Raw genomic sequence first — 144,179 nt, forward strand, 5'->3', positions numbered from 1 at the left:
TATTGTTCAATAAATAATGTTTTCTATTATAATGTTGGTCTATAAAAGGTCTTATGGGGCTTTATCAGACGGGCTGCGGTGTTCATTTTGCGTGAAAAGTTTGCATTTGTGCCTTTTTGAAAAAATTAAGTTTCATATATATATTGTATTTAAATAAGTCAAGCACTTTTCAAGTACCTCTTCATAAATATGGCTATTTTCAAGGGTTTTCCAGGACTTACATTTTTAAAAAGTCAAATTAAAGTACTTTAAGCACCTTGTACGAACCCTGTTTTTGGCTGTATGAAGGGATAGTTCATCCAAAAAACTTTTGTTCGTGTGTGTTTGTAGCGTGAGAACAAACCTCATCGGTTCACATACGTCAAGAAAGTACGTTTGAGTTTTGTTTACCATATTTGATGTACTCTATGTACGTGCATTGATCAATTAAGATAAGAAGGCTTAATAAAAGCCTAAAATCTGTTCATCATATTAAAGGGATAGTTCACCCAAAAATGAAAATTCTGTCATCATTTACTCTCCCTCAAGTTGTTCCAAACCTGTATGATTTCCTTTCTTCTGCTGAACACAAAAGAAGATATTTTAAAGAAGGTTGGTAATTAAACAGTTGCTGGTCCCCATTGACATCCATAGTATTTTTTTTCCTACTATGGAAGCAGTGTTGTGTGTAACGCGTTACAAAGTAACGCGTTACAGTAACGTAACTACTTTTTCGGGTAAAAAGTAGTGTAACGCGTTACTACAAAAAATTTGGTAACGAAACGTAGTTCCTTTTTCAATTCGGCGCAACGTTACTTTTCCCATGGATATATTTGACAGCGACACTGCCTCCGCTGCGCGCTTGAGAGAAGAGAACGGTTGAGATCTGAAGAGAACGATTTAGTTTCATATTTATGTTTAAATTAAATAAAATAACAGTTTTGTGTGGAGACATGATTTTGACCACTTTATTAAGTTTGTTTTTGTAGAAAACCTGTATTTAAAGTGAATTTCGTTTTGTATTAATTGTATCTTAATTTTAATAAATGTTTTATCAATCAATTGCCTGAATTTAATAAGAAGTAAATTAAAGAAAACTATTTAGTTTCATATTTATGTTTAAATGAAATAAATAAATAAATAATTTAACCTATGTTGATTATATGAAAAGTGAAAAGCATGAGTAAGATCATAATTTTGTGCAATATATCGGGAGATAAATGGAGTGGGCAGACATGATTTAGACCACTTTATTAAGTTTGTTTTTGTAGAAAGACTTTCTTTAAAACGAATTTCGTTGAGTATTAATTGTATCTTAATTTTAATCAATGTTTTACCAACCAATCAATTGCCTGAATTTAATAAATAAGTAAATATGGCATGCAAAATAATCATGACGGCACCAGCGCGTGAACTGGAGCTCGTCTCCATACTGTAAATGAACCGAAACTCAGATAAGCTATACTTGTCTCACAGACCTGAGAAATATATAGAAAGCTTGAATATGTGTACTTTTAAACAAAATATATTTTTTCTCTCAAAATCTCTTTTTTTTCTCCTACTCCCTTAGAGTGAGTCGTATGTCTGAAAACTAAGCTTATATCTTCTATATCATTTTTGTCCTATGCTATCAAGACGCGATTCGCACCGGTGTTAGAGAGCAGGAGCGCTTTATTGGCTGTTGCCGAAATTTAAAGTTCGGTGGATAGGGGGAGCGGAGCGGAGAGAAGTGACGCGGGCGCGCTGCTCATCGCGGAGTGTCGCACTCTACCCCATGATGCAGAGCCGGCTGAGAATAAAAGTTGCCGCACACAGCAGCGCCAATGAGAAGGACTTTTTTTCTTTCGAAATTGATACTATTTTTTATAATAAAGAGCACAAAATAATTACCTGTTATGTCCTCCATTGTATAACTTTATGTCTACATATTTAGGAACAGATATTGGGTTCTGCCCAAAGTCAAGCAACATAAAAGTAACGTAATAGTAACGAGTACCGTAAAAAGTTACTTTCCAAATGGGGTAACTAAGTAAAGTAACGGATTACTTTTTTAAAAAGTAACGAGTAACGAGCAAACACTACTTTTTAAAAGTAACTTCCCCAACACTGTATGGAAGTCAATGGGGTCCATTAGTCGTTTGGTTACCGACTTTCTTCAAAATATCTTCTTTTGTGTTCAGCAGAAGAAAGGAAATCATACAGGTTTGGAACAACTTGAGGGAGAGTAAATGATGACAATTTTCATTTTTGGGTGAACTATCCCTTTAAGTGATTGTACTGCTGGAACAAATTGCCTAATAACACTATTGTTCAAAAGTTGACAAAGAAGTGAAAGTCATTTATTTAGAACTTTCTATTTGTCAAAGAAACATGGAAAAAATTGTATCATGGTTTAAACTAAAGAATTGAGAAACTGCTCAATTCATTGTTCACGTACGTTCTGGAGCTGGGAAATGTTGCTTGTGTAGACTTTCAATGGATGGACAAAAATGATGTCAGAATATAAAAAATATATCCAAAAGATGAACAAAAGTCATACAGGTTTGGAACGACATAAGGGTGTGTACATGATGACAGAATTGTCACTTTTGAGTGAACTAACCCTTCAAATGAATTGAAAGATTTAATAGACCTTTCTCACAATAACCGGAAATACGTAATCGTTGTGGAAGCGGAGTTCTTGTCAAGCGCCAACACACCAGAAAAACATAAACGCGGGCAAGTTTAAAATGGATCAAAGAGTCTACACAACTTCATTAACGGATTTGCCAAATATTACATTTGCTGATGTGACGACTCGTGGAGGAAAACTCTGTCACCAAAAAGAAAAAACGAAATAAAGGGTAAAAAAATTTCCACACGGAATTTGTCCATAAACATCAAGGTAAATAGAGAGCGAGGCTAACTGTTACTGAACTGTTAACTAAAATGACGCATCATTAGAGTGTCAATAGCTCTTGCTAGTTGCTTGCGCCATTTGTTTATGTTGCCTTGACTGGGGAGGAAGTAGATTACCACGACGATTGTGCATTTCCGGTCACAAATACGGAAGTTGTGAGAAAGGTCTATTTGGAAGCACAAACGTGCAAGAGTTGATTTATTTAAACTCACAGCTGTTGCACCTGCTGGTTTTGCATCACACTGGCAGCCTATAGAGCAAAAGAGAGAGTGTTTGAGTGGATACAAACATCAGATTTAAAGAATACATGACAGTGACATTGTAAGATTACTGTTTTAGATCCAATAAATACAGCCTTGGTGGCCAAAGAGACTCTTTCCGACAGACTCCAAACGTTTAAACGATAAAAAATGTAGCCTTTCAATTCCTTGAAAATGGACTAACATATTGATGGAGTTTTTGTCTGATAAAATGCTCTGCACTATATTCTGCAGAGCAGTCCTGTATGGTAATGCTCCAAACATAGCCATAGGCTCTTTAAGTAGCATAATCAATGCCTAGAGCATATCAAATTCATCTTTCTTGAGTTCTTCCTTCCTCTACAGCAAGGCAGTCTCACCCTGCATTAGATTTGGTGCATTTAGGTCTTAAAAGTCTGTTCTTTTTATGAAATTGTCCCAATTTCTAGACTGCTGCAGTGTGCTAGAAACCCCACGCTCCCCTCAGTCTGATTCAAGCGACTGGCCCTTTAACTCTGGCATGGGTCGCGTTCCAGACAGATGAAAGGGGTCGCAGGGTCGATTTATGACCCGTTTCATAAATACTATTAACAGAGAAATGCGAAACCACACACTTGCGCATACCATGCTAATGAAAGCGGGGTTATTGATGAGGCTGGCCATGTCAAACCCCAGTCCTGTGGCCGTCTGTGAGAACACATGTAAAAGCTAATGTTAGGAGTTATTATTGGCTAGTTCTCATATTTAATAACTCAACTGGGATACTCAATACACATTCATTAAAAACTAAGATAGACTGAAGTCGTTCATAAGGTGGATCAAACTACATACGACAGCAGCTTCTTCTACTCACAGGACTGGATGCTTCTTTTTGTTTCTGCTCTGCGATCTTTAGGTTGGATTTGTAGGTGTCGTTTTCAGGATCTAACACCAGAGCCTTATTAAAATAAGATATCGCTTCTGGATACTTGCTCATAGAAGTTAGTGCCAATCTATAATCATAAAAAGATCAAAGAAGATAAAAGTAATGTAATTTTGTAAATTAATAACTGTGACATACTGGTTACTTTTAAAATATTTTAGATTAACTTTTCAAATCTGTTGAATAACTCAGCAGAGATGGGAATCAAAAGGAATGCATTTATTCTGGTTTCTGATTCATCTGAGGATGCTAGTAATGATTTCATTTATGATTTTCAGCACTTTTAAGGAATCGCCCTCGCCACTATAACTATATTTACTATATACTTCCTAACTATATATTAAACAGGAAAAAAGTACAGTTGTAACCAAATATTCAAGACTTTGGGGATAACTCATGAGAGTGATTCATTTAATTATCATGAAACTGATTCATTTTATATTCATGAGAGTGATTCATTTAATTATCATGAAACTGATTCATTTAATATTCATGAGAGTGATTCATTTAATGCTCATGAAACTGATTCATTTAATGCTCATGAAACTGATTCATTTAATGCTCATAAAACAGATTAATTTAATGCTCATGAAACTGATTCATTTAATATTCATGAGAGTGATTAATTTAATGCTCATGATATTAACAGATTTATTTCATGCTCAAGAAACTGATTCATTTAAAGCTCATGGCACTGATTAATTTAATACTCATGAAACTGATTCATTTAATGCTCAATAAAACAGATTCATTTAATGCTCATGAAACTGATTCATTTAATGCTCATGGCACTGATTAATTTAATACTCATGAAACTGATTCATTTAATGCTCAATAAAACAGATTCATTTAATGCTCATGAAACTGATTCATTTAATGCTCATGGCACAGATTCATTTAATACTCATGAAACTGATTCATTTAATGCTCATGGCGCAGATTAATTTAATGCTCATGGCACAGATTCATTTAATGCTCATGGCACAGATTCATTTAATACTCATGAAACTGATTAATTTAATGCTCAATAAAACAGATTCATTTAATACTCATGAAACTGATTCATTTAATGCTCATGGCGCAGATTAATTTAATGCTCATGGCACAGATTCATTTAATGCTCATGGCACAGATTCATTTAATACTCATGAAACGGATTAATTTAATGCTCATAAAACGGATTAATTTAATGCTCATGGCACAGATTCATTTAATACTCATGAGACTGATTCATTTAATTCTCATGAGACTGATTCGTTTAATTCTCATGAAACTGATTCATTTAATGCTCATAAAACAGATTCATTTAATGCTCATGAGACTGATTCATTTAATGCTCATGAGACTGATTCATTTAATGCTCATGGCACCGATTCATTTAATGCTCATGGCACCGATTCATTTAATGCTCATGAGACTGATTCATTTAATGCTCATGAGACTGATTCATTTAATGCTCATGAGACTGATTCATTTAATGCTCATGAGACTGATTCATTTAATGCTCATGAAACTGATTCATTTAATGCTCATGAGACTGATTCATTTAATGCTCATGAAACTGATTCATTTAATGCTCATGGCACTGATTCATTTAGCTCATGAAACTGATTCATGTAATTCCATTAAATTATATTAACAGAACTTTTGATTTTAATAATGTATTAGTAAATGCTGAAATTGAAATTATTAAGATTAATAAATGATTAAGTATTATTTTTCGTTGTTAGTTCATGTTAACCAATGTAGTTAACTAATGTTACCAATATAAACTTCTATAATATTTATAAATTATATCTAATATTTGTTTTATTTTATTTCAGCCTTATTTCAATGAATGAAAATGATTTTTGATAGTTTAATTTTAGTTGCAGTTACAATAACAACACTGACGGTTATACCACAATAATTAAACCATCTCACCCCATTCTGCCATAAGCTTTACTGTACGAAGGGTCGATGGCGATCGCTCGTTCACAGTCTCTCGTAGCCTCTGTGTAGTTTCCAAGTTTACTATGTGCCGCAGCCCTGAGAGAGAACAACCCCATCAGTCAACACCAACACACCAACACATCCTTCTTTATGAGTGACGCATTCTCACAGTGTGATATCGAAACGTTCACCTGTTACAGTAGTAGACTGCATTTCTTTGGTCCAACTCAATGGCTTTTGTATAACAGTCCACAGCACTGCTATAATTCTCCTCTTTCATGTGGTTATTCCCTAATAAAGAAACACAAAAGCATTTGAGCACTGGAAATGATTGATGCATTCATTATTGATCATGTTTTTATTTGCATCATCCCAATGGAACAATGTGATGACAGAACGATTAAGTTATACATTATGCATCTTGTAATATGACTCTGAGAGTGTTTTGAGTCTAAATACAGTAGGAAAGGTTGACATGCCCTCGTTTTTAAGCTGCTCAGCTCTCTCAATGTCCTCAGGAGATGGAAACGTCTCAGGTAACGTCACAATATCATTCTGGAAACAACAATTAGACAAGAAACTGTGGGAAAATGTGCGTCTAAAATCTTGCTGGTTGCATATTATGCAGAATTAAAACAACAGTAATTAAAAGCATGACAGGGTGATATGTATGAAATGTGTTTACTTTGAGGAGAGAGTTGAGGAATATCTCTCTCAGTGGCTGAGGGGCGGCGAGATGGCAGTCACTGGAGCTGATCTTGAAAGTGGTCTCGAGACACTGTACGGCAACTTGAATAGAGAATTATGCATTCATATTTTCAATTTTGTACAATTGTGTATTTGTTTAAAAAAAAACAATAACGCTATATATTAATTACATATTACAATGCTGATATGGTGGTGTTTCTTCAACAATGGTGGCCATTTATGAAGACGTTTTTTAATTTGAATGTTCTTTTAATTGTTTTATGAATATCTTAAATGTGCAATGTTTTACCATGTCTTCATCATTTATTGAAATAATTTTGAAATGTGCATACAGTATATGTACAGCTCAATTTCTAAACTGTTTCAAAAGAGTTTAACTTGGATATTCTATAAGCTTTACACTTTTATTTGGCCTCTTTCCCAACAATTAATTTGTACATTGGAAACCTTTTTTGTACTTTTGTCAGTTAATTAAAGGTTCAAGAAAATGAACAAATAACAAACTCTTGATTTTATTGATTTTATTCAAAATGTCTCAACTTTTGAGGCCCTTAAAGTGTACCTTCAATGGTAACTCTTTACAATAAGGTCCATTAGTTAACATTAGTTAACAAACTAACAATGAGCAATACATTTGCTACTGTATTCGTTCATTTTTTGTTAATGTTAGTTAATACAAATACAGCTGTTCATTGATTGTTAATGTTACTTCACAGTGCATTAACTAATGTTAACAAATACAAACTTTGATTTTAATAATGTATTAGTAAATGTTGAAATTAACTAAGATTAATAAATGCTGTAAAAGTATTGTTCATTCTTAGTTCATGTTAACTAAGGTAGTTAACTATTGAAGCTTATTGTAAAGTGTTACCCATTCAATACAATTAAGCACACTTACAAATCACAAAATGGCCACATCTGTCTGATTGTTAATCAATCTGATATATCAGGCCGCCAATGTATCACTAATAGTAATGTAATTAAACAGACAAATAAAATAGTTTGCTGTGGTGACTTTCAGAAAGTCCTTCTGATCTGACAGAGTCCAGAATCAGTCCAAAAGTAGAAAAGGCCTGTGACTTTAAATGTTTTAAACATGAGGGTGACCTACCTTCCAGGCTTTCCTGTTCATCTGAATTCAGCGAGCCACAGTGTGTCTGATCTCTGAGGAACTGCACGATAGAATATGCCAAGCGCTTTTCCACTGCCATTTTGTCTGGGAGAAACCTGAGGAAAGATTTGTTGAAAAAGGTCCTTTTCAATAGATTCAGACGTTAGAGGAAAGGTGGCATGGATGGGTCAGCTGAAAGAGGAATAATGATCTAACAAGAGACTGTACTGACAAAATATTCAATAATGTGTACATTTTGCAAGTGATATCAGCTGATTATTCTAAACATATTTAGACACATAATTAGGGGTGGGAATCAAAAATCGATTCCAAATCCAGAATCGGATACTTGTAATACAATTAAAATTTTGATTCCGCAATTTACGCAAATCAATTCCTGTGTGTATGCATTTTAATGTGATTTCAAACCATTTTCAAGCGCAAGAAGACACGAAAGAGAACTCAACTCTCGCATCGCACACTGTTTCCTTTGCGCAGACATCCAAAGCGACCTCTAGATCATTACACCTGATCACTTCATGTGTCTTCTGTGATCGGATAGCTATCCGGTCGTGAAAAGACCAGGTGTGAATGCCCTCTGAAACGCTTTCAAGATGGATGACAGATATGACAGCGCTACTGAAACACACATTGCTGCAAATTAATCTGTGTATCTCCTCAGCAAGCCAATGTGCAAACTGACGCAAATAAAACAGAAAGTAAGCTCAAAACAATCATCTTCATTAAAAGTAGTGAGACTAAATGATCTTACTGGTGCTGAATTGAAGATCGGATTTATATTCGTTTTGCGGAGATACATTTATGTGGGCAAGGGTAAATGGAACCATTTTAGCAGATCAGATAGCTATCCGATCTGTAAAAACACATGTAGATGACAAGATGTAGCCTAAACAGGCCCATATAGTGCGCGATACTGACTGAACTGTGTTCTCACACGCGTCTTCTTGCGCTTGAACGCACAAATACACACAAAAGTATGTCAAAATATCCTAGTAAACACAGTCGATTATGTCTTAATTGAACGTAAGCAAAATGCATTTGTATCAGTATACTGTATCCTGCATTAGGTTTTAAAGTGACAGCAGCCTAATATTCCTGTTACCGTCTGTGTCATTAACGTTAATCGAAGAACAAAAGAAAAAGAAAATCACTCACTGATCTTGACTGAACTTTTGTAACTTTAAAAAGGATTAATCTATATTTTATTTATAAAAAGAAAGCTATGCAGTGTTAACATTTGATTCAAATTTCTGTACCTGAACTTTATTCAGTTGTATTTTGTTTAGTGCAGTTGTTTTTGCTGTGGTATTTCTGTTAAAACCGTAGGAAAACTATAGGTTGCAGATTTTTGTTCATGGAAATCAGCTGCAACAAAAAGTTTTGCTAAACAAATATGTTATATGTAAGGGATACATATCCCTTACATATAACACTCCGCGATATCACTCCGCGATACTCCTAGCCTGGTTAAAACCAGACCATTCTCAGTAGTAACTGAGTTATGGTCTGGCAAAGCTTCATTAATAACTCATTTCCAAAGGGGCGTCACCAACGGACGTCGCTCAAATGCCTCTGGGCGCAACTGGATAGACCTAAAACCAATCAGAGCGATCGTCATTGTGTAAAGCCATATGCTGCATCCCAATTCGCCTAAGTTACACTACGCCATAAAAGTATGTACTCTTTTTTGTGAAGAAAAGGTATTTACTTTTGAATGTGTAGCAAAAAAGTAGGCAAGCTTTGGGACATACTACTTCGTCATCTTTATCTGTCGCGTGCATCCGGTCACGTAAACTGCCCTGTCAATCATCTTGTCACAGTTAAAATCCTCTATTAAATCTAATTTAATTTCCTACCGTTTCGGAGAGAAATGTAGTAGCACGTTCATCTGCCAGTGGGTCTTTCATGGAGACTGTCCTCATGTGTTTGCAATTTGAATATAATAATGCATTTAAAAGTTGAACGGACGGCGCTCAAATGCCTCTGGGCGCAATTGGATAGACCTAAAACCAATCAGAGCGATCGTCACTGTGTAAAGCCCGCCTCAACGTTTCTGATTGGTGCCACGATTTCTAGGCCATGGAAATGGGCTTGAATGAGCTCTTTGCCAGACTACTTCTCGAGCAAATCTGAATTTGCCGGAAGTTGTCTGGGTTTTCCCAGGCTACGATACTCCGCTTCGCGTCGCGGTCCTGATCAGCCTGTCGGGGTTGTATTCGCTATAACAACCGCCTCGCTCTACATTATCCCGCTTATTACATGGCTACCTACCAAATAAATCAATAATTTGACAGAAAATATTGATTTAAAAAGGAGTTTATTGATTTAAAAACGATTGTATTGCTTCCGCTAAAGAAAATAGTCCGTTCCGTCTCTACGGTTAGAATCCTGCGTCCATAGCAACGCTCTGTTTTTCATGGCAACCGTGTTATACTTCGCAGCGGTCTGATATCAAGAAATAGCACACCGCATTCTACATTAGAATTCAACCAAGCCATGTAATAAATAATTTTACTGGAATCAAATCTGGGAAATCGATAATCGGAATCGCTAAATTTCAAAGATGCCCAGCCAATTATGCTGCATGTTGTTGCAGGGGTTAATTAATTACATAACAGTCTTCTGATTTCATCAGCTTCTGCTCGTCAAAGCCACATGGCTGTGATCTGAAATATAAAACTGTTCTGGTCCCATATTGTAGACTAGCCTACATAGAATAGTTTCGTGCAGCTGTAATAGGCTATTGAGTCTCTTATGCATGTCCCTGGATAACAAAAGCCAAAACACATGATGCAGTTATGATGTAATAATGACAAAGGCATCAAAATTCGCCCTACAACATGAAATATCATTTAGCCTGATGTATATTTAAGAATAAACCCATTGTTAGGTAGATCAGCAGTAGCCTGTGCATCACAGATGGTCTATGTTTACACTGGTTTACACAGATGAGATTGCAGGAGGTTGGGCAATGGCTGAAGACATTCGCAGTTTAATTAACGGACAGAAAGAGAAACCTTTGCAAACGCAAGTCTCTGATACACGTCAAGACTCATATCATCTCATATCAGCGCACAATATCAATAACATTATAGTCTTGTGGATGCTGTGCGCGCCCCCGCCCACCTACCTGGAGAAAGTGCCCGCAGCGCTCGTTCCAGCCACAGCGTCATGAACACTCGCGTCGTGAGACTGATGATGAGGATGCGCAGCACAGCGCATGCGCCGTCGAGCCGGAAGTGGTATTGTTCAAGGACTACAATGAAGAGTTCATTGATCCTACTACGCAAAAGGCGTAAAATTATTGATATATATTTTAAATTCTATCTTTTCTTATTTATTAACTTTCAAAAAACATCAAACAGAAGTGGAGGATACATATAACATATCTTTATAAGTCTGCATGCACATATTTGCAAAAGACATTCTTTTATCTTGACCAATTTAGGCCTACATATTTTCCTGTATTTTACAAGATATTATTAAGAAAATATTAAGTTCTACAGATTACGTTTTCTGAATAAGAGATTTTTTTTCTTATTTGTAAGTAATACAATTTAGCTGTCTACATGGGGCAAAGACTTATCGAGAGAGAGAGAGAGAGAGAGAGAGAGAGAGAGAGAGAGAGAGAGAGAGAGAGAGAGAGAGAGAGAGAGAGAGAGAGAGAGAGAGAGAGAGAGAGAGAGAGAGAGAGAGAGAGTGTGTGTGTCCATTATTTCATGTGATCTATTGCACATCAAATGTGAAATTATTTTTTTTTGGCTTTTTTAGTGTGAATATGTTAGTCTTATTGTTATCTATAAACTAGTGTTTTCCAAAACAATGACAACATTCACATGTAGAAGATATAAGCATTCAAAACTCTCAATCTCTCACTTCCACCAAAATGGATCAGTGATTTTGATGACATCACTCTGCACTTCAGCTTCTCATTAGATTTTCTGTCCAATCAAATGCTCTCTAGCATCTGAATCCCCGCCCCCTACACTATAAGCTGCGGCTGAAATTGGTCACTTGTTCACACATTTACTATTTTCTACATGGTGAATGGCACATAGTGCACTATATAGGGGATAGGGAACGATTCAGACAGTGTAAATATGCTTTCCTAGCCTGGGTTTCCCCATGTTCCCTTGAGCGCAGCGCGATTTTATTCACGCTGCTAGGCAGCCTGGACACCATGGACCAGATTTTCCCCTCAAAAAGGGAACCAATCACAGAACGGGGAGGGAGCAGCAAGACGATGACGATGTCTATGCGACACACCGAAGCAGTTTGTTTATATCTATGGATCCAACATGGCAGCAGACGCGAAGTTACCTTTCGATGCAGCCTTAGATAGTGTTCTAAGTAGTTTAGAACGCAAGTTTATTTCGTCTTCTTCCTCGTCGAACTCTGTCGCTCTACATACGTCATCTGGTATAATTGAAACGATTGGCTATGAGCTACGTACAGGCGCATTTGATAGACATTCGTAGCGCCCAATAAACGGCGCTGGGCATTCGTAAACCACGCCTCAAATACGAGAAAATTAACATGTGGTTCCCAGACCAGGTCTCAATGAGAAGAGGTCTGACATTAGCCAGGCTAATGCTTTCCACTGGGGCGAATGAAGTCTGGTTTCACATTATTATCACCCAAACCGCCACAGCTCCGGTCCAGAGACACGATACACAGAGCGGATCATATGATCGAGTCGGCACAGACCAGAAAACTCTGCACATAATTCTGTATTTTAAAGCGATATGGAGGAGATTAGGATGAAACTGTGGCTTTACCTGAGCTCAACGGCTCTGGCCGAGCTGTGATTTAAACGAAACGCTATTGGCTATTTTTTTTAAAGGGGAGGAGCTGTTCGATATGTCCCGCCCTGTCTTCCTGTTTCAGTGGAGATTACATCAACACATTGAATAATGCTGCTTGTTTGAAGGCGCTTCAGTGTGACTTTAACTGACTCGAATTACTAACTTTTTATATTACATTAAAATATTAAATATGAACTTTTAATATTTTACACATTTTGTCTATTTCATTTTTCATGTCTATTTTCATTTTTATAATTAATTTAGTCTGTTTCTATTTTCAGTGCTGGATATAATTCATAACTAAGTCATTAATTACTGTAATTCAATTACTTTTCCCTTGAAAAAGAAAAATTAAGGGATGTTTTTAATGTATCTTTAATACTGTTCAAGTTCAAGAATAGTTTATGCAATTTTATATTATTATTGTTTTTTATATTATTAAAAGTGCAGTTTCATGTCTATCATTGTATTGTTCAACTGGTTAAGGTTGATATGGGATTTAGAAAGTAATTAGTAATAAGTAATGCAATACTTTTAGAGATTAATTAGTACAGTATTCTAACAATGTTGGCGATGTTTAATTAGTAGCTATAGCTAGTAATTAATTAGCCTAATTTTTTCACTTACCAAACACTGTCTATTTTGGATACAGGGATTAAAAAAAATTGTAGGAATTTAAATGCTGTTAAGTTAACATGTTTTTAACGTTTAATAAAAGGAACACTTCTTTCGCAGTTGTTGTTCATGTATGTACATGTCACTGCTAACTCTATGTGGGCAGTTTCATCTCCATAAATGTAAAGTCACTGATTCTAAGCCCAATTTTAGGCTTTTCTGTGTTGATTTAAAGTTTTTATATGACTTTCTTTGTTTATCAGCCAACAAGAAAGCTGCTAAAACTGCTCTGTTGTTAAAAAAAATGTATTGTTTCATTATAAGTTAGGCTACCTCCTGATTTCCTGAAGATTACTTTTTTAAGTTTCATGTTATTTATTTCTATTTATTTTCATTCGTGTATTGTATGTTTAATTTCAATTGCTTTAAATGTTTTATGAATACTTCTTTTAGTAGACTATCTCTTACTGTATCTTGCTTGAAAATGTTCTTTATTGCCTTGCTCTACCTCGAGTTTTTGTTATCCAATTTTTTGTGTGTGATACATGTATCCCCTGTGATATTTGTTCAATAAAAAAAAAGAAGAAGAAAAAAGGAATAAAAAAGTACATGTCACTGTTAGCTGTTTAATATTCATAAGCCAATCTTCCACCACATTCATTAATTCGCCAGCTGACTAGCTCTCAACGTCTCCCTTGTAGCCAATCAGAATGCCTTGCCGGTTTACGCAATTAATATTCAAAAGTCAAACCTTCATCGTAGTAGTAGTGGTACTAGTATTACGGTCGACAGTGACGGTAGGAGTTGCATCCTATTTTTGCACGTTGCACGAACGAAAATTATAGGCATGCCATGTTTATCTTCGGCATTTCAGTGGCCCGAGCGGTGAGAAGGTATTGTAAATTCTGTTGTTTAACACACGTTATGCTGTGTGTGTTGTTGTTTGACTGGGTTGACATACTACTAATAACCGAATGCCTGAATGTGACTGGGGTCAAATAGACAAGCTATAAATGCACGAACTTTCCTTCCAAACTTTAGTATTGCAGGATATCTGGTTTTAGTCAGGTTATCTCATTAGCTTCTCTCTGAACTAGGCAATGCAACTGGCATATGTGAAGTAGTATTAGTGTATCACAAGCAGATCAGGTTCGCATTCCCTAGTTTGACAGACATGTGAAAGTGTCCATCGTTAGTACGGAAAACATCCACAGCTTGCGACCCTGCACAGCACACAGTTTCTCTTCTATATTCTCTTCTTTGTTTTATGAACAGTAGCCTAATGTGTAGCTTTTCTTTTTCTAAAGTTACAAGAAGCTGCATTGAAGAGCCCATGCAATGCATGCAAGCTTATATTTGCACACTGGCTCTTTCTGGCTCTGGCTCTGGCTTTCTGTCACTGGCTCTTTCTTTCATCCAGAAAGAAAGTGTATTAATACTGGCTCTTTCTTTGATATAATGCAGAGTCATTATATCTAGCTCAAAGCTCAAGATGACACTTCAGAATGGATCAATCATATCCGCCCACAGCTGCTCCAGCACAGTTGACAAGAACAACGTCCTGCGATGGGACCTGAGCCCAGAAGAGATCCGACATCGGACTCAGAAGCTGATCCAGCGGATCCAGCAAGCCTTTGACTCCGTGGGCTCCGTGGACATCGGGAAGGTGTGCTTCGAGAATACTCTGCAAGTCATTGCAGATGCAAAAGCAGATTATGCCGGTGAGTGGCGAATGATAGCCTAACTTTCATATTGTATTAATGTGAAGTTTTTTTTCATCTGCTGTCATATTCACTTTTCCGTTCTCTGTTTCAGCTTCACGTCATATGTTGGACTTCCCCCAGTATGTGTCTCCATGTAAAGAGGTCAGACTGGCGAGCACCGAGGCTGAGAAACGCCTGTCCGATTTCGATGTGGAAATGAGCATGAGGGCGGATGTGTTTCAGAGACTTATGGTCCTGCAGGTAACACAACCACACACACTACAGTGCTGGATTTAGATCATTCCAGTGTAGAGTTATTCTGAATAATTCTGCTATTTTATTTCATTTTATTAATTGTACAGTGGAAAGAGTATCCAATTTTTATAGCCTATGATAATTTTCGTTGGCTATATAATAAATTGTGTCTCAGAGCACGCAGACGAAACACAATAAACATGATTGCCACGGCTAAAGGAGTGTATGAGCACTAACCTCTAGCCCTCCATCCAAATATGTTCTTCTCCACTATTTAGTACACAAAAATGTCTATGTCAAATGAGAATGTAACAGTATGCAAACTGATTCTTAAAGCGATAGTTCACCCAAAAATTCTGTCATTGTTTACTCGCCCTCATGTCGTTCCAAACCCGTAGAACTTTCATTCATCTTCAAAACACAATTGAAGTTATTTTTAAGAGCTATGTTTCCATCCACCTATTTTTATGCGCATTTTGAGATATCACATAAAAAAACGCTGGTTTGAAACGCCAAGATGAGCATAATTAAACAAGTGCGCAAAAAAAACTAAAATAGATATTTTTTTTATCCGATAAGAAAAAAAAAACTACGATGGAAATTTACCGAATAAAATTCTCAATGTGTATAAAAAAAAAACATGGGGTGGCATAACTAGACCAAACCAGCCGGACGATCTCGTTGCACAGCATCTGAAATGCTTAATTAATTTATTATACTGTATAGCATATGAAAATTATTATAGGCTATACAATCGCATCTCCTACTACAGCAACTTCCATTTTCCTTAGTGATATTTAGTTCCTGTTTATCAGGAAGTGATGATTTTGTGCTCACTGAATGGAAACAGTGCTTTTTTCACAAACGTTTTATGCGATATTCCATTTTTGTGCATAATTTTAATTCGCAACTTTGGATGGAAACATAGCTAATGAAACCTGAAAGCTTTCTATTCCTCCATTGAAAATCCATTCCATCAAAAACTAAAAGCTTCAAGTTCATAAATAAATCTTAAGAGTAATCCATATGGCCAACAGCAGCTCAAACCAGACTTAAAATGAGACTTATAGCCTATTCACACCAGGAAAGTCCGATAGTTCACTTGCTTTGGTCCGGACCAAATAGAATGTTGATTTTTTTGGGTTTGGTACGGTTCGAATTCACACTGCTCTTTTTGCAAGTGAACCAAAATGTGTAAACAAAACCACACGTGTGCTAAGGTCGTCCATTCATTGGACAGGAATTCTCAAGCAGGGAAAAGCAGGAAGTGCAGGCACAGCATGGAGATATTTTGTAATGTAATATTTGTTATTTTACTGATTTGGTGTTATTCTCTACAAACGCAATATGAAGAAACTATGGTAGTATAGATAAAAGCCTGCCCGCACTGACAATTGATTGCTTGGGTCCTTACATGCGCTTCTTGTGGCACACCAGCTGGCACACACACGCAAGGTCTCTCGCTCTCTCTCTCTCTGCCGTGCGCGCGCTCTTGCTCGCTCGCTCTAGATTCCGGGAGATTTTAACTGATTTGCGGGCATCAGGGAGCTGCTATCGACATGCGGGAGACTCCCGGAACTTCCGGGAGACTTGGGATGTCTGTATAATAAGACACCATTATGCCAAAATGACCGTTTTGTTAAGTACAGGTATTCTCATAAAAGAAGAGACAAATAAAAAGGCGTAGTTTTCTGCAATTGGGTCGGTTCATGTTCACACCATAAACAAACCGTACCAGAGTTCGTTTGGAACCGTACCGAGACCACCTCTTCAGCTGGGTCTCGGTTCGATTGTTTGGTCCGCACCCGAGTTCGATTGCTGTATTCACACCTGCCCAAAAGGTCCGCACCAAGGGGGGAAACGAACTAGAGTTTGATTCAATCGAACCAAACGAGGCAGGTGTGAATACACCCTTATATTAGCTTCCTTGCTTCTTGCATGTCAAGCAAGCACATTCGAGCCTGAATGCTCTATGTATGTGTGTTGATCAATGTTTATATGCGACTAAAAGCCTAAATTAAATCTTGAACAGTAATTGGGTCTTTTCAGAAGACTTGCCCTGCGCTCGAATATGCCCACTTCCCTACTATATAGTAGGCAAAAAACAGTATGTGAGACGAGTAGCATGTCCGAATGCATAGTATTGATAAAACAGAAGGTGAAATACCTGGATGTCCTACTACTTCCACTGAGATCCTGAAGTGTGGATCTGATGGACACTTTACTATCCCGAAACGACACAACTGATGCTGTTGGTCAAATGGCGGTTACAACATGGTGGATGCAGTACATCTAGATTTCATTCATATTACACACATTCATAGCATATAGAACGTACCTTTTTAATGGTTGCGAAACTTCAAACCAAATTTCATACCGACTTACTGAACAATATGTGATTTCGGATGCAGTTTAGGTTTAAACCACCCGATCCATATGGATTACTTTTACAATGTCTTTATGAACTTTTTGAGGCATCAACGTTTTGGTGTAATAGACTTTTAATAGAGAGTCAGAAATCTGTCAGATTTCATCATAATACAGTGCTATGCATAAGTTTAGACACCCATGCTAAAGTTGACTAAAAAGAGGAATAAAAAATCATCTTTTGGAAATTGAACTTAATGCCTTAATTTAAAAAAATAGGAAAAATCCAACCTTTAAGGACACCAATTTTCTTTGTGAATGAATAATGTATCGTAAATAAATAAATGTTCTTCCTTAAAATACAGGGTGCATAAGTTTGGACACCCCTATGTTAAATTCCCATAGAGGCAGGCAGATTTTTATTTTTAAAGGCCAGTTACTTCATGGATCCAGGATACTATGCATCCTGATAAAGTTCCCTTGGCCTCTGGAATTAAAATAGCCCCACATCATCACATAGCCTTCACCATACCTAGAGATTGGCATGGAGTACTTTCCATAAGATCATCTCTCAATGCAAATCAAACTAGCTATTAGGCTAACTGAAATAAAACCATGCCAATCTCTAGGTATGGTGAAGGCTATGTGATGATGTGGGGCTATTTTAATTCCAGAGGCCAAGGGAACTTTATCAGGATGCATAGTATCCATGAAGTAACTGGCCTTTAAAAATAAAAATCTGACTGCCTCTATGGGAATTTAACATAGGGGTGTCCAAACTTATGCACCCTGTATTTTAAGGAAGAACATTTATTTATTTACGATACATTATTCATTCACAAAGAAAATTGGTGTCCTTAAAGATTGGATTTTTCCTAATTTTTTAAATTAAGGCATTAAGTTCAATTTCCAAAAGATGATTTTTTTATTCCTCTTTTTAGTCAACTTTAGGATGGGTGTCTAAACTTATGCATAGCACTGTATCTTCATTTGTGCTTCAAAGAGGAAAAAAGGTCTTATGGGTTTGGAACAAACTGATTAGTAGTTTTCTTTATGTAATAATTGAGTTAATTTAAATCAGTATTTTTAAATGTTAAACCCCATTTATTAATATTGTAACCACCTCAGGGATGTGATTTTTCTGTATTTATACGGATTTCCGAATTTTCCGATCTGAAAAGTATGATGACCCAGGTGAATTTCTTAAATCCGAGAAAATAAATGATTGGTGGTGATGACGATTGAAATCGCAAAATGGCCTTAAACAATTACTAAATAAATGTAATTACAGGACACTATTATCATGTTTGCCAGGATTCAAAGCACTAAATGCAGTAAAAAAACAAACAAAGGCCAACCATCTTCCCAACTCCGTAATGAGAATAGTTTATAAATCTGTAATTTTCCTTCTTTTTGTCTTTAGCTTATCACATGACATTGCCTTCACCTGCTTATTACAGTTTATTGGTCAGTTTTGATGAATGAATATGTGTTGTTTGTTTTATCACTCTGTCATCACTCATCAATGGAGAACTTAATCTCTGGGTACTAAAAAGACGTCTGGCAAGCTGGAAACCGCGTCCAGTTTCATGGGGTGACCAATAAAATGAGGCATGTGGCGGTGTTGGCTGTCCAAAACAGTTTCATGTTGCAGATTTCTCAAATTAAAATGATTATTTGAGTGGAAATCTCCCGTTGGAGTGGAATGGACACTATGTTGCGCCTACTCAAACTTTCTACTCCAATAACGCTCATTTGACGAGGCTGTCCTCTCTCCAGGGTATTTACTGCCTTTTTAATTGGGCTGTAATAAAGTGATCCCGCTATTTCTACCGAAGGCCAGTGTGGCGTCCTCACTGAACCTGTGGAAGAGTCCATTCACAGAAAAGCATGTGACGCTCGTACGGTGTCATCACTTCACCATGTCAGTTTGGCCTGGTGTCAGAACCGCGGCAGTAAACATAACTTCAGCTGTCTCAGCATTTCCCTCTTTATCTTTATAGGAAAAACAATCCAGTGGTTTATTGCCTGAGTCGGAGAGATTCCTGGGACGACTCATTAAATTAGGCAAACGGAATGGATTGCACTTGTCTAAGGATATACAAGAAGTAGGTTTGGTTTGGTTTGGTGTTTACTATAAACTTGCCTGTGAGGATGAATTCACATATAATCTTGATTCTTCTTAGTAGAGTGTCTCTATCACTATTGCTCATGCTTTACAGTATTTACTTTTTAGTGATTTGAACAAACCCAAAAACCTGAAAATGGACACCGGAGCATCAGCTTCTAAAATCATAGCAAAATTGTCACCAGCAAATACCACTTATGTTTTGTTTAGAAAACTGAGCTGCTATTCTAGCTATTATTGCCAATAGAAAATTTAGCATGAAAAAAAAAAATGTATGTGTGTGAAAAATGTATGATAATAAATACTATTTTTAAATGATTCTGATAAATATTAAGTAATGAATGTAAAATCATGTATAGAAGTTTTTTTTATTATTAAAAATGTATTATTTAAAATTATAATTTAAAGTTGTAATATCTGTAAATGTGAAATGATTCATATTACTATGAAACATTATATTAATATGATAAATGTACATATAAATGTATATATATATTTTTAAGTACTTAGCATTGAAAAATACTTTTATATTTATATGCATTTATGAATACATTTATATAGATGTATTTAAAAGGATAAATACAAATTTTAAATCTCACAAATATAAAAAATAAATGTAAAACAATGTATAAAGCTTTTGTTTATATATATATATATATATATATATATATATATATATATATATATATATATATATATATATATATATAAATGATTAATTTATGTTATAATAACTGCAAATGTACAATTTTACGTATAAAAATTAAACAATAGTAAAATTATAAATGTAAATTAATACATTTAAATTAATAAGAAATAATACATTTATAATTTTTTGTTGGGGTCATGAAAACATTGGCAGGGCAAGGAGAAATTTGGACTTTTGTCCCAATTGAGCAAGCAGAAAATCTTCACTGTTGAGTCCTGAAAAAAAAAAAAAAGTTATTAATTATTTTTATTGGTCTTTCCATGTCTTTTTTTTCTTTCTCAGGAAATCAAGTCAATCTCTAAAAAAATAAGTGAACTCTCCATAGATTTCAACCAAAATTTGAATGAAGAAAATACAGTGCTGTTGTTCTCGCAAGAGGAGCTCAGTAAGTATGTTTATCTGTAGTATAACAGCTGTTTTAATAAGGGGCTTTCGCACCAGAGGAGCAGTTTCATAGTTCCTGTAAATATTGGCGCAAGTACCCGCTTTTTGGTGTGTTCGCACCGCAGGAACTGGGAACAATTTTGGTTATAGGAACGCCTTTTGGGTTACACTAAATTAGCTCTTGTAGGGTGTAACTCAACAGGAACTAGCAGTGATGCAACTGTATGTTGATTGGCCGAACGCATGCCATGCGAAACACAATCACCCGCCATTTTTAAAAAGCTGTGTAAACAAACACAGTTTACATACTTACTCCACAAACTAACTCCAGGAACACGGAAAACAGTGATAGATGGAGGCCATGAACTTCTCAACCTTTACGCTACGGAGTTGTTGATGTTGTTGAATGCAGCGCTTAAATTACGTTTCTGTCAGCTGGCTTACGCCACTTCACAGTTCTTACCGCCGGTGCGAATACAACCAGGGAAAAAAACATTTGGTTCTGCGGGACCGTCCTGGTAGCTAGTTCCTTTAAAGGTTGTATCAGCGACTTCAGGCCCAAAAAAGACCCAAACATAAATTATCACATTCATCTAATCTTTCCTAACGATCCGCTAGCTGCCCGCCTAATTGGTGAAACCAATTGTTTTTGTGTGCAGATCTCAGAGCCTAGGCTGCCTACAGAGACGCGGTTTTTGACAGCATGCTTATGGGACGGGCAGCTAGCGGACCGTTAGGAAAGATTAGATGAATGTGATCATTTATGTTTGGGCCTGAAATCGCTGATACAACCTTTAACTACCCCGTATGAAAACCCCTTTAGTGAACTCATCTTGGACACACTTTTCCTCCTTTCTTTCTCAAGTGGGTCTTGCGGAAAGCTACGTGAATGGTCTGGAGAAAACAGAAGATGGGCGGTATATAGTCACCCTTGCGTATCCCCACTACTTCCCCCTGATGAAGAGATGTCATGTTTCCGAAACCAGGAGGAAGATGGAGATGGCCTTTCACAGCAGGTGCAAGGATGTAGGTTCAACTCGTACTTTGGGTTCAGTTAGGCTTTGGAGGATTAGCCCAACTGGACTGAACAAATTGTTGTTTCAGGTGGAAAATCAGGGTATAGTTTTCCAGCCCTGGCAACTCAGTCATGGAAATAAAGCCATGTCCTAGTTATGCACTATTAATGTTTGTTCATTGTTTACAGGTGAACACTGCTATTCTTGAACAGCTGATTGAGTTGCGGGCAAGGCTAGCCAAACTTCTGGGCTACAGCAGTCATGCCAATTACATGCTGGAAATGACCATGGCCAAAAATTCAGAGAATGTGGCACGATTTCTTGGTATGTTTTCTAGTCTCTTTGTCCAGTTCTTTCTGTGAAGATCTTCAGGCCTACATTCAGGCACGCACAGGTTAATTCTGGAGTGACAGGCAGTTTGGTGACCCTTGTCCTCATGTTCAGTTGTGTGACCTGACAGTTTCATTATGTTGTCGTCTGTCTGTGGTGTTGCATAGACTCCTCTTGTAGCATTTTAGTTGTGCTTTGCTGACTCTTTGTTTATTTTTATAATCATTAATTGAAAGATACTATTTTACAGGCAGTTTTACTTGTGCTGATGAAAAACAAATTATATGCACGATAATAGATAGAAAACATATTATATATAAGAATCCATAGTAGTTTCTAGTAGTAAACTAGTAGTTTCCTTTATTTCAAAAGTCTACAAAAAATATTATTTTGAATCGGTTTAGTGAGTTTTGAGTAAAAATACTGGTAACACTTATTAAACTGTAAAAAGCACACCTTAAAATAAAGTGTAACCACAATATTGGTCAATCAGTAAATGATTTTACACATTATTCACTCAAAAATATTTGAAAATAACTTTAATCAAAGAGCACCTATATACAACCTTTGAGCGCAGTCAGATATGTGTTATATGAGATGTTCAAGATGTCATTATGTTGCAGATATACAGTTGCAATCGAAATTATTCAACCCCCATTGCAAATCAGGTTTATTGGCAAAATGTACAGACTTTCAGCTGTTTGCAAAGAACAAAAGAACAAACAAAAGTAATTGAAATAGCTCAACACAACAAACGTTTCAAGTGGTTTCTCCAAATTTAACTGAAAATGCAACTTTTTATGCCTTCTGCAGTCTCAAAATTATTCAACCCCCTGAAGAGAATCCCTCACAACAGTGCAAATCTGCAAAACAGGTGTTGCCTCAAGCACACCTGATGCAACTGATCAAGGGCTTCATTAGTTGCACCAGGTGCGCCTGAGCTAGAACACATGAAATATCTGAACTGGCTAGGTTTCTTGAGTGTCACGTTTGACTGCAAAAGTCAAAAGAATGGTCCAAAAAGTTAAGAGAAGATATCATCGCCCTTCACAAACAAGGAACAGGATACAAAAAGATAGCGAAGGCACTAAATGTTCCTAGAGACACCGTTGGAAGCAAAGTTTGTAAGTTAAAAGTTATAGGAACAGTGTTTACACTACATGGACGGGGCAGAAAAAGGAAACTATGAACGGCTGCAACCAGATTTCTGAGAAGGCAGGTTCAGAAAAACCCTCGAGTGACTGCAGAAGACCTGCAGCAAGACCTGGAGGCAACAGGCACTGAGTGTTCAGCTGCACAGTGAAGCTCGTACTAAACACATGCCAGAACTCCAAGACGTACACCACTACCCAAAACCACAGGAAAAGTCAGCTCAAATTTTCTCAAAATCATATAAATAAGCCTAAGAAGTTTTGGGATTCTGTTCTGTGGAGCGATGAAACAAAACTGTAACTTTTCGGCCCTCTGGATCAGCGGTGTGTCTGGAGGAAGAAGAATGAAGAATATGCTGTAAAGAACACTCTGTCTACAGTTCAGCATGTTGGGGCTCGTGATGCTCTGCGGCTGCTTTACATCCTCTGGCACTGGAAACCTGCAGTGTGTGGAAGGCCAGATGGATTTACTGAAGTATCAGGAAATCCTAGGAGAAAACGTCATGCCGTCAGTGAGGAAGCTGAAGCTTGGGCATCATTGGACCTTCCAACAGGACAATGATCCCTCCAACAGGACAATGATCCCAAGCATACCTCAAATTCCACCAAGGCTTGGTTGCTGAAGAAGTCCTGGAAGAGTCACCTGGCTTGAACCCCATAGAAAATCTCTGGAGGGATTTGAAGAAGGCAGTTGCTTCAACTTTGCGTCCTGCAAACCCAAGAGTATTACTGAACTGGAGGCCATTGCTCATGAGGAACGGGCTAAGATTGTTCAGAAACGCTGCCAGAAGCTGCTGTCCGGAAATACATCTCGTTTGCAGAAGCTCATAACAGTATACGGGTGCTCTACTAAATACTAAAGATGCTTGCCATAAAGGGATTGAATAATTTTTAAAACTGCAGAAGTCATTAAGGCCCCATTTACACTGCATGGTTCAAGTGACCCGATTACGATTTTTTCCTCTCATGTGGCACAGATCGGATATGACCGGTGAACGTGTAAGCAGGAAAAAAACGCATAGATTCCGATTTTCTCAGATCGGATTCAGGCTTCATTAATATGTGGTAATAAATCGGATATGAATCGCATACGTGCATTTGCGTGTGCCATGTAAGCAGACAAATCGGATATTCCCCAGTAAATGCGAGTCGTACGTCATTAAAAAAGTGACGTCAACTCAGGTGGACACCACCAACTGAGTGAACCACCACCGCATGTTGAAACCACTTGAAACATTTGTTGTGTTGAGTTATTTCAATTACTTTTGTTTGATTTGTTCATTGAAAGTCTGTACATTTTGTCAATAGACCTGATTTGCAATGGGGGTTGAATTATTTCAATTACAACTGTATATAAGATTCTAAGATTTGTTTTTATGTTTTTGAAAGAAGTCTTTATGTTCACCAAGGCTGCATTTATTTGATCAAAAATAGTAACAACAGTAATATTTTTAAACATCATTACAATTTAAAATAACTGTTGATAACACTTTTTTACAATGTCCTTGTTATGTTACTTGTAGTTACTTACTGTAGTAATAACTATAAATTATGCATAATTACATGCAACTAACCTTAAACCAAACCCTAACCCTATAGTGCATGTAGTTAATTATTATTATTATTATTATTATTATTATTCAGTACTTAAATGTATAATTACACTGTAACAAGGACACCTTAAAATAAAGTGTAACCAGACTGTTTTGAATTTAATTATATTTTAAATGTAATTTATTCCTGTGATCAAAGCTGAATTTTCAGCATCATTACTCCAGTCTTCAGTGTCACATGATCCTTCAGAAATCATTCTAATATGATGATTTGATGTTCAAGAAACATTTCTGATTATTATCAATATTAAAAACAGTTCTGCTGCTTCATATGTTTGTGGAAACTGTGATACATATTTTTCAGGATTCTTTAATGAATAGAAAGGGGTCAAACACTATGACCACCCACAACACAAGTGAAGCACATCATGGTGACTATTTTGTATCAGCTGTGTGTGTAAAGCTCTGGGCTTTAGTCTGTTGCCATAGTCAATGTGTGGGATGTTGCCGAAATGGCTTGGAAATCTTACAGCAGGATAAAGTTTCCTGTCACCCAGTACACACAGTTCCAGGTGTCGCCCTGGCCTCCAGATACCCCAGATCTCAATCCAAATCAAGCATCAGTGGGATGTTCTGGTACAAAACGTCCCATTCATGGTCACTTTACCCAATGTGCAGGACTTAAAGTGTCTGCCGCTAATGTTTTGGTGCCAGATAGATACCACAGGGCACCTTCAGGGGTGTCAGAGCGGTTTTGGCAGGTGCTCATAGTGTTTTAGCTCTGAACAGTTTTCCAGCTGTCTAAATAACCAAACTGTTTTTGGTGCTCAATAGATGAGTTGTATACGAGGTTGAGACCAGTTGGCGAGCAGGAGCGGCACGACCTGCTGTCACTCAAACACGCTGACTGTGAGAGGCGGGGCTTGGCCTTTGACGGACAGCTGCACGCATGGGACATGCCCTACTACATGAACCAGGTGGAACGAGTGAAGTTTGCGGTGGATAAGGACAAACTGATCGAGTACTTCCCTCTGGAGGTGGTGACGGAGGGCCTGCTGAACATATATCAGGATCTGCTGGGTCTGGAGTTCCAGCAGGTGGAGAACGCCCATGTGTGGCACGATAGCGTCAAACTGTACTCAGTACTGGACTCTGTGACTGGAGAGGAAATTGGACAGTTTTACTTGGACTTGCATCCCAGGTAAACCATTCTAGACATTCTAGATCCATTATAATCCATTATGTTTTGGATTGTCTAATTGGTCTTGGCTAACTAGTAAATTTTCCTTGGTCAACAAGCTTCAGCAGAAATGATTTGTTCATAGACCAGCTCAATCAGCTTGGTTCTGCTAGTGAACAGGATAGCTATGCTGGTCCAGCAAAGTCAAGTGGTGCAACCAACATGCAAAAAAAATTAAAACAGGAAATTATATCATGGAGATGAGATCAAGGTCATCAAGGTCATCTCTTTTGCTGTGTGTCCGTAGGAAATATCAGTTTACATTTCTAAACATTCCTTTTGCCTTTAATTGTAATAATCTAGTGAGATTTTTGAATGCAAAAGGAGTCTGACAGCAGCCGGTATGATCTGATCTCACCATCGAGTCTGTCTGTGATTCCATGTAGAAAACTGAGACAAAGGTCAAGTTCAGGGAAGAAGGAGCTCAGACGTTAAACATAACTTTAATTGTAAAATAAACATAAACAACCAAGCAAAAAGCACGATAAAACGTGCTTATATATATGCACCATATAAGCACGATAAAAACTGCAAGGTAAAATGTCCTGGGCTCTCGGCCCCACCCTGCTGTATACCACATTAAAGTTATAAAACTTTAATACATTAGCTCATTCATGAACATGAGTCCCGTCAGATTGCTTTCCATCGGCTGCGGAGGTGAAGACGACACTCCCATGATTCCATGCTCATTCACCACATCATCAAGCTACACCTTTGTTATTGTTTTGAATAAGTGACCTCTAGCGGCGACATATTTTGCCTTTAAACTAAAATTGAAATGAAAACTGAAAATATAAAAACAAAAGCGAATTCAAAATATTAATAAATACTATCTGTGGGTTCTTGATGAGTCTAAAATCCAATAATCTGAATTTTAGTCCTTAAAATGTGGATTTAGGTCTTATTGGCTTATGAAGTTAACGTTAGTGCTCAAAACTGAGGGATAATGAAGGATTTTGAAGAGTACAACTGATGGACACTTCATGATCCTTTGTGCAGCGTATACAGTTGTGCGAGAATCGTGCCTCCTTAATTGGCTTGGCAAGATAACGCAGAAGTGTGTTCCAGGGAACAGTTGTTGGGTCCCCGGCCTACACCCTTCTTCATCTCTTCACAGTTCTCACTCTGCAGGGTTAGGGCATAGGGATGAGTCCTTCAGAATGAAACGCAGGGTCAATACAAATTTGGAAAATGGTTGAACAAAGCCATCAAATTATTTATTTTTTTCCTTCTAATGTTTATTGTTTTATTTGATATTTTGTTTTTTATTTCATTTTAGCCCATTAATTTCTTGGTTAAACACAGTTCTGTGTAGTCATATTCAGTTGATTGTTCATGCTGAATGTGAATAGATAAAATTTGGGACGTGAAAGGACATGAAATAAGTCTTAAATTGCATTCATAATGGTCTTAATAAAAATCTAACATTTAGCCTCTTGAAACCTGCAGAAACCCTGCATAAATAATACAAAACATAACACTGAAACCAGCCTGGAAATTCGTGCTGATCAAAACTAAACGAGGTTTGTTAACTTAAAGCACCCCAGTGCAGTTCTGAGTCTCTTAAAGGTCCCGTTGCATGCGATTCCATGTTTCAAACTTTAGTTAGTGTGTAATGTTGCTGTTAGAGCATAAATAATATCTGTAAAATTATAAAGCTCAAAGTTCAATGCCAAGCGAGATATTTTATTTAACAGAAGTTGACTACAAAAAAACGGCTCGATTGGACTACACCCCTCTACTTCCTGCATTAGTGACATCACCAGAACCGTTTCTTGACTAACCTCCGCCCACAGGAATGCTCCCTCAACTCTACTGGCTACTTGCGCACTTCTTATAACTTAGGCTACTGTGTTTACTCAGCTCTTACGGTGATTTTCTGAAGTAAAACTGACGCTTCATCTTTTGTGTGATGTACAATAAACTTTATTAAACTCATCAGTACATGTTTGATCATCATTCAGACAGCAGACTTGTAGGCTATTAATAAATAATGGATACATAGACTACAAGCAGATGACAAATACGTTATAATAACCGTAATTAAACTACTAAACCATACCTGTTTCATCTCTATACAGCAATCTGACTCTGTAGGCATTATTGTCCGACTCGAAATGAACGCCGTTACTGAGAGTTTCTGATATTATCATCATTCCGTGAGATGAATTTTTCCTGACAGACTGAGCACGAGCTCATGAAGCTCCGCCCCCTGTGTCGTCCAGCAGCACCTCATTTGCATTTAAAGGGGACACACTGAAACGGCTCGTTTTTCTGAGCCCCAAAAAATGTCAATTTAAACATGCTGTAAAAAATGATCTGTTGGGTATTTTGAGCTCAAACTTCACATACACACTCTGGGGACATCAGAGACTTATTTTACATCTTGTGAAAAGGGGCATAGAACGGGACCTTTAAGAGCATGCAGATGAAATCTGATGAATACTTCATGTGCTTCTCTGAGGAACTGGCTTATTGGCCGTGGATGTAATGACCTCCAGATGTATTGGTCTGTTTTACTCTTCAGGGAAGGCAAGTATGGCCATGCTGCATGCTTTGGGCTCCAGCCAGGATGTCTTCGGCCCGATGGGAATCGTAGGATACCTGTGGCCGCCATGGTGTCCAACTTCACAAAACCCACACGCAACTGGCCTTCCTTACTGCAGCACCATGAGGTGGAGACCTTCTTCCATGAGTTTGGACATGTCATGCATGAGCTCTGCTCCCGGGTATGTCAGTATTCTCAAACGTAAAGATCGAGGGTCCGAATGTCTGAGACCACACTGAATGAAAATCTCAGATCAATAAGAAGTAAAACTGGTGGTACCAAATGTGCTTTTCTGTGTCAACCTGCATGTTCCAGACGCGCTATGCAGAGTTCAGTGGGACGCAGGTGGAGACTGACTTTGTGGAGGTGCCGTCTCAAATGCTGGAGAACTGGGTTTGGGAGAAAGAGCCTCTCAGGAGGATGTCCCGCCACTACAAAGATGGCAGCCCGATCCCAGACGGCCTGCTGGATAAACTCATAGCATCTAGAGTGGCCAACACAGGTCAGATCTGACCCCACACTCACCACATCTATATAATCAACATCCGTATGTTCAAAAACATATGTTTGAACTTATTTTGAGGGAAGATTATTCAGAGGGAAGTAACATATATACATTATATACATGACATTACATATATATGTTGGCCTAAAATGATCTTACAAATATGAACAAAATTATATTTTGCATAAAGTAAACGAAGCCTATTTCGGGAACATTAAGATTCCTTTTTAATTTTTTAATGGCCATGAAAGAGTTTTGGTGATGGTGATTCTCTTTAGATTCACTGTTATGCAATTGCTTTATTTAAAATATTTTTTAATTTTATTTATATAACAAATACTATCTTTTTGTATTAAAATAATGAAAATTTGGGGAGAAGAGAAATTTGCTTGAATGTCACTAAAATATTGCTGTGGTCTTAAAAATAGGATTCATTTTCTTAATTAACTTAATTACTAGCCCTCATGTTGTTCCAACCCCGTAAGACTTTCGTTCACAAAAAGTTTTCTCGTCGCTTGATAAACTTAAGGTTGAGCCACTGTGGTCACTTGGACTATTTTAACGGTATCTCAGACTAACACCAAAGTACTCTTGTGTCTTAGTTATTGGCCATATTATAAAATATTTATTGGTTTTGACATATTAGGTCACCCTTGCGTTCGATTAGTAATTGTAATTCGACACTTTGTTTAGTAAAAATTACACTATTTACAGTTTACTGCTGAAACATATCTCTGATCTGACAGCTTTTCTTGTTACTTTAAATATCTTCTATACATATTTGTGGTAAAGGGGTAAACACACACACACAAACATTTTTTTTTTAAATATATATCAGTTTTTTCCATCTAAACCGGTGTCTGTCCGCAGGTCTGATGAACCTCAGGCAGATTGTTCTCAGTAAAGCTGACCAAACGCTCCACACTAAAGACAGAGCAGACACTGCAGCCGAATTTGCCAAGCACAGCAAAGACATCCTGGGAATCCCAGCCACACCAGGTCATAAACACAGTCCCAACACGCTTATGACACCTCGTCTAATGAGCACATCAACACATCATCGACTATTCAGTGTTCAGCAGCTCGGTGTGAACACTCGTTACACATGCAGAGAGCTTAGCCACCCACCACAGAGCTCATTTGCATATGGGCGCTGCTTTTACATGCTTTTTCTACATAGACTTGTGCTAAACTTGTGTTTTACTGTTGCGTTTGCATCTTGTGATACGGCTAAAAACATGGCGATGACCCTGTTGCCAGAGTCCAGTATTAACCCTTTATACGATCACACCGGTGTCATTAGAACGTCACTCTGCGTCATACAGACTATATGAATTGATGATGTGTTTTATTCATATCAGATACACATTGTGTTAGTAACTATAAAGTTTACTCTATTCTTCTCCCACTTCACCAGCCACTTACTTTCATGTATTTCGTGAAAAGTGGATGAATTGACGTGCTGTAAATCCAATTCTCTGAATTGCGATGCAAACTACCACTATCATGCGTTACAGATCAGCAAACATGATCATTATTAACGTTTATAATAATAATGTGATATGTTCTAAAATAACTCGCACTGGGCGTCAGCTATAATATTTTAAACTTACGTGTGAAAGGGTTAAATTGATTTAATTACATCACTCAGCAAACGTCTCTAGACCCTTTTTTACTCAGCCTGGTGTCTCACGTTTTCAAAGGAAACATGCGTTCTGTGTGAAGAACAGCCACAGAATGTGTTTATTTGTTATTTTTTTATCCACTTCATGGCTTTTCCATAGTTTTTCTTTGTAAACATGACACAGCATTTAAGAATGCACAAATGCAGGAAATTAGATGAATTGCCTCTTAAAGGTACAGAAGTCCAATCTAGAGGTTTAATTGTAAAAGTCTAGACGGACATGTTTGACTGTTGTCTTTTGCAGCATCTCACACAGGACATGGTGTTCTGAAAACACAACGCTGAAGTTAGAAGAAGTTTAACTTTGAAAGAAACATCTCTAGACACTGCGTTTTTTCATTTCACTGCCATACTGGATAGTGACTGATTATATGTAATCTGGATTACGTTATCAGATTCTTGTAATTGGATTACATTACATTTTAAGATACTCATAATCATACTACAGTTATATTTTTTATTGATTACATATTTAAACAATGTTAGTAAATTATTCATAATTCTCCCCAATTCTTCTTTTTTAATTTCTAAATAAATTTTCCTGTCTAAAAAAGCCTATCACTTATATATGATATGTTCGAAAAGATTTGTGTAATTGCACACAACAGCCACTAGTCGTGTGGCAGTAGTTATATGAAAAACATTAACCATGTATTACTGTCTTTGGGAGGTTTTTGTCTTGCAAACACATTAAAACGCACAAATTCATATAATTTCATGTGTTATTTATTATATTGGGTTGACTAAAATTAGAAGAAAAAACAATAAATTTCAAGGTTTACAATTAATTCAGTGAGATTAATGTACGGTAATAAATGATGTAGTAAACTACAATCAAATCTATGCATATAATCAAATCAAAATTTGATTCAAAATTGAGAATTGATCATTTTTAATCGAATCACGACCTCTTTGATCGATTTAAATCGAATGATTCCCACCCCTAATGTATTCATTTAGAAGATGTTATGATATTTTGTTATGATATGACCTGGATCCTCTTGAGCATTATCTTCATATGTCTGTGTGCATGATCTCTGCAGGCACAAACATGACGGCCAGCTTCAGTCACCTGGCCGGAGGATACGACGGGCAGTACTACAGCTACCTGTGGAGTGAAGTCTACTCCATGGACATCTTCTTCTCTCGCTTCAAGAAGGAGGGCATCTTGAATCCAAAGGTTTCACTCTTGTTATTCCAGCTTGCCATTGGTCAGAGTGAATGCAGAACACATGTGACTGATGTTTAGATTGTCTCATCATGGCACAGCACATTTTAATAGAGAACTGAGTCATAATAGCAGTTGATAGTTACCACATGACTGATGTGCCAGCGTTTCCACATCCATATGTCCATTTAGGGCATGCAGCAGACTCTTATCAAGAGTGACGCACATGTGAGTTCATTGTCAAACTGCTGTCGAGGGATTATCTGCCACCAAGAGATAAATATTATTTATAATTATAGATACCTCAGGAATAGTACTAGCTGAGAATAGATTGTTCATACAATTGTTGTGTAAATGAGTGAGTGTTGTGTCATAGTTAGTCATAGTATTGTTGAAGGATGAGTCTGTGTTGCATTCAGAGGAAGATTATTTGAAGAGCGCTTTCACAATGTGTGTTTTTCAGCAGCTTTACAGACAGCGCTTGTTTCAGTGCCGTAGTTTAGATTAGATTAGTGAAATTCCAGTGTATAAATGACACCATCTGGTCATTAATGTAATCATATGTTTTGATTATGTTTCAGTTTGATAACTGTGTGTGTTGACATGCAGGTGGGCCGGGAATACAGGCGCGTGGTCCTGGAAACGGGAGGTTCAGAGGATGGCATGGATATGCTGAAAACGTTCCTGGGTCGTGAGCCGTGCCAGGATGCGTTCTTTCAGTGTAAAGGACTCGCCCAAACAATTACAGAACAAAACTCTCATTGACGTCGGACTGTGAACTACAGGAAAGCAACTTTTCTGAATGTATAGAGATCCAATGACACATGCATCCTTAGTTTTCATTCTAATAGTAGTGATATACAGGATATAATATTATGTATACATTTTAAGTCGTATTTCCTGCTGGTGTTTTGTTTAATTTATAATAAATTACACATTTAAATGAAGGTAGCTGTTAGCTTGTATGCAAACTAAGTCATGCATGAAGAGTCTTCAAGGTCTGTGCAGTCTCAAATTATTTTTCGTGGGGAAATAATAAATACAAAATTAGGTTAACTTCAAAGCTTACTTCAAACAGATATTGCCAAAGTTAAGTGAATTGACATTGTAAAGTGCAAAATATAAATCTGTATTTCCATGATGAATAATGTATTTGCAATACAGGGATCATAACATTATGTTAATAATTATGTAAATACAGTACTATGGTGCTGCACACATGTTATTATAAACCAGACATATAATGCCTCGTTTTATGCCGTATCCAGAAAGAGTCCTTGGCCTGAAAAGTCGAAGACCCCCGTCACTGAAGATTTAAAGTGACAGTGACACCAGTGAACACTGGGGGGAGACAGACACCAACCGATAGCTCTCTGAACGAGCCAGTGTTGAATAAAACAGTTTTAGACATTTAAGTTTATCAGTTTTTCACTATTTTATCACTATAACATAAATATGAACTAGAGACTAAATACCACTACTTTTATGGTATATTGCCATTTTCTAAAAAAAATGTACGAGTACTTTGTAAGACATTTTTACCACTGGCCCTCGTAGAGTTAAAGCCATGATAAAAACTAAAACTCACGCGTTTTTCATGATGAGTTATGATAACGCAACACAAACCAGCCAATCTTGCGAGGGAAACTGATCGAGGCTCTTCCTCCCGTTGCTTTCAATTGGGAGAAAATGATTCGTTACCGGGGACTCAGATTTTCCATTGGATTAAACTGTACGCCTATCAGCTCTGTGTTGATGGGGTTCGACGGAGGCCCCCACCAGCTTTAGCAGCGGCGCTGAGAAGTACGATTCATTTTAGCGAGCCGGTTCGTTCGAACGATTCATTCCAACAAGCCGGTTTCCATGTAATTCACTGATTCGTTGCATGTATCACACTACACTTTCCCCAAACATACTCACGCGACAATTTAAGTGTTCGCTTTTGTAGTAAAATAAATATTACGATTTCACTGTGTCTACGAGTTTAAATAATCAGTTAAATAATTTTAATTCATTTTAGCTAGTTTCGTTCGAACGATTCGTTTTAACCCCAACAAACCAGTTTTCATTTGATTCACTGATTCGTTCGATGTATCACACATTTTTCTCAGAAATCCCCACGCGACAATTTAAGGGTTCGCTTTTGTAGTAAAATAAATATTACAATTTCATTGTGTCTTTAATTTTTAATAAACATTTTAATAATACATTTTAATAATCGTTCTATTTTATGAGATGATAATAGGGAAAGTCCACACACAGCTATAACGATTACTAAGCGTTCTGATTCTGATATACAGAATCGGGTCGATCGAATCATTGAAAAGACCGGTTCAGAAGAACCGATTCGCTGCTGAATCGAACATCCCCATTAGCACAACTGTAGTGCAGAGTGCAGATTATCCAGCGCTGCTTCACTGCTCCATCACTTCAATGACTGCTTCTCCGCGCCTCAATGTAAACCAATTATCCCGGCGACCCTTTTGGTCGCTCTTTTTACTATAAGGACACTTTTTTGTAATTTCATCGTCTCGTCGAACCGTTTTCTTTTGTATCCGCAAGAAAACTTCGAGGCAGCTGTGGGCAACTTTCCGCGTCGCGCGCAGAGGTGAAGAATGCATTAGCAGAGCTCGCGCAGCTAGCAGCAGCTTTCTTCGGCTTCCCTGCATCAAGCGCTGTGTTTCCTGGGGGTTTGTAATGTTTTTCCGTGTCTCCAGTCGTGAACTAACCTTCATGGATTAGCTGAATGAGTTCTATCCCTCGTAAATGAAAGGAAAATAACGAAAAGATTCAGTTTAAGGTGAGTACCAGACGTTTTATTTGTCCTTCAGCGTCTCGCCTCAGTGTTTTCTCTCTTCCTCACTGTTAGCCAGATAATGCTAAGAACGGCGAGGGACGCTAATTTGTTTTCTAGTTCGCACTGCGTGTGAAACCCAGTGATTTTCTCTAGCATTACATGACTCAGGCTTTGTTTTTGTTGTGTACATATTCATAAACCAGCGGGTTTTCACAATGTAGCGAATTAGGTATCATGACTGTGACTAGACGTGAGTATGTGTGCTGTGTTTAGGCAGCTGTACCATGTATGTGTCACAAAACATCACATTTTAACAGGCTTAATGTTTTCGAATGGGCATAAAATGACTTATTTTAACAATATCGACACAAATGAGGTTCAGGTGCAGTAACGTTACATCAACCACCGTCTCTCATACACATCCTGTTTTCTATTCTGTTGAAAGGACAGTGTGGTTTACGAGGCATATCTGCTGCAATCTCTCGTTTATTGTGTTTAATGAGTAATATACCGTCGTTGTGCCATCTCGCAGATAGATTAACGTTTCATGCCTTTGTTTCACAATCACTTCCTGCTCTGAACAGGTTCTGTAGGTAAAAGCAGGGTTTGTGTTGATACCTGATGTTGACTGTGAGCAGATCCTTTCACTGGGTGATCAGATTAGTTAGTCGGTGGTGTTAAAGGCTTTGAGAGTGCAATGATCGGAATCAGTCCTGATACTCGAGTTCCGCAATGATCGCGAGCGTCTGACGAGGGTTTGACTCTCGTTTTAGGCCCCATTCAAACTCATGATAGAGGAATGAATGGGTGTATTTCATCCTCTGTCATGGGATTGTGAGAAATGCCATCAGAATGAACCCAGAGGGAAATGTCATTACTTGGATGTTTCTCTCTCACAGTTTTCATTTTTCATCGAAGCATCAAGTTTCCTTGTAAAAAAATGAATGTGGAGAAATAGAAACGTAGTCACAGTGAAATCAAAATCAACAGTTCTCATTTTTGTATGAATATTGCAGTATTTATTCTAAATGATTTATCCGTGCACATCATTATTTTATTTCCTCTTTGACATCAACTCTTCTCTGGTGACGTGTTCACTGGCGAGAGGGCGGAGCAACCTGTCACTCACATGAGATCCACCAATAGCAAACCACAACCATCCAATCAATTCCCCACGGACAAAATGAAGTCCCGCCCTACATTTGTCCTTGTTCCAGAAGCCGTTTCACTCGGATACACGGGACAATAGGGAAGAAAAGACTGGCGCAACTTCTGTTTCATGCCGACTTTTGAGATAATGGTGGACATACTTTAATTGTGTGGCCACATTTATTGTGTGTTGATTAGCTACATTTTCTTAGCGTAATCTCAATTGGAATCGGTATGAGGAATTTTACCTGGGAAACTTCCATGTGCAAATTTTGTGTTGAGTTCAAGTTTGTTGAACTTTGACGTGCCAATTCGCTTCATTAACCAATATAGCAAACCTCACCTCGGTTGTACAGCGACATCTGTGTGGCCGGAGATTCATAACATGGCGACAAAGCACTTGTTTCTGTTCTGCGGCGTCACAACAGCGTATCATTTGATTGCCTTTTTAAGCGTTGAGGTTTGAAAACAAGTGATTTTATACCGTTCAAGCGCAGTAAGCAGCGAATGTCTTCAAGCAATGGAGAGGATTATGTAGGCTAGCCATTTATTTCAATACATAATTAGCCAAGGGTCCAAAAAACAAGTGATTTTATGAACTACAATAAAGAGAACACAGAATAAACAAGTAATAAGATCCTGGTGGATGATTGATGATCTTCCAGTGATGTTTCAGCTGTAGCTCGTACTCTATGGTGCACGGTAATTCAAGACCTGTCAATCTGAGCGATCCATCCAATCCAAGCGCACTTCAGCTACCCACTATTCCCACTCTCCACACCCGAGATCCAGTTTCCATTGGAAGACGTTGGAAAACCCTGCGTCATGATGATTGTGACGCGATCAGGTCCCGGAAGGCCTATAGCTTCAGCCAAGCAGCGTGTCATGATCTATGCTCTCATGTTTTGTTTGGGCCTGTTCAAGACCAGCTGCTCTAAATAAATGTGATCTACTATGGTTTACTAATGTTGTACGAAGTTACAAACAAAAACATGGTATAAAAGCGTTGTGTGTTTACTGTTTACACGCGTGGCTGTGGCACATTTAATACAAATGCTTGGTTTAGTTTGGTCTCTAACTGAAAGAAATATGCTTGTTGTATTCTGCTAGTTGAGACCTTTTCAACGGTATATGACAAGTCCATCTGTAATGTATCACGTCTTGACAAATCTGAGCATAATTTGAGAAACGGCTCTTCTGAAACTCTAGAGGAGACATTCGGGGTTTCCAGAAAACCAAAAAATTTGAGGGAATTTTAAAATTGTGATTTCCAGAAAAGCTTGCACGTTTTATATATAGTTATCTAATTCTAAAATAAAAATATTAATTAATTTTTTTTTCTTACATTAGTCTTTATAAATTTGACTTTGTGAGTGAGAGAATCTCTTTAAAATTATTTTGAAAAATACGTATCCAGTTATCAGAAATGACTGTAAAAAATAATAACAAATGTGGGAACCGGGCAAAGGTTTCTCAGGAGAGAGCAAAGGTCCTTCCTCTTACTGTCACTGCTGGTGAGGAGAAGCGCTCCTTAGTGGGTTTGTGTTCCTCTGGGCCTTTGCCTTGATTTCACCCAGGATATCAGCAGCGTTCTCTGTTGGTCTAGCGGATCGTTCTAGCAGGTGATAAATGAAGCTAATGGGATAAGATGGCTTGAGGGAGATTATTGCCACTTGCTCGGCTCATCTCCCTCATGGCTAATCCCTATTTTCTGCATCCAGCAACAAGCAGATTGGAACGAATCCGGCAAGTGTGAACTTTAATCAGGAAAGATTCTGCTGAGGGTTTGTCTGTAGGTTACACCAGATTGTTTTGAGCATTTCAATGAATGAATAAGTCACAAGGATGCAGTAATGTAACAGGCCTGAGCTGTTGTTTTACCCTGTGCTCTTTTATTATGGGTTGTGATTTCTTAAAGCCGTTTAGTCTGCGGGATGCTTCTTCAGGAGCTCCAGTGCAGGTGTTTTAGAAATGCAAACAGAAGAATTCTCTCGTCTAAATAAAGAGTAACAAATGTGCACCTCAGATGGTTTCGTATTCAAGGAAGAGATCTTGTGCAACGGTGTAAAGGTTATGTGTTCAGTTTAATATAAAACCTGAATGTAACTTCGTTTAGAAAAATATTCACATCTTGTGCATGCGTGTTCGATCCCGGGATCAATCCCAGGACGTGTTTGCGTTCACACAGAAGGCCCTCTAGAAAATAGCCTATGTGCCATTTTTCTGGGATCAACGCTCTGTGTGAAAGGGGTTTATGTTTATAGTTGCATAATGCACGTTTTTTTGCACACTTTTATTTGTACGCAGTTTATAGGAAACTGCACAGTATGTGAGTATTTCATTCTGAACAAAAGTGCTTTTTCCTTTTAAGTAGCAACTATTTGCTTGTGATGGACAAGAGCTTCGGTTGAAACAAGCCACTATAAAGCAGAACCTGAGATGCTCTCATTCATATAATATTATAATGAAGGTGTGGATGTCTGTGTCTCATGCATCTGAGGCCCAAACCGAACCACAGAGCCAGTGAATTCAGCCAGGCCGTTTTAAAGGAGAACTCCGGTCAATTTTAACATTGAGCTCATTTTTTTGTACATTTGGAGTGCTGTCAATACAGAGAACAACGACATAAATTGGTGTTGCCTACACCGAGTTATTCTATTTTTAAAATTTGCACCCTGTTGACTTCAATGGGGCAAGTAGTAAGCCTGCTTTTAGCCTCTTAACATCCTTTAAGTGTCATTACAAGTGCACAGAAAATGTGAGTGATTCCTTCCGAGTGAACACGGGTGGATCTGACTGCAGTAGATGTTAGAGATATTAATAAAAACGAAGTTAATTCAGCCAGCGCTCATACCTTTGTTTACATCCTGTTTTCGGTGGAACGCCATAGTAATCGATTGTCGAGTTCACGCGCGTGATCATTGGTAACTAAACCTATGCGCGTGAACTCGACAATCGATTACTATGACACTTAAAGGATGTTAAGAGGCTAAAAGCAGGCTTACTACTTGCCCTATTGAAGTCCACAGGGTGCAAATTTTAAAAATAGAATAACTCGGTGTAGGCAACACCGTTTTTTGTCGTTGTTCTCTGTATTGACAGCACTCCAAATGTACAAAAAAATGAGCTCAATGTTAAAATTGACCGGAGTTCTCCTTTAACAGGCAACACAATCATTTCAGATCTGTTCAGATGCCTTAGAATGACTTAAATAATAATATATGTATATATGTATAATAACAGCGAGGCAATCATTATGGTTCAAATAAAGAAGCAAAAAGCAAGCAATCATATGGTTTTATAGAACAACACTGTTAAAATACATAATATAATACATAAACAATCATCCTTATGTATTATAACAAATGCCTGCCTATGGCTGAGTGTTGTTACTCTCTACAGCAGATCAGATCCTTGTTTAATATTGGCCAAACAGCATTTATTTCAAATGTTCACTTAATCTGTCATATTTGGCCACTTCTTTATGATAGAAATGCTACAGCCACTGTAATTTCTTGAACAAGGACATCAAATCATGCAAACTCAGAGCGAGCGTTTAAACTTTTATTTTGAAATTGCGATGAACAGTTTGCATATTTTGAAAGATGATGTATTCTCCTGTGGTGGCGTATGTTTATACATGATTTATCTTACAAATCTGATGAAATGGCGCACGTTGTGTTCCTAGATGAGTGTTATAAGCAACTCAAACTCACAGCATAAGCAGAGACTGAGTCTGAGACGCTTCATACATGTGAATGATAACACGTGGAGCAACATTTACTGTGAACGGAGCCGCTCTGAGACGAACAAAACACGCATGTAAACAGAACAGGGCATCAGTTTACTGTCAGGTTTCTGTCGTGTCTCGGCGAGCTGCGTCTAGTGTAGACGGCATCACTGATTATAATGGGTTCTGTGTGACTTTGTCGCGTTGTGCCATGCGTCTGGTGTTACAAGGTGTTAGACAAGTAATTTGCAAAAGCTTTGTGAATCGGTTCAATCGAATCATTTAAATTACCAGTTCAAAAGAATCATTTGTGCTCTGAAAACAAAAAAAGATGTATTTCAATTTCCTTAGTAGGGTTGTTGAGCTCAATAGATTCAGATGAAAAGATGACAATGGAAAATAACGCGCTCGAGTCAGACTCTTTCTCTTCACTGCACAATTAGAGATTTATTGTGTTCCACGTAACCCGTCTTTTCCTCTTCAAAAAATGTGTGCTTCTACAGAGAAAATATTTAGACTGATACATTCTAGATACGCTCCATTGTGTGTGTGTGTGTGTGTGTGTGTGTGTGTGTGTGTGCGACAGAGATACAGTACGTGTCAGTGCTATGGAATGTTTCCATTAAAACCAGGAGAATGCGGGAGTGTTCCTGCTCAGTCCCTCACGGCACCGTAGACTCTGTTCCCACACTGTGATTGCTCTGCTCTGTATATTGCGCATCGCATTTACGTCCTAAATGACTCCGACCTCTCATGTAGAACGAGTTGCCATCAGGCTGTTGGGTAAACATTTCAGATAGCTTTCACCAAGAGCTTGTTATGATCAACACCGTGGGCATGGTTGCATTCTGCTGCAATGGTTACTTCTGAGAAGTACTTCTGATGAGTTGCAGTAAGACTGGATGTACAGGTTTCAGATAATGAAAATGACAATCTGTTATCTAGCGTTTAGTTACTAAAGATAACAGGTGGTTGTTGTTGTAAAGGTTGAATCCCTCTAAAACATAACACATTTTTGCATAAAGAAAATTAATACTTTTTAAATATTTTTAAGCAGTCTTTTGGGGTATGTAACATATCTTATGTTTTTCTTAAAGGTCTGCTGAGATTCACCTATTAGCACCTATCTTCAGTCACCATATGATAGTCCTCGTGCGAGCTGGGTCCCCATCCATACATTTAAGGCATCTATATTGTTTCCTGTAAAAAATTAATACTTTGAACATGTCCACTGTCCAGTAAGTTACATTATCATGTGTTTTTTCTACTCTGTATAGTACTGTTACTAGATCTATTTGCTAATTATTAATAGTCTAAGTTTTTTATTTTAGTATTTTTCATTTATATTTTAGCCAGCAGTGAATCACCCCTTTAAATATTGTCAGTAGCTGAGTTAACAAAATGAATCCCACTAAACATCATGAAATGTGATATGCAAAGCCAAAATGTGCAGCCAAACTGATTTTCATATCTCCATCTCTTCGGGCCATTGTCATGCACAACTGTACTGGGTGAACAAACGCACAAGATGATCAGACACCCTGAAAGATTGAGTGTTGAGTGCCTGACACGACTACAGGCTGTGTTTGCTTTCGGTGCGTTGTAATGCCTGTAAGACATGATGCTTCTCTGCTTGCCTGTAGAGCCGAGCTTTCTGTTCGGGGATGTTGCTCGTATCATTTGAAGTCATGGCCTACTATTCTCTTACACTGTCGACTGCTTACAACGTGTAGGCCAAACATTTGCGCTTGTATACATATAAGTATGTTTCTTCTGGCCTTGGTTAACTCGCACTTTGTAGGGAAAGCCCTATTCGCACTGGATTAGTATTATCTGGGGACCTCATGTGGTTTATAAATTTACCCCGGCACATCTGAGTTTCGTGTGGCACATATATATTATAGGTCTAGCTGTATAATCATAAACAGAAGAATGTTCTTTACCTCGCGCTGCTATACATGCCATTCTTCTCCATCTAATCATGGTTTTCAGCTTTCTCTTTCTGAAAATTGTATAGTGTATAGCGATATTACCCAACACACAAGATACTATCAAAACACTCCAACTCCATTCTTCACGAAAGATGGATAAAAAGCACACAGGAAACAAAAACCTTGAAAAAATTAAATACGACCCCTCCAAATCACAGAGATGCCGATTCACACGGGACTAATATCATCACAGGACCTCTGTGTTCAGCGAAATGTGGTAAGTCATTTGCAGGGGAATTTTTACTTTACAAAATCACAGACATGACCGATTCACACGGGATTAAGATCACAGACAACCTCCGCAGTTATTACAAATGACAAGAGGTCACCTGGTAATACTAATCCAGTGCGAATAGGGCTTTTCAGTGTATTTTAGATGATCTGGATCATTGTGTTAAAGCCATAGTAAGGCAAGTGTGTGTGTGTGTGTGTGTGGTACATGCACATATTTCAGGCAGATGTTGTTTTGGCTGGTGCTTAGAAACCGTTTCACACAAAACATATCATTATTAAATCAGAAGAGGGCAGAAAGACATTGCCAGATGTATAATGTTTAGGTCGGATGTGTAATTTGTTATTCATCAATATTGTTTGTAGTCATGAGCGTGATTTCTGTTTGCACCTCGGTGTGTACGTTTGTCATTGGCGCTGAGGAGGTTTGATGAGGTCAGCTGTGGACATGGCTAATGATGTGCAAGTGCTGATGACTGTGTGTGTGTGTGTGTGTGTGTGTGTGTGTGTGTGTGTGTGAGTCTAAATGGAACATTATAAAACGCTAACATAGATCTTTCCCATGGACCCTCTGATCTCTTTTTAAACGGTTTATCCAAAAAAGAAAATTGTCAATTTCTCACTCTCTTGTTCTTTCAATTCCATATGATGTTTTCTTCCACACAATTTCCTCCTTTTCCATTAATTAAAATTGGGGACAGATGCTGTTTAAACCAGAACTAGTCGATTACATGATGTGCTCTGTAATCATGTCTTCTGAAGTCATTTGAGAGCTGTGTGTGACAAACAGGCCTAAATCGTGATCATAAATCATGAATGATCCCTCAGAAACATTTCTGGTTATTATCAATGTTGAGTTCAAAAGAAAACAAGGAAGTGAGATTTGAGAGATAGGCTACATCTGAGAGGAAGATTCTCAGAGGGTAATGATTAAAGTTTTGTGTCTGGAACAGGATAAAATTACCATATGGCAATATACAGAAGATTTGAAATATAGTGTTTGAGTCCTTTAATTTGTGTTCATTTCTGGAGCTTGACTGCGTACATACTTTCACTGAATAAAAAAGAGCAGCTGGGACATTCTGCGAAACCTCTGTTGTTGATGTGAAGGTGAGTAAATGATGGCAATTTTAATTTTTGGATAAACTTGCTTAAATTCTGAAAGCTAGAATGAAAGCTCTTGCTTGTAAACAGTTATTTTTAGATCACCATGTTGCCAAATATCCTCCTCTTGAGCTAGTGTGTTTTACCGTTATTGTTTTGTGATAAGCAACTGTATGGAAGCAATTTTTAGAAGCAAAAATAAGCTCATTTTGCTTATATGTTTGTTTATATTGCGGGAGGCCCGTAGCATTTACTGGGCGACCTCAGTTTGTGTAACATTTGACATTTGAGTCCGTCCGGCAAATCTCACATCTGTGCCGACAGCTTTGCTCCGTTGATACGGTGCTTCTGTGACCCACTTACCTCAGCATCTGCCTCTCTCTTCCCCACCGCACCACTGTTTCAGCATCACACTCAAATCCTGCTTATCAGCCCCTCTCATCGCCATACAACACAAGCAAATAAACGCTCATGTGACAATCTCACTTTAAAGACCGTAAGCACGGATTTAAGATTGTGCACAACAGGAGGTCGCCTCTGTAATGAAAGGGTTTTGTGGTTTATGCTGACTTTTGTTTCAGCGTGTCGTGTGAAAACACACGTTGAAGTTTGCTAGGTTCCGGTTGAAAGGCGGATGGGGACGTCTCAAGGTTTGTGTCTTTATCTCGCACGTATGTGGGTCAGTGACGTGATGCTCATTTGGTAAAGACATTCTCAAAATCAGGTGAAACGGTAACGCCACGTTTCCGCAGCGGTAATCATGTTGCGGTGTCCCATGCAGGAGTATGTGTGTGTACAGACAGTAAATCTTTGAGGCTGATAAAAGGACCCGGGAGGAACTAGAGCAGAAGTAAGAGACTGTCAGACAGACCAATCGCTGCAGCTTCAGCCCTTCCTCCTCCACAGCTGCGGTTCCTCAAGCACCAGGGACACGCTTATATGATGCATATATGTGTCATGCATGACACTGTGTTTAGGCAGCGCCTGCAGAACGCTGCACAAGACTCTTTTGTCTCCCTCTGAAGTTTCACTCAGGCCGAATTGTGCTGTTTAATTCAGAATTTGCATAGTGACTAATTTTAGTAGCATCATTTCCTGTTGCACACACACACGTCGCTGTGCAGTCAGCTGTGAGGCTCATATGTTCTGCATGTGGCGCTTCATAATCGGGATGAAAATTCGATGAGTGGTCCACGTTATTTCACAAATAATAACATGCATGGCTGTATAATTACAAATATTTCAGTTGTGTGTCTAAAGACAATATGAAGATATTTAAACAAAAAAAAAATTATCAAAGATGGATGAGAAGAACGAGGTTTTTGACTTGAAACGTGTCAATTTCAAATCGTGTGGTTCATTTAGTAAAGAATAAGTTCAAGAAAGTAGTGTATTATTCAGCTGTCATGAGTGACTGTTATGAAGTCTTCAGCTCAGTGAAAATGATTGCAGTGTTTGAGTGATTTGTTTGCACTGCCATTAATCAGCTTTGGATCAATGCAAATTCGGAAATGAAGTGCAATCACAGTCCGTATTGTACAGTGGTGTCCATTATCACAGGTTCAGATTGCATTGGTGAAAAATGAGCTTGTTGGTTGATATTTTTCTCTTCGGTCAGCGTTTGCATCTTCAGCGACGGGTTGTATTTCCAGGGTGAGAGAAATGGCACATCTACAGTTCTGCTTTTCGGCTACGCTATAACTCATTAAGGAACATCAGACATTTCCTTGCAGAACCCGCCTGTCCATTCAGCCAGCATTTCTCATGACCCATCCAGACCAGTAGACTCTTGGAAAACAAGTGCTTGGCCACAACAGCAGCTCGTGTCCCCGGAGCACTATCAGTTCGCTATCCTCTGATGGAGACACGAGACATTACAAAGCAGAAATGAAGCGGTCTCCAGTTGAGCGGTCGTTCCCAGGCCCGGAGCCGCAGGGCTGCCCTGAGCTCTGCCCTCTCAGTGCTAATTAAAACCACTTCTCTAGACCTCAGACATCACGAATAACCACTTCAGTTAACTTCGCTTTTTACGGCCCTCAAGTATTTTGGATCAATGACGATGTCTGTGGACAAGACAATGACAGCTATAAGTAATGCCACAACACATGCCTCACTTTTCCTCAAGTTCTGGCTTCAATGAGTAATGCTGTGAATATGAGCAGCGTGACGAATCCAGACCACAGCTAATGTGTGTTTGCAGCGTAGATGCAGTGTAAAGGAGGATGTGTGCGATTCAGATATGATTTTAAATGGATGGTTCGGAGTAAAATCAACCCAGGGCCCTTTGCCCACCTAACCCCCCCCCCCAAAGAAGCCTTTTTTCCCTTGGTCGAACATTTTTAAAGTTATAGCTTATTTAGAGATATCAACCGGATGGCTTAGTGCAGGCGCTAATGGATCCAAGGTTGTATCTTGTAAATTACTGCACTAATAATGCCCAGAACGGTACCAAACTTCTACAGTAGTACAAATAGGTTCTGTACTCATAAAACAAGGCATTGGAAAGTTTGTAAGTACATCAGGAGTTTAATTAAATAACACTTGCCTGACGGCTCATGCTACTGCTAACCTGGACACCGTCACTTCAGTGATTTGGGAAAAGCATGTAAAAGTCCTGGCAGAAAGCGATGCATATGGTAACGACAAATAATTTTTTCTGAAGTGTTAGCAACTACCAAGAAAACATTAGAGCATTCCTGGACCTGAGCGTCGTTATCCTCTGTTAGGGCCGGTTCACACAGAATGCATTTAACAGCAAAAACGTGAGTACAATTGTTAAAGGCCTCCGTCTAGCAGGTTTACATTGAAAAAACATGGAAAAGTAGAGCAGCGAATGGAAAACGAGTTCTGTGTGAACAACCCCATAGAATTCCTGATTCCAGAGAAAACATCCAAGACCACAGAAAGACACACATTTAAATATACACACACACGTGCCTCTTTGATCAAGCGCTGTGAAGCCTCATATAATGCTCTGCGGGACGTCTTTGATTTCTCGTTAGCTTATTGCAGTAGTAGTGTTGCCACCCACTATTGGATTCACTAGGAATGTAACACACAGCATTAATGTAACTTTAACTGTCTGAGATCTAATAGAGAATGTTTCAATTCATTTATTGTTTAATGAACACAACAAACACGTTCCACAGGCGTTTCTGTAGCTCATGTCTCATGGGAATGTGTGAAAGCTTGGATGCAGCCGCTAGTACTGCAATATGTTATTTGCTCTTTTCCTAAATCTCTTCCTGGCATTGACTTCTTGCTTCTGTGTGTGTACCACACCACCATTTTGTAGCTGTGTTGGTCCTCCAGACTCCTGCAGTTGGTCTGCAGATCCAGGCAGATGGTAGACATGTTCCCCGCGTGCAGTCGGCAGGCTCAGAAACTCCCTCTGTGGACGCGCTTGGCAAACACTGCGCTTTTCAAAGGCACGGGAACGCCATCGCTAACATCACTGTGCCAGCCTGTGTTTACTTGTTTACTTCACTCTGCCATTTTCCTATAATAGGTCATGCATCGAATTAGAGATTGCTGACACATTTCTTTATTTCTTTATTTTTCAAGGATAACCCCTTGAGATGCACCATCTCATTTTCGAGGGGGTCCTTTACATTACAAAGAAACCAGCAACAAAATGGAAAATCATAAAGTAAATACTACACAAGACTATAATAAACATTTAAATACAGTAACATTCATACACACACACACTAACAATGCTCCCACAAACCTAATCCCCCCATTTTTAGCCCATACCATAATCGAAGAAATCAATGAGCCATCTGCGAACATGCAAATACAAAAACAAGGTATAAATATGCTTACACACTTCACTATACGCATACAGGTACATAAATGCAAACATGTACAATATAAACAAAAATAATAAATAAAATTAAAAGAAAGAGAGATCAGAAACAGGAACACGGTGTTTGAAAATAAGTAAGAAGAGATGATTTGAAAACATATAAAGTAGTTAGCCTATAGATCTGAGCGAGCAGGGTGTACAACGCTTTACAATTCAATAACACTGTACAAAACATTGTTCACATCATAGACGTTGTTAGTGTTTTTTCAATAGAGCGAGGTCGAATTGTAAAGCGTTATTGATATAATTAACTTTTCTTTGGCATTTGGGGGAAATACACATTTAAAATTTAAAAGGCATACTGGTAATGGCCATGTTTTCATGTTGAGAATGTTGCTGAAAGAGGGAGAAGGGTCTGTTTTATCTTGGGATGAAGTGGGAGCTGATGATGTCAACCTCCTCATTCCTGCTAGTGTGGGCGGCTCAGATTAGATCCTCTAACAGGGACTGAATGCATGAACATATGCCGATTTCATTACAACACAAAACTGCAGCCAGTTTTTGGCAAAATGCTCAACTCTTTCAAATAATATAGTCAGGGGTGCAAATAACTTTTTTTTGATCTGGTTCTCAAGTGAGCACCTGGAGAGGCTGTTTGGTACACTTTACGCAGCACTCATCCTTCAGGCTGCCTAAATAATGTAAAAATAACACCATTTGTTCACTGTAGAAATTAAATATAGGTTAATCTACAGAAATCATTTGATTTGATGCTCAAGAAACATTGATTCCCTCCACCAGTGCTGGAGACAGCTGTGCTGTTTCATATTTCTGTGACAAATGTTTTCCAGGATTCTTTTCATGAAAGAAAGTTTAAAAGAACAGCATTTATTTGAAATATACATCTTGTAAAAGTATAAATCTTGTATAAATGTTTGTCACCTTTATCTTTGCTGGATAAAAATATTAATTTATTTCAAAGAGAAATCTTATTGACCCCAAACTTTTGAAAGGTAGCATAACTCGTCCCTCACAGCTTAAAAAGGGTCTAAAACACTCACTCTTCATAGTAACACCCTAGCAACCACCAAGAAAATCGTTTGTCGCTTCCCTTTACCAAATATAGCTTACACTTCTTTATTTTCCTTTCCTAAAGTATAGGTGAAATGCAGAGTAACGGGGCTGAACAGATGTGCTTTACTCGCCGCGCTATCGAAGGCCCGCTGTGTTTGTCACTGCAGTTTTGTATTGGAAAGAGTTGGCCCTGAAGGTCTGAGTAAACGACTGTTTCACAGCCCGGATGAAAGCAGCGCTGCCCGTGGTATGAAAGTGTTTATGGTGTTCAGGGCCAGAGACGTTCCTTAATGAAGCCAGTAGGCTCTTCTGGTTTTCCTCCTGCTAATCAGCCTGTCCCACGCCTCTGCTGTAGATCTCGGTGTTCAGGGGGAACCAAACCTGCTTTCTTCCCGTAACACTCTACTTTTCCCAGCAAGTAGTGGCGTACAGGGATGGAAATTAGCACCCACCACCAGCCAAATGCGGGTGATTTTGTGTTGTGGCGGGTAAACTCGCTTCACCTACCGGCCACCGTGGCGGGTAAATAAAGATAGCATACTGTTTCACACAGACGGCGGACACTTTTAGAGGAGGCACACCTTCAAAAGAAATGTGGCATTACATCGCAGGCGTTAAAGGTCTGCAGAGAAAACATCTTTGCATTGACTTAACATTGAAATCACTTGCGCCTGACGCGCTATTCGCGTCCGGTGTGAACGCACCAATGCGATGGTGGAGCGTTTTTAAGATTTCCACTCTGGAGGGTGGTTTCACTTTTTTTGCGTTTTTAAGCCCCAAAAACACCGTCGGCGTCTAAACGAAAGGCACATCTGATAAAATATTTTACATTTTCACCCTCGAGCGTTCTCGTGTAAACAGGGCCTAATAGTTTCATTGTTGGGACTAAAAACCTAAAACTGGAAGCCATAAAAGACCACGAATCATCCAAATGCCACATCCAGGTAAAAAAGAGAAATATATATAAGAGAGGAAGAGAAAATGTCAGTATTTCATTGAGACTTGAGATTAAATAAACTGCTTAAGTATTGTAGATCTTGTAGTATTAATTTTCACATGCAGTTACACATTGTCGGTTAAAAACAAGAAAGTGGCTGGTAAAAACATTGAGTGGCTGGTAGATTTTGAAATCCACCAGCCACAGTGGCCAGTGGACAAAAAAGTTAATTTCCATCCCTGGTGGTGTAGCGTGACAAAAGTGATATCAAAAACAGACAATTCAGCAAATTCACAGATTCAAGTCCTGGACATTTGCTATTCATCACTGTGTGTTCCAGTAAATTACATAAATTAGACTGCAATGAATATAGTTTTTTGTTTTTTAAATGTGTAATCTTAATAGTTATAAATTATGTATTTTTTTGTAAATGTATTAATTATATTTATTTATAAATGTAGTTTAATTATATTATGATTTTAAATTTATTTATAAACTGTCCCCTTAAATAGCAACATTGTGTTTGATTTTAGTGTAACTAACTACTTTTTCAGAAGAGTGGTCTCTTTAAAACTACTAAAAATCATGAGTATAGTTTGGTAAGTTTCAGTTATTAGTTTCCCTTAACGTTTTACTGTATCCACAGACCTGAGATCAGTCTGGCCTTTGACTTAAAGGGTTACTTCAGGATTTAGCATTAAGCTTTGTATTAGTAGAAAACCTGTAGTATTTTCGAATTACCATGCTTTCCCCCCTCATATCCCCCTGAGAGGAGAGATTTATGTATTTTTTGTCTGGAAAAAATCCTCCGATGACGCAAAAATCGTCATTTTGCGTCATCGGAGGATTTTCTGGCCAGAGGCTAAAGACTACAGCCAGTAGATGGCGTTGTTCCGCATGTTTACAACCCGCCCATAGAGGGTGGGATCTCACTCACAGAATGTACACAGTATCAGCCGTCTTTCTTTGGAAGCTAAGCTAGCATGCTCTTGTTCTGTGGAGAAAGCTGAATAATAGGAGAAAGCTGAGTAAGTAGGGGTTACCATCTTTTTCCCGGACTTGTCCGGCGGGCGAGATCGTTAAAAATGTACGGGATTCGGCTTTTGCGTTCTGCGGTCGCCATTCAATGTTTACATGCACACCTCTCGTTTCAATCTAGCTGAATTAATTCCGATCGGTGAATCTGACTGTAGTGTTTACATGAACGCTAAACAAGGTTAGGATAGGTTGATGTGCGTTTTAACATTGCTAAGAAAATTCCCGCTCCTCCGTGAGAGATGCGAGACCCGGCGCGTCTCAGTAATGAAGCCACCGGCCTCGCGCCGTTCTCCCGCGGCCGTCAGCCTCGTCCTGCTCGCCACAGTAAACATGATGAATGGCGACTGTAGAACGCAAAAGCCGAATCCCGGACATTTTTGGTCTCTAAATCCCTGGCAAACTCATCACTTACTTAGGCTAGCCTTGTTGTTTTCAACTGTGCTCTCTAACCGGTAGGCGTGGCCTCCTAAGGCAGCGAAGCAAGTGCATTCTGGGAGTTGTTGTCTTTTATCCACATAAGCCAAAAATACATTTTCTGGCTTTTCTCAGTCTAGAAAGCTCCAAATTCAAAAATTTCTCCACATTTCTTCTACTTAAATGATCTATTTTAAATACACATTCATCTTCCCAGAGGTGAAGTATCCCTTTAAGCCTGTGACACACCAAGCCAACGCCACAGAACTAGCGGTGTCGAAAGCTAGTGTCGCCTCTCGTCAGCCCAAAAACTGCGCCTGAACACCACAAGAGCTAAAGACGACTGTCAAACAGCATGTGTGTGTAAGTAAATAACGGCCTATATCAGCAGGCGAGGTGTTTGGTGATCGTCCTGCCTTTGGTTCAGAGGTCGTCTTAACCTTTGGTTCCAGTTTAGATGATAGAGGGTTTGTTGTCTGCTACGTCCGTCGCTCCAAGGCCGTTCTCATCCTCCCTTCCTGAGTTTCCAGGAGGACTCGCTCTGACTTCCGTTATCATTCCTGCAGTCGTGGCGTCCAGTGTTTGGCATCAGGGTCTGAGACGGCCTCACACTCCAGATAAATGCCTGAAGGTGCAAAACAATTATGATTGTATTATTTTTACTAAGTACAATTTTTTACCCAGAGGGGTTTGTGAAGCTCAGTTTGGGGATCTGCATTACAGCACAGAAGTCTGACAATACAGAATTTGTACTTTCCAAGTCTGTTTTTGTTGGCTTGTTCGTGGTATTAGCCTAAGTGGAGATGATGTGAAAAACAAAACTCCCCACTTCCCAAATGTTAGCATACACTGCATTGCAACGAGGCCTGTGTGTATGTAGCAGTGTGAGTGAAATGGGGCACTTTTTTTTTACTTTTTTTTTTTTTTTTACAAATACATGAAATAAGTGTTTTCATCTCCATTGCTGAGGGTCACTTGAGCGCAGTGAATAAAACTGATCGCACACACTTAAAAGACGTGCTGTGGGTAGAAATGAGGCCTGACGACTGTACTAATGAGCACATTTAAATACAGATTTATGAGGGACGACTTCGTTATCTCCGTCTCTCCAGTATTAAACGAGGCAGAAATCCCACAGGCTTACACTGAAAGACCCGACTATCATAGAGACTTGGGGCTCTTTTGACCTGAGACTAGAAATACCCTAGAAACCTTAGCAACGCCCTGGTAACCACCCACAACACCGTAGCCTCATGGTGGTGAGTTTTGCGATTTCTTAATGTAAAAATCTAGTTAATTGTTTGCAATAGTCAGTTTGCAATGAAATTAAAGTGTTTCTTTTGTGTGTTTTTATGGGGGTTTTTTTGTGTTTTTCTTTGCTCTCTGGTCTCTGCTCCTGTGTCGTCAATAAAATGCCTTGTTCTTTTGAATTAATCTAGATTGTGTAATATAACGAATGTGAACAGATATGATATAATCTTCAGGTACAGCAGTGGTTTAGATTGCGTGAAGATGATGTGCTGACCTGAATGTGTCTGTCGTAGTTACTGCGCTAGAGGAAGTCGAATGTTTTTCTCTCTTCATCTGTGCCTCCATCAGCGCTGCACATGAACACACAGCATGAGAAGTGTGATGGCAGACTTTGCTTTCACACTGATGCTCTTCGTTTAGAGGATGTGATGAGTGATGCCCAGTGACCATGCATCTGGAAGTTTATAGTTTATTAAAGGGAAAGTTCACCCAAAAATGAAAATTGTCATCTTTTACTCACCCTCATGTCATTCTGAACCTGTGTGACCTTTTTGAAGAATGTTTCTACTGAACTATCCTTTTAACAGCAGAAGTAGTGCATGCTTTTTTTCTGAAGTGTTAAGGAAGTCTCACACAAACTACTACACATTGAGAGTGAATCTGGGAAGCACCGTAATAGGCTTTTATATGCACAGAGGTCAAATCAGCGCCCACAGCTCACGCTATCTCTTCCAGTCTATATAAAAACTCATGAGCTTCTGAATGGCTCAATGTTGACACACTGGCAGTATTTAGTAGCTGAAGCACCCACACACATTTAAGCAATAAGCCCCGCTCCGCGTCGTGCCTAACAACGCCCCTTAGCTGTTCTAAATCCACTCTAAAACACGGCTTCAAGGGGCTTATTGCCTTTATAAAATGGTTACTCCATAAAAATATTCATTTTAATATTTGTTTTATTCATAAAATAAACACCAGCAACAAAAAATATAACGTTATAACACATTTATTCCTCCGCCAAGCAATGTAGTTCCACAGAGGTTGCTAAGCAACACATGCAGCAACAAAGCATCACAAACGTCAGTTGCGCAGTAACACTAATGTAATGCGGTCACAGGTGTGTGTTTGTTGAGTAATTTACAACGGCTTCGAACGCAGCTCAACCAATCACAATCAAGGACTGGAACTATCCGTTTTATAAGCAGACATTATTACTCACGCTCACTCTTATTCACCAGAATATTGGGAAATTAGCAACTACATCTAATAGGCAATCTGATATGTGTGCGTTTGTATATACACAAATGTTTGAGGTTGGTAAGATTTTTAAAGTCCCCATGAAATCAAAATTGACCCTATTTACTTTGTTAGCGCATATTACTAGTCTTGTGGTGAACAATTAATCCGTGCAAGAAAATATTTTAAAAAAAAAATTTTACCATGGTAATCTTTAATAATCAAAATCTGAAAATGCCCCTCCCCTCTGCATTGGAGGACCTTCTCTGATGACGTAGGTTTGAGGAATTGGTTTGGGCAACGCTTAACCACTCCCCTCAAACCGTTAGTCTGCTATGAGCAGAGATGGAGAGGAGGAGCGCTAGAGTAAAACCCTGCCCTCTGTTCAATATTCCCTTTCACTGGGAAATACGTCATAACACTGGAGAAAAGTCGTTTGCAACTTCCGGTTCACGGGGACTTTAAATGTTTTTGAAAGAAGTTATATTCAACAAGGCTGTCGATTGATCAAAATACAGTAAAACAGAATTTATGTATTATAGACTAACTTTGGAATAGTAGTGACCTTAGAAGTGAAGTCTGTTATTTGTGTGCATCTCTGTGGCATGTGTGAAACTCTGAAATCAGTGTGAAAGTAACACTTGCCAAGCACCACGTATCGGCACAACTGTGAGCGAATCAAATCTGAGTGACGTGTGTTTGACATACTCTGGGGTCTTCAACTCCACTGGGGCTTCATAACAAGCTCCTTGACTTCCCATTACCGGATCTTCACACTGCCACTGAAACATGAAGCTCCTGGTGCCGTATGAACAGGACCCAGAGGCATTTGCTTTTCAGTGTTTTTCCACATTTTCAGCTAATCTCATATTTAATTAAAAGCTCAGCAGCTGACGCCGGTTTAATGCTGGCTTCCTTTGGCTCCGTTTCCCTGCCCGAGTGTGTTTCAGAGCGAGGTGAGAGGATTGCACGTCTAAAAACAGCAGCTCACTCATAATTGATAAGGTCGTGTGGAATAATGGTCAGATATCTGCCGCTAAATGCAAGCGCAGGACTTTTTAATGAGCTCATGCTGCGTTCCCTCTGCAGTTCTGGCAGAGGTGTTCAGCAGCAGTTTTTATTCACAGGAAGGGGGGTGATGTTCTTCCTTACAGCATCGTGAGAGGACGGCCTGCCTTGAGCCAGAGATTTTGAAGATTTGAAGAATATTTGGCAATTATACACTTGAGCTGTTGCTTTGAGTGAAAGTCCATTTGACTTCACTCTTTAGTTCAGTGTGTTTAATTGGATTGAATTAAACACTGATCCCTTGATCTGTTTGCATCCAGCTCTTAGATGTGTCTGGTGTGGATGTAACTGAAACTCCATATGACATTTAGGGCTCGAGACAGAGGGGGGCTTGTGGTGATTTGCTGTCTTCTCAAGCTCATATTTCTGTCTTTTGACTCACCCCTGGGCGTCCTGATCTGGCCAGTCACAGAGAGAACGATGAGGTTTATTCTCCATTGTGCCTAATAACTACATTTAGCCGTGGCCTTATATTCCCAATATAAAGCATTCTCTCATATCTTTTTGCTTAACTATGAAAGAGTTCAAAATCTTAATTTTAGTCTTCGAAGCCATTGGAAAATAACCGATATAATACCTGTGACCGTAGTTAATTTGTTGCTTTGCAAATGTAAATAAAGTACAGTTAGGCTAATGGACTATTTCACTCAGCTGAAGAGCTGCTTGTGATGGCTGTTAATAAATTAATTTAATCATTTATTGAACATTCATTAGCCTGGGAAAACCCAGACAACTTCCGGCAAATTTAGATTTGCTCTGCAACTAGTCTGGCAAAGAGCTCATTCAAGCCCATTTCTAATCCGTCGAAATCGCAGCACCAATCAGAAACATTGGGGCGGGCTTTACACAATGCCGATCGCTCTGATTGGTTTTAGGTCTATCCAATTGCGCCCAGAGGCATTTGAGCGACGTCTGTTGGTGAAGCGCACCAACTTTTAAATGCAGTATTATATAGTGCTGGGCGGTTTACCGGTTCATACCGAATACCGGTGTTTATTTTTGTTACGATATGAATTTTTAATAAACCGCAATACCGGTGTATGTCGCTTTAATCGGAACGCGGCGCTGCGCGACACAGTCTCACCCCTCATTTACAACACACGTCTGCGGCGCATTACAGCTGCGACAAGGTTTTATTCCGTCCTCCACGCGGTGCATCAAAATAGACTAGGCGCCTATATTTAGCGAAGCGGCGCGGAGAGCCGCTTCTGGGAAGCTTCGATCTGAAACACAAGCATTGACTAGAATGGGCACGAGACGTGTGGGTGAGAGTCTTTTTTCTCGCGGCGCGCGTGTTTTTATACTGTATTAACGTATCTGAAGTGAACTGACGGTCTTTAGAAAAGTTTCTTTGGTATTACGATTGAATCTTTCTTTATCTTTCCTGATAAAGCAGTGTTTATGAGCGTTGCTGCTTTGTGTACAGCCGTTACCGGGGAAACCACTGTTTCTGCCGCTCCTAAAGCGCGTCCTGCTGACACCTCTTTGTAAACAGCCTTGCAAACCTGTATTATTAATATTAGTGTGGATTTTTTCTATAATATTCACTCATGACAATAAAATAGGGCATTATAAGTAAATCTACTGCAGTATTTCCTCTCTCACTCAGTAGAAAATGTGGTTAACACCCATCATGCTTGAAAAAAAAAAAAAAAACCGGTAAAAACCGTGAAACCGGTATAATTTAGAAAAAAACCGTGATGTTGATTTTTGGTCAAACCGCCCAGCACTAGTATTATATTCTCCAGTCTCCATGAAAGACCCACTGGCAGATGAACGTGCCACTACATTTCTCTCAGAAACGGTAGGAAATTAAATTAGATTTAATAGAGGATTTTAACTGTGACAAGATGATTGACAGGGCAGTTTACGTGACCGGATGCACGCGACAGATAAAGATGACGAAGTAGTCTGTCCCAAAGCTTGCCTACTTTTTTGCTACACATTCACATGTAAATACCTTTTCTTCACAAAAAGAGTACATACTTTTATGGCGTAGTGTAACTTAGGCGAACTGGGACGCAGCATATGGCTTTACACAATGACGATCGCTCTGATTGGTTTTAGGTCTATCCAGTTGCGCCCAGAGGCATTTGAGCGACGTCCGTTGGTGACGCCCCTTTGGAAATGAGTTATTAATGAAGCTTTGCCAGACCATAACTCAGTTACTACTGAGAATGGTCTGGTTTTAACCAGGCTAAACATTCATGTCTTCTCATGTTGCTGTTGTGTCTACGCTCTTAATAATCAAGGTTCTTTATTGGCATCTGTGGTTTCATGAAGAGCCTTTTCCTTCCATTCCACAGAAAGGTTCTTTATAGTGGAAAAAGGTTCTATCGATGTTCTTCAAACAAAGGAAAAAATGGTTCTTTTAAGAATTCTTCATTGAGTTCTTAAAAGAACCCGAGACTCAAGGGAATTGTTAAAACGAGACCAAATAAAATGGTGCTCTGTAAAACTGAAATGGCGTACCTCAAAACGGCGAGACTGCAGCACAAGTGTTTGGACTATTAAAGTGGATTTTTACACGGCACTAAAACGGTTGCCAGTCCAATATTTTGTGCTTAATACGGCTGCGTTCACACAGCATTCACTTTTTTACAAGCTGCCGTGGGTGCAACACCCGCGGCTCAAACGTACTCACTAAAACCGCTAACAAAGCATTTAATGCTGTTGTTGGTTAGTTGAAATATCTAATGGATGAACTCGCATCTCGATTTTACTCATTTTTTTAACAACACGCTGTCAATCGTTTAAAACCGCCACGGTTTTATGGACGCCACGTTTGACTCTTCGCTAGGGTTACCGCTAGCGCTGGTAAGAATGTGCGGTTGTGACTTCGGCTGTTTGATCTCACAGCTGAATGAACATATTCAAGCTGCTACTTTAATCTCCTGCCTGAACAAATCATTTCAGGATTCACACTTGTAAGCAATTGCTGCTGTAAATCCCCAAAAGTGGCTGCATTCACAGCCATAATAAACAACTTTTCTAGGTTAAACCACTTTATTAGGCCTACACTGCATAAACCTTATCTTTTGGCATAAGTAGTATCATTAGGTCAAAGTTCATATATTGGTTATGGTTATTTATTGGTAAGTTAACCAAAGGATAAATCAACCATTCAGAAAATAAACCGTACATTAACAGGAAAGAAATAGTAGTTCGATTATTTGATTAATCGAAAAAATAATCATTATTTCCAGCGTAAACTGAAAGCTGCTTTGTGGAAACCAAAACTCCCTCTTGGGATCTTGATTTTTATTAAGAGGGTAACAATGTTTTAAGCATGGTAGAATCACTGTAGCTACTTTTTTGTACTCGTCTCAGCAATAACCTTTGAAAATAGCTAACCTAGTTTTAGTGTCATTTCCTGGGTATGCATTGCTGGCAGAAGAGTACAGACTTTGGATTATGACTACAATGTCAAAAGACGTGCCAAAAATGACTATCAGCACTAGAAATCACTCTCTGCCAAAGCAGTTTTTGCTTTCAAATGCAGTTGTCTCAAAGGAATTAAACAGCCAGAAAGTGAACGGACAAGTGCAAAGGTCCCTCTCACGGTCTCCATACACAACACGTTTGCACTGAAGCTGATGCGGCACAGGCACAGCACATGCAGCGAGGTCAGATTACCCGCCCTTCGTTCAGAGCAGATCCGCCAGGACAATAGCGGTTTTGTTTGCCTTACCGCTGCAAGACCACTGCGCATTGTGCAGAACGGTGAGAACCAAAACCAAAACAGTGGAGCAGAACTGGACAAACCGGTTATGCTGCTTTTGTCACCGATACCAGTGTTTTTTCACCCTGTTTTATGTCCTGGCTTCACCCTTTCCCAAGTTAATGTTTGTACTAGGGAATCCACATTGCATCTGTCAGAGATCCTCCTACCTGTAAGTGTGTGTCTCTAAAGCGATCTCTTGTGCTGGATTATTGAGTGGCCTGAGCCCCTGCGGCGTCGGGGAGATGTGCTTGTCAACGAGAGGCTCAATGAAACGCACACCCGGCCTTCCTGCTGCTCACACACAACCTCTCACCTCTGAGCTGGACACACACACACACACACACACACCTCACTGGCGAACCGGACACCTGACCCCTGCTTACGCCCAGACACATGTTTGAGCTGGCCCAAGAACAGGCCAGATCAGTACAACATGATTACAGCTCTGCTCCTGCATTACAAAGCAACTTACTAAATGCTTTTTTTAAAGGAGTAGTTCAGACAAGAAAAATTATATATATATATAAAAAACTAAAATTGTAAATTCGTAGAACACAAAAAGAGAAATTCTGAAAGGGATAGTTCACCCAAAAATTAAAGTTCTGTCATCATTTACTCTCCCTCAATTTGTTCCAACCCTGTATGAATGTCTTTGTTCTGCTGAACACAAAGGAAGATATCTTGAAGAAAGTTTGTAACCAGGCCGCTTTGGGACACCATTGACTTCCATAGTATTTTTCTTCTTTTTTTTTTTTCTACTATGGAAATCAATGGTGCCCCAAAGCGGCCTGGTTACAAACTTTCTTCAAAATATCTTCCTTTGTGTTCAGCAGAACAAAGACATTCATACAGGTTTGGAACAACATGAGGGCGAGTAAATGATGACAGAGCTTTCATTTTTGGGTGAACTATCCCTTTAAATCACTTGATTTGAATATCAGGAAACACATGGTTAGAAAACACGGGTGGCTTTGGTTACTTCTGCATTGACCTGATTGACATCCAGTCACCCGCTCTGACGCGTTTCTGTTTTGAAGGTTATATTTTCAACTTTACACTCATAATGTACTTTTTGCTTTTTCCTTTAAGTCCAGTTATTAATGCTCTTGATTGAAACCCCCAAGAGCAGGACTTTCCATGCTGACTTCCTTGTATTGACTTCCTTGTATTAATCTTTCCTGCAGTATTACAGTATTCAAGCAGAACTTGCCCTACATTACTTGTGCCAAGTGATATAGATTTCCCAGAGAGCTGTAACTAAACTTCAGATCATCAGCTCACGCGCAGCCACCCTGTTATTTTCAGTTCTTCCCTCCAGACTGCATATTCTCAGGGTTTTGCTTGATGTTTTCTGTTTCTCTCTCTCTCACTTTCTCCCTGGCCTTTTCTGTTCCCTCCCAACGTGGCCTAATTTTCAGATGCATCGCCCCAGCATTCCTCCGGCGAGATCGGTTTGGATCAAAACGCTCCGTGCTGAAGTGTTACCCAAATCCAGCTCGCCTATAAATATCTCCAGCCTTGTCAGAAACCGTACATTTCAGTCGGATCTGACACGCTACACGCCGGTCGCTGGTTCATAGAGCTGTGCGACAGGATCTGAAAACGTTTCCTTCTCCCCGCCAGGAACTGAGAACTGTGTACGTCAGCAGCACCCGCAAAACAGGCTAGCGCATATTAGCGGGGGCCGTTTCTTGGCGACGCTGGTGCTCTGGTTAGCATTACGCAGGCTCAGAGATGGCAACAGTGCTTTGCATCAGAGACGCTGCAGACGAGCTCTTCCTGTTGTGAGCAGAGAGTCTCGATAACCGCAGACTGGGGGAGGGGTGCAGGCCAGCAGAGCCCTGTTGTACTTTAAATGTGACCATTGTTTAATTGGTCATCAGAGCCGGTCCACATAGCTGCGGGAAATGGGTCAGTGAGTTCCCACAAGAGCCCCGGAGCCGCTGATTCACAGCCTTGATCTTCTTCATCAGCGCCTTGCTGAAGTCTCACCAAAAAACAAAAACTCACTCAATTATGTCGTCCCAAACTAAAGTCCCTGGTGCACTTTTTCATGCTGTTGTATTAGAAAAATGTGTATTTGAAGAAATATATATATACAAAAAAAAAAAACTTAATTCATTGTTACTTGCCATTTCTTGGTATTTACTAGCAATTTCTGAGTAACATTTGTTTCTACAGCAATTTTTTTATTCCGTATACAAAGTCATACAATTTTGTTTGAGGAACAGACAACAATCTTTTGCATATTCACACACTTGGCCCTGTCACTTACAAGACACTGAGGAAATAGGGCTGTCGCCATATCAAATGTTAACTACAGTTATCATGGCTAAAAGAAGTGACGACAGCAAAATTATTGAGAAATCTTAAAATGTAAAAAAAAAAAAATGTTATCTGTCGAATTCATCTTTATCTTTGTCAGTTTTGTGTTTAATCTTTTTTTAGCCAGTTAATCACTGAAAATTTGAGTGTAGGGAACGAAAGGTGTATACGAAAAGACCTTACTTTTGAGCCTCCTGCAGATCTATTACACACAATCCTGAACTCACACACGGACACTTTTCTCCGTGCACTTGATTTAGCCAAAATAGACTCGTCATAAAATGGGGTGTCTGCCTCTGCTGCTGGATTATTTACGATGATAATATGTGTAGTATTAACATAATATTTCCCTTTTTTAAATATGATGGTGGTTGTCAATACCAGTGTATTGTGACAGTGTATGGCAACACAGTTTCATAGTTCACAGTAACTTGTTTTAGTAATTTCTGTTTCCTGTAAACATAAGCCTACCCGACAGGGTAACCCACACGAAACTACGTATTAGCTTCTGAAACGACCACTTTTAGTAAATTGGGCCGTGCACTTTTCCCACCGTTTTCCCAAGTTTTTCGCATTCCAATTATTCAACAAAGAATTTTTAAATTCTCATTATAATTATTATTGTTATTATCATTGTTATTATCATTATTATTGACTGTATTAATTATTTGTTGCTGCTCTAGATTAATGCGAAAGAGCCATGTTGAACAGTTTTGAAGCACTTTTCCGTTAAAGCAGGATTAAAGAATCCCGTTCACCATTTCCTGTAAGCTTTTCAAGTCACGTTGTTTTTTCAACTATAAGCCTGTAGTGTCTTACACAGAAATCCAGCGGTAAGTGATCCGTGAAAACCATCCCCAGAGCAGTGGGCTGGGCTTTACAGTGCCAGCATGCGTGTGAAGGGCTTCCTCCTCCTCCTCCTTCACAGTGCTCTAGGTGTGAGTTTTTCCCCACAGGTGTTTTCTCTGGAACATTTCCGTCCTGTTTTTATGCCACATGATCCCGGTAACCTTGAGGCGCTGTCGTTGTGTAGCAGTGCTGTGGTGTCTGTCACAGTGTCCACTGTTTTCTCCCCTCCATACTCCCACTGTAACCATGGCAATGGCGGTGACCCGAAGGGTTAAAGGCTTCCCGATGGGCTGGCGTTCTCCGGATAAAGAGAGCCGTGTGGACGGGCACAAAAGAGGGAGGACAGATTGTGGGAGGTCTGTTTGATGTGACAGTTGTGCCAGTAGGCAAATCTCTCTTTTCCCTTCCCTGCCCCCTCACACACACACACACACACACACACACACACACACACACACACACACACATTTGGATGCGCCAACATGAGTAGTTTCTAACTAGATTTTTACAGTTTTGGTGCTTGTAAAACTTTCCGTCGCTATGCTGGAGTGTTGTGGTTGGTTGCCAGGGCGCTGCTGTTGCCAGGGCGCTGCTGTTGCCAGGGCGCTGCTGTGCACTTGCATTTCTGAGTGTTTTTTAGCCTGTTGCTGTGCAGTTGCTAGGCTGTTCATGAGCTGTGCTGATGGAGAGACACCCATGATCGGGCACAACTCACTCACTGGCTCTTGAATATTACCAATAATATCTCCTGTAAGATCCGTTTTTTATCTTTTCTCAAATTCCTGTTTGTTTTTGTTTTGTTTTTTCATTTTAATTGTACTGGATTACGTTTTGAATTTTAACAATCATAAAGCATGTCTAATCAATTGAATTCATAATGATAATTGAATTAGTAATACAATAATATGAAAGTATTATTATTATTATTTTATTTTTTCAGAAATTCTGTGTTGTCTGTTTTAATGTTTCTAGATATAAGATATGATTTGATACAAATTGATCAAAAACGGTAATCAAAGAAAGCCATAAAACATTAATGATTTAATCTTTTAAAATGTAATCAACTGACAATTAGCCTAACAGTTCCTTTTATTGTGTGCCAAGCGAAGTGCTGCACAGCAGAGATGTTTACGGGTTTCATTTTTACAGGGGCATTAATGTTCACAGAAGATGGTTCATATTCCAATTTGATTAATTGCACATCCCTACTATTGATTTATTCATCCAAAATTAGCCAAATTCTATGACATTTGTGTTAAATTCTATTTTCATGACTGTATTCTGTGACTCCGTCTGCATTTTCCACATCGCAGGAATTATAGGGCCTTGATAGGACTCTAAAAACAGCACCAAGAAATAGTACTCACTATTTGAGTAACTTAAGTGTAAATTTTAAATTTTTGGAATATATTTCTTAAATGTGTAGCTTAACAATTATACAACCCAAAACTAAGATTACAATTAATTTGCCACTATTCATTTTGCAAAACCACTTTGCCTGAACATATGAAGCATAAATAGCTGCAATTGTTTTAATTAATCAAATATTCATAATGCTTGTGCTTTTGTAGATTGAGTATGTGACATGTTTTGAGAAAATGTTCCCTTGCTTCATTTAATATACAGAAACCTTGAATATGCAAATTATCCCCGCCTCCACTCACTCACACCAGCTCTACCTGATCCATTCGCTCAACTGTTGTAAACGCTACACAATGCCAAGTGGAAATATTGGTTTGAATCAGCCAAATAAGTTTGAAGATTGAAGCAGAAACTGATTCTGAAGAGGAAGAGTGAATTATACAGACTCATCTACAAGTCGATGTATCAGAATGATACTTGTTCTGAAAACCCTTGTTATTAAACAGCTAATAATGCTAATGCTAATGTTACACAAAACATATTCCCGTTCGCCATCTCGGAGTCAGACACCTGCCTTCTGTATCAGTGTCTTTAGAAACACTTTGAATATCATAGAAAGCCATGAGAAAAGCTCTGCATGTTGATGGGATTGGTCGCATGTTCGTGCCGGTTTCGAAGCGTATTTTTGAGACTGTCTTTGGTTCACTTCAGTTTTAGGGAGGAAAAACTCATCAATGGTGTTGACTGATGAATTTGCACTTGGTTTGTCTTAAAGATCATTAAAAACTCCACATAGACATATAAACAACATCAAAAGCTTTCGCCACAGGGGGTCTTATCATGGTCATAAAAAGGTAATATTGGCTGATCTCTAGTTGCTAGTTATCCCTGGATCTCTGATATACTGGTCTCTAGATTTGGCTCAGGCCCCTCCTTCAATGTTTTTAGTGTTTTGCTGCATGTAGAGGCCATGTGGTGTTCATTACCATCGGCTCGGTGAGCTGCATTGCTCCTTAGAGACATCCTCATCCTCTCCGAGGGATGTATCGCATGGCACGCGTCACATGATGCCGTCAGCGCCAATAGGACGTAAAACCATATTTTCCCATGCACTACAAATTGCTAAATTATGCATGCCTGAGTTTAAACCTCAGGAGAGTAAATGCCTAGAATGAAAAGAGCAAAAAATTGCAATTTGTAAAAGAAATGTGCAGTAGCGGTTGTGCAGTGACTCAGCCTGGTGATCTCTCAGCCTTCACCCCCCCTGTAGCTCTTACACACACTGTGTGTGTGTGTGTGTGTGTGTGTGTGTGTTTGTGTGTGTGTGGACGACGGGTCTTCTCGTCAGCTACGCTGATTGCATCAGTATTTCCCTCCGCAAGTGGACGTCACCCGCCGCGTGTTTATTATGCCTGATAAGAGGAGGCCTCTGGAGAGCTGCGTGTCCTCATCCGCTATCACTCTCTGCACAAACTTTCCGCAACAGCCACACTCAGTAGTTGTGAAAGTTGGACGGCTGTGGCTGTCATGACCTTACGAAGCCTTACCAAGGGTTTCACTAGTCTTACACATTTGCACTCTTAACATTGCACTCCAGAAAGTGCTGTTTGACTATTTTCTGTTGAACCGCAAGGAGGTTTCTTGCAGAAAGTTCCTGCTGTTCTTTTCCATCATTTCTTCGCCAACAGTAAGGGGATATTGAGCTTGAAAATGGCAAAATACAACATCAGAAGCACTGTAAATCTAGTCCGCGTGCTGGATATCACTTCATTATAAATAAAGTGCGAAAGAAATTATAAGCATGCAGTGTCGTAGTTATGTTGTTAATCCTAAATCATGAAATTACCAAAAACTACCAATTATGTAACTGGTACGTCGTGTGTTTGCTGGGAAGGATTTGCATGCAGACTGTATGATCTTTATTCTGTTCATCAGGAGCAGTTTACATATGTAAAGTGTGGTTCAAAAATACAAACAGGAAATATCACAGAGAGGGCGTCTCCGCAGACTCACAACTGTGTGTTAAGGTTTAGGAAGTTCTCTTAAAATATCAGATAATTTGACCAGGCAAGGTTAGTTCAGGCAGTGAAATATCATGCAAGTAATAGTTTTTCAAAGCCAACTTGAAGACCAAGAGTGCACACAAGTTTTAAACTAGATTTTTTTTAAAGATTTTTACTTTGCTTCATCTTAAACTCTTTATTTGTCATTGACCCATACCTGCTCAAATTCATTTTTTTAAAATGTATTATAAAGAAATCTATATTTGAGCAAAATGTATATTTGTCTACAAAACATATTTCAAGCATTTAAGCCTTTCCATCGAAGCGTTTGAAATGTACTGAAGCAGAAGGTGTGTATGGAGTTTGACTGGTCTTGACCACTATTTCAAGGACAATTAGGAAGAAAACAAATAAAAAGCTTTTATGTAACTCAAATATTACAGATTTTTTCCACAAATAGACCTATTTTAAAAATGTTTTTTAAATTATTCCATAATTTAGTGAGGGCCCAGTTCTGGGACAACAGACCCGTTTGTCCCCCCCTATCGGCGGCTCTGCCCACAGTGACTTTCATTGAAGGAGTGATTGTTTGGATGCCCTCGGTCCAAACACTTCTGCACACGTGATGAAGATGTGCTGCGCCCGTCCGAGGAGGAGGAGGAGGAGAAAGGTCACATTCTCCACACTCCTCCACAAGGAACTCATTGATGCAGCCGCATTCCTGTGTCTGTGATGTAATCCCGCTCCTCTTCCTCATCAGCTTCATCACATGGCCTCGAAACAGCACACGTAACAACTGGTTGGAAACGGAAATCTCTCACCCTTTCTCTCACACGTCTCCCCTTGACGCGCTGCAGTGCAGCCAGAGGCTGAGAGGGCTTGTTTGTCCTCCTGCACTGCTCGCTGAAATCCATGTCTAAAAGCAGACACTCTAGACGCCCTGTCACAATACCGCAGGACTCCATGTAATCACCACACAGTGTGTGTGGAAACACAATGGTGCGCCTGGACCTGCTCCAAGAGGAACGAGGCTCGAGGCCTGTGCTTTTACTTTCCCTAAATGATTCATACAATGTGATGATCACTAATCTCTTCATTCATTATCCAGAAGTATTGACCTGTCATTTTCATCAAACATTACCCATGTATGCCTGACCTTGACTAGTGTATTACTGTATCAAGTGTGTTTAATATCTAATGACCGAAACACCTGCTTCTATTGTCTGGCGCAGTGTAGCTTAGCGGTCAAAGATCTGGGCCTCTTACCAAAAGATTGCAGGGGATGAACTGATTCTGTTGATTATCTGCCGTTTTATGATGGAGACAGGTTATTTTTATACTCACCTGTCCAGCAACTGAGCTATTCAGAACAGACTGTAATTGTTTACTTTCTGTTTCTGAAATAACTTAATCACTATTAAGCTACGGAAATAAAAACATATGTATTAGGAGTATAGTTAGTATTATAAATTGTTGTAGTAGTAATAATATACTATAATAATGTTATTTGTTATTTTAACTTATTACTAGTAGTAGTAGTATTTTTATTTAATTTATTATAAATTCATTATAAACAAATTATTATAAAATCGTATTACATTTGTATTAAAAATTTTGTAAATATTTATTAAACATTATTTGTTTTTTTTTAAGCTATGTTTTTCTCGTAATGAAGCTTATTAAAAAGTAATGTATCAATGTAATATATTTAATGTAAAAAAAGTATGTATTATTGCCTGAGCATCAGACTTTTCTCCTGCGACATCTGATCATATTTTCATTAATACCTTTTGAGAATCGCTTACAATCGTTCTAAACAAAACCAGTCAATCTTTACATTTCGTAATTGTTCTGAGCTCTGACGTGTCCTAATATAGCTAAATCTGGAGGATCACTTATATCGGTGCACAACTGCGCACGTATAGAAATGATCTGTTTACAGATTGATCTGTATTTCATACTATGTACAGAGTCAACACTCTTTGATTTCACTCTTTGATTAACTTTTTTTTTAATGGATGTTATTCCTAGAAAGAAAGATTTTTCTTTGTAATCTTTCCTTCAAGTGTACTGACTATTTTCTGTGAATCCCCTTTCCTGTGACGCTGATGTGATGTGGCCTATTGCATAATGTGAACCACTAACCAGCCGCCAAAGAGACTTTCAGCCATTGAGTGACTTTTTCATTCAGTCGGGCTTTGTTCCTGATCCAACTGCTTTTGGTAAAAGTTCAATACTGCATTTTTCTTGTTGAATATCCTGTGTCAGATTCACAAAGTTATGGTTAAGTTAAGGTTTTATGACGACAAACATTTTTGATAGTTTTCAGCTGATTTCTGTCGGCCGATTTCAGATCACTCATACTTCTGTATAGCATTAGCTGTAGCGCCTCATTTAAATGCAGATTGTAGGGCTCTTCATGACGGTCCACACACAGACAACGCCAGAGAATGCTTGTGTGTACAGCAGGCAATTGTTGTTTCCTCTGGGTTTGGATAAATAGAGCAGCACCTCGTGAAAACCTCTGTCAATTCATGAGCAAACCTTGGGCCGCCCTTTCTGATGCCGTATCGAGGACTTTTTTTTCCATTTCAACAGAATGAAAGGACATTGTATAATGATGCTGTTTTTCAGGCCAACCGTGAATATAAAGGTTTTAATGAATGTTAATGTGCTCCTCCCAGTGCTATTGTAGATTGAGTAATTGTCGGCTTTATTCGCAGTATGTTTATGCCTAAAAGAGTGTTAATCTCGCAACAAAATTACTGAAGGAAACATTCATTTGTTCATTGACAAAATCAAAAAACCCGTCAACAGCAAACTGCCAAAAATGGGTCAAGAAATGCATCATGATGATAATTGGCAGATTTTAGTTTAATTTCTAGTAATGCACTAGCAATGTTTTTAGAAAAAAGAAAATGTAAAATTCAGCTGTGATCATAACATGTAGCTCAAAGTTGTGAATGTTGATGCAACAACGCACATAAGCAGACATGTTTCACACACTGAATTGTTTGTTGATATATCAAACATAAAATCATGTTAAATTTTTCTAAATTTGTTTTGATCTTTATATGACACAGTACAGTCAATGAAAATGTTGTTTTGTAGAAAAATGAAAATGAAAGCACATTTTTGCCAAAAGAAGAAAACTAAAACTGTCTAAAATGACACGTGTGTTTTAAATAATTTAAAATAAAAGTACAATTTAATAAGTGATGTAAACAATACCTACTCAAAATCAATTAGGAATCGTAAAAAGCTGATTCCTTGTGTAACTAAGCTGTAAACCAAGCTGTTTTGGCAGCACTATCGCGTATCCTAGTGTTCATTTCCTTGAATAATTAACGCTGATGAGATGCTGATCTTGTTCTCCTGCTCGTCTGCAGTGCCTGAGCTGTCGTGAGGATGAGCAGCAAGCGGAGTCTGTTTGTGCGGCTGGTGCCGTGCCGCTGCCTGCGGGGCGAGGAGGAGACCGTCACCTCGCTGGACTACTCTCACTGCAGCCTGGAGCAGGTGCCCAAGGAGATCTTCGGCTTCGAGAAGACCCTGGAGGAGCTCTACCTCGACGCCAACCAGATCGAGGAGCTGCCCAAAGTACGAGTGCACTCGCACCACTCACACGCTTGCACTGCATGTCTCCAAAAAGCTTGTTTAGTGCTTAGGCGGTGAAACGTGACTTTTTTTGTTAGTTGGCAGCAGTATTGGGGGAAGTTGATTTTAAAAGTAATGCATTACAATATTGAGGTACTCCAGAAAAAAGTTACTAATTGCATTACTTACCGGTAGTTACTTTTTATGAAAAGTAATGTTGCATTACTTTTTTCTCATCTGAGCTGGGCTTGCTTGTTTGTTTTTAATAAAATGTTCTATTTTTGGCAAATGTAAAGGCCCCTTCACACCAAAAGTGAAAAGAATAAGGAAATGCAAATTCATGTCTGTACAGTACAGGGCGCATCTCTGGATCGCAGAAGAACAGGGCGCAGGGGGAAAAGTTCAACACTCTCACATCAGCAATAAAAACAAACACTGAAACAGATATCTGATGTTTAATAGGGCTGTGTATTGGCAAGAATCTGGCGATATGATACGTATCACGATACATGGGTCACGATTCAATATATTGCAATATATTTCGATACTGTGCATAAGGCGATATATTGGGATTTTTTTTAAAGTAGGACTATAATTTTAGAAAAAATAATATTTAAAAAAAGACATGATGTGCATAAAAGTCAAAGAAGTTTACTTTAGGTAAACAATTCAGTTCACAGAAAATCAGACTGCCAGTTTGGTATTGTGCTTCACAGGTTCTTAGTGAGCAAATTTTTATATTTCTCAAGTAGGCCATAATAAAAGAAAATACATAGCCCCTGTCACAATACAAAACAACAATGTGAACTGGACGAAAATGAATGAAAGTGAAGAAAATGAATGTCATATAGGCCTATTGAAATCAAGTTTTTATGTGATAAAAGATTTTAAAAGAACTGGACGCGCGAATGAGGCGAATTAGCGTCTGCCGCGCTAAACGCCTCATTCGCGCCACAGGACCTCCAGACGTGCGTAAACGCGTCTTTGCATTAACTTAACATTGAAATCACTCGCGCCAGACGCTCTATTCGCGTTTGGTGTGAACGCAGCTTCACGGTGCGCGTCCACTACAGCGGCAAAACTACGCTCGGTGCCGCTGGCAACGCTGTAACGTCTCCGTCTTTGGGGTGTGTCTGTTACGAGTGTGTTTGTTTTTTTCAACACACGGACAGTATAATCATCATGCACGCGATTACATTTAGAAATAGACAAGCTTTGTTTCCAAATGCACCAAGCAAAGATCCTTTCAATTTTATAAACCCAGCCAATATAATAACAATAAACACATCCAAAATAAAATCTTTAACATATAAACAACTGCAAAGCGTCTAATTTGTAAATAAAATGATTTACGCACTAAATCCATCATAAACTGCCGACCGCGTTTTTCGCTCGATATTTGCATAAAGTCGAGAACTGCCCAACCTTTTGACGCTCTCTGTCGCTCTCAACGCTTTCTCCGGTCCGCTGTCAATCCCAAAATGCACTGCTGAGCGTGAAGCTTGACTTCCATAGGAATGAATTGAAAATGCTTGCTCCGCTCGCTCCGTGCCAGTGGACACGCACCGTTCGGCGAGCCTTTTAAACAACAAAAACGTGAACCACCGTCTTACCATGAATATTTTTGGCGTAAAAAAAAAAAAATCGATATTGCGTTTTTGGAAATCCATACAGTATTGCAAAATAAAATATCACGATACTCATGTGTATCGATTTTTTTCTTACACCCCTAATGTTTAACTAAAGTCAGTTTTGCTTATTCAAATGGTTGAATTGGATCATCAAAGTTCTGCCGCAAAGACATTGGTTAATAAAGTGAGATTAAATACATAAAGTATATTTGTGTCATTTATCATTATTTAATTAAAGCAGGTTTGTGTAATATTCTGAGTTTGCATTTCACTGTTTTTATTAATTTCGAGGAATATTGAATCTGTTTTAGTAAATGAGTGCTCACATTTAGTTTAGAGCTACACTATCCATCGTTCACACACACAGCGCACACACAACACCTCTGCGCTTACGATTTCTCTCAACATGTGGACGAGCTGTTAGTCAGTAAACGGGAAAAAGTAACTTGCTTGATGAAGTTACTTATTTGATGAAGAAAATCAGATATTTTGTTGTAAATTTAAAAGTGATGTTTTACTTTACAATTCACATGAAAAAGTAATCTGATTACCTAACTCGTGTTACTTGTAAATGGGCAATTTTTGCCTTTTGATTGTATTCTATATAAATATATTGAAATATTTACATATTTGATCTGAAATGGTTTAAAATCTGTGATGATTTTTTTCAGCAATCACCAATTCGTCCAAATGTTATGAAATTGGCATGTGTTACAAACTCTCAAATTCAGAATTGTGAAATATATATTGTGAAATATAAACTCAGAACTGTGAGAAATAAAGACACAATTGTGTTATAAACTCAGTATTCTCTGAAAGTCTGAATTGCGAGATATCCACTGGCAGGATGTCTCGGAGCGATTCGATTCTCTCTACTTATCATATAAACCGTTTCCACTGGCCTGAATTTTGTGTTTATCCACGTCGTTCCTGTCCTCCACCAGAAGTGGCCTTGTGTTGCAGACGTGTTATTTTCCTCAGACCGGATGGAATTAGATTACATGAAGGTCCATCGAGATCTGATCAAGTTTTAACCTGATTTTGCTTTGACTGTTTCACCTATGCAGAACTAATTCACCAACAAATCAATTTTAAATGAATCCAACTCCTCTGCAAAAAGCTGGAATATCAATATGAAGTTTCTTTCTTCTTAAAGTTTTCCAGGAATGTTTCTCAAACGTCTGTCTCTCCATTTCTAATCCTTTACAGCAACTTTTCAACTGCAGTTTGCTCTACCGATTGAGTCTACCGGACAATGACCTAACGGTGTTGCCACCGGCCATCGCCAACCTCACCAATCTCAGGGAGCTCGACGTCAGCAAGAACAGTAAGCAGAACGGCCAGTTTACCCCCCTTTCTTTCTCCTTCTCAGAGTCCAGTTACACTTCTGAACAGATTCAGAGATTGATATACGCACTCGCTGAGCTCTCATCCACTGTAACTCAGCTCATCTCTTCAAGCTCCAGTTTACGCTGCAAAACACAATTCACCATTAATTCCAGGCGAATCATAGTTCATTCATTCCAGGCGAATCATAGTTCATTCATTCCAGGCGAATCATAGTAAATTAACATTTTGTTTTCATGTGTCGTTCATTGGTTCAGAATTGGATGGTGGTTATCAGACAGAAACAAGATGTATAATTCAAGACAAGAGCCAGTTATGATTATATCTTATTCAGCACTGTAAAAATGCTGAACGCTTTTCATGCTAATCAAACATGTGGTGTTTGTGTGTGCAGTGTGTTTTATCTCAGTGTCACGGTAGTGTTTTATAGATATTTTTCAGTAATCATCATAATTTAGGTACGATCAGCTTAAACAATCAAAATTCCTTCCAGTTGAAATTGGACATCGCTTTAGCATGGAAACGGTACTTTAAATCCTCTCAGCGGGTTCAGTTTTTGTGATATTAGCTTCAAATTTGAAGCACAGCTTGGTTAACATGGCCTTGCTTTTCTAGCAGTTTTTATTTTATATATATTAATGATTTTTTTAATGAAAAATATTTAGTTCAGTACATTTTCTTTACAGTTTATTTCTATAACTTTTTTTTTTACACTTTGAAGTACTTTCACTTCTGCCATGACCTGCCTTCATGAACTACATCCACATTTAGATCAGACCTCTGCTGAAAAAGGTGTGACGGTTAGCAGAGAATATTGTGCTAATAGCTTAGCAACATGCTAACATCGCTAAACCCCTGGGTTCCTGTTGCTGCACTTCTTCATCCTTTGTAAACGGTGCTAGTAAGAAGGTAGCTGCCTATGTAGACCGCGTCTCTCTAGGGATTGGAACAGAGCCGTTGTTTACACTATTACTATTACACTGTTTATTCTGGCTCTGCTTTGGAAAGTTAAATACCCTCTAGCTTTGATATCCTGTAAACTGATGGCAATCTGCAGAAACAATTTATTCAGTTTTTAAGCATAAGTGAAGACCGCAACACCAGACACACACTGAGTCTCTGTTTACACATCACTTCATCTGTCAGCTGGTGCGCTGCAGAATCTGATAAAGCAATGACAGACATGACAATCTCAGACCTGCACAGCGAGGCTCAGGCAAAACCTTCTTAATTCGTGGTCTCATCCTAATAGTAGGGATTTTGAGTAGTTCATGGTGATTTGTCTTTTATTTTTTATTTTTAGCACTGGTGCTTTAATTAGCATGATTTTGTGCTGTGCTTTAGCTGTTAGATTGTTTGCTGTATTTCCCCTGTAAAGTAGCGGCACTACAGCCACACACATTCAGACTGAAGTCTTGAGTTATTGCGCGTCTTGCACTGAAACCAGCCTAGTTTTACAGGGTTTCCTTTAGACCAGTTAGCTGACTATTTTGAATATATTTAGTTTTGCACATCTGCATTGCAGTGAGGACGCTGCTGGTACATTTGAGGCAGTTTAATCAAATTTCTTACATTTACTGCATTTCCAGGAAATCTAAATCTGGACGTGTTTGTTTTTAGCATAGCCGCTCGGTGTAATGACGCATCAGAAGTGGTGTACAGTAAACCAGAGCGAGCGCAGGGTCACCTGGTGCAGATCTGAGAGCTCACTGATGCGTGTGTGTGTGTGTGTGTGTGTCTGAGCTGATGCAGACCCACCTGTGGTTGTCTCTTCTCACGGGTTTAGCTTGCATCCGAGTGCGTTGGAGGGAGGATATCTTAACATAACTTTGATGTCACACTCCAGCTCCTGTGGTTATAGGACAGGAAGTGTGCAGTCTAGCTCTAGCGCTGCATGAGCTTGCGTTGTTTCTAAAAACAGCGTTAGGTGGCGTTTTCTTTGGTAGTCCATTTAGAGAAGAACCTAGTGGAGAAATGTTTACTTAACATATTATGTATTATTTTTAAGTGGGGCACAAATAGGGACGGGGACTTCTCTGAATTGCAGCTGTTTATTTTTGCATATTCAAATTCTGATTCCAAATAATACTTCTAGTTCCATAACTCCATTATTGTGTAGCGATTACTGCCTGTAATCATTGTAAAAACTTATTACAATACTGGTCAACATTTTAAAAAGCTTTTATATTATGCTCAACGAGGCTGCATTTATTTGATCCAAACTTTGGTCAGTAAAAGTAATATTGAGAAATATTATTACAATTTAAAATAACTTGAATATATGCTTTCTATGTGAATATATGTTGAAATGTAATTTATTCCTATGATCGTCATATTATAATGATTTGTGAAGGATCTTGTGACACTGAAGACTGGAGTAATGATGCTGAAAATTCAGCTTTGATCACAGGAATAAATTATAATTATAAATTATAATTTTAACACATTCACATAGAAATAAAAAAAGTTTCTAATGCAATTTCACAGAATTAATGTAATTATTACTGTAATCTTTTATTGTAATTTTGATCTAATAAATGCAGCCTTGGTGAGCAGAATAAAAATATATTTTTTAAAAATTGTAATAATTCCAAACTTTTCCTGGGATTGTAGGTCAAATTCCATCACATTTATTTCAACTCTGGACACAAAGATATAATAGTTGAAATCAGTGAAATAGAATTATATAAAAAAAAAAAAAAAATGTAATAGTGTACATTTCCAGGATCTTTATTTATTAAAGTGCCATTTGAAAGTCCGTTCTGAATTATTTTTCCATCATGTGTTTGTTGTTTCATGCAACCAGCAATAGCAGTGCAATAGTCTTTTTCTCTTGTAGTGTTTAATCCCGACAGCTAATGCTCCATTGACTTTGGTGGTGTGTTTTCCGAATCTACAGCACCACATCAGAGTATTTTAGTACAGTGTTCTGTCCGCATCCACACAAAAATGCAGTCATTCGAGATGTTGTAACTGAACCGAATGCAAATTGCTCATTTGAAGTCATTTTATACCCTAGGCACAAAGAGCAACATAAAACCAGCAATTATTAATCAAGTTCATTCTTTTCTTTGTTTTAAATTTCAGGCATCCAGGAATTCCCTGAAAATATCAAGAACTGTAAAGTCCTGAGCGTCGTTGAAGCGAGTGTGAACCCCATATCAAAGTGGGTATATAGCTAGTAGAGTGTGTGTGTGTGTGTGTGTGTGTGTGTGTGTGTGTGTGTGTGTGTGTGTGTGTGAGTGAGTGAGTGAGTGATGTAACGAAAGCGCTCTCGTGTCTCCACAGACTCCCAGAAGGCTTCACGCAGCTCCTCAGCCTGACCCAGCTCTACCTGAACGATGCCTTCCTAGAGTTTCTACCAGCCAGCTTCGGCAGGTCAGACACACACAGATTCACACTCATGAACAATCCTAGAGAGAACAAGATAATCCATTCTCCTGTTTCAGATCAGACAGCATCTAGATTCAAGATTGGCCAAAGTATGTACTACATTAACAAATAAAATGGACAAAACTGTTCTACAAAACACTGAAAAGGTTTTCCAAGCACGCTCAAAACAGGTTTAACGTGCATCATCCAGCTTGTTGATTTATGCAAGCTGTAAATCTATTAAAATGACACATGCAAAACTTCCTCAGAAAGCACGTCCTAACATTGAGCTTGAATCATATGTAACAGCTCAGAAATGGTGCTTTACTATGAAAATGCAGTGCAGTTCCTGTGAAAGATCGTGCAGTGGTATCTTTGACATATAATCATGCACACACAGCCTGAAATAGACTTCAAATGGCACATGCAACATGTCCCTCAGTTCCTGTTGAGGTCACTTGAGGACAACAATCGGCATGCTTCCACTGCATACTGAAAGACCACAGTGTATTTTGAGGATGTAGTCAGTCAGCATAGGGACATAGAATAGTAAAGTGCTTACATAAGTTTGTGACCGAGGGGATTTTAGAATAAAGGTGCTATTACAGTTATTGTAAAAAAAAAAAAAAAATTCTTTATTACTTAACATTTACGGTACATTTGAAACCTCAAGTTCTTTGATTTAAAACCAAGCAGTCACAAAATACAGTAGTGTTCTGTTTGCAATGCAAACTGCAGCAGCATTAATTACTCTAAGTAGATGTCAGGTTATAAATATATTAATCTGTGTTTATATAATTAACTTTTCTCTCTGTCTTTCTCTGTTTCCTCAGACTAACCAAACTGCAGATTCTGGAACTGCGGGAGAACCAGTTAAAGATGTTGCCAAAGTAAGTGCGGCTCTGGGATTCGTTTGAATGACTAAAATATTAAAACGATGATCCGTGCTTCTGCACTCCTTCTGATAATCGCATTATAAATAAGGGCAAACATCTCTTTCTCTGTCTCTGCGGCATCATATTGTTCAGTCTTACGTAAGAGGCTCTGGAGTGACATGCTGTGACAGGTTTTATAATCATTTCTGGCTCCGGAGCCAATATTGCATCATGTGAGGGCTCGTTTGTTTGGTTTTGAGTGTGAGAGCCACCGAGGCGATCTCCATGCCTCCGACTCCTCCGTCCTGGAACACACAGGCCTCGAGTGTGGTGGTTGGGTTACTGTTAGTCCGCAAAGATCAAAACAACTCATTACAGCCCTAAATGTTTTAAACAAAAGCCACTTGAGCAGAATGTCTCTGTTTTAGAGCACATGAACTAACCACAAAACCTACAGCACCATAAATCAGCTGTTAATTCGTTTTTTACACATTTTTAATACATTTTTAATCTTATAAATTACACAATGTTGCGATTTAAAGGTAATTTTACCACAAAAGATAAGTTAAAGTCATTATTGTGTTGAATTAGAAAAACGTCAAATAGACATTACAAACCTTTAGGCAATGAGGGTGTGATGACAGAACTTTCATTTTTGGGTGAACTATACCTTTAATGTGTTTTTTTATTTTATTAATATGGGATATGTTTTTTTTTTTTTTTATGAGATAATACTCTAAATAAGAAACTAAAACTTGCAATAAATGTCTAAATGAGTGAGTCATTCATTAATTTATTTGATTGGTTCAAACGGCTGATCCAGTCAGGAAGGAAGTAAAGGCTTTCTTTATGAATGGCTCATTGAATCATTGGTTCACCCGATTGATTCGCTCAAAGCGCTGATTCATTCAGAAACACCGCTGTGTTTCTCGGAGACACACAATCGTTCTCCTGGGGCTTTATATGTAATATTTTCATTAACAAAGACAGACATTATTGTATCTAAAATATAGCACGATATTAACTTCTTATTTGTTGAACTGTTGTATAAAATATACATATAGATTTCTAACATTTGCACGTGTGCTATTCGGGACAGAAACAGCACTTATGTTATATTGCTTAACTATATCTTATGATATAAATATGAGACTAAAACTCATACAGGGCATTTTTGCCTGTATATCTTGAATTTTAGGGGCAAATTATAACTGTGTTCTATAGGCTCCATCATGCAGTGAATTTATTTATTTATTTATTTATCTGCTTCATGTTTTTCACCAGTCAACTTTATGAAATATAAGATGAACTACTTAGATCTGGGGTGGGGCGGGTGCGTTAAATTTTTACAATTTTTACATTTTACATTTTTTCAATAACCAATTAATGTGTTAAACCGACAGCCCTAATTTGTTCTGATTTGAAAGCAAACTGTTGACCTTTGTATGGCAAAAGAGACATTTCATGCTTTACTAATCAAATAATAAAATGAGAGAAAGAATGTTCATCTCTCATGAGTCATGTTTCCTAGTGTTTACTAAGGGAAGCATCACAATTATGAATGATTCCTTAACTGAAGCTGCTCATTGTGGAGAAGGTGTGCTAATACTTTTCTAAGTGATCAAATCAGTGATTTCATTCTCAAGCTGTGGTCACACTAGCGTGATTTGGTGAAATTTTGCAGACAAAAAAAAGCTCCTTTGTCTATTGTCAATAGCGTAGTGATGTGTGACGCACAAGTCACAAAGAAGTCACTTTCAAACCAAGCAGCTTTTCAAACAACCAGACACCAAATCGAATTTCAATTTCTTCAAAAATGACAAAAATTGGCAGATCAGGAGAAGTAAAATGCATGAACTGTGTTGGATCAGGAAGTATACCAGGAAGACACAAGTAATCAAAGACAGACGGAAAGCTGTCAGTCACATGCATCTCTTACTCATTTACCATTATTACACTTTGACCGGATATCTTTATGGCTGTGTTGTTTCAGCAGTCTTCTCGTGTGTGTGTGTGTGTGTGTGTGTGTGTGTGTGTGTGTGTGTGTGTGTGTGTGTGTGTGTGTGTGTGTGTGTGTGTGTGTGTGTGTGTGTGTGTGTGTGTGTGTGTGTGTGTGTGTGTGTGTGTGTGTGTGTGTGTGTGTGTGTGTGTGTGTGTGTGTGTGTGTGAGATTATAATGAGCTGTGGATTGCTCATTAGGGGTCAGCGAGTTTTTTTGGCTGATTGACTGGTTGCACGCCTCCAAACCCTGGATGAATGAATCCCTCTTACAGTCGGCCAACTACCAGTGTGTCTTTCAACACAAAATTTCCTACAAGCCTGCCTTCAGTTTATAACCATTTATTATACAATTCCTTGTGCCGTAAATCATTTTCAGTTTTATTTTGTCTTTAACTTTTTCCACGGATACAATATGCCTGTAGGCTGTTGATCTGGTGTCCACGTCAGCAGAGGTTACACCCTGCCCTGAAGCACACCTACCCAAGTGTTGGATGTTATTTTAGGGTTGGACGCAGATATTGATATCGCATGAGCAGCTTGGAAGAGGAGAACGAACCTGGAGAAATGTGTTGTAAAGATTGGCATTAGAAGTCTAATGGCAGATTTTCATCATTCCCTGATACCCAAGTGATTTGTAAAGCATTCAAGGTGACCGTAAAATATCTGATAGAACATAGAGATAATAGTATTGACTTTGTAAAGAGAAATAAATGAAGTTAACAATTATGCGCTTCCAATTGAAATCCAATAAGCAAGTAATATATTGCATTGACTCCCACATCACTGTCATGTGACTGAAAGATATTTTCCTGAAGTGAAATGATAATGACCTTATCATGCTAAATGTTATAGAAATTGGTTTGGCTGATGTCATTTCCAAATCCTGTTCCCATTTCCGTTCTCTGTCTCTACTATCGCTATCAATATAAGTGGCAAGAAAAGCTAAAACATAAAAATGTATGTAACACCGTATGTTTTGGAAACTTTTTTAGCTCTTTTATTTACTTTTTTGTGGACTTATATTAACCTAGATTTGTGGAAAATCTGTAAAGAAAAAAAGTGAAAAGGTATGTTTTATTTGGATAAATAATGCATATAGTTTTAGTTACAGAAGAGGAAAGATACATTGCCTTCATATTTTATTGTCATTTATGACCGTGGAACATCCTTAAACTCCTTAGCTTGACCTCTAGGTATGATCTTGGAGAATATATTTGAGTGTTATTTTAATTCAGTTTATGTTTCTTGTTATTTTATGTGAGGCTGGTGATTGAAGTCTGTGCTCTGAAACTGCTAATGAAAAATTGATTAGCAGTAACTAGCTGTTCGCTAAATGTCTTTGCCATTTGTTTTCTGCGGGGAGTCATTGTGTGCAGTCTTTAAAAAGCAGAGCTGTGGTTGTCACCAGCCTGTCTGATGTTTGCTCTCCATCTGCAGTTCATCCAGTCCTGCAAAACTGATAATCACGCAGATATGTTTGTGTACCAAGCTGAAATGTGCTTAATCCATGGTTAATAATGTTAGTAATACTGTGTGTGTGTGTGTGTGTGTGTGTGTGTGTGTGTGTGTGTGTGTGTGTGTGTGTGTGTGTGTGTGTGTGTGTCTGCAGGAGCATGCATAAGCTCACACAGCTGGAGCGCTTGGATCTGGGGAGTAACGAGTTCACTGAAGTGGTGAGTAACACCTCTCTGTGGTTCAGGTGTCGCATGCGTTTCCCTTCCAGCTCTCAGTGCAGATGCAGATGAGCTCATTGAGTCCTTCTCTGTTAGACTGCACCTAATATGCATTTTTCTCCTTTAATGGCATTGAAATCAGTGGCAGATTTCCTCTTGCTGAGAATTTGAGATATTGAGTTTGTTTGTTCTTTTGGTCTAGCCTGAAGTTTTGGAGCAGCTTACAGGAATCAGAGAGCTGTGGGTGGATGGAAATAAGCTGACATTTTTACCAGGGGTGAGTCTTGCATTCATTTTTTTGTTTTCTTGCCTTTTTCTTTTGTCTTTTTGCCATGTGCACCATGACAAATACAATTTATTTTTTTTTTTTTATATATAAACTGGTTTGGCCTCATTCATGAAACATGAGTTGAATGTGCATGATGCTAAAATGGTTATATTTCTGTGTAAATCATTTGTAAAAAGTATTCTAGCGTAAATTGTTGATCATGTTTTGTGTGGAAAATCATTTTGTTAAACCAGTGGCTCTCAAACTTTCCCCCCTTTAGACCTGTAATAATCTGGCACCCCGCCCCACTTCTGGCTACCAAATTTTTTTTCTAAAAATGATAAAAACGGAAAGATTTTTTTAAATTGAAAAACGTGCAATGAAAAACACCTGCAATAGTTTTACTTTGTAATGTCATTTATTCATTGAAAGATATAACCGTAAGAGAGAATAATAGATCAGAACATAACTTTTAATTTAAAATGAGAACAACAAATTTCTGTGTAAACCGTTCGTTAAACCATTCTTACAGAAATTGTCGTTCATGTTCATCATCTTCAGCACTATTCATGAAACGAAAAAGCAGATAATTTCTATGTAAATCATTCGTTTAATGATTCAAGCTGGTGAAAATCTCCTTCCTAAACATTCCTTCAGGATGGTCTTCTCTTCAGACTGCCAGATACTTTTAAACGGGTCGTGATTAAGGCATTAGCTTGCCGCTGAGAGCAAACTGACAGTAATTGTGGGCCTCGCTGGCAGGATTCGCATTAGTCTGATGAGTTTTGCACAAGTTTTCCGAACATCCTTTTGAACATGTCTGACCTACAAATGATCCGGATATGAGGGCGGCACCCTGACCTCTCTCCCTCTCTGACCCGAGAGACCAGCTTACTGACGGCATGCCCTTGTGCAAGGCCGAACGGCCATATGTTTCTCTTTTTGCAGAATTCAATTTCTCTCCGGTTATTAGTGCTTTTGATTAAGCTTCTTACGCCACACCCAGGAGAGCGGCTCATGGTCGCGGTGATTAATCAACAGCAGGGTTCGTCACAGTCACACACAGCCTCTGATTGCAGTTTAGGCAGTTCGCATCTAATCGGTCGTCACCCAAGTGCATCTGAAGTTCAAGATTCCTGTGTCCTGTGCCATATAATTCATGCTCCGTTGATGCTCACTTTAAGTCATCATCAAATCGAAACTGACTGTTGTCTCTCCAGGTTTGCTATTAATAAAATGGCCTAAAGCACTAGTTTTCTTCTGGACCTGCGCTAGAAAACAGAGCCCTATCCCTGGTACCCTTATCTGGACAGACGAAATCTGTGGTAACACGACATTGCTGGTGACAATTTTATACTAGGCTAGATGGATTTCACACTTGTGTTTTTTGGAAAGGAGCTACAGAAAGATGAAGTGTGTTTGGGAACAGGAGGACAGGTCCACAATCTGCCCTCATGCTTGAGAAATGGATTTAACCAGTTCACGCTTGGCTTCAGTCATCTCTCTTGACCTCTTTCTCAGCTGTATTCCTCCAACTCTTCAAATTATCAGTTTCTGCTTCCTCACTGTCCTCCTCAGGAACCATCTCGTCTCTATAGCAATATACACAAGGCTACGGCTCTGATTTCACCCACCATATTTGATTGAAATTGAGATTTGAGATCAATGCATTTTTGCCACAGCACTCGTTTTTCTGGAGCTCTTCTCACAGAGTGGCTGTCGCTTTTGCTCAGTTACACAAACTTTTCTCAGAAATCAGTCATTTGTTTCAGTAATGGAGAGAGGTGTTTTGTGTGTGTGTGTGCAGATGATCGGGGCACTGAAGCAACTCTGCTACCTGGACGTGTCCAAAAACAATTTGGAGATGGTTGAAGAGCAGATATCCGGCTGTGAAAACCTGCAGGATCTGCTGCTGTCCAACAACGGTTTGACGCAGCTGCCAGGGTCTATAGGTAAGACCCACACTCTAAAATGCAGAGATGAACTCAATAATTTCTGTTTGTGGTGTCGTTTTTCTTAAATGTGATCAGTCAAAACGAGTGCAGGACGTGAAGCATGTCCTCTAACAGCCTCAACTCTAATCTGCTTTGTAACAAATGAACAGGTTAGATGTGTAAGTGAACGGGAGGATTATGGGTAGAACACTAATGCAATCTCATTACCTAATGAATGACCCAGCCGGAGAGTCACTAATGAGCAGGCATGTTGAAGTGGCCAAGTCACACCGCCCTTGAGGCTCGCTGGGAAATAATACCTCCCATCTTAACACTTAATGAAATCTGCTTTAGAGCTGGACAAAACTGCTCGACATTAACAGAAAGACAAGGTCTTGTCTTTCATTACAAGGGCTTTTAATTAAATGGCACTTTTCATTAATCTGGTACACTTTTTTTTCTTTCTTTGAGACTGGCAAGTTAGATTTAACTATTATCTCCCATAGACCAAGTTAAGCTTGGGAAGTAGCTAGTTTTAAACACACCAAGTGTCTGTCACCCAACCACCACCTTAAAAATGGTGAATTTGACCTGTTCCACCTTTGAGCTTTGACCTTCTTGACTCCAACAATTCAAATCATTCAACTTCATAATGTTGATATTGTATGTCTAATTGTAATGTTTCATGATGGCCAAAACAATTTTTAATGTTGTTGTTCAACTAATTTTAAGTACTAAAAATGAAACTTGCAATTTTCATTCAACTCTGTTACTGCATATTTAAAAAAAAAAAAAAAAAAAAAAAAAGTAAAACATGACACTCAAAAAGCAACATCATTTGGACATTTACTACAGCATGGGTGGAATACAAGTAAATAATCTTGATTTTTACATAAATTGCAGTGCTGACTGCATTTGTCAATTTTAACCCAGTTATTTTTAGAAAAAGTGATCAAACTATTTATATTTAAAATATTTCCTTAATTTAAGAGTCTCTGGCTGAGTCCCAATTCGCCTACTTATACTACGACCTAAAAGTATGTACTTTTTTTGTGATGAAAAAGTACATACTTTTGAGTGTGTAGCAAAAAAGTATGCACGTTCTGGGACATACTTCGATGACGTCATGCAACGTGAACTTGAACGTGGTTGCCTAGTTACGCACACCGCGACTGTTAACAAAACATTTAACATTCCATTCATTCTTATATATCCAATATAATTTTATTTACTATTCCCATCTTTTTTTCCACAATACATTTACAATGTGTTTACCAAATTGAGGAGTGAAGCAGGGCGTCGTCGTAGATCAACCAAACGCAGGTCGTTTGTGAGGCGGCTGGTTCTGACGTTCATGTGCAAATGTGTGTAACGAAAGCTAGCGCTACTTATTTTCTGAGTTAAAATATTTAAAGTTTATAGTGTAACTATTGTTTAACGTATTTTATACTTAATCTTATACTTATGTATAATACTTAAAAATACCCCGATGAAAATGAACCATGCTTTTACTATAGTAAAAGTGTAGTAACCATGTTTCTTTGGTTGGACTGATAAAGTTAACATATGTACAGCCACAGTATTACTAGCCTACAAATAAGTCAGACAGAAACAGAAATACATAAAAAAGACACTTGCATGACACTGTAGGCTACTAGAGCCTTTTTATTTATTGTTTTGTAGCCTGCAATGAGGCGCTCGGTATCTTCGTCGGACCCTACAAGATAAACACGGTACTTTTTTGGCACAACATAAACCCATTAATATTACGAGACAATAAAACATAACTTTAATTAGGGTTAAACATTTGAATTCTTACACTTAAAAACTGAGGGCGCATCTCCGTTGCTGCATCCGACTGCCAGGTTTACATCACCATCATCACCGCAAAGCTCCTCCCTCCCGCACGCAATGGGTTGTGGGCAATATTAGCCGTTAGAGTGTGCATTGATCTGCACTTCGAATTCTAACCGGAAATAGTAGACCATCCGGGTATCTTTGGAATACTCATTTCAACATGCTACGATTTGGGACGTACTAATTCTAGTTTCGCATACTATTTAGGACGGATAGTATGCGAATTGGGACTCAGCATCTGACTACACAACGTTTGGTTCTGAACTCCTGCTGAGTGAATGGGTCAATTTCAACCCTGTTACCCATTTTCTGTTGTTGTTGTTTGTTAATATAAATGAAATAAAATGTATAATCCACAAGTTATCTATTTGATTTTGATGTCTATTTAATGTTTTTTTTTTCTAGAAAACTGCACAAATCAAGCTTTTAAACCTGTACTAAGACATCACACATTTTTCGTAGCAGGGTTGAAAATGGCGGTTTTGCAAACTTCATAATAAATAATAAAGCTCTTACAATTCTTTGACAGTCAGTTTTCTGACAGCTAAACGACCAATTTTGAGAGAAAAAGGTTTCGGACTCTATTTTGTACCATATTTGTGGAAAGTGCTTAATATTCGAGTGTTCAGTCTGATTCAATTTCTTCTAGTGGATGTGGAATGGCCAGTTTCTGTCTGCATGTATAAATTACCAATTGCAACACAATCTCTCTCTGTCTGTCCCACAGGCTCACTGAAAAGACTAACCACTCTGAAGGTGGATGATAACCAGATCATGTACCTGCCTGACACGATAGGCGGGTAAGTGAGCACCATTTTTACACAGCGACCTGATGAACTGCACTTAAACCATGACCCAGTTCTCCTTAACACACTCTTAGACTCGCACTGAATTTGCCTACTTGTTTAATGTTTTCTGTGCTGATGGTGGGGGAAATCTACCCTTGTGATATTATTAATGATTTTTTGTTTGAAAGTGAACCCTGTAAATGATCAGACCCATATGCTACAGACAGAAGGCTTCGTAACGGGCCTGTGATTGAAGGAAGCACGTCCATATGGGCTCTCTGAGAGGGATTGCTTTTGTGTGTGTGTGTGTGTGTGTGTGTGTGTGTGTGTGTGTGTGTGTGTGTGTGTGTGTGTGTGTGTGTGTGTGTGTGTGTGTGTGTGTGTGTGTGTGTGTGTGTGTGTGTGTGTGTGTGTGTGTGTGTGTGTGTGTGTGTGTGTGTGTGTGTGTGTGTGTGTGTGTGTGTGTGTGTGTGTGTGTGTGTGTGTGTGTGTGAGAGAGAGAGCAACAGACTGTTATCCATCGAAAAAGAAGCCAACCGCTGTACCTCATTCTCGCCACCTCTTATTTTGAGCTTGTTTCCAAACATGCTGGTTATCCCTTATGTCAGATTAGATTTCCTAGTCCGGGGTTAAGAAAATATGCCAAGAGGGATTATGAATACGTGATTGCAAGGATTCTCTTTTTAATCCCAGCCTGATTGTAAAGCATACTGATTAAGCACGATTAACTTTCCATTAGTCTCAGCGGTCTTTTCCCATCACACTGATGCAACGTATATTTCCACTGAATAACAACTGGTCGTTTGTTTTTGTTTGATTTGGTTTGTTTTGAACTGGGGAGGTTTATGTAACAGCATGTCTTATAAAATATATATATATATTTTGTTTTGTTTATTTTACGTGAGCCTTTTGTATTTTTTTAGAATGAAACTGTCATTGAGATCATTTTAGATGAGTGAAGAAACTTCACAATAATTGCTCTTTAATATGATTTATAATGGGATTGGTTAATGATGTAAAGTCATGATCAGTTGTATGTAATGATTGATGTCTCTTGCTCTGCCTCTCACACACACACTTTTTTTAATGCTGCATTTTGGCATAAATTTGGACATGTTTACACTGTCACCCAATTCCATCAACATTTTTTATCAAGGGTCATAAAAGATTTATGTTGTTGTAGGAGAGAATAAGCAGTCTCTTGACCACATACGGCTGATTCGTTGCCTTCTCAGGGCTACTTCAGTACTTTAGGTCATCCAGACCTTTTAGTTAGTTTCTCCTCAACACTTCTTACAGGGTTGGAGAAACGTTCAGCTGTTTGATTCACAGCTAAAACCCTTTTTACGGAAATGAAAATCAGCTTCAAAATCCACTTATTCAGCCTTGGTGTTTTCAATGGTTTTGTGATTTATTCAGCACACCTGCATGGTAGTCATGCCAAAAAACACACAATCTTTGACGTCAGACTTTTAGTGAACAAAGATTCAAGGTCGTTGATTGCCGAAGTTTGTGTGAACAAACTTTGGCCTCTGAATAGAGGCCAAATTGAGTCTGATCTTCCTTGCCGTATTAAAAGATGACATAATATTTATTATATAGAAAACTGTTGAGCTTGATTATGTGTTAACAGTTGTATCACATGTGGGTCTTTGTCCGTAGACTCACGACTCTGGATGAGCTGGACTGTAGCTTCAATGAGATCGAGGCGCTGCCGTCCTCCATCGGTCAGTGTGTAAATCTGCGTACGTTTGCTGCCGACCACAACCTGCTCACACAGATGCCTCCAGAGGTCAGTCCAGCCCTGGCATGCTTTAAGACAACATGAAATTGCATTTAACTTCCATATTATGATGTATTTTTTTGAATTAACTAATAATTAGTTTTAATATCTATAACTGTGCAATTGGTTGCAGTGGCGTTGATTTGTTTTTGGCAGTTAATAATGTCAAATTCACAAAACATGAAATGTTCCGCTGCCTTAAATTAAGTACAATCACCCTATGTGTAAGTCATTTCAACTTAAATTACATTGAACTGACTTAAAAATGAATTGAATCTTGTATAATTTAAAAGTTGAAAATTGCTTGACTTATTTTGAAGAGGTAAAGCAATGTAAAACATGTTGTCATACATTATTGATCATATAATTTTTTACGGTGTAAACAGATTCTTATTAATGAATCAGACTGATTCGCCAAGAACTTTGTCAGTGAAACTTATGCTGGTATCATAATCATGCAACATTTAACACACTTTTTACAGAAGAATTTAACTAAACATTTATTTTGCTAATAAAAATCTTTCAAAAGATCTTTTTGGAAACGCAACATTTAATGATATATTGAATTGGTTTGTTGAAACCAATTCGACCGAACGAACAAACTCTCACTGCTGTTGTCAGTTTAGCTCATATGCGATGATCCCGGGTTCCTGTAACTGAGTATTTGAAGAGGTCTCTACGCATCAGTTAACCCTTCATGTGTATGCTTGTGCATCTGACAGATGGGCAGTTTGAAGAACGTCACCGTTCTCTTCCTGCACTCCAACAAGCTGGAGTGTCTGCCGGAGGAGATGGGCGACATGCAGAAACTCAAGGTCATCAATCTCAGCGACAACAAGTACGTCCCCCTGTGCCGCATACGGCCAAGCATGTTTTGACCCAGGCATACAAATTTTTCTTCGCAAGTGAGGTCAAACCAAATTAATGGACACTCTTCATGTACGAAATCTTTCTATGAGGAACGTTTCCAGCCTGGGCGTTCAGCTGGTGTCTGTGAGAGCCATTGCTTTCACATTTCTCTGAGAGAACCACTTAGACAGATTTGGCTGGGATTCAACAGGCTGGAAAATATCGCTCTATTTTCTACTCTCTCTGCTATATTTATCAGCCTTGATGCACATTATACCAGTCAGGCCTTTTAAAATTTACTGTGTTGCCAATGAATGATGTCCCATTTTTTGTTTTATCAGCATGCCGTCATACTAACTTCTTATGCATTGTACATTAATCTAGTTTTGTTTTGTTCATTTTTGTCCTCTTTCTTCACAGGTTGAGGAACCTTCCGTACAGCTTCACTAAACTCAACCAGATGACCGCGATGTGGCTGTCTGAAAACCAGGTGGGCAAAGCTCAGATACACAAAACAGTCATTAAATAAAGTCATGTGAAATAAACAGTCATGTGAAATAAACACCAACGGAGTGATCAGGACCGCAATGCGAGCAGAGGGTTGTTTTTGGCTGATGGAAGTTTGTTTGTTTGTTGCAATAATGGTCGACTGACTGTATATTATCTTGTTTATTAAACGGCTACTTTCTAAATATATAAATAAATTCACGCACATGAAATATTGATTTGAGTTTATGGCTCTATGTCAGCACGGCTGTGATTAGGCCACGGGCTCGAGGCTGTAGGCCGATTACCGGATATTCCTCCGCTATTGACGCTGTGAGAAATCAGGATGTAAACTGTAAACTAATATTATGAAATATACAGAAATGTTAATGTTAATTTTCCAAAACATTTTTACCACTTTCCCCGCCAGTGTTTTTGATCATTTTCACAAAAGTTTCACGGCCCCCAGAATATTTTGTTGAATGAATATCTGAACACACAGTATATCAAAAGAAAGAACAGAGCCTCTGCTTTTAAACACCAAAACCCATAGCTTCATGCATTCCTCTTTTATCAACACTTGAATATGGGTAAAAAAAAACTAACATTGAGCAAAAAGCTGAGAAAATCACGTTTTTGTAAGACCACATAACACATTGCCTGGGACAGGAGTCTGTTATATTTTAGCTTTCTGTCTCTGTACACATAAATATTTGATCGCATTTGATTAGTTCAGAGAGCCGTGTAATACATTTACATAAATCACTACATCACTATAATCTCATTCACAGTCACTTCCCAAAATACTCTTGAAAAGCTTGTCCTTTAGCAGGGTCTGTGCTGTTGGTGATTTGATGTTCCCATCAGAGGAGCTCAGAGTGTGTGTGGGTGATCTGAGTGATTGTCACAAGTGGCCATCAAGCCTGTGACTAATGCTTATTCAATATAACAATCACCTCCACTCCCACACACGCCGTCTTCCCACCTCTGAGGTTCAACATAGCACAGAGTTTATCTAAATATATAGTTCATCCAAAAATTCTAATTGTCATCATTTACTCAGCCTCATGTCATTAAAACCTGTATGACTTTCTTTAATGCTCACCAGCACTGGGTCTAACAGAGATAGTTGTGATATTTGCTCTCAAGGAAAGTGAATACAGCAGAACGCATGAGAACATGGCGCTATGAAGTAATAAAACACTGGTAGCGCATCTAATCAGTGTGGCCCATATGGCATGAGCCTGCCAAGATCCTCTGTGAATCAGCCTCTCTGCAAGGGTTTCAGCCGTACAGCTCAGCTGGACTATCGACAGCTGATGAAGATTGCGCTGGGACGACGGTGGCACGCTGTTCTTTTATTGATCGTGATGTGGGGTTTTATAAAGCTGCATGTGATTAAAGATGAGATGAGTTTAAAGCCAGTGCTGCATGGCTTGAATCTGTAATGAGAGCAGTCAAGACTCATGATTTTCCAAGGCATCCAACTGAATTTTACAAGTCACACTAACCTTGTGTTTTGTTTTTCTATTTTTCCAGTCGAAGCCCCTCATTCCCCTGCAGAAAGAGGAGGATCCAGAGACGCACAAGACCGTACTGACTAACTACATGTTCCCTCAACAGACCAGAAGCGAGGACTGTGAGTATCTAGTCATGCATATATATATTATATAATTATAAATTATAATTATGAAGATTATATTTCTTAGTAACTAAAACCCACAGCTTCACTATTAGTAGAAAGATGCTGCCAGGTGCAATTCACTGTTTTAAATTCCAGTTATTATGTGTGTGATGCTAATTAATAGTGTTGTGTGATCTAACAGACACCTGGTAGCGAGTACGACATAGTTTAGAAACAGCAATACACTCCAGCAAGATTTCAAATCCACATCCCTGTATCCATAGATCAAGTATTACAAGGGGAATTTATCATATTAGAGAGTTTTACCGTGCTGACGGTCATAACCGGAAGAGACGTGCTGAACAGTGAACTTTAATTTAACAATGTAAATATTCTTCTGTTCCTCGTATTAAGCTATGGAATGGCTATAGATGACTTTGAAGCAGCAAATCATATTAGAATGCTTTCTGAAGGATCATGTGACACTGATATATATATATATATATTTCTGATTATTTAATTATCACGACAGCATGTGACTGCCTGTCTGAGTTTTGTCGAATTAAAATGTTTTAAGCAATTTTTAATTTTATTTTAATGTTGATCATTTTGGCAACCGCTCCAAAAATAAAAAATAAAGTTTCTCAAAATATTTAATTTTAAGTTTGATCATTTCTATTCATACAGTATAAATACTAGGTATGTCTAGTTCTTGTTGAGTACATGTAACCACAATCATGAGGAAGACCACTGACTCGACAGTTTTCCAGAAGACGATCATTAGCCGATTTTCCACCGTCAGGCCGAACGGTTCATAGAATGGTACGGGACGGTTCCAGCTGTGTTTCCTCTTGAGCGCCTGGCACGGCACGATCACAAACCGAGAATCCGTGAAGTGGCAATGCAACTCAGGATTGAGAGCAGTTATTGACACCCTCCACAAGGAGTGTAAGCCACAGAAGGTCATCGCTGAAAGGACGGGCTGTTCGCAGAGCGCTGTATCGAAGCATATTCATGGAAAGTCGACTGGAAGGAAGAAGTGTGGTAGGAAATGTTGCACAAGCAACAGGGATGACCACAGCCTTGAGAAGATTGTCAAGCAAAGCCGATTCAAGATCTTGCGAGAGCTTCACAAGGAGTGGACTAAAGCTGAATAGTTCCCACAGTCAGTGATGATTTGGTGTGCCATGTCATCTGCTGCCGTTTATCCAAAGTCCAAATTCAGCGCAGCCGACTATCAGGAGGTTCTAGAGAACTTCATGCTTCCGTCTGCTGACAAGCTTTATGGAGATGCCGATTTCCTTTTCCAGCAGGATTTAGCACCTGCCCTCAGTGCCAAAACTACTGCTAACTGGTTTGCTCGCTATGATATTACTGTGCTTGATTGGCCAGCCAACTCCCCTGACCTGAACCCCGTAGAGAATAAATGGGGTATTGTCAAGAGAGAGATGAGAAACACCCGACTCAACAATACAGACGAGCTGAAGGCTGCTATCACAGCAACCTGGGCTTCAGTAACGCCTCAGCAGTGTGCATTGATGCATTCGTGCTAAAGGAGCCTCGACCAAGTATTGAGTGCATAAATAAACCTCTTTTTGTTTTTTCAGGACTTTTTTTTTATTATTGATTTTAGGACATTTTGAGATACTGGATTTTTTCATGAGAAAATGGATACTCATTTTCGTGAGCTGTTAGCCGTAATCATCTAAACTAAAACAAAAAAAGGTTTGAAATATTTTACATGTAATGAATCTAGAATATATTAGAGTTGCTTTTTTTAAATGAAATTACGAAAAAATTACTTTTCCACGACATTCACATTTTTTGAGATGCACCTGTACATCCTAAACTTTTTTAAATTGTATTGTTACAATTTAAAATAACTTTCCTGTTTGAATAGATTTTAAAATGTAATTTATTCCTGTGATCAAAGCTGAATTTTCAGCATCATTACTCCAGTCTTCAGTGTCACATGATCCTTCAGAAATCATTCTAATGACTGGGGGTAAAAAGTCTTACTGACTCCAAATGTTTAATAAATACACACAATATAACCAGGGTTTGAAGTTAATACCAGCCAGTTGTGGGTGAAAATCAACAGTGGCGGGTAATGCAGATCAGCTCACTAGCCAGTTTGACAAGGTGGATTATGGTTCATAAATGATGTCCTGTCACTTTGCATGCCATGGCTATCAGAGCCCCTCCCCAAAGAGGAACCTCCAACATTAACAAAGCGTAAGGGCCGCACACTGAGAGAAGCGCGCGCTACGGCAAGTCTTTAAAATTCGATTGTTGGGTATGAGTGTACCGCAGTAACATCTCACTTTGTTCATTCGTGAAGTGAACGTTTGTGTGAATACGCCGTCGATTCACTATTTTGGACTGCCGCCATGAACTTGTCAATGCAAGTACAGAATAGCATGTACAATGTGCGATACCTGAGATGTCCTAGACGTCGTGTGACCGGTTAGCGCTCCGCCAGAGCCCTGGGAGACAAGAGGCCGCTGTTATTATAACCCCTTTTACAAGCATTAAGCATTCATTTTGGAGTGAGCTATAGAAGTTCTGAATGAACGGGAACTTCAAAATCTAGAAGCCAAATGCAGGTATGAGCAGACATTTGACGCTCAGTCAGGTCTGTGAAGTCTTGTATATAGTTTTAGAGACCTGACTGAGCATCAAATGTCTGCTGCTACCTGCGGCCAGAACTTGCTCATGTCACGGTTTTCCCTTCCTGAGACTCAGGATTCCAGAGGGAAGAGATTGAGTCTTAACCTGTTTCCTAGCAACCCCACTCCTAACTCCTCCGAACGCGAACGCACTGGCTCTGCAGCTCTCCGGGGTCCGCTTCAGTTTGTTAGCATGATTGAGCTTTAGAAACGGCCTGAAGTCTGCGCGCCTACGTGACATAGTGCTCTCCTGAACCCAGATGTCTTGTTAAATGTGCACACAACACAAATGAGAGTTGATGTGTGTGAACTGAGTCTGTGCCGCCCACCAAGCTCAGGCTGTTTAATTCAGGTTTTTGCTGTTTGTTAATCCACATAGCAGAGAGACACTGCATTAGTCCATTTGAATGATTTGGTCTAGCCGAATCAGAAATAACTGGACTGTCAGGAACAAACTGAATCACTGACATGAATCAAAACAAACTCAATACAGGATTTGCTTCGAGATTCTTTAGCTTTCCATCCTCCATGTTTTGATTGTTTGTTAATGGTTTCTTGGCTTCTCTTTCACAGATGTGCCCAACTCGGACAGCGAGAGCTTTAACCCGTCTCTATGGGAGGAGCAGCGCAAGCAGCGAGCGCAAGTGGCCTTCGAGTGTGACGAGGACAAGGATGAGAGAGAGACGCCCCCGCGGGTCAGTTCCCACCGCCCGCTTCTGTCAATCTTCTGTTCCCTTTGTGCATGTCTCGCCCTTCTCTCTCGCTTCATATCACCCATCTAAACCCCTTGTTATTCTGTTCTGTCCTAACCAGGCACACTTAAATCACTTTTCTGCTTTCACAGTGAGCTAAATGCTGCTGCAAGCCTCAAAATCCCTGCCAATCGGAGCATGTTTGATGTTTAATGTACAGCTATGTTGAGTGTGATTTTGGACCAGAGTGGGTGGAGCTACTCTGCACATTTTGACAAAAAAAGAAAAGAAAAAGAAGACAATTAATTCTCAAAATGTCCTGTTACAACCTGCTTGCAGTCAGAACTGAAACCTAAATAGAATAAAATTTACAAAAGCACATAAAAAGTACTAAAACTTAAACTATGAACTATTAAAAATAGTTTACATTTATTGAAATAAAGCTGAAATAAAATATAAATATTAGATAGAAATATTTGCCTAACCCTAACCTTTAGCAACTAACTGAAATAAATTGAAATTATATAAATTCAAATAATGTATAATTGAAAAATACTAAATTAAATATTTAAAAAATAATATTAAAAATGTCAAAAGTACATAGTAAATTCAAAATATTAATTCTATAATAATATATAAATAATTATAAAAAAATGATGAACTGGATCAACTGATTCACTGAAAAAAACGTTTTAAATCCAAATAATTATTAATTCACAAAATTACTCTGAACTAAATATCAAATATTGAAATGAAAAATCTTAGATAATGTTTGTTATGATGTGAGTTGATGTCCATTGTTTTTTTTTATAACTACCATTTATTTGCACTACATTGAACTTGCCATGAAATAGCTATAGATGCTGGAATGGCAATAACAACAAACAAACCTGCAGATTCTTCAGCATCTCTTCTTTTGTGTGCCACAGAAAGGGAGTCAGTCGTGCAGGTTTGAAACGAGTAAATAGTGACAGAATTGTCATTTTTGGGCTGATTATTTCTTGATGTTTTGGCAGCTGGAGGTAAAACGGTTTGAGTGGAACAGCCTCACCTGGTTTTGTCAGCATGTCACAGCCTGCGCTTCACTGCATTGCAGTGGAAACTCATTAAAACTCTAACCTACATGACTCCTGTCAGAAAGTGAAATGGAAGTCTTCACTGTCTCAGGGCCCTCGAGCGTACAACGTCAACCTTATTTTTCCCTTCCACCCCTCATCTCGCTGATATTACACACGCGGTATCTGGTTCCCTCCCTCTCGCGCCCGGTCTTGCACCCCTGATGACTCAATATGCCTGTCTGGCTTATACGCTGTGCCAGGAACACATGCAGGCTCCCAAGCTGTCTAACGTAGCTTCACTATCAGCTCTCAGAGCGCCAGTGTGACCCTGAAAGTGTTGTAAAAAGCTCACCAACACCTCCAATAAAATGGTATCAGTGGTTTGGCCACGGGTTCATCGACACCTATAAGAACTGACCTGGGTTTTCTCTTACAATGACGTAACTTCCTGTGTAGCTACATAACATGCCCATAAACTATTTTATTTATTTAAAAATAACAAATGTTAAATATAAAGCATCATTATATATTTATATATAATATGAATTTAAATATAACGCATCAGATTATGATATAATAAATCTGATTTTAGATCCTCTTTTTTTATCATTTATTACAGATCCAATGAAGTCCACTCTGATAGATTCCTCGAGTAACTTAGCTGTGTCTTTGTGTTTATAGGAGGGCAATCTGAAGCGCTACCCGACACCGTACCCTGATGAACTGAAGAACATGGTGAAAACGGCTCAGTCCGTGGCTCACAGACTCAAAGAGGACGAGTCCGGCGACGAGGCGAGGAAAGAGACCAGGGGCAGCGAGAGGAACCATATCGGAGTGCAGGACGTTGGAGTGAAGGTTGGATTTTGAAAACACTACCAGTTGCATGTCCTATTGTGGAATGGGTCAACGTAATTATTACATTGAAAGTGAATCTTGGTGCAGATGTTGGAATAACCCTGAATTCCCTGTGTGTCAGGTGATAGAAAGTCCCTGCACTAATGGCAAAGCTGTTGAAATGGAGCCTGAAACAATGATGAACAGTCATCACAGTTACGAACCAATAGATTCAATAGACTACCACAGCGTTGAAAGGATCCCTCTCAAGACTTCAGACAACATGAGAGCCATGGTGAACCATGATGACACCCTTGAGGTACTATATCGAAGTGTCAGAAATGTTAAATGTTATGAATATGGTTATTGAAGCAAATTAATTTTATTATTAATATTTCATTCTTGTGTAGTTTCACACCTCTATGATGGTGAGTGAATCTGTACCAGGCTGTCAAACATTAAAAGTAACATAAAAGTAGTTCATGAGACTCATGCACTGTGGAAAACTGGCCAAAAAAAGTCTTCACTTGTGCTGTTGCCATTCGATTTAGGTTAGCATTACAATCAGGTCACTCATATGTGTATATATGGACTACTTTTATGATACTTATTTTTTTTTCTTCAAACTATGAGGTAAATCTAGTACTAAATCAAGGAGTTAATTATTGTTATTTTATTGTTATTTTTATAATAGATATTGACCAGGTTGTATATACGAGATGTCGAATTGGTCTCAAGACTAATTCATCTTTATTGAAAGGGGAAGAGAAACCAGTTTGTGATTTGTCTAAAAATTTAGTGTCAAATATATTTTAATAGAAAGTCCATTTTTAAATGATATTAGACATCGTTTTTATTCAGAAAATATATTAATGGACATTTTTAAAAAGGTTTCTCCTGGAATAATGTTAGAATTTTTATCATACACTAAATTGAAAGATATATATATATATATAATTCTAGATAATTGTTATTACTATTGTTGTTAATGTTATATATGTACGTTTTTGTATATTGCTTATTTTTAATATAAAATTTAATTATTGTAAACAATGTATTGAAATGATATTGTAATCATATTTTTTTAAGAATTGAAATACTGTTGATTTTGACATGAATATAGCCATTGCTGCTAATAAGGCGTTAAATCATAAATAAATAAATATTATATATATATATATATATATAGTACATAATGAACATGAATGGAAACTATATATATATATATATATATATATATATATATATATATATATATATATATATATATATATATATATATATATAGTTTCCATTCATGTTCATTATGTACTGTAGAAACTCCTTTTGTGGTCCACGGAAGAAAGTTACATGGATTTGATATGACATTAAGATGAGTAAAAGATGACTAATTTATTTTTTGGATTAACAAGTCCTTTAAAAATGTAAAAAAAAAGTGTAGTGATGGTGATATAATAGATCAGCAATATGGCTTGTGAGGAAAAAACTGCAAAATATGTCTATATCACTGTATGTTACATGCACGTTCACACATTAGCCATGGTCACATATCCACATGTCCGGCTGAGACCTTCACATCTCTCAAGAATCAGCTGAAGACGCACCTCTTCCACAAGCACTTAACTATCCCACACCTTTAAACCACTTCTCACACACACACACACACACACACACACACACACACACACACACACACACACACACATTTCTCCTCTGCATTTCTCCTCTTTAGCTTGTTTCCAAATCTGGTTGTCAAATAAACCTGGCAGTGTATACTGCGAATATTGTTGGCTCCTTGACGAATTGCTTTTGTTCCTCTTTTGTAAGTCGCTTTGGATAAAAGCGCATGTTAAATCCATAAACATAAATGTAAATTATTCTCTTACTATGAGTGATACATTTGCTCATTGTATTATGTGAGATTTGTTAATACATCCTTTATCATAGGGATCATTTAAACAAATGAATATGAAAATTACATCAGTTTATCACTATAGAAGCAGGAAAAAAGTTGGAGTATAAATTTGAATTTAAGCATTTGGTGTGATGTGGTTGTGGTCAGGACTCAGAGGAGCTGTCATCCGAGGAGGAGGAAATGAAGATAGCCGAAATGAGACCTCCACTCATCGAAATCTCCATTAACCAGCCCAAAGTAGTGGCCCTCAGCAAGGACAAAAAAGGTAAAGAAATACTTACTCTCGCACTTTCCTTAATATCAATTAATGATTCTCCCGTTAACGTGGGTAATTGTTCCTCAAAATAAAGTGTCATTGAACTCACAAATGCAAATGATGTTTTTTGTGTCTGGTGATGTAGATGATGGGAAGGATGCTGACTCTTTGCTGGATGAGACGGTGGCCAACAGTAACCAGAACAACAGCAACTGCTCTTCTCCTTCACGCATGTCTGACTCAGTGTCCTTGACCACAGACAGCAGTCAGGACAACTCCCTCTGCACCCCAGAGAGGGAGTCAAAGATGCCTCTCATCCCCAAGAACAGGTACAAACACACACTGAATATACCCCGGGGCAAAAACATGACAATGAACCTCAGCGTTTAACTAAATATTTCTCAATGGAAAATTACTATAATGTAATGCTGCAGCTTCTTTCTACAAAGGGTCTCAAGTCACCAGATAGTTTTTTTTTAAATAAAAATGTAAATGATCTGGTCATTTACATGAACTGTCCAAACAAAACGATTCAACCCAAGTTTAAATCTGAGTTGTGTCATTAGTTATTTCCGTTATCAACTAAAGTTGAAAAGGGGTCAAAAACATTGTTTATCATTAGAAAGATATATGAAATGAAGGCAGAAATAATAGTGTGTTGACTGCCTAGACTTGCTTTGTCATTAGTTGAGAACTGTATTCTATTATAAATTATATTATATTTATAGAAATCTAGACTAGATCAATGTCAACAAAGTATCTGGAGAAAAGGCAGCTCACTAGGTTTGGGAACAGAGCTAGAGTCTCTCTCTAACTTGATTTGATTTCCTCAAACGCAGACAAGAGGATGAAAACCTCAACCAGCTGAAGCAGATGACCCCTTTACTCCAGAACTGTAACGGCTCTGAGACGTCCTTACAGACCATCCTGAAGAACCAGCAGAGCTACGAAAGCAAGTCAGACCAGATGGCCGACTACAGTCTCTCCATGGAGGAGAGGCTTGCCCTCATTGAAAAGGGCATCAACAACGGTGTGACAGAGCAGTACAGCAAGTGGGATCAGATCAACATGAACATGGCCAAACTCCCACCTGACAACATGGTGTCGTATGAGGACCTGGAAAGAACCAAGAGTCCCTCAGCCAAGGAGTCCATGTCAAGCAACAACAATGCCATGCTGTCACTCGAGAACCTTGAGAACGGCAATCGGCTTCAGAAAATCCAATCTGGGGAGAGTTTCAATGGCCGAACGGATCAAATTCCCTTGCGCTACGAGTCTACGAGGACCGTCTCGACAGGTGTAACGGCGTTAAGTGATATGAGTCTTTCTCGTAGCACAGAGGAGCTGTCACCAGAGAAGAAATGTCCACCGGGCCCAGTGGTGAAATCTCAAAGCATCGCAAACATGGAGGCTGGAGGGATGAAGCTGTTCTCCTTCGAGGGAGAAATCCCCCCGTACGAAGTGGCATGTGCAACCAGAACATCTGTACCCGCCGCTCAGGGCCAGAGCATCGTCCGCTCCAAATCTGCGTCCTTACTCAATGATCAAACTTTGCAGATCTACCCTGGATCCTCGGCATCATCCTCCGACTTGCTGTCGAGCTCCAAACCTCCGGTTAGCAGCACCCGCTACCCAACCGGCCCCCCGCCCCAGTACAACGTCCAGTACGCCAGCAGCACAGTCCCCAAAGACAACCTGTGGAGCCAGCGTACCCCCGTACCTCCCGAGCAGACCTACTTACCGCCACAGCACTCCCTTGCCAACACCAACTACTCAAACCGGAACAACGCCCCTCCGTACCCCCAGCCCCAACAGCGCGGCCCGCCCAAGACCCCGGACATGTGGGCCAAGGAAAGGATGCTGCCCTCTGTTGGCCAGCGAGGCACCTTGCAGAGACAAGGCAGCGGATCCTCTAGCACCTCCATGTGCATGTCCGACCCGCGTCGCATGCCAGGATTGGAAGGAGAGTACATGACGTATCGGGACATTCATGCGGCGGGCCGTGGGCCCCTGCAGATGAGCCAGGCTCTCCACAGACCCTTGTCAGCCCGCACCTACAGCATCGACGGGCCCAACGCCCCCCGGCCACAGAGCGCCCGGCCCCCACCGCACGAGCTTCCAGAGAGGACCATGTCCGTCAGCGACTTCAACTACCAGCATGGCAGCCCCAGCAAGAGGCCCAGCATGAGGGTGAAGTCCGAGCACTCGCTGCTGGACGGGCCGGTCGGAGGAGGTGGCAGGGTCCCAGCCGACTGGAGGGATCAGGTCATGAGACACATCGAGGCCAAGAAGATGGAGAAGGTATGCTTGATCTTACGAATAGTGTATACAAAGGCAAGCATAGCTGTTGCTAATACTTTAAGAGTTTTAAAGAATTAAGGGTTTGTTCAAAGCCATAAGCTTCCTCCGTTACCATTTATACTCCAGACATGAATGATACTTCAGATTGTGTGGTTTGTTGAGGAGAAGTGTGCTGCTACTTTTGTAATCGATTGGACTTGAAAGTTCTGTCTAGTGCAGTTCCAGTCCCAGAGGGCCACTGTCCTGAAGAGTTTAGCTCCATGCCTAATCAAACACACCTGAAATATCTAACCTGTGGCTGAATCCGAAATCGCACCCTACATCCTCAAATAGCATGTTATTTGAGGGAACAGCCATTTGTAGTGGTGTCCGAAACCATAGTGGACGTTATTGAGAGCACTTATTCAACCCCGCATTGCACCGCAATAATGAGTGTACATCCTATGTGCGCTCAACGGCTGTTCGAATTCACTCACTCGTTTTCATTCACTCCTTCAAGTGAACTGTATTAGTGGACTAATGTAGGGAATAGTGAATGAGGGTTTTGGATTCAGCCTATGTCTTCAGTTGTGTTTGAATACTCCAAGCAGGTGTGCTTGATTTGGGATGGAGCTTAACTCTGTTGATTAGTGGCCCTCCAGGACCAGAGTTACCCATCTCTTGCAATCAAAAATTAGACATACATTGTGTAAAGGACCCAGGCTGTATCTAGGGTTCAGAATACCATAGTGCAGCGTTAGCCATCCTGCAGAGTTTAACTCACACCCTAATCAGACACACCTGAACCAACTAATCAAGGTGTTTAGGATTGCTAGAAAATAGCGAGCAGGGTCAGAGCTGAAATCTGCTATAAGGTAGCCCTCCAGGAGCAGGGATTGCTAGCTCATTGTGTTGGCAACAACATAGTTATGTGCATCTGAAATCGCATAGGTCCCACATTTGAGAAGGAATGAACTTCACTGTCGTTCATAAATCCTCTCCCAGTGGCCTCATGAAATAGTAGTCACTTAGTAATCTGTTTTTTCACCTATTTAGTAGCGAAGTATTCATACTTAGACACATAGTCAGACCACCTTAGCAATCATATAGCAACACCCTGGCATCATAGCAGTAAGTTTTGCATGGGCACTCACAATTTAGTTTCTGAACCTCAAGTCTGAATTTCCACGCTCCATCATTCTTCAGCATTAACTGCATGCATATGCAATTGTTTATATTCTCTCATAAAAATGCTCATTACCCAGTATTTCTCTGCATGTTTGTGTACTGACATTAACACTTATACCTACTCTAACCCATGCATGTTTCAAAGTGTACTCATGGTCAATGCATGCTCATTAAATGCATGTGTGTCTGTGTGCATGTCATCATGTGTTCAGAGCGCTCTATCTCGGTCTTTGGCCACTCTCACGGGCAGTCAGAGCTCTCTGGCCTGTAGCGCTGTAGACCGGTGGCAGATTGGAGCTCATGGGCCCAGCGTAAGTACCACCTCACTGAGACCTCAACCGAAAGGGTCATTCTCTCCACTTGCTGTGTAACTTGTGTTCCCAACTAGTTTAGAGGCATTTATCACCTTGCAATATCTGCACACACTTAAGCTGAATATCTTGACTGTTTCCACCTTGCTGAAGCACATGAAAAAGTACTCAGTTTCGAACTCTTTCTAATCAAACACAACTTCAAATCATCAGCTTGTTAGTTGAGACTGGAAGACCTGAAATAAATGGGTAAGATAAGGGAGGCTTCTGGGAAGGTCTGGAAAGTCAGTTAAAAGGTTAAATAACCCAAAAATGAAGATTCTGTAATCATGTTGTTCCGAACCTGTATGACTAACTTTCCTCCATGAAATACAAAAGAAGAATGTCCAATCTGCCGTTTTCCATACAATTCTACAAATTTCTGGGGGAAAAAAACTGTCTTTTGTGTAGCCAACAATCGTCTCTAAGCAGCCAGCATTGGTGAGAATGCCCCTTATGGAGCTTAAGACCCCAACCCCAAGTTCACCTTTCTCAGCTTATATCCAGTGTCGGCTGGTTTGCACAATTGCTCAGTTTCTTTGGGTTGTCTAAGTAATACGAGATTAAGAACATTCCTAACCACTAAACCATATACACTGAAGTCCTGGAAACTAACACTCTTTATTTCTCTCTATGTGCTTAAAAGCACAATCTGAGCTCAAGAAACCTCTGTTGTTTTGATCAGGCCCATAAAGTCTGTTTTAAAAATCTATGGAATATGATTATGAAATATGTGATTTGTTCAGCCTGAATTTCATAATGTGGAGTTAGTAAACATAATAGCTGATTCACCTTGCTAATTAGAGTACCATAAGTAAACAATCCTGTTGGTTGAAATGACACATAACAGGAGCTTAAGCAACACAAGCTTATGGATCAAATTTACTGGGAATTCCACATTCATGGGAAATGGCTGCAGTTCCCAGTCACTAGTGACATCCAGCCTAGTTCTTATTTAGCTGTTTGTTTTAATACTATAGTCGTCCACTATAGTTAAAAGTACCCAAAATACATCCCATAATGGTTAACAAGATAAACAAATACAGTAAACCTTTTCCTGTTGCAAAGTTTGAGACATTTTGTGCTGTTTCTCTGCAGGACGATGTCTTCAGTCCTCATGGACAACCGGGCTACCATATCGACACTCTAAGAAAAGTAAGTGCTTTACACTATAAATTAATGACACAAAAAGTATTTGGACACTTAGAATTGTATGCTTGCTTCATCAAATACGATAACGTTCAGATGTTTTGCTATACACACTCATGAAGAACAATATGCAGTGATGTTCAGGAATATCATTTAAACTTCTCCTTATGACTGTATCATGTACGTCCTCATCTGTGGTTGTGTGTAATGTGCTAATGAACTGGACTGAGATATGGACCCAGTGGGCACGCCTGACTCCAGCAGTGATTAATTAGCTCTAATTAACAAACGCTGCTTTAAAGAAGCCTCAGACATGTTCGAAAGCTGATCTTTCTAGCACACAAAACCAACTGTGGATGTTCTCGCTACTGACTGCAATAAACACAATACATGGAAGGAGACAATTATTATTAAACAATATTTTAAATTGAGATTTAACTGGCTATAACAGTGTATGTATATATATATATATATATATATATATATATATATATATATATATATATATATATATATATATATATATATATATATATATATGATGCATGATTTAGTGCATCAAAATTTGTTGTAGATTTACTGACCACTTGGCAAATATTTTATTGGCAACTTTATTTGTTCTGTTTTGTGCCATTTTGTTTGTACTTGGTGAGTTACTTTTGGACATTTGTTTGAAAGTGTCCTTGAAAACAAAGATGCAATTTGTTTCATTGTGGAATTCTTGGCCTTTCGGGAAATGAACCATTTAGAGAGGTGGATTAATTAGAATTAAAGGTCTAAAAGTGTGACGCTTCTTCAGTCAACATGGATGTCTTGTTCTTCTAACCAGATTCTTGGTTCATTGAAATGTTTCCTGGGTACTTTCTGCCCCCTGGTGTCTGAAAAATGCATCACATCATATAAGTAGACATTTAGACATGCTTAAAGGACCATCGTTTGTTTTGTTTTTATTATAAAAGCCCAGTAATTTCCCTTTAACTCAATTTTCAGTTATGATAAAAAATAAACAGTTATCACTGAATAGAGTTGTGTTTTCACTGATTTCTGTCTTGTCAATGAAATGTCAAGAGTCTGGTTAAAGAGGCCTGTTCCTCATCACAGAAATCTCATCACAGAGACCATACATCTTCTGTATCTCTGAAAGTAGCTTCTGTCTGGTCCTGTGCCAAAACCTGAGAGTTAAATGCAAAAATCACTGCACTGACTTGTTTTAGCTTTGTGGAGAGACCAGAGAGATTGCCATTGGTTGACAGTGTGTAGTGATTTAACTGGCAGAAATACTGTGTGCATCTCTTGATGGTTTGGTGTGTGCATTTGTCTCTCAGGTGCCTTTGATGAATGGCCAAATGTGTGCTCCTGTGAGACCTCCCATGAGCTGCGGTCAGCCCCCGATGGCACGCCACCCCTCACGAGAGCAGCTCATCGACTACCTGATGCTCAAGGTGTCCCAGCAGCCCCCCGGTGCTCCACGGGTCCCACAAGAGACCCTGCAGCAGGAGGTGGGACCAGTTTCACAGAAATATCAATATGTGCCCTGCATTTGAAATGTTGACACATCTATAGACCATCATGCCTAACACAGAGTCTCCACTGGACGCAGCAGTCGTAGCATCACTGATTATAATGGGTTTATAGGCTCTGTTTACACCTGGTATTAAGATAGGTTTTGCTTGATCGGATCACAAGTAGATGAGAGAGACATTCCTGTTCACACCTTGTGTTTTAATCCGTCTCTTTTCTCCACTTTCAACAACTTCTGTCCTGATTTCTTCAAGGGGAGGGTCTGTGGCGGTAAATGTATGGGTTTTTTCAGATCTTTTAATCTAATGGATGAAATAAGATCACGCAATTTACACATGAACACGACAGAAAAACACAGAGAGCAGCAGCTTCAGTTTCTGCTCTGATAGCCAAAAGACCAGCTGAACACTGTGAGTGCGTTAGAAATCAGGAATGGTGAGAGAACATTGTGATTTACGTTTTTCATCTTCAAACCAAACTTGTGTCTCCAGCCGACAAAGTTTAACTCCCGTCTGGCTAGAGCACTTCCCATAATGTTTACTCGTTAGGTCAGTAGGAGGAGAGTAGACGGCCTTTAGTGGCAGTTCGAACACATTGCGTTTTCAACTACCTCTGGAACTGGTCAAAAGTGGACAAGCTCAAAGCGTTCAGACCTCGTTTACTCCTGTATTTAGCGTCGTCCACTTGTGATCCGATCGACCAAAACGCTTAATCTTAATATCAGGTGTAAACGGGCCCTATATTCTTTTGTCGCATCCCGCCGCTCGCGTCTGGTGTAGACACAGCGCAAGTCAATAGGAAATCAAAGTGAACCCTCTATGCTTTAATAAACATTTTTGGTTTTATTCCAAATAAATTATGTAATTATTATGTAAAATTGGAAAATGCTAGCTAATAGCCAAACAGATATTTAGGCATCACTGTGATGTGAACTCAAGCGCTGTGGTTTGTGTGACACGCGTGTCTGTCTTGTGTTCTCAGCTCCATGTGAAGATCGAGAAGAATCCTGAGCTGGGTTTCAGTATATCAGGAGGAGTGGGGGGTCGCGGGAATCCCTTCCGCCCAGACGACTACGTCAGTATTTCTCTCTTTCTCTAGCCTTTTCTTTTGAAATATGTGTGCACATCCATTTCTGGAGCTTTGATTTCAATTTATGATTCCAATGAATTATGATCTCTTAAATCATAACTGATCAACAGGGCATCTTCGTGACGAGGGTTCAGTCGGAGGGACCGGCTTCAAAACTCCTTCAACCTGGGGACAAGATCATCCAGGTCATTTCCACCACTTACTATTCACATATTGTGTCTTATCCATACCTTAGTAATTCACTAACATCAATTAACATTCACTTTGCAGGCAAACGGATACAGCTTCGTTAACATCGATCACGGACACGCGGTCTCCCTCCTGAAGACGTTCCCCAGCACCGTCGACCTGATCATCGTTCGAGAGATGGCCGCATAACTGACGAAACTGAATGTGCACTGTCTTATTTTTGTACCGAGAGGAGCCAGTGCTGTATGTAGTTAATCTGAGCTGATGTGAACGGGACGAGCTTTGACCGTCGGTGGATAGGGGCGAAACCACTGCATCAGGTGGAAGAGTCGGGAGCATGCGCCTTCACTGTGGGATAGCCTGTTGGTGCAGTCCAACTGATATGAAACCCTGTGCTTTTTGTAAAGATAGTTTTTGTTTTTCATTTTACCTGGATTGAGTCCTTATGGGACATGAGCTGACCGCTTGAGGGCAGGGCTCTCGAACAAATCTCACTCGTTTTTTTTTGTTTGTTTTTTAGCGTTTTAAAGATTTTTAAAACCACTTTCATGACCTGTGTGAGATTTTAAGTTGGAAGACAGTGCTACGTGCGAACTGTGGTAATGAATGTAGAACTGGGATGAGCTAAACTGAACTGGATGTGAGATCTGTTGGCCTGGTGGTCAGATTACCCTTGTGAAGAAAACTTCCTCTCATTGGGATTGATAACTTGTTTCATCCACCTCAATGCTTGAAACTCTTCTAGTCTTCTCAGCTTTCTCCTTCTGGAAGTTTCCTCCAGAGAAATAAGAGTCTCTTCCTGCAAACTTCCACCGGACAGAAGTGGAAGACACAGACTTTAGCCCGGATGCCACCGGGAAGGATGCGCTGAAATGCTCCCTGCACGTGAAACATGGACGGGAACGCGGTGAAGTACTTCCGTGAGGATTTCGAAAGAGAGCAGCCTTGCTAAAAGACTGAAACAGAAAGTGGTTCAAGTACCTTAACCAAAGCATATTGGGACACTGTGGCTGGGCGGCATGAAACTGCTGGCACGTGAACCTCTTTCCTCTGACTTCTACAACACAGCCACCCATTCCCAATGCCACCGAACTTATCCGAAGCATTCGCGCTCGAACGTTTGATTTTTTTTTTCTTATTTCAATTCGGAGTTCATCAAAAACGTTTTTTTATTCTGTGAAGAAGATTGTAGATGTGATATTTTATTCTCTTACGAAAACATTCTAACATTTGACTAGATGCAGTCGTGGACGTTTGCTATTGGGGGCTTCGAGAAAACGACATGTCAAGTGCCATAGACCCTGAACTGTCACAAAATGGGTTCGACCCAGAGCAATACTCGTACAGATCCACGCCGCATATCCAGTGGCCTTATTAGGCTGGCGTATGACACGGTGGGCGAAAGAGCAATAGAAAGTTGTTTATTCCATTCGCAAGATGCAGTCAGTTGCGTTTTTATATAAAGAACCCATTTAGTATTTCTCGATTGATACCGCATTTTATATTGTAAATCTTTTAAAGACGAAAACATAGGAAATGCCGTTTCAGATTTTTTTGTAAAAAAAAAAAGTTTGTAAAGTCTGATTAGTGTGCGAATGAATGTCTCGTCACATTAGCGATTGCACTGCTGTTTCCAAACACCCCATGAAGATTATCATTGCGTTGTATGTGGATCCATCAAACTCTTCAATAGCAAAGAGATTCGAAAAGCTACGTTAATCGTAATGTTTGTATTTGAAGTAGTCGCATTGAAAGGCCATGATTTTTTTTTTTTTTGTCCTGCCTGCATTTGAGGAGAACGACCCACTGTCGATTGTAGTACTGTGTGTATTATTTGCATGAAATTCCTCCTTTTGATCGTTCTTCGCTGTATTCTTCAGTAGACTGGAGCGCTAATTGAATCCAAGTAATCAAATTAACATACTGATAATGTGACAAATCCACAATCTGATGTGAAAGAGCACGGTCACCCTTTTTACAAGAGCTCAATTGATTCGCTATTGAGTTCCAGTTTTAATTTAGGATGTTGTTATGCTTTGGGTCAACATTGCCTATGGACTGTAAGTTAATTTGCTACATTTGATTTACTTTTCTGGAGTAAAAAATGATTAATCACACAGTTTAAAGAACATATCGTTAGTGGATGAAACTACGCCCCTCATCTTTGCTGTGAATGGTTCACTCAACACATGGTTTTGTGGACACTGATACTTCCATTTTGTCACGAGTCAGTCTAGCGTAGATCCCTCGACTGTCACTTTATTTTTATTTTGTCTGCGAAGACATTGTAAAAACGTAATAACGAACAGTGACTAAAAAAACTGGTGTTCTTTTTACTGTCCCACTTTTATTTTTATTTATTTAGTACACTTTACTTTGACTTTAGAGATTACTAATCAACATGTAAATACTTTTTTAAAAGGTTTATGATTTGTTCATGGCATTAGTGATTACGTTTTTTAAAACCAGCAATAACTTGCATCACAGAAGCAGCCCTTTTAATGTATAGCTATGTCAAAGGTCTCTCCGCAAGCAGCTTCTGTTAAGATGATCCGTATGCATTTATTCAACATTCCAGATTTTGTAAATAAATTTACTTTCCATGGTGTCCTGTGGAAAGAATAAATCAACTAATGCTCTTTCAAGGCGTATGTTTGTTGTCTTATTTTGGTTCTGTTTTATTAATGTATTTATTTTTGTACCGTACAGTCACTGTATTGACCAAAGCAATTCAACCATTCTTTCAGTAAGTCCTCCTGTAGTCAATCATTTTATCCCTTAAAACTCATCTTTGATCACCAAAATTACATATTTAAATGTTTTTTAAATATTGTTGAAAAAGACTTAATGCCTTAAACGTACAGTATGGCATTTTTATCCGCTAGGGGTCGCTAACCTGTTTACAATAACAAAGGCGTAGATTGATGACGCAACATTTGCTAAGAATTATGGATCTTGTCGTCAACGTCAAGCAGACCGATCTAATAATGTTTATGGATGACTGAATACATCGATGTTTTTATCATGACGGTGATATGAAGCAGTTCGGGATTGCTAAGAGACAGCTATCAGCTCCACACGTGACGCGAGTCCCGCGGATATAAAAGGAATATGGACATTTCATTCTACCGAACTACACGCAGAATTACAACTCACAGGTCAGATTATTAGACAAATTAAACTTGTGAGGTAACGCAGCGCTGTTTCACTTGGTCTAACATTAGCCTACACTATCACACTAAACTGCATTTGAATGTGTTGAAATGTATGTGTTAGTCTGTCTGTATGAGACTAGCAGTAAGCTAGATCAACATTAGAATAACATACAGATCATATTATAACATTTTATCATTGTTGAACTATATAACATTGATTAGTTTATGTAAATGTGCTCACCTGTTTAATAAAGTACATGTAGGAGCGGTCGAAGTCTCGGACGTGGAGCTCTCGTTTATATACTGTCTATGGGAGCTCTCGGCATCTCGAAAACACCGCGCTGATATTGATTCTCGTTTTAGTTCTCCTTTTTTATCCAAAGTCTGCTTGCCATGGTCCGTGATGTTTGAACGAAACAACAACAGCGTGCAGATAGACATTGCGAACTACAAAGTTTTCTGTGTCAGTCGCTTTGGTTACTATCAGACGGCTCTGGTTCATAGCTCTGGTTGCCATGGCAGCACGAGCGGAAACCATAGACAACGCGGATATGACGCCATTGGCGGAGACAAAACGGAAATAAAGAAACGGGACGTTTCTCAAATTAAATTACAAATTTCTCCTGGTTTGAAAGTTGTTGGAAACAGTCGGGATAATGTAAGTACACAACTAAAAAAAGTATATAACATAGATATAGTGATTTTTGCTATTTTTAAAGCAAAAAAGTTACAAATTGTGCCTTTAAAATAGCTTGAATGTAACTACACCCTTGTCTCATTTAGTATACGTGGTTCTATAATGCAAAGGAGCCCCGCCTCCACTCACTCACTCCAGCTCAGAGAGATCCACTAGTTGACGATCACACGTTGATCTGATTGGGTTCACTGCAGTTTTAAGGAGAAAATACTCAGCAATGGTGTCGACTTATGAATTTACACATGGTTTGTCTTGAAGCATATTAAAAACACCACATAGACATATAAACAACATTAAAACCCTGATTTTCACCACAGAAAATATAAAATATATTTTTGAGTGTGTGTGTTTTGCTTAATTTAGAAAGTCAAAAAGGTTTGGAAGGATAGTGGGTAAATGACTGAATTTTTTTCAGAAAGAGGATCCCCATGAATCCGGCCATTTTGGGCCACAGTACGAATGCATTATCAGGTGTGAGATGTTTACCTCATATTTGTCATTAACAATCAAATGACATGTTTTTGTTACAAGCCCATACAATATTTCAGTCCATAGTGACTTTATCTCTCTTTTTGACGTCTTTCATCTTTTGTGAAGTGTGCGGACTCTTAAAGTGCGTCCACAATCTCAGTCATTAATCAAAGCTGATAGGTGTGTTAAAGGAGAACTCGGCAACTCTAGCGAACTCTAGTCACTTCTTCGCTGATTTTCCCTTTTGTTGTCGCATGTTTTCCCCACGAGCTCCCCCTACAGCTGTGGGGGGGCGTATATGTCACAACACGGTCGTAAAAAACTCACTTGCGGCGGCCTCCTCCCCCTCTCTACCGCTGCTCATGTGCGTTTGTTTTGGTCGGAGCAAGCCAACTGAATCGTGTGGAGCTTTGTCTACCGAGGTGGGTAATCTGGTAATACATCATACATGCGTGTGTGTTTATGTCGAATTGCCGTAAAGCGATTCGTGTTTCGCGCTCGTTCTCGTTCTTGTTCCCGCTTCTCACGAGACTTCCAATTTCTATTTTGCCGGGACGCTAGTCCCCAAGTTGCAAGGTTGGTTTTCCGCCTGGGAACGCTGGGGGGAGCGGGGAAAGTCACCAGAATCACCAGAACAGGTTGTTTAACCATCCAAATGATTTCTAGACAGTTTTATTAAGTTAAAAAAGTTACCAAGTTCTCCTTTAACAAAGACTGTAAATGGGTCTGTGAAGTAAAATTAGATGACTAAAGTAATTTAATCTTAGCTTTTATCAGGTGCAACTCAGTACTTTGTTAATGAAAACGCATCAACGATTCGAGGAAATGCCTGAAATGGTCAAACGTAACTGTATTCAAGCCTTCAGCACCTTCATTAGCTTCATTCCTGGGCTTTGAAATCACTTAAAGAGCAGAAAGCAGCGAAGCCGTTCTTTCGCATGGAGTGAGAGCTGGTGTCGTATCAGATTCCAGCTCTATATATAACCTGGGGCAAAATACGAGAGTGCTTTCAAAACAGAACCAGGGTTGAAGACATCCCACTAGAGACTCGTTTCATTGTTTTCCTGTTGACAAGATTTCAAGCCAAATGGTTCTCAGCTTAATCATAGTTATTTTAGTATATAATGTATACATTAATATCGGTTTTATGTCCATTTCTACCAAAAAATCTACTTTTTCACACACAAACGCGACACATAAAGCTTGTTTTTTAAGGAGAGATGTTTTTGAATGTGTAACACCAAACAGTGCTATCTAAAGGAAACTCACTAGTCTTGAGGCAGCCAGTGTTCAGTGTGTCCCAGTATCTTCATCTTGCGTCTGCTTGGCCCTGATGGAAGCGTGTTGTGATTGGATCAACGTGTCCTTCAAAGCGAGCTCGGCTCTGGCTGTTCTGCGGGTCAGCAGATCACAATGCGCTGACATCTGATACAAGCTCGTGTAAAAATAACCTTCAGCACACCAATGGACCACAGAAAACCTCGGCTTAAAATGTGTTAGAAATGTTTTGGACCTTGATACAATCTGACCTTTTGAACTCATTTTGTGCCTGCTCTTTTACTAAAAACATCATGTTGCATCCTGAGCCATACAGTTAATACTGTAAAATTACAGTAGCCGAATATGAATTACAGTGACGGCTAATGCCTGCTAACTGGTGTTTGGGTTGAAATTGTGGCAACATGGCACATTGAAACGGTGTGCAGATATTATCAGTCCTATCACAGTACTCAGAATTCATTTCGAAATCATTAGAAAAAAAGTGCAACTTGTGATTTGTCAGCCTCAATTTGTCTCAAAACATCAAATTTAGGGACAAACTCTTCCATTTACAACACCCACAAGCTGTAATGAACAACAAATGCCAGTATTTGAGTCATGCCTGTGCAGGGTAACCCCTGGCCACTGCACTAGAGCGATTGCTTCACAGCACAAGGTTGTTTTTGTACAGTAAACTTGTTGTGACTGGCGCATTAGGCCCCGCCCCGCGGAGCTGTCAATCACCGTGACGTCACACCCACTATTAAAGAAAACCAACAAACAGCAGCCAGAAAAACACACATACACACCGAAACACACACGTCAGCGGACTAGCGGCACAGACCAACGCGAAGGGTTTAATATATAGTCTCTTTATTCCGGGAGCTTCTCTTTTTACTCATATAAGGCAAGTAAAACACTTTCCCCCCACATTACAACCTTTTAAAAGCTCATGCTAACGCTACAGGAAAATATGATTAGCTTTTGGTGACATAACCAGCTAATAAGCCTAATATCTTTATTTCCAGAGTTATTCGTTGGTGTAATGTCATTTAATGTGCTAGCGGTTAGTCTAAATAGATTAAGTTGGTGAGTTTAACCAAATATTGCTGTTAGCTGATGCTAGCATGTTAGCTAGTAAAATTAGCCTGTTGTTCCTTTCGACCTAAAAGCTGAAATATGATACGAAAACGGCAGATTTATGTTTAAACACAAGTGTTTTATTCGTAACGCGTTGTTTGCTTCGCATTTAAACTGATTCTGTCCTTCAAGATACCAGAGATGAAAAATAAGATCGTTTGCATGTATTTCTCTTCAAATGTTTATTTAGATGCAGTTAATTGGCTGTTTATGTGGTATTATCATTAATCGACTATTTTACTGTCTATTATAGTGTTTTCGGTGTTATTTTGGTGTCGTTTTGCGTGTCGATCGAGATGTTATACAGGAAACTCAAGCCCAGCTAGTTTGTGTATCTTTATCGCTGAGTGAATGAATAAACGTCTTTAAAAATAATTCCCCCGCCGTTTGTTCTTCAATATTTTGCCTGATTTGTCGTGAATTGGCGTTGTGGTGGTGAATTGTTGTGTTTTGTATTATCAAGGTTTGTGCTTTGGCTCAAACAGGAAGAGTGTTTGAAACAAAGGAGAACACAAAGCAATTCACCCTGACCCCGATATAAAGTAGATAAACAGCTTCATTACATCCATCCTCACTCGTTCATCACCACACACTCCTCAGACTGAACACAACACACACTTTGAGGGCAGCAGCTGTTGTGTTGAGTGTTTTTTGCGCTTTATATGCCACTGTGTGTGTGTTAGCCGTGATGCTAGTGTTAGCATGACTCAGTGGATTTCACGAGGCCTCAAACTCTCGTATATCTCTCTCTATAATGTATAAAAGTACACACACTATGTGAATAACACACACATACCGTGTTTGCAGTGTAAAGTGCACTATTAGACTTTGTATAAGCTGTACATGTCTTTTAAATGCTTCATATCTTGGTGCATTGAGACACGTGAGCATCTGTTTTCTGCTGTCTTTCTCCATTTATGGTGTCTTTTTAGCTTCATGGTTTGCTTTTGTTCAACCATTTGACTTGTTTTATCTCTCATGTCTTTGTTTTGCTGTGTATTTGCTGTCATCCAGACAGGGATAGGTGAACACAGATGGCCAACATGCGTGGGAATCGGCTGAAGGAGAGAAACAGCCCTGTAGGGGCTTTGCCATTTTTGGCTTTATCAGAATATATGAGGCCATGTGTAGGGAGGAGGGCCCTATGCAAACCAGCTCCTACTAGAGATGTGTGATGTAATGGAGGCAGGTTGGACAATGGGGGGGGGGGGGATTTTTGGTCGGGGACACACTGGTGGAGGCTGTTCAGGACAACATGTCACATTGCACCCTTGTGACGGATGAAAACTAATCCAGCGGTCCATGTGAGCGAGTGCGAAGGGCAGCAGGCTCACTCACACACACGTGACGCGGGCCATGTGGCGGGTTTTCAGGGGAAAACCTCTGATGCCAGAAGGCGGAGGTGAAATGCTGCAATCTTGTTTACTTGCAGACAGGAGGCCCTCTGAAGCCGCGGGCCCTCGCACACACACACGCCACTCACACACAGAGTTCAGGTTCATTGCTGGAGAGCGGTGCATGTTTCCGCTCGGATGGGGAGTGGGTTTTCTGCTGTGATCCGCCTCTGCTTGAACAGAATGTTCCACCTATAGATATATTAACATCTCACTGTTCAGCATTTACCCATCAACACCGCATAGTCGTATGCACTTCTCTGCCGAGTGTGGTGCTCACAGAACCGTTGTCTCAGTCGCTGATGCCAGGGCAGTGGGGAGTGAGGATTGTTTGATACAGCCGCAACTATTTGAAAAGTTAACTATTAATATAAGTGGATAGTTGTGCGCAATGTGACTGTGGACCAGAAGTGGGAGATATGATAAATCTTATAAATTCATGAAAACATCTTTATCATGATATTATTTTGTCTGTAAAAAAAAAAAGAAAATGCAAATAACAAACAATAGGACAAATACAATAAATCTGTGATGCACATGTCAAGCAGCGCTTTAAGTTTTAATGTACTCTAAGGTCTGTTTATACAGTAGCGAGTACAATTGTCCATGTATGTTGCTTTATCACATTAACTTGTGTCAGTAACTTCTGTGAAGCACAAAGCTGCTTATTTACATATTGTAACGGAAATGGTGTGGCAAAATATCATTCGACTGATACTTTGTACTGTCACCATGACATTGTCAGATCGCCCAGTCGTAATCAATATTAAGAGTTAAGGTCATGCTTTATGGGGGAGCGTTTCATTTTAATTGAGTTTTTAGTGCTTTATTTATTTATTTATTTAACTCATGACACCACAGAATTGTTTAAAATGTAGCCTACTTTTAAAAATAGATGTTAATCTGGTTTGGACTAATTCAGTGTTCAAACCAACAGTGAACCGTTCCAGTTCAGGGGTCTCATTTATAAAACTGTGCATAGGAACCTTACTAAAAGTGTACGTGCGCCTGAAAGCCAAAAATGGCGTACGCAAAATAATATTCGGATTTATAAAACCGTTCGTACGCCAGAACCTGCGCAGAATTCACTTTATAAATCCCAGTCAGCGGAAGATTGTGCGCACATGCGTCTCCACCCCGAAATAACCATATATGGAGCTTACAACGCCTAGTTTTACTATGCAGATCCTCATCTGCATATCATTTGCATATGTTTATTCATCCACGTGATAACGGTTAACGGTACAAGACACATTACATTAAAAAAAATCAAGTAGTTGCCTATCCTTGCCTTGTTTTTGAATACATAAATCAAATAGTGTAAAATACATTTTAGAGAAAGTTTTTCTCAATCTTTTCCACTGCCCGAATTGTATTTTTAATTGATATTTTTAACGGAAACAGATTGGCCTTGGGCATTATTTGCACGAAACTATTTTCTCAGACAGTCTGGTATTATCATAAGCAGTTATCTCTGTGGTTACACAGCACGCCACAGGAAAAGTGTTCAAAAACACCGCATCCACAACAAATATTTCTATTGACTGAATTTGAATATAAAAATGTTGTAACTTCTCAGTAATGATTTCATGTTTAAGTGCTTAACTCCATTAATTTGAATGGCATATTTAATCTAAATGTTTATATCAGAAGTAAAACATAGTTTAAATCATTATTTTATTTATTTAAACTGTTATTTGCGTCAGTTTCACTAAACGGCCCAACGCGCTCGCTGGCGCGGACATTTAAGAGGGGATGGATATTTGCTTCAAGTGACAGGCTTGGTGAGTGAAATTATATTTGTATTATCATTCTGTATACGTTTAATTTTCTTTAGATTTTCTGTCTAAAAGTGACCAAAAAGACACTTAACTCTAGCTCACCGTCGGTGTCGCCAATTCCCTTTGTCTCCAGAATGTGGGTACGCACGGCTCAAAGTTTGCTTAAAGGTGCGCACATTCTCCCGTCAAGTTTGTTTTTTATAGATCACAACCTTTGCGTGGGAACTGGCGTACGTACGTTTCCAGCCACGTTTTGTGCGTACGCACGCTTTGAGACCCCAGGACTCTGATCCACTTAAGATGCTTTAGTGTGAACGCACCCTTCTGTTTAAAATGGTGCAACACCTCACACTCACACAATGTTGTTTTTGTAAGTTATGATGTCATGTTGTGTGAACCAAGATCTGAATATTAATGAACTGAATCACGACAGTGGGCGTGTAGACTTAATGACATAGTCAGTAGTGAATAAGAAAGAAACAGAATCACTAGAACAAAAAAAAAAGTGAAGTTGAAAAACTTTTTACAGCAGTATCAAAGATTTCAGCAAATATGTTGCCAATAAAGCACAAAAATGGCAAACGAACAGCCTAGGACAGTGGTTCTCAAACAGGGCCCTGATAAGTCTTAATGACTCGAATAATTAAAAGGCTTTAAAAACTCTAAATAAAGATGCACCACATTAAATTGGCCGTGATTCATAAAACACTTGTACGATTGGATTTGTTCCTAAAAACCATGGATTTTATCCTGTCAATATTGAGGAACTAGTCAGGATTTATTACAAATATATATTTAATATGTAATGCGTGCGCATGAGAGCAGTTTAACACTCGCTATGTGGATCACAGTTCATATCCGGACCGAAGCAAGCGCAGTTCATATTTTTATGGACATATTTCATATACTGTCTTAGTGCTCCAAACATGAACCAGCACTGCGAATGCGCACATCTCAGGACTGCAGATGCAATATATATGTGAGAATACAGACACTGATACAGCCGTGCGTCTGAAGGCGATGACAAATTATTCCGATACCCACAAGACAATGACGTAGACCGAAAATTCAAAGAAGAATGGACAAAAAAAGTAACTATGCCTTTATTCCTTCTGTGTTAAACTGATGTGTGTCATTTGTTCAGTGATAGTGCACGTAAACAAAATGAAAATAGTATTAGACATTTTAAATGTTCTTCCTCATTTTTTCATAGACCAGTTTCTTTTGAAAGTTTAAAGTGTTGATATTTGTAAGAAGTTATCAGAACTTGTACGATTTGTTCATGATAGTTGTTAATAGTCTTTACTGATAACTTTTGTGAGTTTGTTGTCATAGGGTTATATTTTTAACATACATCAAGGTGCGCCCAGCTCTGTTGTATTCTAGTCTTTTCTCCACTTGCATTTAAATATTCATGTGTCTGTATTATGAGTGTTGTAGGTCTGTGTTTTACTGGTCCCATTCTCCACAGCTTTACACGCCCATTTCTTGTCTTTTTCAAATCTGAGGTATGAACGAGTAGTGATTAAAACGGGGTTTCACGACACTTTAGTAAATGCATCACAGAAATAATTTGTCTTAATGATTTCCTGAAAGAACGAAAAAAAGCCTGGCCAAGCCTATCAGGCTCGTGTGTTTTCTGAGAGCGTGCTTGGGTTTCCTTGCCCATTGATGATGAGTGCTGTAGCCTATAATATATTTTTTCATTAATTACTCGTCCTCTTGTCGTTCCAAACCCGCAAGACTTTCGTTCATCTTCGGAAAACACAAATGATGATCTTGTTTTGATGAAGTCTGATGCTTCGTTCATAAAGAGATCATAATCCATTTGAATTGAGTGGTTTAGTCAATTTTCTGAAGAGACACGATCGCTTTATATGATGAACAGACTTAATTTAGGCTTTTATCCACATATAAACATTCATCAACACATCAGTAGCTCAAGCATGTTCGCTTGACATGCAAGAACCAATGAGGTTTGTTCTTGTTACGCAGCACGTTTGAGCTTCTGTTCTCGCTCGTCAAGCAGGTTCGGTTGAGCTGTTTATGTTCGCTGATCAATGTTTATATGTGAATAAAAGCCTGAATTCAATCTGTTTATCATATAAAGCAATCGAGTCTGACTAAACCACTCAATTCATGTATGAACTTTGTTCAGAAGTAGGAGATCCTTTAAATATTGTCTTGGACAAAGGGGAGCTTAGAGTGAAAGTTGAGAGCCACTTACCTAGGACTCTCTCATGAATGTGTGTTTGTGTCAGGAAAAAAACTAAACTTTTGGTGCTAATGATTGTGTTTTTGCTAATCTGTGCACAAAGTATTTACATAGCAGATTAATCTTCGTACTGACAGTCCTGTCCTTTTCTGATGTAACCACACCATATAGTTTAATGCAGCATTTTATTGGTTGGATTGGTTAAGGGTTTGGACTTCCAGGAAGTGTTCAGGTCAGTCTGGTTGTAAAATGATCTTTGGCATGAGTTTGCAGAAATCACTTTGCTTTCGTTTGCTTGAATCGAGTGATTCCGTGCAGAGATGAGGCTCATGCCAAACGATGCCAAAAGGACGTCTGACCTCTGACTCCTAATCTGATTCCCGTCCGTGGCAACACTGCACCTTTATCGGAGTAAATCCTCTTAATGAAGCCAGCCGCAGTCTTTGGGTCACTCTTCACACACGCGTGCTGTCATATTCATGGTCCTTGTGTTTTGTTGTGTGCAGGAATCGCCCACCTTCAGAGAGATGGCCCAGGAGACCAATCAAAGCCCCGTGCCCATGCTCTGTGCCACCGGCTGCGGTTTCTATGGCAACCCTCGGACCAGCGGCATGTGCTCGGTCTGTTACAAAGAGCATTTAACAAGACAAAACAATGGGGGAGTCAGTCCGATTAGCACAATGGGTACGTGTTTCCACTCTTTGAACATCTTCACGGACAATCGGACGTGTCGGTAAGATCGATTGTTCCTCATTAACACTAAAGGTCTCTTCCAGCAGCTTCCAGCAGCGTCACCAGCAGTCCTACCTCTGAAGCCTCGGCCATCCAGATCATTGAAGCGACACTAAACCACTCCTCCGCTGCTAGCGCCGAGTCGCCCAACAGCGCCGCCGCCCTGCCGGTCACACAACAGATGACGGAGATGAGCATTTCCTGTGAAGACGACGTGGGCTCGCCGAAAGTAGAAGTTCCTGAACCGGGTTGGTATTTCTGTTTTTTTTAGACTTGAGGAAGTGTCTCTGCTGAATCATGTTTAAAGTGCTCTAACCGCAGCTTTAGAGTCCCTGAAACAGTTCATGAAAGTCTTAACACTGGATAGGTTCAAACTAACAGCTTAATGCTTCTGGTTCATTTATAACAAGGCGCAAACAGTTTCAATATGCAGGTTTAGCAATGGGTTCAGGCTGGTCGTGTGAATTCACCATATTGGCCAAACCGCTTGGTTTGGAAGTAAACTCAGTGCTTCATACGGCGCTACACTATTGGCAATGGACCTTTTTTGTTTGCAGCGTATCTCTAATGTGACCGCACTTTAAGACTAGTGTGCTATCTTGAACACTGCTTCATTTGAGCAATGTGTTTTCTCATTTGCAAACGCCACTCTGCAGCCAATTCTGAAGATTTCATTCCAATCCCAGTGCCGACTGCTTGCACAACACTGAAGCATGCTAACCCTGAACCTGCACCTTAAAGGGAAAGTTCAGCCATAAATGAACGTTTCGCTTAAGGTGTTTCAAACCTGTATGAGTTTCTTTCCTCTGTTGACCACAAAAGAAGATATTTTGAAGAATATGGGAGACCAAACAGTTGATGGAACGAAAGATACTATGGAAGTCAATGCGGTCCATCAACTGTTTGGTCTCCCATATTCTTCAAAATATCTTCTTTTGTGGTCAACAGAGGAAAGAAACTGTTAAATAATGCAATTGGTTTGTTTTGACTTCAAATAAGAGACTTAATTGAGATTACCGTATATACCCGAATATAAGACAACCCTGAATATAAGACGACCCTCCCATTTTCCAGACTTATTTTTGGGACAAAAAAGAGATTTTTGTGAAAAAAAAGAATTAGTTTTCAACAGAAAATATTATTTGAAAATTGCAGTGATAATTCATTCTCTCTCTTCCAGCATGTGCGCACCTCTCTCTCTCTCTCTCTCTCTCTCTCTCTCTCTCTCTCTCTCTCTCTCTCTCTCTCTCTCTCTCTCTCTCTCTCTCTCTCTCTCTCTCTTCTCTCTCTCTCTCTCTCTCTCTCTCTCTCTCTCTCTCTCTCTCTCTCTCTCTCTCTCTCTCTCTCTCTCTCTCTCTCTCTCTCTCTCTCTCTCTCTCTCTCTCTCTCTCTCTCTCTCTCTCTCTCTCTCTCTCTCTCTCTCTCTCTCTCTCTCTCTCTCTCTCTCTCTCTCTCTCTCTCTCTCTCTCTCTCTCTCTCTCTCTCTGTGTGCGCGGCAGAGAGGAGCAGCGTTTTAATTCAGTTAAACAGATATTATGTTGCTTCTCTAATTTTACATGCAAGTATAGCTGAAATCAGAGCACAGATATTGTCTTTATCTATTTTTAGGACAAAAACCTTGTCTTAGTTCAGATGTCATACAGGGATTTACCGTATATACCCGAATATATTTATAAAAAAAAAATAAAACAATATCCATTTAATAGCTATGCAGATGTGTAAAATGCGTTGTTTGACTGTCATCTCAGTTGTATTGCTAAAAGAGGTTCTTAGTCAAAATGATTCTCATCATTTGCTTCGCAAGTAATGTTGATAATTTTCCAATGCGCAGGTTTAACTGAGGTTAAACGTTGAGGTTTGAAAGCTGCAATATTTAAAATAGGCAAAAAGTTACAGAAAATGCCTAATAAATGTTCTGTCAGCATGTAGTTGTTTTTTCGGGATGTTGATTGGTGTGTGTGTGTTTGCAGTCGTCACTCAGCCCACAGCGTCCGCTGCACCCCCGAGCTCGGCCGACGGGGACGAGGCCAAGACGCCCGAAGCCCCCAAACACAAGAAGAACAGATGCTTCATGTGCCGCAAGAAGGTCGGCCTGACAGGTGAGCAGAAGCTACGAGTGTTCCCACACACACCTACACACACACGCTCCCTCCACTCGTTCTGACGCTGACGTCTCGTTTGTCAGGGTTCGACTGCCGCTGTGGGAACCTCTTCTGTGGACTTCATCGCTACTCGGACAAGCACAACTGCCCCTACGACTACAAGGCAGAGGCTGCCGCCAAGATCCGCAAGGAGAACCCCGTCGTGGTCGCCGATAAGATTCAGAGAATATAAACCCCCCCCGCCCGCCGTCTTCACCTCGACTCTGCGAGAGATCAGATAAAAGGACTCGCACTTTGACCTGTGATTCTAAAGACTAGTTTTTTTTAAATTACAGTATGGGAAAGAATCTTGTTTCTAAGCCAATGCATGAGTGATCACTTTGTTTCCATCTTTCTTTTGCTTTCTGTTGGTATATGAGCTTCAAGTTAAAACAAACGAGAGGAAAAAGAACAAAAACAGTCTCTGACAGGTGTGACTCCGGAGACGTGTGTGTTTCTGAGTGTCCTGGATCTGATTGTTGTGTTAAGGCTGGCTGTCTGTGATGGTGTGTCCTGGACTCTCTGAAGACTGTTACGGCTCTGGCCCGAGCGCCGTCAGAGCAACAGTGCATGGCTGGCTCATGTAGCAAATGGACGCTCTTCTGTTTCCTCCGGGTCGAACGTTTCGCCCTCCCGTTAAGAGTCAGCCTTTCCACATTTATCAACCACTTTCTGCTTGAGCGTCAGTCAGTTAATGAGCTATTGGAGTGATGCTGGTTTTCTCTTTCATGTTCAAAAGATTTTTTGTTTTTCTTAATTATTGACAGACTTTGTGAAAAATATGTAATCCAGTTGCGATGGTTTCATGCAGCCAGACCAGAATACTTCATGATCAGTTTTGAGCGCCCATGACACCAGTGTCCACAATGGATGTGGTGAGACATGGCTACTAACACACAACTATATCGATTCTCCCACCTGACCCTTTACGTGAAATTTATTTGATTTATGTTTTTCCTTCAGTTGAGTTGTAATGTGACACCAGTTGATGAACACGTGGTTCCTGGGCTTGTTCAGAGGCTTGAGTATAAGTGGGTGTTTTGCATGGATAGTGAAATACAGCATACTAGAAGTCCATTTCTTTTTTTTCCTCTACTTCACCTTTCTCGTGTGTGATTGATCTATTCAGTGGGTATTGAGTGTTAAATTCAGGTAAGAAATTAATGGTATTGTTTAGTGTCATTTAATCAGCCCTTTGAGTGTGCTTGAGTGTTGTGAGTCAGTGTGTGACTATAGTCTACTCGGTGAACGCCATCTTTAATCCGAGGCTCAGTCCGTCTCCTGTTTTTGGGTCTGGCTGCACAGCACTGTTTTATTTTAGAGCTTCGTCAGTTTACACAGTACAACTAACCTTCTGTTCTGATTTTGATTTTAGTTATGCAAGTTTGTACAAACCATCTTTATTTATTATATGTATTGCGCATATAATCTTGTTATCCGACATTACTGCGAAATTGTATCATGTAAATAAAATTATGTACAGAGATATCATTAAAATGTGTCCTGAACTGTTTTGTACTGTACTGGTGTGGTAAGTTGTTCATTATAAGATTTATTTGTGCAAAATAACATGAAAGGGCTTTGGGTTAAAAAGGGTTGCCAGATCTGTAACAAAACCAGCCATTGCCCAATCAGAATGACTAACTGAACTAGCCCTGCATCAGCATAAGTGGAATATAAGATGTGTGAAGTGTTTTACTACTTTATAAATAAATGTTACATGTTATTTATTTTGACCATTAGAGGGATATGTTGTACAAGCTTAAATTAAATTTTTTTACGATATAAAGGCGCTTCACAAAGCAAACATTATTAGGTACAATGCTACGCACCAGCAAGGCTTCATTACACACGACGTGCGCTTCCTCAGTGTTTTTGAGTGAATGATTCAATGTCTCGCTCAAAGACGGTCTCTGTTAACTGCAGAAATACAGTGAAAGCCAGCAGTCGAACAAGCGGAGTGACGTACAGTGAAACTGATGACCCAGCAACTCATCCAACCATTGGATTTAGTACGGAAACTCTGTCTTGAAGGAATGTTCAGAAATAAAGAACCGTACAAGAACAAGATTTTTAATCAGTTTGAACTGTTTGCAAATGATATCATTTTGAAACAGAACATTCAATCTGATTCATCTGCTGAAAATGAAAACAATGCTTTAATATACACTATTGAGCAATTAAATAAATCACATAAACGACTCAATTAACAATGGCAAAATGTAACATTTCTATCGTAAAACAAACTACATCTTCTCACTCCTTCACCGATAAAATCTGCAGTGACGCGCTTCATGTTGGTATCAGTAAAGTCTCGCCGCCTTTGATATGATTGGCCGGCTCAATAATTATGACCAGCCTCAACTTTTTGTCAAAAATTCAAATGTCAAATATTGGGCTGTGGAGGAGGGGCACAATTTGGCATTTCTAGTTATTTTGGATGGCGGTTACTAAATATGAGCAATAATAATAATAATAGCAGTGATCGGTGAGAATACGCTAGACATTTGCTGGTTTGCATTTATTACATTAGAACAGAAACCCTTTCATCAGGACTCAGGCGCTCAACAGCACATGAACGTGTGACGGAACGAGAGCTCGAGCTGCACATCCGGCGGTTCAGGAGACCTGTCTGCGTCTGGTGCGTCGGGCGCGTCGCAGGAAGTCCTTCTCTCTCCACTTGTTCGGCTGCAGCATGTGCGGTCCATTGTGAACACAGAGGATGGTCATCTGCTCCGCGTACTGCAGGTTCTGCAGGAGCTACACACACACACACACACACACACACACACACAGTTACACACGCACATCAGTGTACATGTCACACACAACCGTATTCAGGAAACCCACCTTAGGAGTGATGAAGAAATACTGAGACGTGTTCACACCGCACGCGCTTCTCACCACAATGTCAAACACTCGCCTCTCGTTGACAGGGTCCATCCCCTGCACACACACACAAGTCACACACACACACGAGTCACACACACTCCACCCGAGGAACGGAGAAACATAATACCACAACTGCACTAGATGTTCTTCTACTAAGGTGACTGATTTCATACGGATTAGCAACAATGAAGCGGACACCAAACTGAGTTATTAAACCAAAACTGAAAACACTAAAGAAACATTTACGTCATTAATTATTAAACATCATTACACGGCTCTGTGGAATACTTGATTCTGATTGGTGGTATGTGATTCCCCTCTTGCTGGGAACGGGTTTTCCTTGTTGTAGTTTTGCGTTTGGTGAGCTAATAAAATATTCAGTCAACTCATAACTCAGTCAAATCAACATTTCGTGTAGAGTTATTTTAACATGTCATGCGGTATGGTGGCCTCGCTCTCTCGTTTCATTCAAACGCTGCTGCTGCCATTTTGAGTCTATTGTTTTGCACACTGCAATGGATTATAACAAACAGGAACGATTTTAAATCAGTTTCATCTCAGATCAATATCCCCATTATTATTTATGTGGCGAAACACTGTGTAATAAGTGGTATGACTGAACCGTATCTCTTAAATGTCCGTCTAGTTTGAACGTGGAAGCTTTGCGTTTAAAGAGCTAATAAAGATATTTTGACTTGAATATTTACTCATGTGGCAATAGCCGTATAATATGCAGGATAATGTATAATGTTCATCCAGCGGGTTGTTCTTCAGACTGAAGCAGGATCACCCTGTCGGGGTTTATTCTGGGATAACAACCGGCTGGATGAACATTATCCCTTACTCAACGATACTGGACTGACACCAGTGTTATCTTAGTATTATTGAGATCCCACTATAGTTTTTATTAATAGTTTGAATTGATTTTATTTTTAGTTGTTTTAGTACATCAAGTTAAACTAAATAGAAATGAGAAATGTTGCTTTGGGAATTAGCTGGAATAAAACAAGTCTGAATGCAAGACATTTTTTAAATAGTTTTCTTTTTAGTTACTATAATACCCTGAGACCTGATTCAACGACTGATGCACGTTTCTCATCAGACACCTGTAGATCTTACGTAGCCCCGCCCCTTTTCAGCGCTGCGCTCGTTGTCTTCTGGTTTGTATTTCCACAGCATGAAGGAACGATCTTACAGATTTATGAATGAACGGCTCGTTTAAAATCTTCCTGGTCTACTGACATTAGTTATGGCATCCGCTTCAAACATTACAATGCTCATCGTTATAACTTTCATAAACTCTACAATAAGTAAATCCGCTTCGACGGCGATGATATATACAAAACTCTGGGGATGTGTGTGCGCTGGTTTGTCTGGAGCACGAGGTCTATCTGAAAGAGCATGTAAGTCGTGAGGTGGTTGACCTGGTTGATCTCGTCCACCACTCTGAAGGGGCAGCGGTTGAGCTCCTGCAGGGCCATGAGGTACAGCATGGTGGACACACTGCGCTCTCCTCCGCTCTGATGGTGAGGCGTGAGCTCGTGCATCTGCGCGTTACTGCGAAACTTCACCTGGATGCGGATGCCGTACTTGTCATACTCCTCCTGAAACACACGTTCACAATGCTACGTTTGCTAGAGTCTGACACCCCGTGTTATGTTGCTTAAAGCTGCGATATGTTTGCAGAACAAGTTGAGAAGGCGGCTTTCAAAACGATCAAAGAAAGGAAACTTTGCTAACACAAAGAGAGCAGGAGAACGAGTCTCACCTCATTCTCGGAGTGCAGATCCACCTCTCCAGCGCACTGCATCGAGCGGAAGAAATCACTGAAGCGCTCGTTGATCTGATCCACCAGCAGCTTCAGAGGGTTCAGCCAGCGCTCTTTCGCCTGGGAAACACATCAGAGTTTGGTTACTCTTCATCTGTCTGCATGACGAGGGTCTCTGTGTGAGGTGGGACGCACCTCAGCGATGTTTCGACGGTAAGTGGTCAGAGCGTTGGTCTTGTCGTCCAGCTCCTTCTCCAAGTTCTGAATCTCCTGCTCGCGTCGGTTATACTCCTCCACCACCTGAGGGTCAAGACCGGCAGCGCATCAAACAGGGCAGGAACGAACAAGCAGCCCTTCTCCTCTTCATCTTCATTAGAATTGACTATATAGAAGTATTTATGCTGCTAACTCCAGCTAGCAAGTGGGTCGCTATGGAAAACTACACTCAGAATGAGAAACTGGCCAATGAAATGCATCAGAGAGGTTTGACTGAAATGCACACTTCAGAGGATCTGACAGCTGGATTCGTTAAAGTTCGCAAGGTTCACGGAATTAAATAATTATCAGGTATTCAAAGACTTGTTTCAGTCATATAAATGTGTATTTGCTGGATGCACAGTGGATTAGAAAGTATTATATTGTTTGCCGGTTAATTACTTAATAGAAAGACAAATATTTATTTGTATACCGTTTACGTTCTGTTTAACAGCACTGTCTAATCATTTATTAATCAGATCTGTCAAACAAAGACGGTAAACTAATGAAGGAGAATGGGAGATCAGGCATTGGTTCTCAGCACTTTCAAAATAAAAGTCTCTCTTTTGACACACCGACCAAAAAAAAATAAATCAGCGCCGGTGGTTCTGCAAAATCCATAGGGATTTAAAAAGAAAAATTGTTAAAGCATTATAAGCCTAGCCAATCAGCTACGAGGAGAATCACATTACAAACTTTGATTTGAAGCAAAAAGGTATTTGAAAATCTGACAAAAATACAAGATTGTGTTCGTAAACAGATTTAGTGAAGGAAAGAACTACAATCCCATGAAGCCTTGCGAACAGCATAATCAGATTACAAACAATGGAGAATATAAAACTAATCATTTAAAAATGTTTTAAGTATTTTGAGGGCATATGGAGACTAGATTGTCATTTGCAGTGCAGCATCATGGGTAATGTAGTTTTTCAGCACAAATTTTGCTGTTAAACAATGATGTTAAAATAACGTTAAAGTAAATTCCATCGATTAACAACCTCGTAAGCTCACAGTAGGTCTTATTAAAGTTATCATTAAAAATCAATTTCCCCAAGGAGAAAATGAATAATAGTTTTTAACTTCCAGAATCCGACTGTTGCACTCTATATATTCGCCTTGGTGATCAATTGGTCAACCATTAGATAATATGCTTATACAATTTAATTATAGCAACTGAGATGCATTTGGGGGGAAAAATTGGCATCAGAAATGGCATATTTTCAATCAGTCAGGCTGCAAGAACAATTTGGAATTGACATTCTGTTCATTTGCAAGATGGACATGGGTATCAGAGGACATCGATCCCCAAACGGTCAAATATTGAGGAAAATATTACTCAAGCTAAACTTGGAGCTCTTTAAGGCATCACATGTGTCAAGTTGGAAATCAAGAAACTATTCTTATTCAGAATGGTTCCTCTTTTCAAGACTTCCAGTGTGAGTTGAAGTTAGGACTGGTTAGTAAAGGCAGAGGTTAGGCAAAGTGTGAATGAGCTGATGTGTAGTTGTTCTCACAGCATCACTGAGGCCGGTGAAGCACTCCGCTCTGGTCTTCTCTTCATTCAACATGGCATCAATCTCATCCAGTGTATCAGGCAACTGTTTGAAGGCCTGGAGGGAAACCACACACACATAATGTTGTAAAATAATGAGTTAAACACAGAACGGAGGACAGATGTCTGAGGTAGACCGAGCTCACTGTATGTAGTTCCTCTGGGACCGCCGTCTCTCCAGGGATCATGTTACAGATCTCGCCGACCCTCCTCATCAGGGTCTTGCATGTGTTCAGCAGATTGTTCTTTATCTGGTCCAGCTTTTTATACGCCACCTGTGCCGACACACAGACACACGTTCTGGGGTCTTACTGGGCACCATTCATCGGTGGGTCAGGAAGTTTTCATTAACGAAATGAAAATTTACTAGGAATGCACAATATGAAAATGTTGGCCGATACCGATAACTCTTTACTTTGAAAGCTATACCGATAACCGATATATTGGCCGATAAATCTAAATCCAAATTATGATATATCTTTTGAGAGCCTGATTCCAAAAACAAAAGTCTCACCATTAAAATCCATGTCCCAAGCACACAATTATAATGATGTTCTCGTAATTTTAAGTAGCCTATATGACAGACTTGCACTTCACATGTTGCACTTTACTGTATTTTCTTTTTTTGAAGTGATTCCAATCATATTTCAAGCAATTCAGAACCATCACAGCGAACAGTGCGCCAAATAATCCATTATTTATCGGCTTTAATATATCTGCCAAATTTTCTTATCGGGCCGATAACGATTACATGAAAAATGAACAAATATCAGCTATGAACCGATATGGTGGCCGAAATATCGTGCATCCTTAAAATATACTCTATTATCCTCAATAATTCAAATTCTCTACCTGAATAATAGTGGGCCATTTACACAACATGTTTTGTGGTTAAAAACTTTGAGACGTTTTTTAAAAGTTGAAATTCTTTTAACCCGAGCACAGAAGACGTGAGCGCAACGGTCAAACACGTCCATTATGGCATAAAAACAATGGAGCAGTGTCACAGTGCAATGGAAAAACACATTCTTTGTATTTGTACGAATTGAAATTAATATCAAGTCACCTTTAAAATAGATAGAATATTACAAAATAAATAAAGTTATTGAGTTAATATAATAACTTCTCTTATATTAACAAGTATATTAATGCAATAATATATTATATTTGTATAATAACTGAAATGGGATTATAAAGAGTCATTTAATTTATTTGTTCAACATCACATGTGGGTGGAAGAGACGGGTCTGACCTCTGCCTGCTTGAGTTCAGATGAGCCTTCCCTGCAGTCCGTCTCAAGTTTGGTTTTCTCAGCGGAGAGACCTGCGCTCTGGAGAGCCAAGTACACCTTCTCCATACTCAACTTGGCCTTCGTCTACACACACACACACAGTCATGAGACAAAGAACACCTGAGAGTAGAAACCAACATGCAGAGAGCACAAACACACCTGCATGTGACTCAAATACTCCTCCATTATGGCCACTTTCTTGTTGTTTACAGCAGCGATCTTGGCATTCGTTTCCTGTTCAACTGTCTCCAAGTTGATCTCACTTTGCTCCATCTGCCTCAAACTACACAGAGAGAAAAAGACAAAAGTAAAGAAGGTATCGTTCATGTCTGTTACAGAGTGTGGGATGAGAAAGTTTGATCTGAACAAACCCTTCACCCAAAGTTTGAGCAGTAGCAATGAGACGCTTGCCTTAGCAATAATATGAAATGAAACGCACGGATGGGCAGAAGGTACCTGTCCTGTTTTGTACTGATTTTCTGCTCCAGTTGTCTCTTCTTGCCTTTCAGCTCAGACAGCTTCTTCTTCTTAGCACGCAGCTCATTATCACGCCGCTCTAGTCGAGCCTGTTGCTCACGAATGGCTGCCATCCGTTCATCAATACTCCGCACCTGCTGGTCTGCTGCCTGTCAACGAGATGTCAAATCACACAGTACATTCAAAAAGTGGAGCTGAAAAAAATTAAATAATAATAATAATCAGCTTTTAAAGAAGCGTACAATATTTTACAGCCCCCTAAAGCTATTTCTTAATGATTTAACCAAGTAAATCAATATATCTTCCAATCTGCTGCAGCGTTTAAATCAGTGGTGACAAGAGCTGTTTCTACTATCAAAGTGGTAGACTTAACTTATACGCAAAATCAGAATATCGCATTAAAAAATTAATTGTGAATAAAGCAATGATTCCATCCCATGTGTTCAAGAGAACAAAATCGTCACTTCCTGGGAAATTGGCGCAAAATATCTGTAATAAAAATGTAAGCTGCTGCAATCTGGGAAGAAACTGTGGCTCTTTTTTCCTTCATCATAAATGAGTTGCGTCTCAGAGCGCATAGACGGATATAAACAATATAAACGCATGTCATGTTCTCTTGCATTCGGATGCTGGTGTTTGGGAACACAATCATGCGAGACGCTTCTGGGAGGGAATTAAACCAAATCATTCTGATGACAGACTTTGGCTCAGGCATTTCAGAACCACCAAACCAACATTTGAGATGCTGTGATGCGATTGGTCCGCTGGTTAGTCATTATCCAATCACATCCACTGTTGAGGCAAAATCACATGAGTTTTTTTTGTTGCACATCGAGGGATTTATTCAGTGAAGGTTTTTCTATCATACTTATGTCTTCTTATCTGATATAAAAATATATATCCACCTGAATTAAGCACAGTTTTTAATGCACATTTTTAGAATCTATGTACCCTGGAAATCCAGAGTTCTCGCGAGAGCACAAGTTGAATTTGCTCAGCGAGTTACTCTGGTGTCGAATAATGATGCTCATTAAATATGCCCCTCGATCTGAGCTGCACCAATCACATCGGGTTATCTGATATAGGCGGGCCAGAGGCGAGATGACGACAGCGCTGTGACGTCTAAGTCATTAGTAAACATTGCAAGATGGCTATGGATGAACACCAGTTGTTTGAAACAGCTTTGGCCGCTACAATGAACGAGTTAGACTTGGCTTTTTATCTAAAAGAGGAACAGAAGACGGCGCTCGAATCGTTCCTTTGCAAGAAGGGCGTTTTTGCTGTTTTGCCGACCGGATACGGTAAGAGTCTAATATACCAGTTAGCTCCGCTGGTAGCTAAGCGTATGGGGTTTATTGTTGTGATTGGTCGTAGTGTTATCCAATTGCGTGCAGTGAGATTTTCAAATGCACGCTTGGTGCCGCCCCTCGAGCTGGCCGATTTTCATTAGTCAACGCCAGACCATTAATCTTTTAGATTTAGGTCTGGATTTCCAGGCTAGAATCTATGCGCTTTGTGGAATATTCCCTCTCTCACTCTCATCTGCTCCTCCAGGTGGCGTCTCTCGTCCGCATCCACGGCTGTGGTGAGGAACTGTGAGGGCCGCAGGGCCGAGTTACTGGAGACCACGTTATTAGAGTAGAAGGACCTCTTCACGGTGTACTTCTCCTCCGCTGTGTAGATCATCCTCAACTGAACCTCTTTGATCACCTGCAAAAGAATGTTTATTTGTTTATGTCAGCAACAAGGCTATTTTCATTAGCAAAAACAACATAATTCATACAACTAACAAAAAACTATATAAGACAATTCTAAAATACTTTCAGGTGATACTTTTTTAAATACATAATCTTTTAAATACAAACACATTTCTGAATAAAACCGTTGTCCATTTACATTAAAAACATTGCAGTCCAGTAAAATATGTTTAATAGTCATTGAAGGACCATATGAATTTAGTTTCATTTTTCCTAAATTCCGTGTTTTCCATTTTAATTGTTTAATCAATTTTCATTTAATAATCAGAATGCATGTCAACTCAATTAAAACTTTAACGATTTAATAATTGTAACAAAACAAATCTGAAATTCTGTGCTATCGCTTTTACCTTTTCGAGATTCTGCTTTATAATTTAAAACAAATGTATTATGTTCATGTGTTCACGCCCCCATATAGTGAGATGGCAGACGCTGGCTGAAAACATGCTGAAAATGCTTCAGTGTGTGTGTAGTGTGTAGAAACTGTGGTGCTCATTCACACAGACACATGCAGACTTCTGATTCAATTGCTTTTGAGCTTTAATATTTAGATGCTAGTCAATAATAAGTGTACAGTCCTACTTTAGATTTATCCAAAATTGGCTGAAATTTAACAGTAAATTCTGCGATGCTATCCACATTTTCTACAACACTGAAACCATAGGCCCCCCAAATACATGATGTGTTTAAGAGTTTTAGGCAGCGTCCCAGCTGAATGAAGGAGGACCCACCTTCTCGATCATGTTCTTGGTCTTCTCTGTTCCTACAGGTACATCATTGACTTTGTACTGATGGCACAAGTAACTCATGACTTCCTCAGGAGCATCAAACAGCTCACGCAAGTACGAGAAGAAGCCATACTGCCTGCCAAAAAAATAAAATGCATAAATACATAAGCTAAAAATGAGCTGAATAAGATGTATTAGTACAGCAGGTCAAGAAGAAGGTGTTACTCTAGAGTCTCGAGGGGTCGTGATGGTGCTCTGGTCGAGCAGGACTCAGCTGGAGCGATGACACTGTTGACTCGTAGCTTCTGTGTGTCTCGCACCTGAGAAAACATGACACATCTTACTGATTTTACTTCACTTACATCTATTATAGATATTTATTATGCTATTATTTTATTGCATCATATTATTTTATGTTTATTGATAGAAAATAACATCAATTGTGTCAATTCATATCACATAAATTAAGGCTTTTAACTGCAAATAGACATGGTAAATTTTGGTAACAGGGTTTCAAACATTTACAAACTTCATATAAAATGAACAGAAAATTGTTCATGGTGAGCAATCACCATTTTTTCCTCCACTGACCATTTGTTGTAGACACGATTGACACGATTAACTCGTAGAAATTTGTCAATCGGTACGAGATTTTGGACTTGTTGGTCTTAAAGTGACAGCATCCAAATGTCCCTGCTGTCGTTAATAATGTTAATCAAACAAAAACAAAAGAGAGAAAATCTCTCACTGCTCTTGACTGAATCACTTTAATAAGAGTAAATGTATTTTTAATTTACACAGTAAAGACCATGCATTGTTTTTTATACATTTGATTATACATTTTATGTAGCATTTCTAGTGCTTAAAGTTTTTCAGGTTGGTCCATTTCATTTGTGTCTTTGTTCTACTGTAGTTTGTTTTCTTTGCTCATTCTTTATCACTGTGTACTCGTCTTCAGTAAGCTTGAGTTGTTGTTTTTTTTCTTTTACTTAGGCTAGTATTCGTTTTTTGTCATATGCAAAATGGTGACAAGAATTATGAAAGATGATAGATAACCTTATCTAAAGCAAAAACAACTATATTGTGAGATATATATCGTTATCATGAAATAAAATTAGTCATATCGCACACCCCTAATAAAAAAAAAACATTAAAAAAAGATACTCATTGTGTCAGCTTCTTCAAGTACTACATGCGGAGCTTCTCACCTCTGCCATGAACCTCTCCATGTCCTGCTGTCTCTGAAAGACGAAGGCTCTTAAGTCGTTTAGAGGGATGTGACTCTCAATGTATTTTGCGTGCCGAGCATCACGGACATTTATCTGGCAAAAAAAAAATTGCGAGAACATCAAACTAATCTGCTTGGACAGCCATGTCCAGAAAACAGCGAGTGAATGAGCCGCTGTGCTCTCACCACCAGCATCATGGGCTCGTGGACATTGCCTTCAAAACGCTGACGGTTATCCCTCAGCCACTTGACGGCCGTGTACGTGTCACGGAAACGGTTGCGCAGCTTATCCTCTTTCACCTTCATCATGTCCTCCAGACTCCTCAGATGATTCTGCAAACCTTCAAAACAACAACCAACAAACTAAAAATGAGTACACGACTTAGTACCATGAACTGATAGAATTGATATGCTAAATTTGAGTGGTTTCTCCACAACAGGCAAAGATATAACACCATTATAACTGCAAAATGTCCTGTTTATACAACACATTTGTATGTTTTTTTGTGCTATCAAGCATTACGCATTAATTCTCCAAAAGCTTCGTCTTTATCTCTGCGCAGGTCCAAACTCTCGCTCTCCAGTTTGGCTTTTTCATCCTGGATGGTCCTCAGCTCTGCGTTCACAGCCTCGATCTGAGGCGTGACGTCCTCCATGCTGTTCATGTTCTGCAGCTCCTTCTGCAGGTCTCGGATCATGAGCTGCGTGTGTCCAATCCGCTTCCGCCGGTCCACCTCCTCCGTCTGCTTCAGACTCAGGTCCTGTCTGATGTCATCCACCTAGCGGTTGACAGAGGACACAGCGATCAGTCAGTGTTTTAATACAGTCTTTATTGGTGTAATAAAGCAGCGTTTCTCGACCGGTGGGTCTCACCCCAAAAGTGGGTCTTGGAGTGTGCGGTCAAAGAAACAACAACAAACGTAATTCCAAATGTTTTAGTAATGCGGGACTTTTATTTTGAAAGACATGTGTAAAAGCCGTTGACTCTTCAGTCAGATGCAGGCCTTGTCCACACGGACACAGGTATTTTTATAACCGTGACTTTTTTTCCGCGGTTCGGCCGTTCGTCCACATGGAAACGCAGTATCAGGTCACTGAAACCCCTGCCAGGGTGAGGATTTTCAGAAACGCCGGTTGCAGTGTTGTCGTGTAGACAGTAAAACCGGGGTTTTTGCTTCTGATTCAGGCTTCTGATTGGCCGACGTGGCTTTACGATTAGGGTTATATCGCCGCCTGCTGGTGTGACATGCTCTTGACAGCACGTGATAGCGTGTTTTTGCGTTTTCATGTAGGCGGAGATTTCTTTTAAACCGAGCATGTGTGGACCGGATTTTTTTTTAAACGCAGGAGGAAAAACTCCGGTTATAAAAAATGTCCGTGTGGACTAGGCCGCAGTTTAAGTAAAGAGTGCCTGAGAAAAACGCACTGTCTTGACTTCCTGGGAAGGATTTGCATGTTCATTCTATTCATCAGGATCAGTGTCCATGTGTTTCATCAACAGTTCATGTTAGCAGGGCTTGACATCAACATTCGGCAACCCGCCAAATGCGGAAGGATTTCAGGAGTGGTGTGTAAGTCACTGCTACTAGCCACTTTGCCGGGTTGAATTTTATATATTATAGCCTATACATTTTTCAATTGTAGTCTTTTAAAAAGGCATCTGAAATAATAAACTAAGTGCAATGGAGTGTTGTCAAAAATACAGATTCTTTTGACACTGAAATATCAGAAACACTTCCAATACTCATTTTACTCACTTTCTCGCTCTCTCATCTTGAGCTGACACATACACCCGCCTCTCCTCACTCACTCAATCCCGCAGATTTTGCGCTCACAACCAGAGCGTGGCACATAAATCCGCCTCTCAGTACTAAATTGAGTACTTTTTAGCTGCTTATTGTGCTTAAACATTCAAATACACACTAAATAATGTCAAAATGGCAGTCTTGGTGAGAATTCACGTGAACACAGTCAGTTATGTTTTAAGTGAATGTAAACAGTTGAGAAAGGAAACGCAGTGTGTTAACTTCATGTGCGAGTGAATGTATTATCGCGAGAGTCTACAAGAATGTATTATCGCGTGAGTCGGCGAGACTTGTTGGTTCTTCTGTGGTATTTGCGGGAGAATAGAGTGTGGAGTAATAAAAAAACTTTCTGTGGAACTTCGTTGTATTTTTGGCTATTTTCAATGGTAGCAGAGGATGGTTTCCAACTACAGAGTACCGCCTAAGCTTGATGAAGCTCGACCATACGAGTGCTGGAAAAATGAAGTTAGCATGTGGAGACTTGTTACGGACTTAGAAAAGAAGAAGCAGGCACTCGCGGTGGTGCTGGGGCTCGAGGGGCGAGCCAGAGAGACCGCTTTGGAAATACCCGCGAACGATCTAAACAAAGATGACGGTATGGAAACCTTGCTAGCTAAGCTGGACGCGATATTCTTGAGAGAAGAAAAAGACCGCGCTTATGAAGCATACTCTCATTTCGACTCGATTTCCAAAGACAGTGCGGTGTCCATGACGGACTACATTATAGACTTTGAGCAAAGATACAACCGGATGAAGAAATACAACATGACCCTGCCTGACGCTGTGTTAGCGTTTAAACTCCTGGACACGGCTTGTCTCGAGGAGAAGAGTAGGCAGCTAGCACTTACAGCGTGCACGGATCTGACATTCGCATCCATGAAGTCAGCGCTGAAGCGGATTTTCGGAGGAAAAACCAGTGGAGCAAGCGGCGGCAGCGAGACTCAAGATGCGGCGTTTTTCACGGAGCAAAGGCCATCGGGCAAATTCAGATGGAACAGCGGCCCGTCACAGAGCAGACAGCGGCAGCCACAGCAAGGTACAAACCCACTCGACAAATATGGTAAGAGAACAAAATGCGTCATTTGTCAGAGCACGTACCATTGGGCCAAAGACTGTCCTCATCGGAGAAATGAAGTAAAGCTAACAGAAGATGTGGAAGAGTGTAACATTACACTATTTACAAAAGTCATGACGGACTCTGAGATATTTCTAACTGAATCACTGGGATCAGCTATCATTGACACTGCATGCACACGTACAGTTTGTGGTGAGAAGTGGCTGGATAGTTACATGAAAGACCTGAGCCAAAGCCAAATAAACAAACTGCTGCAAACAGAATCTTCAAGCAGCAGACCTTTCAGATTTGGTGACGGTCAGATGGTACAATCCAACAGAAAGGTGAAGCTTCCTGCTAAGATCGGACAAACAAAATGTCACATTGAAACGGAAGTTGTTCCTGTTGATATTCCTTTACTGCTGAGCAAAATGTCTCTAAAGAGAGCAGGAACTGTTTTAGACATGGAGAATGACAGAGTTGTCATGTTCAAGCAACCAGTGCCTCTTGAGCTCACTAGCTCGGGACACTATTGTGTTGACATTAGAGATGATAATACTGAAGCGAACACCAATGAAAGTGAAATCCTTGTCGTTACAGCAGAGATGTCTGCAAAAGAGAAGCGTAAAGTTCTCCTGAAGCTCCACAAGCAGTTTGGCCACGCCTCCGCAGACCGGCTGCAGAGGCTCATCCTCAGCTCTGGAAATACTGACAAAGACTGTCCAGTTATTCTGCAAGAGATCATCCGTGACTGTGAGGTATGTCAAAGATATAGCAGGACCAAGCCCAGGCCTGCTGTTGGTTTGCCTTTAGCCTCAGAGTACAATGAGACGGTGGCAATGGATCTACATGAGCTGGAACCTGGCGTATGGTACCTCCACATCATCGACCACTTCACACGCTTCAGTGCTGGAAACATTGTGAGAACAAAGAAAGCCTCGGAGATCGTCAACTCCTTCATTCACTCGTGGATAAGTGTTCATGGTGCCCCCAAACGAATATACACAGACAACGGTGGCGAGTTCAACAACGAGGAGTTGAGAGAGATGGCAGAAAAATTCAACACTGAGATGAAGACTACAGCGGGATACAGTCCTTGGAGCAACGGGCTGCTGGAGAGACACAACATGACACTGACTGAGATCCTCCTGAAGGTGAAAAGGGAAAACGGGTGTGGCTGGCAGACTGCTCTAGACTGGGCTCTAATGGCCAAAAACAGTATGATCAATGTGCATGGTTATAGTCCACACCAGCTTGTGTTTGGTCACAGTCCTAATCTTCCCTCAGTTTTGGTTGATAAACTGCCTGCTCTAGAGAGCACTTCTATGAGTACTAGAGTAGGACAGCACCTAGCAGCATTGCATGCATCCAGAAGAGCATTCACGGAGGTGGAATGCTCAGAAAGAATAAGAAGAGCTTTACGAAAGCAGGTCAGGCCTACAGATGAAAAGTATGAGACAGGAGACAGAGTGTACTACAAACGAGCAGACAGTACAGAGTGGAAAGGCCCTGCTGTAGTTATCGGTCAGGATGGCTCTGTAGTGTTTATCAGACATGGTGGGATTCTTGTCAGAGTACACCAGTCCAGGCTGAATAAAGTCAATGCACAGGATGAGGATAAACCTGGACTACCTGATATTCCTGAAAATAGTAAAGAAAAGGAAAATGTAATACACACGGATGTGTCAGAGAATTCAGATGATGAAATGAGTGTTAATGGAAACGTGCAAATCCCTGAAAACACAGAAACAGATGAAAGAGAAGACATGAGACAAAGTAATGAGACAGAGAGTGATGCTACTAATACAGTGAGTTTCACTGCTGTCAAGCTGAGAATAGGTCAGACAGTGACGTTTACAAACAGAGATGATGGTACTAAGCACACTGCCAGAGTTTTAAGCAGAGCAGGAAAAGCAAAAGGGCAATATAAAAACTGGTACAATGTGCAGTATCTTGAACCAAATGGCAGCGAGGGCCAAAAGGAAGCTTTAGACATGTCACAAGTTGATGATCTTCTCACTGAATGTGATAACACTGATGCTGATGTACTCATTACCAAAGACATCTCTTTTGATGCTGCTAAACAGCAAGAGATTGAAAACTGGCAAAATAATAATGTTTACGAAGAGGTCACAGACAGGGGTCAGAAATGTATTTCTACTAGATGGGTCTGTACGTTGAAGGAGACTTCTAATGGTATTGTTCCCAAAGCTCGCCTTGTGGCAAGAGGATTTGAAGAAGTCAATAATCATGAATTACAAAAAGATTCTCCCACATGTGCATCAGAGTCACTCAGGCTGCTGTTAGCTGTTATTTGTCAAAACAAGTGGAAAGTAAATTCTATGGATATTAAGTCTGCCTTTTTGCAGGGAATGGAACTCTCAAGAGACATTTACATTCGTCCTCCACCAGAAGCAGGCGTGAACAATGCATTGTGGAAACTAAAGAAATGTGTGTATGGACTTGCAGACGCTTCCCTCTACTGGTACAACAAGGTCAAAGAACTCATGCTGAACAGTGGTGGTAAAATGTCACGGGTTGATCCTGCAGTGTTTTATTGGCAGAATGAGCAGTCTGAGGTGACAGGAGTACTGGCATGCCATGTGGATGATTTTTTTTGGGCAGGTTCAGAGCACTTTGTAACTAACGTCATCCCTGTACTTAAATCTGCATTTCACGTGGGTCGTGAAGAGCATGGCAGTTTTTCATACGTGGGGATGGACATTGCAACTGTGGGTGGTGTAGTGCAGGTGCATCAGCACAGTTACATTGAAAACCTACAACCAGTTCACTTACAAGCAGCACGTGCTGTACAGAGAGAGGCTCCACTAAACGAGAAAGAAAGAGAACAACTCAGGTCCAAAATAGGACAAATTCTGTGGGTTGCTAAACAGACAAGACCAGATGTAATGTTTGACACATGTAGCTTAGCAGCCAACATTAAGAATGCTACTGTTCAGTCCATACATGAAGTGAACAAAGTGATCCGTAAACTTAAGTCAGAGAAGGTCACACTTAAGTTTCAACACTTGGGCAACAGTGATGATTTGGGTTTGGTGGTCTTCAGTGATGCTTCACTGGGCAATCTTCCAGATGGAGGTACACAGGGAGGGGCTTTAATTGCTCTCATGGCAAAAACAGGAAAATTCTCTCCCCTGTTTTGGCAGTCTAAGAAAATCAGACGTGTGGTTAGAAGTACGCTGGCAGCAGAAACCCTTGCCATGTCAGATGGTATTGACAATGCTATGTTCTTGACTATGCTCTACTCTGAGCTTACCACTGGTAAAGCTGATCTTAATGCTCTCCCCCTTATTTGTGTTACTGATAACCATTCCCTGTTTGACGCACTTAAGTCTACAAAACAGGTCACAGAGAAGAGACTAAGATTAGAAATAAGCGGTGTCAAAGAGCTCCTACATGCTAACAAAATCAAAGAAGTGCGCTGGTCAGAAGGCAAGTCACAACTTGCTGACTGTTTGACGAAGAAAGGTGCTTCCTCACTTATGCTTCTTAAAGCGCTGTATGAGGGTGTATGGAAACTGTAATATCTGGACTATTGAGCATTTATCTTGGTACAGTTTTTTTTTGTTTAAATACTCAAGCTCACTTAAATGTTACTGTGTTCTGAAAATCGTTTTGTATTTGGAGACGATGTTTAATATGTCAAAATCACCTGTTCATTTTTTTATTTAAAGAAGAGAGGGAGATTGTTAACTTCATGTGCGAGTGAATGTATTATCGCGAGAGTCTACAAGAATGTATTATCGCGTGAGTCGGCGAGACTTGTTGGTTCTTCTGTGGTATTTGCGGGAGAATAGAGTGTGGAGTAATAAAAAAACTTTCTGTGGAACTTCGTTGTATTTTTGGCTATTTTCAGTGTAACAGTATAATGGATCTGTGCGTCAGGTCTTAAAGTGACAGCAGCCTAATATTCCTGCTGCCAAATTATGAGATGATTTCGAAAATATCTATTTGGTAGTTTTCCCCCCATGTTATTGATGTCAAAATATCTTATACTGTTTATTCATCAGTGTTAACCATTTTTGAGAAATTAATACTTGGTTCAAAGACCTAAACATGTGGGTTGTAGTGACCATGCTGAGAACCACTGTTATAAAACACTCTCTTAAAATGTTTCATAAGCGGTTCCTCTTTCAGAACAAACCTCTTTACTCCTCAGTTCAAGCTGATCATGTTTCTGTTTACATTTCTGTGACACCTCTCTGATACTGGCGGTCTGAAAACAAAAAAAAACCAGTGTCATTAATTTTACATATAGAAGGAGATGAGACAGAGAGTTGGTAATAGGGTCAGTGGTCTGCGCTGACCTTCTCCCTCATCTGCTGCTCGATGGGCTGCAGCTGACTCTCCACCGACCGGATCTTTCTGATCAGCGGCTCCTGAGCATCTTTCAGCGACCTCAGCTTCCTTTTCATTTCCTCTCTGTCCTTCTTCACCCCCTCCATCTCTTTACGTGCCGTTTCATACTCCTAAAAATTGGAAACAGGGAATAGTCTAGAAATACATTCAGAGTGCGCACTTGGTTTTAAAACAGGGGTGTAAATCGGACAGTTAATCACGATGCGATACGATATCGATTCTCTCAGCCAACGATACGATATTTGCCGATACCTCAAAAAATTCTACGATACGATTATGATTCGATTCAGGGCTATATCGATCGATTAATCGATATTTAGATATTATGTGCCAAGTGTACACAACCAGTTACTTTATTAACTCACACTAATACATGCAAAAATATATAACATGAAAGTTTAATTAAACTCTTTGAAAATTGCACACCCTCTCCCAACTGGGACATTTACAAGTTGTTTGTTACAAGTTAAAAAAAAAAACATGATGAAAATGAACAAGAACGGAGTTATCTGTTTTTGCAAATGAAATGTATAACAGAAGAGTTCATTTGCAAAAACAGATAACTCCGTTCTTGTTCATTTTCATATTATATCATGTTTTTTTTTATATATTGTGCATTTGAATATCAGTCAAACTGCAGCTGGATTGTTTTGATTAAGTAATAATAACAAAAAAATACAGATAACTTATAAAATTAAAGTTCATTGAAAGTATTTTTTATATATATTTATTTTTTTGTGGCAAAAGCAGATAACTCCACATTTCATGTTTCAGAGTTGAACAAAGCCAAGTAATTGCTATGATACATAATAAAACACTTGGTTAATCTTTGTAACGTTAATCTTCTCAGCTGACATAGACGCCTGACAAACTTTGTTGTTATGATTAACGTACATGCAATACAGAGAGCTTTTCCCTCACCACTAACGTGCTGTTTTAGCAAGATTACATGAAAAAGTTTCAGCTTTTATTTTCCTTTTATGACGAAACTCCTCTCAGCTAGCGCGTCTTTTCAAAGTGACAAGCAAGCAGCCTTGTCACCTGACCTGAATACTGCGCACTGATTCGCTAAAACAGACTTTTCGGGGCTTGTCGTTTCTGCTGTAAAACATGAACGCGTGATGCCTTGACAGTGGAAAATACCGGCTTTTGTGACAAAGGGTTCAGTCAATCTTGTCAGGCGTCTATTTCAGCGGAGAAAAGTTACGTGAGGATGTGGAGCGTGTCAAAATAAAGGTAAAATAAAGGTAAAGGTATTATAATAAAGGTTAGTGGTGCAATGGATCATCATTGATCCGTGATCCGAGAAACGATCCGAACCGTGAGTTTTTTGATCCGTTGCACCCCTAGTATCAATGCATCGTATCGTTAGACATTTGATCGATGTACTTAAAACTTGGCAAATCTTTGTTCAGGTTTCTCTGAGCTATAGGAATTTTTATTGGCATCTATTGGTGTCGTGTTTACAGGCATGTGGGCGGGACAATAACCTGTCACTCATATGAGATCCACCAATAGCAAACCACGAGCATTCAATCAATTCCCCATAGACAAAATCAAGTTCCGCCCTACATTTGATCTTGTTCCAGAAGCCTTTTCACCCTGATATATTTGGCAATAGGGAAGAAAAGACTATCACAACATCTACTTCATGTCGACTTTAAATTTGCAACTTTATATGGAAGCATAGTAATTATAAACATTCTGAGGTGTCCCAGGTATTTGTCATCAATGATTCATTTATTTGGCAACCGAAAGTGTCTAATATTAATAATAGGGAGTTATCACAATAAAGTGACTAGTATTCAGTGCATTGTGTGATCCAACCATAGCGGTCAGCCACCATGAGTGAGGGCCACCCTAACAATGAGGATTCATTTCTCTCAGGAAAGCTTTTTAGCACTAATGCAACAACATGAAACAGAAAGAATGTGCACAATCATGACTTATGATCAATATCAAAGAAACCTTCCACTCCGGTTTTGGGAAAGTTTAGCCTAGTAAGATGGGATGCTCACCACCAAGGGTTTCTTCTTCTCTAGCATCTGGATCCTGTCCAAGTGTCTCTTCTTCATGTAGTAACGCTCCACATCCAGCTTGTTCCTCTCATTCCTCTGCTTGGCCTTCTCTAGGAAGTTGGCTTTCTCCTTACAGACATTCTGTTCAAGCACCACACACAGCATGGAGTAAAATGAAAGGCCTAATCAGGACTATAAACACAATATACTGGATTTTAATACAAGAAAAGCGTTCACCTCCAGGTCCCTCTCCTTGCTGCGAAACGTCTTGAGCTCGCAGTGAAACTCGTACATTTCTGGTGGGCCGACAGACTTCTCAGTGGCTTCAAGAAGCTCAATCTTACTCATCTTAGCAAACTCACCAACCTTCTCCTGTGACACCAGATCAAAGGCAGAGGATTAATTATAGAGGACATATTACTGATTATTTTCACCACATTCTCCATTGTTGCAGCGCCTCTCTTCCCGGTCTGTCAGTAACGTGCTCTGATTGGTCGGCTGGATCAGTGTGTTGTGATTGGTCAGCCGTTTCGAGTGTGTTTGGGAAATGCCCCTTACCATAAATGCCAGTTTCAACACACAACTAACTAACTCAACCAGGCCTCATCCCTTTATTCTGCGGGTGATTGGGATGGAATTATTTAAATGAGGAATATTGTGATGTGTTCATTCCCGGAAGAAAACTCAAAACCACAATGGAGGCGTTTCAGGGAGTTCAGAAACGGTGCTTACCAAACATGTTCACAAGTCTTTGGGGTCCAAGTTCATGTCAAGTCTTTGTTCTATTTTTAGCAATAATTCTTTCAGCTAGTTTTCAGAGTTTTGAAATATCAAAACTAATTACTTGAATTGTCCAATAAAGCACACCAAGTATTGTTTAAATAATTAATTTAAAACACACAATATATATTACATACTATACATAACATAAAATTTGGTCTCAGTCACCACGAGAAAAAAAAACATGCTGTGTATTTTGAGCTATTTGCTGTAGTTCTCAAGCAATGATGGGTAATGTAGTTTTCTCAAGCATTGATGGATAACGGTGAGTCGAACAGGGTCGTAAATGTGTATGGAAGCTTAAGCCAGTCAATACTTGGGGAAAAGGACATGGAAATATGTACTTATTGAAAATGGATAGCAAGCAAGTCTCTTGACAGCTGTGCAACACCAAAGCTCCCCTTTGGATTAATTGATTGCTTTTCAAATTAAATGACACAAAAATTATCACAAGGTAAGACGTGGCTATATTATAGCGGCTTGTTATTCATTTATATAACAGCACTGCCTTCAGATGTGTCACACGCGTATATAATAACACTGGCTTGGTGTGTTTAGAGATGAATTGTGATGTTTGCTGCTGCATGTAATGAATGAATGAATGAGGAATGAATAGTAAAATGAGGTGTTTCATGCTGTCATGGGGATGACTTGTGTTTTTCATGAGTCTCTGTCTTCAAGTCCATGTCAAGTCTCGAGTCAGTTGCTCAAGAGCCAAAATTAAAGTCTTTTTTTTTTTGCGACTTAAGTGTGACTCGAGTTTCCATCTCTGCTGCACACTGATATAAGGGGCCTTCGCACCGGATAGTTCTAGGAACGTTTTCTGGTTGCATTCGCACCGCCAGTAGGAACTCTGAAGTGACGCAAGTCGTGCTTGTTGTTGTGGCATTTATTTTGACGGCGCGGCAGACCTTTATATGGCACAGAGAACCTCAGAGCCTGAGCTCACAGTGCTCGCATTCTCCGTGTTCATTAGTTTACGATCGGTCTAACAGTTGTGTCAAATATGTTATTAGATAGAACTATTATACGTAGAAAGTAGCAGTAATGAAAAGTTATTAGCATATGCCGTGTGGATGATGTCCAGTGTCGCTAGCTGAGCAGAAATACATAATCATGTTCCTCTTGGTCTCCTCAAAGTTGAAGAGGTTAAGGGGTCCATCTATCACTGTTTTCCATGTTTCGTAGAGTTACTTCGCGGAGTAAATATATAGGCTATAATCTGGGTGTTTACACAGCCTTTTTAAAAATGGCGGGTGCTGGTGTTTCGCGTGTGTTTGGCAAATCAGCGTCACTAACGTCACGGATAGTTCCTATAGTGCTGGTTTAGACCCTACTCTGATGTAGGAGATACATTAGTTCCTCCAAAAGGAGTTCCTAGAAGTAAAATCGTTCCTAGTTCATGCGGTGCGAACACGCCAAAATCCTGGAACTTCTGCCAATAGTTCTAGGAACTATGAAAAGGTTCCTCTGGTGCGAAAACCCTTATAGAGAATAGCTCCCTTTGGAGCGACTTTGTGCTTTGTAACTTTACAGACCTTTTTCACACTCAAACAGCAACATTACACACTAAAGAAAGTTGAACATGTAAAAGAGCATATTAGTTCCTCTTTAAAAAAAAAAATATATATACTAAATCTTCAAACCTTTACAGACATGTTTGGCAATATATAGTGCAATAAAAGCTCCTCATTATAATTAGAGCACTCACCTGTGGCAGAAACTGACACAAGTTGCCGACCTGAATGTGCAGCTCTTTCACAGCCTCCTCCACAGCCCTCTGGCTGGAGTGCTTCTTATTGAGCATCCAGGACGACTGGTTGTTCTCCACCTGGATCTCTCTGGTGATTATCAAGTTTCCACTCGCTCTGAATCTGGACACAAAGATGAAATGATCAAATCTATGTCTCTCCAAGGACTTTTGGAAATGGAAATTGAACAAATATACATATATATCTATACTTACAACTCAATTTCGACTGAACCTTTATTACACCCTCGCTTCACATACAGACCAACCTAGAACATAAAAATATCCAGTTCATTTATTATTTATTGACAAGTATGTAACAGTGATATTTTATACTAGTATAGTATATACTATTATAATTTTCATTGAATTTATGTTTTTATATTTTCAATTCTCATCCTAAAGTTTTAGTAATTTGTAGTGTTTAAGTTTATATAGTTTTTATTAATTTCTATTTCAGTTTTAGATATTTTTCGAACATAATGAAAATGAATGAATGAATTTAAACTAAATGAAAATGAGACATGTTTAATATGTATATGTCTTTTATATTTTATTTCAGGTTATGAAAATATTTATGTATGGTATTAGTTTTAGTTAGCGATAATAACCCTTGTATGTGATAAGGTGTTTCTGAATGTAAAATCTGAAAACTGTATGCACAAAGGAAAACATTTCAGTATCATACTTTTTTTTAAATGCTAATCAAAGTCCCAGTGAACCGGAAATTGCAACCGACTTTACATATTTCCAAGTGAGAGGGAATATTGAATAGAGGGCAGGGTTTTCCTTCAGCGCACCTCCTCTCCATCCCTCGCTCACAGCAGACTGACGGTTGAGTGGTTAAGGAAACTCAACCCAAGCGTCATCAGAGAAGGAACGCTATTCCAGAGCAGAAGCAAATTTTCTGATTTTGATTTAAGATTACCACGACAAACTATTTTATTCTGTGTATTAACTTGCATGGATTAATTGTTCATCAAAAGACTAGTAATATGTGTTAAAATAAATAAGGTCCATTTTGATTTCATGAAAACTTTAAAGCACCAATTCCTTAAAATGTACATTATACGAGTTAAATTAAATCTAAAACATTCAAATCTCATGGACCCACATTTCAGTATGTATTAGAGAAAACCCCACAGGAATTGCATCTATGTAAAAACTCCCTTTCTGTTAGTATCCCTGATTATATCATGTAACATTTAAGATGTACTGGCTTGTACACTTTGCAAAGTATCTAAGTTACAAATAAAAAAATTGCATTCACATATATTTGTGAATACTGTGTGTGTGTGTGTGTGTGTGTGTGTGTGTGTGTGTGTGTGTGTGTGTGTGTGTGTGTGTGTGTGTGTCAAACTACATAGACATGAACATCTGTGTATATTTAAGAATCTTGTGAGCTTTCAAACTTTCAGGTACATTGTATGGAAAGTTGTAGAGTTTATTGTGAAATGATTGGAAGTGTTCATGACACTTTTACCATCTGAATAAGTGTCTGAAGCCTAACAGAAACTGTGGGATAAGACTCGCCTTGTCCCCTCGCCCCAGCACGGCTGTTTTCCCGGCCAGGCCCAGGCAGATGGCGCACACGATGCTGGACTTCCCCGTGCCGTTGGCTCCCACGATCATGTTGAGTTTGGGACCGGGGAAAACTTCTGAGTGATCGTATGTGCTGAGAACAGAGATGAGCGTGATTACAAGCATGCCCCAGACTGAATCTGTCAACACTCACACGACACTTACAGGAAGTTGTGCATGGAGATGCGGACGATGGAGCCCTCCACGAACCCTCCTGCTCCTGCTCCTCCTGCTGGGACATTGCTGCTGGTGGACGGTGTCGCGGCGCGGTTGGAGGGCTGTGAGTTGGTTAATTCATGGCTTATTCGTTTTCTCTTCTGCGGCAGCTCCATTTCTCTGCCCGTAAATCCCCCTGAGTGACGGTTGATAGCAGGCAGAGGCAGCCTCACATCACTTTCGTTTCGCGCCGGTGTTGTGAGTAAGTCGCCGTATGATTGGCCCACAGTAGTCACATGATGGGGCGTCATGCGTGATCGGTGAGTGAGCTGCAGTGCACTAGATAGCAGTAAAGATTTACCCTGCCTGCGATAAACTAGCAT

General features: G+C 39.5%; 5 protein-coding genes across 16 annotated transcripts in view; 3 read left to right on the forward strand and 2 right to left on the reverse strand.

Moving 5' to 3' along the window:
- Positions 1 to 11,040, reverse strand: part of sgtb (small glutamine rich tetratricopeptide repeat co-chaperone beta) — a 13,110-nt gene extending 2,070 nt beyond the window's left edge. For 2 of the 5 annotated variants that reach the window (XR_014029326.1, XM_081355179.1), the window contains exons 1-9: positions 10,945 to 11,040; positions 7,794 to 7,909; positions 6,657 to 6,760; positions 6,451 to 6,526; positions 6,163 to 6,262; positions 5,963 to 6,067; positions 3,971 to 4,109; positions 3,742 to 3,804; positions 3,091 to 3,128 (exon numbers count right to left, since the gene is read on the reverse strand). Coding sequence is in view for 3 of the 5 variants with exons in the window: in XM_081355179.1 (XP_081211305.1) it covers positions 3,091 to 3,128; positions 3,742 to 3,804; positions 3,971 to 4,109; positions 5,963 to 6,067; positions 6,163 to 6,262; positions 6,451 to 6,526; positions 6,657 to 6,760; positions 7,794 to 7,909; positions 10,945 to 11,036 (833 nt within the window). In the remaining 2 variants the exon portion in view is untranslated. The remainder of the gene's footprint in view (positions 1 to 3,090; positions 3,129 to 3,741; positions 3,805 to 3,970; positions 4,110 to 5,962; positions 6,068 to 6,162; positions 6,263 to 6,450; positions 6,527 to 6,656; positions 6,761 to 7,793; positions 7,910 to 10,944) is intronic. The other 3 variants (XR_014029327.1, XM_081355180.1, XM_081355181.1) reach the window with 3 other exon arrangements.
- A 2,919-nt stretch (positions 11,041 to 13,959) lies between these two features.
- Positions 13,960 to 33,388, forward strand: nln (neurolysin (metallopeptidase M3 family)). Of its 4 annotated transcripts, none has more exons than XM_081353727.1 (13): positions 13,960 to 14,127; positions 14,699 to 14,955; positions 15,050 to 15,198; positions 19,563 to 19,667; positions 20,679 to 20,781; positions 21,646 to 21,806; positions 21,985 to 22,120; positions 25,665 to 26,031; positions 28,598 to 28,799; positions 28,934 to 29,120; positions 29,994 to 30,122; positions 31,851 to 31,987; positions 32,585 to 33,388. In XM_081353727.1, exons 1-13 carry the CDS (start codon positions 14,087 to 14,089, stop codon positions 32,738 to 32,740), a joined length of 2,130 nt encoding a protein of 709 aa, XP_081209853.1. In that variant the 5' UTR covers positions 13,960 to 14,086; the 3' UTR covers positions 32,741 to 33,388. The 4 variants fall into 4 exon arrangements, with proteins under 4 accessions (XP_081209853.1, XP_081209855.1, XP_081209856.1 ...); XM_081353728.1 differs by having other exon boundaries at positions 14,004 to 14,031; XM_081353729.1 differs by lacking the exon at positions 29,994 to 30,122 and having other exon boundaries at positions 13,993 to 14,127; positions 32,585 to 33,384.
- Positions 33,389 to 34,324: 936 nt separating this feature from the next.
- Positions 34,325 to 105,987, forward strand: erbin (erbb2 interacting protein). 2 transcript variants are annotated; one of them, XM_081354765.1, is made up of 26 exons: positions 34,325 to 34,775; positions 67,456 to 67,663; positions 70,501 to 70,618; positions 73,726 to 73,804; positions 73,927 to 74,016; positions 74,844 to 74,900; positions 78,496 to 78,559; positions 78,762 to 78,836; positions 80,635 to 80,779; positions 83,346 to 83,418; positions 85,069 to 85,198; positions 85,912 to 86,027; positions 86,459 to 86,528; positions 88,064 to 88,163; positions 91,391 to 91,512; positions 93,249 to 93,422; positions 93,544 to 93,720; positions 95,464 to 95,581; positions 95,718 to 95,901; positions 96,412 to 97,873; positions 99,253 to 99,351; positions 100,489 to 100,545; positions 101,865 to 102,038; positions 103,042 to 103,134; positions 103,260 to 103,334; positions 103,420 to 105,987. In XM_081354765.1, the coding sequence occupies exons 2-26, from the start codon at positions 67,475 to 67,477 to the stop codon at positions 103,525 to 103,527; spliced, it is 4,149 nt and encodes a 1,382-aa protein (XP_081210891.1). In that variant the 5' UTR covers positions 34,325 to 34,775; positions 67,456 to 67,474; the 3' UTR covers positions 103,528 to 105,987. The 2 variants fall into 2 exon arrangements, with proteins under 2 accessions (XP_081210891.1, XP_081210892.1); XM_081354766.1 differs by lacking the exon at positions 99,253 to 99,351 and having other exon boundaries at positions 34,340 to 34,775; positions 103,420 to 105,981.
- Positions 105,988 to 109,674: 3,687 nt separating this feature from the next.
- zfand5b (zinc finger, AN1-type domain 5b) lies at positions 109,675 to 119,837 on the forward strand. Of its 4 annotated transcripts, XM_081353530.1 has the most exons (6): positions 109,684 to 109,828; positions 114,153 to 114,327; positions 115,958 to 116,135; positions 116,231 to 116,431; positions 118,154 to 118,282; positions 118,369 to 119,837. In XM_081353530.1, the coding sequence occupies exons 3-6, from the start codon at positions 115,979 to 115,981 to the stop codon at positions 118,515 to 118,517; spliced, it is 636 nt and encodes a 211-aa protein (XP_081209656.1). In that variant the 5' UTR covers positions 109,684 to 109,828; positions 114,153 to 114,327; positions 115,958 to 115,978; the 3' UTR covers positions 118,518 to 119,837. The 4 variants fall into 4 exon arrangements, with proteins under 4 accessions (XP_081209655.1, XP_081209656.1, XP_081209653.1 ...); XM_081353529.1 differs by lacking the exon at positions 114,153 to 114,327 and having other exon boundaries at positions 109,675 to 109,828; XM_081353527.1 differs by lacking the exon at positions 114,153 to 114,327 and having other exon boundaries at positions 109,690 to 109,828; positions 116,228 to 116,431.
- Positions 119,838 to 120,381: 544 nt separating this feature from the next.
- smc5 (structural maintenance of chromosomes 5) lies at positions 120,382 to 144,105 on the reverse strand. Its single transcript, XM_081353526.1, has 24 exons — positions 143,806 to 144,105; positions 143,593 to 143,734; positions 142,276 to 142,328; positions 142,021 to 142,183; positions 139,767 to 139,901; positions 139,530 to 139,670; positions 137,460 to 137,621; positions 137,297 to 137,368; positions 130,796 to 131,051; positions 130,459 to 130,613; positions 130,253 to 130,366; positions 129,270 to 129,364; positions 129,048 to 129,180; positions 128,096 to 128,269; positions 126,539 to 126,708; positions 126,242 to 126,365; positions 126,044 to 126,166; positions 124,938 to 125,066; positions 124,754 to 124,849; positions 123,180 to 123,284; positions 122,985 to 123,104; positions 122,641 to 122,820; positions 121,175 to 121,270; positions 120,382 to 121,084 (listed from the first exon to the last, which is right to left on the reverse strand). Exons 1-24 carry the CDS (start codon positions 143,970 to 143,972, stop codon positions 120,944 to 120,946), a joined length of 3,246 nt encoding a protein of 1,081 aa, XP_081209652.1. The 5' UTR covers positions 143,973 to 144,105; the 3' UTR covers positions 120,382 to 120,943.
- Between the last annotated feature and the right edge of the window lie 74 nt (positions 144,106 to 144,179).

The sequence above is a fragment of the Scardinius erythrophthalmus genome, assembly GCF_964197995.2.
Source record: "Scardinius erythrophthalmus genome assembly, chromosome: 23".
Classification (NCBI taxonomy): Eukaryota; Metazoa; Chordata; class Actinopteri; order Cypriniformes; family Leuciscidae; genus Scardinius; species Scardinius erythrophthalmus.

Bases quoted from the DNA above. Each gene is read 5' to 3' on its own strand.
- nln (XM_081353727.1), top strand. From the start codon at position 14,087: ATGTTTATCTTCGGCATTTCAGTGGCCCGAGCGGTGAGAAG. The intron at 20,782-21,645 runs GTAAGTATGTTT...TTCTTTCTCAAG, and splicing joins GTTCTCGCAAGAGGAGCTCA to TGGGTCTTGCGGAAAGCTAC. The intron at 28,800-28,933 runs GTATGTCAGTAT...TGCATGTTCCAG, and splicing joins TGCATGAGCTCTGCTCCCGG to ACGCGCTATGCAGAGTTCAG.
- erbin (XM_081354765.1), top strand. From the start codon at position 67,475: ATGAGCAGCAAGCGGAGTCTGTTTGTGCGGCTGGTGCCGTGCCGCTGC. The intron at 73,805-73,926 runs GTGGGTATATAG...GTGTCTCCACAG, and splicing joins AGTGTGAACCCCATATCAAA to ACTCCCAGAAGGCTTCACGC. The intron at 99,352-100,488 runs GTAAGTACCACC...GTTTCTCTGCAG, and splicing joins TTGGAGCTCATGGGCCCAGC to GACGATGTCTTCAGTCCTCA.
- zfand5b (XM_081353527.1), top strand. From the start codon at position 115,979: ATGGCCCAGGAGACCAATCAAAGCCCCGTGCCCATGCTCTGTGCCACC. The intron at 116,136-116,227 runs GTACGTGTTTCC...GGTCTCTTCCAG, and splicing joins CAGTCCGATTAGCACAATGG to CAGCTTCCAGCAGCGTCACC. The intron at 118,283-118,368 runs GTGAGCAGAAGC...CTCGTTTGTCAG, and splicing joins CAAGAAGGTCGGCCTGACAG to GGTTCGACTGCCGCTGTGGG.
- smc5 (XM_081353526.1), bottom strand. From the start codon at position 143,972: ATGGAGCTGCCGCAGAAGAGAAAACGAATAAGCCATGAATTAACCAAC. The intron at 139,671-139,766 runs GTGAACGCTTTT...GTGCTTGAACAG, and splicing joins GCAAGGAGAGGGACCTGGAG to AATGTCTGTAAGGAGAAAGC. The intron at 121,085-121,174 runs GTGGGTTTCCTG...GTGTGTGTGTAG, and splicing joins ATTTCTTCATCACTCCTAAG to CTCCTGCAGAACCTGCAGTA.